This window comes from Oncorhynchus nerka, linkage group LG4 (genome assembly GCF_034236695.1).
Source record: "Oncorhynchus nerka isolate Pitt River linkage group LG4, Oner_Uvic_2.0, whole genome shotgun sequence".
NCBI classification, from domain to species: domain Eukaryota; kingdom Metazoa; phylum Chordata; class Actinopteri; order Salmoniformes; family Salmonidae; genus Oncorhynchus; species Oncorhynchus nerka.
The window spans coordinates 73543591-73687769 of NC_088399.1; the positions used below are offsets into that span (position 1 = coordinate 73543591).

The 144179-nt window shown below is 43.5% G+C and overlaps 6 protein-coding genes across 15 annotated transcripts in view; 3 read left to right on the plus strand and 3 right to left on the minus strand.

Moving 5' to 3' along the window:
- Positions 1-944: 944 nt before the first annotated feature.
- On the plus strand, positions 945-7516 carry LOC115128797 (glycoprotein-N-acetylgalactosamine 3-beta-galactosyltransferase 1-like). Its single transcript, XM_029658923.2, has 3 exons — positions 945-1116; positions 4679-5343; positions 7340-7516. Exons 1-3 carry the CDS (start codon positions 945-947, stop codon positions 7514-7516), a joined length of 1014 nt encoding a protein of 337 aa, XP_029514783.2.
- Positions 7517-12974: 5458 nt separating this feature from the next.
- LOC115128798 (collagen alpha-1(XXVIII) chain-like) lies at positions 12975-36584 on the minus strand. Its single transcript, XM_065018138.1, has 31 exons — positions 36464-36584; positions 36190-36361; positions 32865-32991; positions 32305-32571; positions 32061-32081; positions 31906-31965; positions 28320-28364; positions 28196-28222; positions 27883-27927; positions 27555-27599; positions 26097-26150; positions 25917-25985; positions 25725-25793; positions 21320-21388; positions 21034-21052; positions 20777-20849; positions 20589-20657; positions 20395-20466; positions 20136-20172; positions 19347-19418; positions 17502-17570; positions 17173-17241; positions 16985-17053; positions 16673-16741; positions 16432-16500; positions 16076-16144; positions 14833-14901; positions 14564-14644; positions 14461-14470; positions 13565-13791; positions 12975-13316 (listed from the first exon to the last, which is right to left on the minus strand). The coding sequence occupies exons 1-31, from the start codon at positions 36582-36584 to the stop codon at positions 12975-12977; spliced, it is 2676 nt and encodes an 891-aa protein (XP_064874210.1).
- Positions 36585-42220: 5636 nt separating this feature from the next.
- Positions 42221-43492, minus strand: rpa3 (replication protein A3). Its single transcript, XM_029658516.2, has 4 exons — positions 43290-43492; positions 43054-43128; positions 42748-42859; positions 42221-42452 (listed from the first exon to the last, which is right to left on the minus strand). The coding sequence occupies exons 1-4, from the start codon at positions 43383-43385 to the stop codon at positions 42370-42372; spliced, it is 366 nt and encodes a 121-aa protein (XP_029514376.1). The 5' UTR covers positions 43386-43492; the 3' UTR covers positions 42221-42369.
- A 216-nt stretch (positions 43493-43708) lies between these two features.
- LOC115128573 (UBAP1-MVB12-associated (UMA)-domain containing protein 1-like) lies at positions 43709-58933 on the plus strand. 4 transcript variants are annotated; one of them, XM_029658512.2, is made up of 6 exons: positions 43709-43865; positions 44046-44074; positions 44172-44274; positions 47333-47353; positions 52753-52838; positions 54322-58933. In XM_029658512.2, the coding sequence occupies exons 3-6, from the start codon at positions 44190-44192 to the stop codon at positions 54625-54627; spliced, it is 498 nt and encodes a 165-aa protein (XP_029514372.1). In that variant the 5' UTR covers positions 43709-43865; positions 44046-44074; positions 44172-44189; the 3' UTR covers positions 54628-58933. The 4 variants fall into 4 exon arrangements, with proteins under 4 accessions (XP_029514372.1, XP_064873890.1, XP_029514373.1 ...); XM_065017818.1 differs by having other exon boundaries at positions 43709-44074; XM_029658513.2 differs by lacking the exon at positions 44046-44074.
- Positions 58934-59572: 639 nt separating this feature from the next.
- Positions 59573-108097, plus strand: LOC115128575 (glucocorticoid-induced transcript 1 protein-like). 4 transcript variants are annotated; one of them, XM_029658519.2, is made up of 8 exons: positions 59573-60399; positions 74514-74665; positions 93052-93141; positions 101804-101953; positions 102181-102330; positions 103080-103296; positions 103460-103580; positions 103724-108097. In XM_029658519.2, the coding sequence occupies exons 1-8, from the start codon at positions 60000-60002 to the stop codon at positions 104037-104039; spliced, it is 1596 nt and encodes a 531-aa protein (XP_029514379.1). In that variant the 5' UTR covers positions 59573-59999; the 3' UTR covers positions 104040-108097. The 4 variants fall into 4 exon arrangements, with proteins under 4 accessions (XP_029514379.1, XP_029514377.1, XP_029514378.1 ...); XM_029658517.2 differs by having other exon boundaries at positions 59574-60399; positions 74511-74665; XM_029658518.2 differs by having other exon boundaries at positions 59574-60399; positions 74511-74665; positions 101807-101953.
- A 34738-nt stretch (positions 108098-142835) lies between these two features.
- The window catches only part of LOC115129042 (PHD finger protein 14-like), a 187619-nt gene continuing 186275 nt past the window's right edge, over positions 142836-144179 (minus strand). For all 4 annotated transcript variants that reach the window (XM_065017824.1, XM_065017822.1, XM_065017823.1 and 1 more), the window contains one exon: positions 142836-144179. This exon is cut by the window's right edge and continues 177 nt beyond it. The gene's annotated coding sequence lies outside the window, so the exon portion shown is untranslated.

The window sequence follows — 144179 nt, forward strand, 5'->3', positions numbered from 1 at the left end:
TACATTTATCCAGTATGTTTACCTTCCTTATATCATTCTTCCTTTTCAGGAAGGGTTTTGGGGTTCTTGGAAGCTGCTTTCATTCTGCCACTGATTGAAATGCCCTGATGGAATGGAGGAAAATAGTCTCTTCTCCAAAGAGAATGTTAAGAATGTTTTTTCCCAATTGGTACTTAGCCTCTGGGTAACCTCTCTAAGGTCAGAGGTCACCATAAAGCAGAACCTGGTAACTTGGTAATCGGGCCCTTAGCTGTAATCCAGCCAGGGTGACTCCCAAGCAAGATGTTCAAATGTTTAGCCTACTTTGACCCGATGCAATATTAAACTACGCTACATTGTTTTGACCAGGGTCCCGGAACACTTGGAGAACAAACAGATAATCACGAGTATTTATGCCTGCTGCCCTTGAGGAGGTTTGCAGATTGCTATGAACCTTTCAGAAGAACGAGTCTGTCTCCCCATATTCATGTGTCTGTATATTGTTTGTCTTTTTAATCATTAAATATAGAAGTTGTTCGCCTTCTGCTTGGGTTCAACTTTTTTCACACCTTGAGCAAATCCATTATTCCCGACAGCTCCATTTTTCAACACTGTTGCATTATCCACAATCAGAGGAGAATAATACCAATATTTCAATACATTTTTGCGTGAACAGGTAAGCTAATATAATTATTAAAATATTCAAACGTGTTTTTGTAACTTTAAAAGCAACAATGATTTTGGTTGAGATCCATTATTACAACGCATTATTTTTCAAAGACTTTTCCCCCTTGTAAGCTGATCTTGAAAGTAATAGCACAATTAATGTTAGTTGTATACAGTATATTTGCATGTTTGCATATTATTTTAACAAGCTTGAAGTAACACGTCTTTGTTCATCTGCCCAAACTCACTTCTCCTTCATATTTGTATCACTCACAGGGTTCGATCTGAAGGAGAGGGGAATGAGGATCAATCTTTCAACTGTATTCTTTGTGTCTGGGCTGTGTATAGGATTTCTGTCTATCCTATACATTGTTTACTCAGACCCTAGCACTGTAGACCCAGCTGTTTTCCTTCTGGGTAACTCCAATGGAGTTCAGTATGACAGGGGGGTTCCAAGACACATGCACTCAGGTAATTGACTTATTACTTATTATTGATCATATATATTTTTTATTACAATGTAATATCATTCAGTTATAAAAAATGAATTTAATTGAAACAACTAGGTTATTGGGTCTCTTTCCTCCTAATATGGAGGTGTACAGTGAGTGTACAAAACATTATAAACACCTGCTCTTTCAATGACAAACTAACTTTGTGAATCCAGGTGAAAGCTATGATCCCTTATACGGTTACATAAAAACTGTAATATCTTATGCTTCCCGGAGTCGTGGCTGAACGACTATATTATCAACATACAGCTGGATGGTTATACCTTGTATCGGCAGGATAGATCAGCAGCCTCTGGTAAGACAAGGAGCGGGGGGCCTATGCATATATGTAAACAACAGCTGGTGCACGATATCTAAAGAAGTCTCACGGTTTTGCTCGCCTGAGGTAGAGTATCTCATGATAAGCTGTAGACCACACTATCTACCTGTATCTTTATTAGCTGTCTACATACCACCACAGACTGATGCTGGCACTAAGACCGCACTGAATGAGCTGTATAAGGCCAGAAGCAAACAGGAAAACGCTCATCCAGAGGCGGCGCTCTTAGTGGCCGGGGCCTTCAATGCAGGGAAACTTAAATCTGTTTTACCAAATTTCTATCAGCATGTTGAATGTGCAAACAGAGGGAAAACTCTAGACCACCTTGACTCCACACACAGAAATGCATACAAAGCTCTCCCTCACCCTCCATTTGGCAAATCTGACCGTAATTCTATCCTCCTGATTCCTGCTTACAAGCTCAAATTAAAGCAGGAAGCACCAATGACTCAGTAAATAAAAAAGTGGTCAGATGAAGCAGATGCTAAGCAACAGGACTGTTTTGCTAGCACCGACTGGAATATGTTCCCGGATTCTTCCTATGGCATTGAAGAGTACACCACATCAGTCATTGGCTTCATCAATAAGTGCATCGATGACGTCGTCCCCACAGAGACTGTATGTACAAACCCCAACCAGAAGACGTGGATTACAGGCAACATCCGCACTGAGCTAAAGGCTAGAGCTGCTGCTTTAAAGGAGCGGGACTCTAACCCGGAAGCTTAGAAGAAATCCCGCTATGCCCTCCGACGAACCATCAAAAAGGTAACGTGTCAATACGGGACTAAGATCGAATCATACTACACCAGCTCCGAAGCTCGTCAGATGTGACAGGGCTTGCAACCTTTACAGACTACAAAGAGAAGCGCAGCCAAGAGCTGCCCAGTGACACAAGCCTACCAGATGACACGAGCCTCGTTTACCCTCTAGCATGCGCTGACCAACTAGAAAGTGTCTTCACTGACATTTTCAACCTCTCCCTGTCCGAGTCTGTAATACCAACATGTTTTAAGCAGACCGTCCAGAGTCCCTGTACCCAAGAACACTAAGGTAATCTGCCTAAATGACTACTGACCCGTCTCGCTCACGTCTGTAGCCATGAAGTGCTTTGAAAGGCTGATCATGGCTCACATCAACACCATTATTCCAGAAACCCTAGACCCACTCCAATTTGCATACCGCCCTAACAGATCCACAGATGATGCAATCTCTATTGCACTCCACACTGCCCTTTCCCACCTGGACAAAAGGAACACCTATGTGAGAATGCTTTTCATTGAATACAGCTCAGCGTTCAACACCATAGTGCCCTCAAAGCTCATCACTAAGGTAAGGACCCTGGGACAAAACACCTCCCTCTGCAACTGGATCCTGGACTTCCTGACGGGCCGCCCCCAGGTGGTAAGGGTAGGTAACAACACATCCACCATGCTGATCCTCAACACAGGGGCCCCTCAGGAGTACGTGCTCAGTCCCTTCCTGTACTCCCTGTTCACTCATGACTGTATGGCCAGGCACGACTCCAACACCATCATTAAGTTTGCCAATGACACAAGACTGGTAGGCCTGATCACCGACAACGATGAGACAGCCTATAGGGAGGAGGTCAGAGACCTGGCCGTGTGGTGCCAGGATAACAACCTCTCCCTCAATGTGATCAAGACAAAGGAGATGATTGTGGACTACAGGAAAAGAAGGACAGAGCACGCCCCCATTCTCATAAACGGTGCAGGAGTGGAGCAGCAAACTAACATGGTCCAAGCAAAAAACTAACATGGTTCAAAACCTATTCCCCCTCAGGAGACTGAAAAGATTTGGCATGGGTCCTCAGATCCTCAAAAGGTTCTACAGCTGCACCACTGGTTGCATCACTGCCTGGTATGTCAACTGCTCGGCATCCGACCGCACGTCACAACAGAGGGTAGTGTGTATGGCCCAGTACATCACTGGGGCCAAGCTTCCTGCCATCCAGGACCTCTATACCAGGCGGTGTCAGAAGAAGGCCCTAAAAATTGTCAAAGACTCCAGCTACCCTAGTCATAGACTGTTCTCTCTACTACCGCATGGCTAGCGGTACCGGAGCGCCAAGTCTATGTCCAAGAGGCTTCTAAACAGCTTCTACCCCCAAGCCATGAGACTCCTGAACATCTAATCAAATGGCTACCTGAACAATTTGTATTGCCCCACCTCTTTTACACTGCTGCTGCTCTCTATTATTATCTATGCATAGTCACTTTAATAACACTACCTACATGTACATATTACCTCAATTACCTCAACTAACCGGTGCCCCAGCACATTGACTCTGTACCGGTACCCCCTGTATATAGTCTCGCTATTGTTATTGTCTATTTTTAAACTGCATTGTTGGTTAGAGGCTTGTAAGTAAACATTTCATTGTAAGTTGTATTCTGTTGTATTCGGCACATGTGACTAATATGATTTGATTTGAAACCAGGCTACCTGATGGCACTCTGATAAATGCAGAAAATTGCCAATCAAAATAAACATTCTACCACAGCTACCATGGTATTTTTGGGAAGCATATTTGATTCTGAATTCGGAAGTACAGTATAACGTTTGTATGTGAAATCTACACTACATTGTGGGGGTGCAACTCAATATTAGAAAAGGTGTTCTTAATGTTTTGTACACTCAGTGCAAGTGCAATCCGGCCTTACGTCTCAGTATAAGTAGTGTTTTTGTTACCCTGGAGTTGTATTGGATGTGTGTGAGTGAATCGTAAAACATCTATTACTCCTGAAAGCATTGTGGTTCCAAGAGGTTAGAGAGCACAGTGCTGGAAACACTAGGTGTTTGATTCCCATATAGAGGACACATATCAGGGTTTGGGTCAATTCCATTTCAATTCCAGGCAATTCAGAAAGTAAATGAAATACCAATTCCAATAAAAAAGTGTCCTAATTGAAAAGCATTGGAAGATAATTGGAATTGGAGTTGGAATTTAATTGTACTCCCTGAATTGACTGAAATTGAAATGGAATTGACACCAAACAATCCACACACTGAGGAAAACTACTACATTTCGAAATTGCACCTTGTGCATTCTACTATTACAACTTTAAAAAGTAAGTTGAAAGCCGGACTCAGTTCGGGGGGAGGGGGGCATCCTCTCAGTTTGGGAACCACTGTGCTAAATGACCACAATTTTCATTAATTATCTGTAAATGATCTCTTTCAGATGAGAACAGGAGTGATGCAGCCAACCTGTCCCAGAAGGTGCGTCTGCTATGTTGGATCATGACTGGACCTAAGAACCTGGAGTCTAGAACCAAACACATCCGGGCCACCTGGGCCAACCGATGCAACAAAATCCTCTACATGAGTTCAGTGGAGACAGAATTCCCCACAGTGGGACTCAACGTAACCGAGGGACGAGACCAGCTCTACTGGAAGACCATCAGAGCCTTCCAGTACATCTACCAACACCACCGCAACGACTATGACTGGGTCCTCAAAGCTGATGATGACACGTTCGTGGTCATCGAAAACCTCCGCTACACCTTGTCCAAACAGGACCCGGAGAAGCCTGTATACTTTGGGAGAAGGTTCCGCCCGTTCGTCCACCAGGGTTACATGAGCGGTGGAGCCGGCTATGTCCTCAGTAAAGAAGCCGTCAGAAGGTTCATCGAGGGATTCGACATGGCGAAATGTACCCACTTTTCCATCATAGAAGACATGGCTCTGGGGAAGTGTATGGAGACAATGGGTGTGGAGCCGGGAGACTCCAGAGATGTGAAGGGAAGGCAGACGTTTCATCCCTACCCACCAGACAAGTACCTGATCAAAAAGCCACCCAGAAAACGGCCTTGGTTTCTCTTGTATGACTACTACAAACCCAGAGAGGTAAGCATACCCTACCCCTAATCAACTGTTCACTTACAAGTACACTCATACCATTCTATTCTATTCTCAACTCTCTGTGTGGTTGTGATGCTCTCAATCATGTGTAGTATAGGAGAGTTGTCATAGGTGCTTAGGGTTTGGCATTCACAGTGTAATGACTGACTAGCTAAAGTAAAACTTTACTCATAGATTTACTCATGGCTTTGTACTTATTATAAATTAGTAGCCTTCCACAAAACTTGGCTTACGTTAGTGAGCATTTCTCATTTGCCAAGATAAACCATCCACATGACAGGTGTGGCATATCAAGAAGATGATTAAATAGCATGATCATTACACAGTTGCACCTTGTGCTGGGGACTATAAAAGTGAACTCTAAAATGTGCAGTTACACAACACAATGCCACAGATGCCTCAAGTTTTGATGGAGCGTGCAATTGGCATGCTGACTGCAGGAATATCCACCAGCGCTGTTGCCAGATAATTTAACATTAATTTCTCTACCATATACCGCCTCTAACGTCGTTTTAGAGAATTTGGCAGTACGTCTAACCGGCCTCACAACCGCAGACCACATGTAACCATGCCAGCCCAGGACCACCATATCTGGCTTCTTCACCTGCGGGATCGTCTGAGACCAGCCACAGGGATAGCTGATGCACAACCAAAGAATTTCTTCACAAACTGTCAGAAACCGTCTCAGGGAAGCTCATCTGCATGCACGTCGTCTGCACCAGGGTCTTGACCTGACTGTGGTTCAGCGTCGTAACCGACTTCAGTGGATAAGTGCTCACCTTCAATGCCCACTGGCACTCTGGAGAAGTGTGCTCTTCCCGGATGAACTCCAGTTTCAACTGTACCTGGCAGATGGCAGACAGCGTGTATGGTGTTGTGTGGGCGAGTGGTTTGCTGATGTCAACGTTTTGAACAGAGTGCCCTATGGTGGGGTTATGGTATGGGCAGGCATAAGCTATGGACAATGAACACAATTGCATTTTATTGATGTCAATTTAAATGCACAGAGATACCGTGACGAGATCCTGAGGCCTATTGTCGTGCCAGTCATCTGCCGCTATCACCTCATGTTTCAGCATGATAATGCAGTCCCATGTCACGAGAATCTGTACACAATTCCTGGAAGCTGAAAATGTCCCAGTTCTTCCAGGGCCTGCATACTCACCAGACATGTCCCCCATTGAGCATGTTTGGGATGCTCTGGATTGACTGGCATGTACGACAGCGTGTTCCACTTCCCACCAATATGCAGCAACTTCACACAGCCATTGAAGAGGAGTGGTACAACATTCCACAGGCCACAATCAACAGCCTGATCAACTCCATGTGAAGGAGATGTGTCGCGCTGCATGAGGCTAACGGTGGTCATACCAGATACTGACTGGTTTTCAGCTCCTTTTTTTTAGGGTATCAGTGACCAACAGATGGATATCTGCATTCCCAGTGTTAGGTTCTAATCTTTAAGAGTAAATGACTCCACGGACACCAGAGAAGCTTAACCAAGTTCTATTCTTCCCAAAGGGTCGATACTGCTGTAATTCAGACAAAGACATGGCTTCCCCCGTGGTATTATTCATACCCCGCTTTGGGTGGCGTCTCCTCCTCGTCTCTAAACATTGCATCATTCTTGCTAATCAGGAAGCTAAGTGATATGAGCCTTCAACGGTTTCTCCCCTTATCAGTGCTGTCGCATGCGATCGTTTTCCCTGCACTCAGCCTCTCCCAAGCTTCTTTATGGCTCCCCTCATGTCTCTTTTGTAACCTATGTTCCTCTGAGTATAACAATGTTCAAAGTGTCACCCTGAATCCAACACCAGTCATGTGAAATCCATAGATTATGGCTTTATTTATTTCAATTGACTGATTTCCTTATATGAATTGTAACTCAGTAAAATCTTTGAAATTGTTCCATGTTGGGTTTATATTTTTGTTCAGCGTATAAAGTTTTACACAGGCTTCATACAGCCTTTCTTTCTCCCAGGGCCCAGAATGTTGTTCAGATCACACCGTATCCTTTCACTACATCTACAATGTACAGATGTACATGCTGGAATATCTGACCTATAACCTACGGCCCTACGGATACCAGTACAGGTACAACCCTGATTCTGCAAGAACTGAAAGTGAGAGTAACACACCCACACCTGTCCCTGCCTAACACAGAGATAACACAGACAGACTACTGCACTGAAGAAAGTATGTATGACTGTGTAATGTTTAAATGCCAGAAACAACAGCTGACCCCTACCACTTTGTTTGGTATGCTGAGCGATGAGACTGGGGAACTGTAACCACTCTCAAATTCATCGACACGGTAGTTTTAAACATATTTTGAAACGATACATGGTTTGTTTACAACGACTCGAATGACAACAACTATATTAACAATGAAGCTCTAGAGTTATTGTGAAAGGGTGAGACAGTTGTAGTAAGCTCATAAGGCATTTGCTATTTATTATATATCATTAATCAAATCTGATTTGAGAAGCAGGGAATCTTCCAGACTGCCTTTAACTGTAGGTTTGTAATACTGACCACAAGTGTCAGTCATTTCCCCTGTTTATGTCATTCAATAGTACATATGATACTTATTGTAGCTGAAAGTGCTTATGCTTATTTAAGCACTCCATGTTTTATTTGATTATATATTTATTAAAACAAACACGTTTATTCTGTTGTGTGAGCTTCACATTTCCTTCTTTGCTTTTGTTGTACAATATTAAACAAAAATATATTTTACAGCCAAGTGTTCATTTTTACAACTTACAGTAAAACAAAGGTTAACATGGTAGTTTGTTAATATGAAAATAGAAGTATCTACTTCATGTCTTCTACAGATTTCTGGAGGTCGAGCACGATATATAACACTCAGTTTGTTAGCGAAAGATGAAACTGAGATAGAACTGGACTAAATACAACACACATACAGTCGATATGTCATTATGTCATGAGAATCCTGACCTGTGAGAAGCTGTTCAGATCACAGGGTTTATGGTTTCGAAGTTATTAAGGTGTATTTTTATTGGACAATTATTTGAAGCAACGAAATGGGTAAAAACAATAGTGTGTGAAAATAAACACAATGTAAACAGGTTGAACATTTATACAGTACAGGGGCTGGTTCACAGACTACATAAAGAACACAGAAATAAAGAGACAGTATACAGGTCCTCTCTGGAGCATCAGTGTAGCAGTGCTGTCGTTCGCCTGAGCTTTGGTCGAACTGTAACTGATAGAAAGCCCATGTCCCGATTCTCCACCCTTCTGCGAAGTATGCACTTACACACTCCCCATCCTCAGGAGAATTGGGACGCAGCCATAGATAGATAGGAGCCCATGTCCTCAGTGCATCCCTCTGACATTATCATTGGGGAATTTGCACACGGCCCTTCTCTCTTTAAACAAAGCACAACTGTCTGTTACGTGCGGACGCAAACGTTCCTGCACCCGGCCTCCGACTCAAACTGGTTTCCGTTACCCTGGCAACCTCCGTACCAGAACTGGGCGCAGGAGTTGGCTTCCGGGTCGTAGTACCACCTGACCACATACTGACGACACGGCCCAGGGTCCAATGGCTGTCTGCACCCCACCACTGGAACAGACAAGAGGTTTTTGTCATACTGTTTCATTTATTTATTCATGTTTAGGGGGTAGATCAGCTTTAATATTGCCGATAGATTGTAGCTTCCATCAATGTAATCGTCTGCATCATTTCCAATCGCCCATACATATATTTTCTCCTTTATTATTTTCCCCTAACCCTACCATCCCTCCACTAATTGGAGTAAACTAATGGACAACAACTCTTAGGCTTCTCCTTCCAGATTATACATACTAAATACATTTGATGGAGACAGTATATTTTACAATAGTTATCTTTTGTTTGTTTTGAGTCCCATCCTTCAGCTCCACTCAACCCTCCCAACTATCTCTGAACACCATCCGGTTATGATTTCTATTTGTCATATATTTTAACTGTACTGTGATGTTTCAGAAAAGTTCTGATTCTAAATTAAAGATACACATTTTTGCTAAGAGTATTATTATATTATTGATCGATTGACTATGACTTTAAAATCACCCAGCAGCCATTCCTGAAGCTGCGACCAAAAACAACTACATATGGACAGCACCAAAACAAATGATCTAATGATTCTCTTCTCGTCTCTTCTCTTCAGTTTTTGTAAGACTTTATAAAGGCTTCTTCATTATAATAACAAGTTATAAAGCATTACACTTGTTTTATAAATACTTATAGGACTTATACTTCAACACACATAGACTAACAGAGAGACAAATGGGTTAATATGTCTGTTTGTTAAAGATGTGACAATCCTGAACAAGTAAACAGATCTGAGTCTACCAGGTAACAGCAGGTAGCCTAGTGGTTAGAGTGTTGGACTAGGCAGGAAGCCTAGTGGTTAGAGTGTTGGACTAGGCAGGAAGCCTAGTGGTTAGAGTGTTGGACTAGGCAGGTAGCCTAGTGGTTAGAGTGTTGGACTAGGCAGGAAGCCTAGTGGTTAGAGTGTTGGACGAGGCAGGTAGCCTAGTGGTTAGAGTGTTGGACTAGGCAGGAAGCCTAGTGGTTAGAGTGTTGGACGAGGCAGGTAGCCTAGTGGTTAGAGTGTTGGACTAGGCAGGAAGCCTAGTGGTTAGAGTGTTGGACTAGGCAGGTAGCCTAGTGGTTAGAGTGTTGGACTAGGCAGGTAGCCTAGTGGTTAGAGTGTTGGACTAGGCAGGTAGCCTAGTGGTTAGAGTGTTGGACTAGGCAGGAAGCCTAGTGGTTAGAGTGTTGGACTAGGCAGGTAGCCTAGTGGTTAGAGTGTTGGACTAGGCAGGAAGCCTAGTGGTTAGAGTGTTGGACTAGGCAGGTAGCCTAGTGGTTAGAGTGTTGGACTAGGCAGGTAGCCTAGTGGTTAGAGTGTTGGACGAGGCAGGTAGCCTAGTGGTTAGAGTGTTGGACTAGGCAGGAAGCCTAGTGGTTAGAGTGTTGGACTAGGCAGGTAGCCTAGTGGTTAGAGTGTTGGACGAGGCAGGTAGCCTAGTGGTTAGAGTGTTGGACGAGGCAGGTAGCCTAGTGGTTAGAGTGTTGGACTAGGCAGGTAGCCTAGTGGTTAGAGTGTTGGACGAGGCAGGTAGCCTAGTGGTTAGAGTGTTGGACTAGGCAGGTAGCCTAGTGGTTAGAGTGTTGGACGAGGCAGGTAGCCTAGTGGTTAGAGTGTTGGACTAGGCAGGTAGCCTAGTGGTTAGAGCGTTGGACTAGGCAGGTAGCCTAGTGGTTAGAGTGTTGGACGAGGCAGGTAGCCTAGTGGTTAGAGTGTTGGACTAGGCAGGTAGCCTAGTGGTTAGAGCGTTGGACTAGGCAGGTAGCCTAGTGGTTAGAGCGTTGGACTAGGCAGGTAGCCTAGTGGTTAGAGCGTTGGACTAGTAACCCAAAGGTTGCTAGACCGAATCCCCGAGCTGACAAGGTAAAAATCTGTCGTTCTGCCCCAGACAAGGCAGTTAACCCACTGTTCCTAGGTCGTCATTGTAAATAAGAATTTGTTCTTAACCGACTTTCCTAGTTAAATAAAGGATAAATAAATACCATAGACAAAACATTTCAAAGGAATAAGGAGGAAATGTTTCCCAATCAATTGTTTGTACAGTTGGAGATGTATCCTACATAATGTCATTTCTCAAATGGTCATAAAAATTAAAGAGACTCACCTGGTACAATGATGTCTGGCAGAGGCTGGGTGGTCTTGGGGATGTACTGCCAGTTGGTGGGTGTCTGGGGGGTCTGGGGTCCCACCATAGAGATAACAGGGGGTTGCTGCTTCCCCCCTTGGCCCCCTGATGCTGCGGGCATGACGTCTGGGAGCTTGTTCAGGGGTACCTCGAAGACCGATGTCTTGCCAGTGTCGATTTCATTCTCGTTGAAGCCGGGGGATTCTGGGGCCCGTGAGGAGGGAGGGCTCTCATTCTCAAATATTGGTGGTCCAGGCTGGAGAGGGAGAAATATACAGAGGAAGAAATATCAAATGACTACGCATTCCAGACATAGTGATCACTGCAGCAGTCATGGTAACAGACTGGATGTTAGAGTCTTACGCAGCTATTTACAGTCCTATGTAGTTTGTTAGAGTGTAGTTTATTAGAGTGTAGGTTATTAGAGGGTGGTTTATTAAAGTGTAGTTTGTTAGAGTGTAGTTTATTAGAGTGTAATACATAGTTTGTTAGAGTGTAATTAGTGTATTGGTATGATCATGTGAAATGTCTACTTTCATGTGGTTTTGTCCATTTGTTCGTCCATTAAGTGTCTTAGTATGTTCCTCCCATAAGTCCTACAAAATTCAAAAGGCACTCCCACATCTGAGCAATATTATTTGCAGGTGCATGGCAACAGTTGAACAAGATGAAGGAGGAAACCTCACACTGCTCTTGATAGTATCACTGCTATTTAATAAGCTAACGTATTGGCCTCACGGCCTTCGTCAGAGAAAGAGAAAGCTCTGACGATACGTAAGCTTATTAAATATCCGTGATACGATCAAGAGCAGTGTGCGGTTTCCTTTTTCCTTCATCCCGTAAGTTCTAAAAGTGTTTTCTCTTACTCTTCTGTAATCGTCCTCAAAGTTGGGTATGCCCCCCCTGTCTGGGACTTCTCTGTAAACCTCAAGGGTGGGTATGGGGTTGTGGATGAAGAGGTTCCACCGTTGTGCTCACAGATCTGGCTGAGCAGCGTACTCTCCAGGGCTGTGCCAAGACAGACAGTTTAAAAGACTAAAATCAACCTCAATCAAGTTCATTTCAAGCTAGTAAAGGATTAAATAGTCATCCAGGGAGTTTCAAAACACAGAACAATCATCACCAGTCATAATAGAATGTCACTGGCCTGTTTCTCTGGCTAGTGTGTGGGAACTCCACCACTTGGTCATGTATAGCACTGTTCCGTGCCGATCTACAGAAATCAAGATATCTCCTTCACAAACCCCTTAACAGGGCTGGTCAGTAGAGTTCTTAGAATAGATCTGTTGTCTGTTCTTTTATCAATTTAAGCATATGTATTTAGATAGGCCGATGCCGTTCACATGGATTTCATTTTGTATTGACTGCTATGACTGTGGATGTAAATAAAACCGAACTAGAACCATATACTAGGCAGAGTCTAGCACTTCATCTAGAGTCTAGCACTTCATCTAGAGTCTAGCACCTCATCTAGAGTCTAGCACTTCATCTAGAGTCTACCACTTCATCTAGAGTCTACCACTTCATCTAGAGTCTACCACTTCATCTAGAGTCTACCACTTCATCTAGTCTTGAACTTCATCTAGAGTCTACAACTTCATCTAGAGTCTACCACTTCATCTAGAGTCTTGAACTTCATCTAGAGTCTACAATTGCATCTAGATACTACAATTGCATCTAGATACTACAATTGCATCTAGAGTCTACAACTTCATCTAGAGTCTACAACTTCATCTAGAGTATTGAACTTCATCTAGAGTCTACAACTTCATCTAGAGTATTGAACTTCATCTAGAGTCTTGAACTTCATCTAGAGTCTACAACTTAATCTAGAGTCTACAACTTCATCTAGAGTCTACAACTTCATCTAGAGTCTTGAACTTCATCTAGAACCACATACTGGGCAGCAGCATGAAGTCGTCGATCAGGTACATGTGTTCCTCGTCTGGGTCGGAGGCGATAGCGATCATCTCAGATTGGAACTCTGCGTACAGCGGGTCTTTCTTATTCACCACGCCGATGACAAACATCTCAATGCCGGCGGTGTGGGCCTCCCTGGCAGCTTCCTCGGGCTGCACTGCGTCACGTCGGTCTGCCTGCCCATCGGTTAGTACCACGGCAACTTTACGCACACCGGGCCGCGAGGCCTGGAACAGCTGGTTGGCTCTCCCAATGGCACTACCCGTAAAGGTGCCCTCGCCCAAGTACGGCATTTTCCTCACCGCAGCCTGAGAGAAATTACACAGACAGACAGACAAATAGATATAGATATATAGATAGATGATAGACATACCAGGGGATGAAAGAGTGAGTGTAATTAACATCAGACAGAAAAAGGATACAGCAGAATAAACACAGATCTGCTTCAAGAATGTCTAGGCTTTAGCTCAGAGGGCTAATACAGTTGTGACATGCAGGAGACCCGGGATTCGAACCCAGTATGTGACAGGTACTCATCTGCGTCAATACTACTGACCTTGACGTCGTTCTGGCTGGACTGTTGCGTCAGACTGACCACCACTATGTCCACATGACTGTAGAGGACCACACCGATCCTGCTGGCCTCGCGGTTCACAGATACACGGTCAATCAGGGTGTTCACAAAGTCCTTGACCACCTCGAAGTTCTCCGGTCCAACGCTCTCTGAGCTGTCAATCACAAACACCAGCTCCAGAGGACTCTCTCTGCACTTCACACCACAGCCTGAGAACGTAAACATAGAGGCAGTCTATATCAATCAATCAAATGTATTTAAAAAGTCATTTTTACATCTGCAGTTGTCACATAGTGTTTTACAGTAACCTAGCCTAGAACCCAAAGAGCAAACAGAAGCCCATTTGATTTATTCATGTTTATTTATTTAGCAAAGGATTGTCCAGCAATAGTAACAATTGCCACTGTTTTCCAGGGAGCTCTGTGCACAGTTCCTTAGAAAGAAAGAATGTTGGCTAACACTTTAACAATGGTGTTTATGTTCTGTAGGTATTCAATTTTTTTTTTTTTACCTTTATTTTACTAGGCAAGTCAGTTAAGAACAAATTCTTATTTTCAATGACGGCCTAGGAACAGTGGGTTAACTGCCTGTTCAGGGGCAGAACGACAGACTTGTACCTTGTCAGCTCAGGGATTTGAACTTGCAACCTTTCGGTTACTAGTCAAACGCTCTAACCACTAGGCTACCCTACCAACCCTGAGCTGTTTTAACTCACCACAACTTTCCCTGATAATTTTGATGACTTCCTCTCTCTGTGGGTGGAAGAGGAAAACATTTAAGATATTAAAATATGGTTGAGAGACATAACAAAGGTGCCATTATGAAACCGTATGGATTTTGTGCTCTACTCACTGTCAAGCCAGGATCCCCCTTCTCACCGGATTTCCCCTGCAGGTTTGAACACAGGTTAGCGATCAACATATAAATTAACCATGACATACGTTATTTTATGACCATGATGGGACCAGAAGACGATCATACCATGGGTCCTATAGATCCTGACTCTCCAAATTCTCCCTTGTCTCCTTTCTTCCCACGGTCTCCAAGAATCCCCCTGTCTCCCTGTGTACAGTAATATGACAACAGTATCGTTAAGAACATCAACAAGAACATTTATATTGAACAGCAAATGGTTGTGTGTCCATGTTGGCATTGAACCAGTCTGTGTGTGTTTGGCAGTTACAGTCCTGTGTGGCTCAAGTTGCTGGTTCAATTCCTGCAGGGATCAAAAGCATTGGTTAAGTTTGTACCTTTTCTCCTGGAAAGCCGTCCCCTGGAGGCCCCCGGGGGCCCTTTGGCCCCTCGAACCCAGGCTCTCCCTGAATGTCGAAAAAAGACAAGACTAATGATTAGTATGATTAATCATTGCTAATGTTAAAACAGCTCACAATACTGTATACAGCAGCACACAGAATATTGTACCATGTCAGATTGATAGTACCAAAACCAATTTCCCTCTGAACATACAGGTAGCTGCCAAAATAAAATAAACACTTGAGTAAAAGTATATTGAAAGCAAGTGCTTCCACACAGGTGTGGTTCCTGAGTTAATTAAGCAATTACAACATCCAATCATGCTTAGGGTCATGTATAAATACACAGTTGCCCATTGTCTTGGCTACCATGGCTAGAAGAAGCATAGGGGGTTTAAAGGGTGTGTGTCAGTCACCAGATCTCAACCCAATTGAATGGTTATGGGAGATTCTGAAGCTGCGCCTCAGAGAGCGTTTTTTCACCACCATCAACAAAATGGAATTTCTTGTGGAAGAATGGTGTTGCATCCCTCCAATAGAGTTCCAGACCAGTATAGAATCTATGCCAAGGTGCATTGAAGCTGTTCTGTTGGCACGTGGTGGCCCAATGCCCTATTACCTGTGGTTCCCCACTTGAACATAGCACAGTCTTTCGTTTCTGGGGCCATGAATGACATACTGCACTACAATTACATTGGCATTTAATTAGAATTGCAGTTGATAGATTGTCACTATGACATAAGTATCCAATAAATCGTCACGCCCTGATCTGTTTCACCTGTCCCTGTGATTGTCTCCACCCCCTCCAGGTGTTGCTTATTTTCCCCAGTGTATTTATCCCTGTGTTTCCTGTCTCTCTGTGCCAGTTCATCCTGTATGTTTTCCAAGTGAACCAGCGGTTTTCCCGTTCTCCTGCTTTTTGCTATTCTCCTTTTTCTAGTACTCCCAGTTTTGACCCTTGCCTGTTTCTGGACTCTGTACCCGCCTGCCTGACCTTTCTGCCTGCCTTGACCATGAGCATGTCTGCCACTTCTTCTGGACTCTGATCTCGTTTTGACCTTTTGCCTGTCCACGACCATTCTCTTGCCTACTCCTTTTGGATTAATAAACATTGTAAGACTCCAACCATCTGCCTCCTGTGTCTGCATCTGGGTCTCACCTTGTGTCATGATATACATATCACACCATTATCATTATGATCACTATCTCAGGCCAGTCCAGCGTGATAATGAGGCCCTACCTTGGGCCCCTGGATGCCCTCTCCTGTGATTCCTGACAGACCAGCTGGACCTGGCTGACCCACAGAACCCTGCAAAACACACAAACATTAGTTCAGTTCCACATTACAATTTTCAAAAATAAACCTTAATTAAAAGTACACTGGCATTGAAAAGAAACAAGAGATGTTGACAAAAGGTGTCTACAAGAAGATCTACAGCAGATGAAGGATCTATGCCGGGAGTAAGGGCTAGGCTAGGGGGTAGGGGTTAGGGGTAAAGGGTAGGGGCAAGGGGGTAGGGGCTATGCGGTAGGGGGTAGGAGTAACGGGATGCAGGCTGTTTCTGGACTAATCCTGTGTTTCCAGTCATCACTGACCTTAAGTCCCAGCAGACCAATGCCAGGAGGTCCTGTTGGCCCTGGAAGTCCTGATGAACCTCTGCCACCCTGAAACACAAACATAATATGAATTAATGTTTCATTGTACACATACAGTGCAGTATATACACTCATGAGAGAGAGAGAGAGAGAGTGTGTAAAACCGTGCCTGTAAAACTGTGATTCATTGTGTGAAGGATTAGAGTTAACATTGTGTGTATAAGGTAAGTTCAGCGCTTACCTTAGGGCCAGGTAATCCTTTCCCTTCAGGTCCCAACTCTCCTGGTTGCCCTGGCAACCCTGGGAGGCCCTGTTTACCAACAAGAACAAGACTGGGTTCATGTGTTGGGATTTCATTTTCAATGCATACTAAATCGCTTATGAGGATGAGATGTAACTTAATAAACAAGTGATACTGGCAAACGGAGTGTGCAGTTTTTATATTATATTATATATATATCCCACACATCTGCAAGTAACTTCAAATACAGAGATACAGGGCTGGCGAACTAGACTAGGGTTTTTAAATAACTAGCAACATCAATAGTCCCACCTGAGGTCCTGTGTAGCCGTCTCCCTTCAACCCTGGTGGTCCAACAGGTCCAGGGTTCCCCCTCTCACCCTGAATGGGAGAGAAACACACACAGAAAAATATGTGTTATTGTAGTACTAGCTTGCTGCCAAAACCTTGGCAATAATGTAATAAAGCTGGGCCATGTTCTAACTGTCCGTTGAGGTTACCGTCGACCCAGCGATGCCCACTCCAGGGTCTCCTACAGGCCCAGACTGCCCCACTGGTCCAAGGTCACCCTGTCAATGTGGACCATACGGTTTTAGTGCTGTGTATGACAGAGCATTACATGCATGGGTGTGTTACTCAGTAGTCACTTTATCTGAGACCTGAAGACTTGAATTAGTTCCTAGAGTTAATGGCTAGGCTTTAGTTTACCGGGCTTATGGCACGCAGGGGACCATGGTTTCCAACACAGGTCAAGAGCTGATATTTCTAAGACACTATGTTGTGTGTGTGTGTGTGTGTGTGTGTGTGTGTGTGTGTGTTTACCACTTACCTTTGACCCAGGTAGGCCCCTGCCAGGAGGACCTGGTAGACCCATCATTCCAAAACTGCCAGGCTCTCCCTGACCAGAAGAACAGAGACGTGAGATACATGACACCGTGAACCTCACAGATGACAAACAAACAATAGCCAGGTAACTACAGCAAACACACACGACCTGTCCCGCTGATATGTTGAACCAGCAGTCAAAAGCCACATCTCATATTATGAGCCAACTCTACTGTAAAGGAGCCTAATGGGAGTTTACTGATATTGTCATGATAAATGTTTTGTTAAAAAATACCTCTCATAGGGTAAACAAGCCTAAAAGAGATGGAAAATACAGTTATGTGTGGGAGAGCTTACTGGTGTCGTTATAAAGCATATTGTTCATGTCTTCTTTATCCTTAATCAAACCATTTCATACAACAGCCCCAATAAAGTAATAACTCAAATAGTTTGTAAAGTAACATAAGCAATACTTCTTTAAAATTTGAGAGAAATAAGCTTTTTGTGCAAATGGAACATTTCTGAAAACTTGAATTTCAGCTCAGCAAACCTGGGACCAACACTTTATTTATATTTTTGTTCGGTATAGTACGATATGTTACGTTTCGTATGGTATGTATTAATTTAGGGATGTCCATCATCCATTTAGTATAATATGTTCCGACTTACAATTCCTATGATATGTTACAAATTCCAATTTGTTGTGGTTAACGTTAGCTGGGTGGCTAGGTGGCTAATGATAACATTAGCTAGCTGGCTAACATTAGCTAGGCGAGGAGTTAGGGTTATGGTTAGGAGTTAGGCTAAAGGGTTAAGGTTAGGGATAGTTAAAAGGGTTAAGGCTAGGGTTAGGAGAAGGGTTACGTAAGTAGCTGCAAAGTAGGTAAAAAGTACTAAGTAGTTGAAAAGTTGCTAATTAGCTAAAATGCTAAAAGAGATTCGAACACGCAACCTTTGGGTTGCTAGATGTTCTCGTTATGCACTGACCGATCCACTACGACCAACCATCCTCCTTTTGTTTTTGTTTAAGTAACCTTCTGTCTTCTGTAACCATACCAAACATAACATATCATACTAATTTGAGTGTCCCCAGATTTACTTTTCTAAGTTCCGTCTAGTCTATGAGACCAGGCTGTAAAATGTAGTGATGGAACACAATGGTTGCTGGCTTCTTGTCAATGCTTATGGGAACCATTGAGGAAACAGAGCACATATTGCGAATTTGGGCAAGCGTTTGCATAGAGGGCCTGATTGAGTGTTGAGATAGGTACAACTCAGACATCCTTGATGTCAATGGGAGACTTACTTAAAAATGCGTGAAGATCTCAAGTCAGAATACCACCCAGACTGAACATGAAGTTGAAGAATTCCAAGCAGCATTCCATTCATGTAACTTGAACCCTGACCTTCCATAACATCTAACTAACTACAGCAGGGATGATGTTGGTGGTGTCCACAAAAAAACACATTTTGCCATGGGATGTAGAGACAATGTTGCCATTTTAAAGCAAGTTTGCATCAATTCGACACATTTTGCCATGGGGAGGAAAGAAAATGTGCAGTTTTACAGCTAATTTCCTGTAATTCTACACATTTTTGTCATAGGGTGGAGACAAATGTTTGCATTTTTTAATATGATAACTGATGATCAATGGGTGTAATTTGACCATGTATACTACAAGTTTAGATATCTGGCCACTAGACTAACTTACCAATCTAAAACATGTTAGCTGACATGGGCTAATTGACTGATTGATGATGGGCAACGAAATTACACCTTGTTCGATGAGAGTGCAGGGGACAACTTTTTAAGGCTATGCACAAACTAAGAAGTGTGGCTTTAACATACCTTGGCTCCTGCAGGTCCCACGGGCCCTGGCGTTCCTGGTAGTCCCCTCACCCCCCGGTCACCTCGATCACCCTGTAGATAAACACACAAGTGAAATCATTCAAAAAATGATATGTAGATACAAAGACAGAGAAAGTATGTACCAACCTATGATGTGCATACCATAGAGCTATGGTCTAAAGTAGTGCACTATATAGGGAATAGGGTGCTATTTGGGATGCGGGCACTGTCAGGATTCTCTGGAATGCAGCAATACTGTGTTTGCACTTCCGTTTCCAATGCAGGTGCCATTCATCATTCATCTTATTATATTTTGATGTATAATCTTGCTTGGAATTGCTTTTCAAAGGTGAAGCACCGGTCAGGCAGTCTAGTTGTATTGGATAAAGACTTTGTGAAATTTTTCAGTAAATGTTTATTCATCCAGCCTGATCTATACGGCATGTTTAATATGGCGGTAATGATGAAGATTTCTCTGTTGTCACACCCTTTGACCGGTAAACTTACTCAACTCAATTGTGTAAGGCCCAGCGCATCCTTTACTTTGAAGGTTGACCATTCAGGAAGTCCTCTCCTGTATTGCTTAAGGTGGAGTTTAATAATCGGTCGCACTCCTATACTGGACGCAGGTAATCCTGTGTTTAACGTAGGTGTATGTAGGTATGCCAGCACTACAGTGCCAAAGGTTTCTATAGGACTGTGGGTGGTTGTCTGGGTAAACATTTTATATCCAAAACCTTCAAAAAAAGAACTCTACCTTTTCTCCAGGAATTCCTTTCCCAGGCTCACCCTCTGTCCCTCGCAGTCCTGGTAAACCAATCTCACCCTGTTTCAAGACACCAAGGAGAATATAAAAATACACACAATGAACAAGTTAGCAAATTAACTATTTCAAATGTCTGTGCTCTGTGCGTTTGCGTGTGCATTTTAAAGCAGTTGGACGAATAAAGATGACTTAAACTTTAGAGCAAATCATTCCTTACTTTAAACTCTAGTAAATATACAATGGGGCGCAATGATCTTTGACCTCCTTTGACCCGTTACTTACCTTAGGTCCGACCACTCCATCTTCCCCGGGTATACCAGGTATCCCAGAAGATCCGTCAGGTCCTGGTTCACCCTGGAGAAGACCAAAGACCAGACACTCACATTCAACACCTGCTCATCTCAGCTGTACATACAGTGAATGTACATAATATCCGGTGTTGTATGTTTCATTGGGGACCTTTGCCATTAACTCACCTTTGACCCTGGCTCCCCGACTCCTCTCTCTCCCTGTGGTCCATGCTCTCCTGGGAAGCCCTGGTCACCCTGTGGAGAAGACAACTGGATCAGTCCCTGATTAGAGGTGAAGAATGAAAACAAGCAGTAGTACGGACCTCATGGTCTGGATTTGAGTAAGGGTCACCCACCACCATATTTAGTTCCACCCACCTTTGGGCCGACTATTCCCAGCCCTGGTGGCCCCCGAGGGCCGGAAGATCCAGATGGACCACTGTCTCCCTGCAAGGAGAGAGAGGGACAGAGATTAGTCAGTTTAGTTATAATTGAGTGATAAAACAAACTAGAAAGTCGGTTGGATACAAATTGAAATAGTGGAACACAGTGGAAACAATGTAATCATTTAATAGGCCTGCCTTTTCTCCTTGGATCCCTGCACCTGGAAAACCCACCAATCCTGGCAGACCTGGAGCTCCTGTGTTTCCCTGGAGGTCAGAGGTTAAAGGGATCAGGGGATAAGCGGTAGTCCCTTAGTGCAGGGGTTCCCAAACATTGTTTTTTTTGCTTCTGAGCCCCTTTTATGATAGCAACTTCATCAGGGACACTGTCATAATATCAGAACACAGTGGTTCTGCAGTGCATGGCTGGACTTGCCAAGTCTCGGCCCCTGGGAATTAACATTTAAAAGGCCCCCCTCTTGGCATCAGAGAGACAATTTTGACGGTTTAGGGTCAGGGTTAGGGTCAACATACCTTGTCACCTTTCAACCCTGAACCCGGGGTGCCGCGGGTGCCCTTAGGACCCTCGTAACCCCTGTCACCCTGAAACACAACATACACCCTGAGCCATTAGCTAGGTACACACTTTACTGTATAAATAAGAAAGGTATGTGATTCCTACATGTCATATCTCACGCACAGCTCACTATAGCCTACACATACAGAACATATCCAAGCTAGACTATTCAGTGGTATGAACAGCTAGTGACGGTGTCTCACCTTAGGCCCTGGTAGACCCTCTCCTGGGAACCCTTGTGTTCCCTGCAGGGTAATTCCAATATGTCTCAACTAGTGGATATCCTGACACACTGCAGGGTAATTCCAATATGTCTCAACCTAGTGGATATCCACACTGCAGTAGTCTCAACCTAGTGGATATAACACTGCAGGAATAAAACCTAGTGGATATCCTGACACACTGCAGGGTAATTCTACAATATGTCTCAAAGTGGATATCCTGACACACTGCAGGGTAATTCTACAATATGTCTCAACCTAGTGGATATCCTGACACACTGCAGGGTAATTCTACAATATGTCTCAACCTAGTGGATATCCTGACACACTGCAGGGTAATTCTACAATATGTCTCAACCTAGTGGATATCCTGACACACTGCAGGGTAATTCTACAATATGTCTCAACCTAGTGGATATCCTGACACACTGCAGGGTAATTCTACAATATGTCTCAACCTAGTGGATATCCTGACACACTGCAGGGTAATTCTACAATATGTCTCAACCTAGTGGATATCCTGACACACTGTGGATATCAGGGGTAATTCTACAATATGTCTCAACCTAGTGGATATCCTGACACACTGCAGGGTAATTCTACAATATGTCTCAACCTAGTGGATATCCTGACACACTGCAGGGTAATTCTACAGGCAAGTCAGAACAAATTCTTATTTACAATGACAGCCTACCAAAAGGCAAAAGGCCTCCAAAAGGCCTCCAAAAGGACAAAACACACATCACGACAAGAGACAACACTACATAAAGAGAGACCTATAAGACAACAACATAGCAAGGCAGCAACACATGACAACACAGCATGGTAGCAACACAACATAACAACAACATGGTAGCAGCACAAAACATGGTACAAACATTATTGGGCACAGACAACAGTATAAGGGCAAGAAGGTAGAGACAACAATACATCACACAAAGCAGCCATAACTGTCAGTTAGAGTGTCCATGATTGAGTCTTTGAATGAAGAGATTGAGATAAAACTGTCCCGTTTGAGTGTTTGTTGCAGCTCATTCCAGTCGCTAGCAGCAGTGAACTGAAAAGAGGAGTGACCCAGGGCTGTGTGTGCTTTGGGGACCTTTAACAGAATGTGAATAGCAGAACGGGTGTTGTATGTGGAGGATGAGGGCTGCAGTAGATATCTCAGATAGGGGGGAGTGAGGCCTTAGAGGGTTTTATAATTAAGCATCAAAAAGTGGGTCTTGCGACGGGTATACAGAGATGACCCGTTTACAGAGGAGCATAGAATACAGTGATGTTTCCTATAAGGAGCATTGGTGGCAAATCTGATGGCCGAATGGTAAAGAACATCTACTCGCTCGAGAGCCACCTTACCTGCCGATATTTAAATTATGTCTCCGTAATCTAGCATGGGTAGGATGGTCATCTGAATCAGGGTTAGTTTGGCAGCTGGGGTGAAAGAGGAGCGATTACGATTGAGGAAACCAAGTCTAGATGTAACTTTAGCCTGCAGCTTTGATATGTGCTGAGAGAAGGACAGTGTACCATCTAGCCATACTCCCAAATCATTTTATGAGGTGACTATCTCAAGCTCTAAACCCTCAGAGGTTGTATTAACACCTACGGGAGGAGAGGCATTCTTCTTACCAAACCACATGACCTTTGTTTTGGAGGTGTTCAGAACAAGGTTAAGGGGAGAGAGAGCTTGTTGGACCCTAAGAAAGCTTAGTTGTAGAGGGCTATGTCAAGCAAGCGTTGACGTAAGAAAGTTATCTTGTCATCCCTGCTCCCGCTCTTTCCTCCCCCTGGCGCTCGAGGGCACCAGGATCCCCAGCATTATGCACTCAAGCCACCATCAGTACGCACACCTGCCTTCCACCCGTCGCACACATCAGCGATCATTGGACTCACGTGGACTCAATTACTTGTGTCATTACCTTCCCCATATATCTGTCTGTTCCCAAGCTCTGTTCCCTGCTTCGGGATTGATTGTTATATGTCCGTGTTACCCGTGTTCTGACGCTGTTCCTATCGTGTTCTATACCGGTTCGCCAGGCTCCCACACCCCTGCCGGTTCGCGGGGAGTTTACCCCCAGCCGGTTTGCCCAGCACCCATGTCTCGGCCGGCTCGCCCAGGTGGGACGCCGGTTGGCGCCCCTAGAGGGGAGGTTCTTTCATGCCTGCTCCCGCTCTTCCCCCCCTGGCGCTCATGGGTGCCAGGCTGCCCTGCATTACGCACTCCTGCCACCATCATTTACGCACACCTGCCTTCCCTCATCAAGCACATCAGCGATTTTGGACACACCTAGACTCACTCAATCACCTGTTTATTACCTCTCCTATATTTGTCAGTTCCCCGCTCTGTTCCAGCTGCTGCATTGTTTGTCATATGTCCGTGTTTCCTGTGTGCTGACGCTGTTCCTGTCTTGTTCTATGTCTGTTCCTGATTAAAATATTTGACTCCCCGTACCTGCTTCTCCTGTCCGGTGTCGGCCCTTACATACAGTTGAAGTACGAAGTTTACACACACTTAGTTTGGAGTCATTAAAACTTGTTTTTCAACCACTCCACAAATGTCTATAGTTTTGGCAAGTTGAGTTAGGACATCTACTTTGTGCATAACACTAGTCATCTTTCCAACAATTGTTTACAGACAGATTATTTCACTTATAATTCACTGTATCACAATTCCAGTGGGTCAGAAGTTTACATACACTAAGTTGACTGTCCATTTAAACAGCTTGGAAAATTCCAGAAAATGATGTCATGGCTTTAGAAACTTCTGATAGGCTAATTGACTTCATTTGAGTCAATTGGAGGTGTACCTGTGGATGTATTTCAAGGCCTACCTTCAAACTCAGTGCCTCTTTGCTTGACATCATGGGAAAATCAAAAGAAATCCGCCAAGACCTCAGATAAAAAATTGTAGACCTCCACAAGTCTGGTTCATCCTTGGGTGCAATTTCCAAATGCCTGAAGGTACCACGTTCATCTGTACAAACAATAGTATGCAAGTATAAACACCAAGGGACCACGCAGCCGTCATACCGCTCAGGAAGGAGACGTGTTCTGTCTCCTAGAGATGAACGTACTTTGGTGTGAGAAATGCAAATCAATACCAGAAAAACAACAAAGGACCTTGTGAAGATGCTGGAGGAAACAGGTTCAAAAGTATCTATATCCACAGGAAAATAAGTCCTATATCGACATAAGCTGAAAGGCCGCTCAGCAAGGAAGAAGCCACTGCTCCAAAACCGCCATAAAAAAGCCAGACTACGGTTTGCAAATGCACATTGGGACAAAGATCGTACTTTTTGGAGAAATGTCCTCTGGTCTGATGAAACAAAAATTGAACTGTTTGGCCATAATGACCATCGTTATGTTTGGAGGAAAAAGGGGGATACTTGCAAGCCGAAGACCACCATTTCATGAAGCACGGGGGTGGCAGCATCATGTTGTGGGGTTGCTTTGCTGCAGGAGGGACTGGTGCACTTCACAAAATAGATGGCATAATTTCAAGGAAAATTATGATGATATATTGAAGCAACATCTCAAGACATCAGTCAGGAAGTTTAAAGCATGGTCGCAAAAGGGTCTTCCAAATGAACAATGACCCCAAGCATACTTCCAAAGTTGCGGCAAAATGGCTTAAGGACAACAAAGTCAAGGTGTGGCCATCACAAAGCCCTGACCTCAATCCCATAGAAAATTTGTGTGCAGAACTGAAAAAGTGTGTGCTAGAAAGGAGGCCTACAAACCTGACTCAGTTACACCAGCTCAGTCAGGAGGAATGGGCCAAAATTCACCCAACTTATTGTGGGAAGCTTGTGGAAGGCTACCCGAAATGTTCGACCCAAATTAAACAATTTAAAGGCAATGCTACCAAATACTAATTGAGTGTATATAAACTTCTGACCCACTGGAAATGTGATGAAAGAAATAAAAACTAAAGTACATCATTCTCTCTACAATTATTCTGATATTTCACATTCTTAAAATAAAGTGGTGATCCTAACTGACCTAAGACAGGGAATTTTTACTTGGATTAAATGTTAGGAATTGTGAAAAACTGAGTTTAAATGTATTTGGCTAAGGTGTATGCAAACTTCCGACTTCAACTGTATCTAGCCATAACACCTAACGAATATTGTGAACTTACCGGCAGTCCTGGTTCACCCATACCCAAGGGACCGGTGGGTCCAGGCCTTCCCTGGTTTCCTTTATTGCCCTGGGATACAGGAGAAATTAGGATTAGTGTCTGAAAGATCATTAGAGGGATTACTAGAGAGATCACTAGAGAGATTGCATGACAGAAGTAACGGCTCCAAAAATAAAGAATATCTAAACTAACTTTAGGTCCTGGAAAGCCGATGCCAGTATCCCCTGGAGGTCCTGTCACTCCACCAGGTCCACGGTCACCCTGGGAAAGAGAGGGGCATCATTCACCTTACCCCAACTTCCCCAATACATTTTAGCTGTATTTTTATCTAGAACATTTCTGGAGGTATTGGAAGTTTAACGTCATCCTTACTTTGGGTCCTACAAGTCCTTCAGGGCCCTGGTCCCCGGGACCTCCACTAAGACCCTGCCACAGAGACAAGAAAACACCTCGGTCAATGCCTGAATTGAAATAATCTACAGTAGACTAAATTCACAGGGCTTTGAGTTTTTCCTGGATAGAACCCCCCCCCCCCACCACCCCCCTAACTTATTTTGTAATTGGAAATGCGTGTGAGCAGCGATGTGTGAGTTAAACCTAAGCTTTAGTTTCACATTCTCTGGTCAATGTTATCGTATGACAAACAGATCATGTATAGTTTGGAGGGTCAGGGTGTGGTCAATCAAATGATGTTTCCACTAGCCTCATCCTCCTTATTTCTACAATTATTTGCATAGGTACTCCCTAGTCCCCATGGGAACATGATCTAGGACCAGGGCTAAAATTTTAATCTAAAAACCACCACCGTATTCAGGTGATGGACTGCTGTTGTCATGCTAACGCTGGAGGGGCGTGAAAAGCGTTTAAGGAGGAATTAAAGGGGGTAGGTAACGTGCCGAAACACTAATCCTGCAGGACAATAGTCTGGTGGGAGATAATAAACTGCAGGCTTGGATTGACTGCTTTAGATAGGCTCCATTATGGCGGGATAAGGACTAAGCCAGGACTCACATTCCATAAGTGCAGACTGGGAGAAGAGCTTCATACTCAGTGTGCATCTCCATGAGATACTGATGGTTCCAGGGGAGGGTCAGATGTGGGGGTGTAGACACAGGATTCGTTCAATTTGACCACTCACTCATTCACACACAGGTATGAATGGGCAGAGCGTTGTGTGAGGAGTGGGATTCTTCCAAATGTATAAAGCCATGGGGATTTCTCCTCAGTATGTAAATCGAAGACATTCATTTAGAACACATGCAAGTACATATACTGGATTCTAAAGATACTCAGGGCCTTATTAAATTAAACCTAGTTGTTTTACTGTTTCCAGCAGAGGAGGCTGGTGGGGAGTGCTATAGGAGGACGGGATCATGGTAATGGCTGCAATGGAATATTGCAACGGAGTCAAACACATCACACATATGGAAAACACGTTTGACTCCGTTCCATCGATTCCATTCCATGCATTACAATTAGCCGTCTTCCTGTAGCTCATCCCACCAGCCTCCTCTAGTTTCCAGGGTAAGTCAAATATAATATTTTCCCGGTACAGTGCTAAAGTGTGTTAGAAAGAATCGATATGAAGTTGAGTTTTCTTTTTGTTTCACAAGCAGTACAGACATAATGACTTTGACTTATCCTTGGGACTTGGCTGTCTATTTTGTAGGGCCCCAAGTCTGTATCGACAACCAAACAAACATTGTCTGAGGCCTCTGGGAAAAAACATTGATCTGCATGTCTCCAAAATGACCAAGCCACCACCATATTGACCATTTTGTTCGCTGTAACATATGGACAATAAAGTTGTATTATATTATATTGAGTCACCTGCTCTCCTCTGGGTCCCCGAGGGCCTGGAGGTCCGTCTGGCCCCTGTGGGAACAGGTCACAGTCAGGCAGGGAAGAGGGATATAACAGCCTATTGAGGTTGCAGCCAAAAGTCACAAGAACTTTAAAAGGACATGTGCAACTCTCACTCCCAGTTACAAGCTTGCAAGCTGTTGAGTCTAGCGTATAGCTATCTCTTCACAATGCAGTTAATCCTCAGTCAGAAATTCATCCGAATGCACTGAGCAGCAGTTAGTGGGGGGATAGCCATTTACAATGAACAGAGCAGAGGCGTGGAGAGCGGAGAGAGTCATTCATAAAAACCTACTTGATCTCCCTTCATCCCGCGGACGCCACACTCGCCTCTTTCCCCCTGGAAAACATTTGAATCAGAGAAGACTGAATTCTGACTGCGCTGAGCGTTTTAACCCGTGGCGTGCCAGAAGACCAGGGTACTGATTAAAACTGATGTTATCTAGCTAGCATGTAGTATAGAACAAACACTATAGTCTACTGTTTGTTGTCAGGGTAGCATGGGGATCTTGACCAGCTGTTTCACTATGATTCAGTATCTAATCCATCATGGGTCAATTATCTTTGCACAATTAATTTACGGTCACCAAGTAGTACTGGTATCTCACCTTTTCCCCTCTAGTGCCGGGTCGACCCTAAAACAACAGGAGAGACCTCAATAAAAATCTATACATCAGTTATAATTCAACAATATACCTGTATAGATTGTTTTAGTCATCTATGCTACAGTACCTCGATACCCTCCATCCCAGGCCTTCCGTTGATACCAGGTTCCCCCTACAGTGACACCAGAGACCAGACAGTGAATGCATCCATACAGTATATCCATCAACGTATATAAAACCATTCGAATGAACATCAACATATATAAAAACATTCCAACGAACATCAACATATATAAAAACATTCCAACGAACATAAACATATATAAAAACATTCCAACGAACATAAACATATATAAAAACATTCCAACGAACATCAACATATATAAAAACATTCCAACGAACATAAACATATATAAAAACATTCCAACGAACATAAACATATATAAAAACATTCCAACGAACATCAACATATATAAAAACATTCCAACGAACATCAACATATATAAAAACATTCCAACGAACATAAACATATATAAAAACATTCCAACGAACATAAACATATATAAAAACATTGCAACGAACATCAACGTCTATAAAAACATTCCAGCAAACATAAACGTCTATAAAAACATTCCAACGAACATCAACGTCTATAAAAACATTCCAACGAACATCAACATATGTAAAAACATTCCAACGAACATCAACGTCTATAAAAACATTCCAACGAACATCAACGTCTATAAAAACATTCCAGCAAACATAAACATATATAAAAACATTCCAACGAACATCAACATATGTAAAAACATTCCAACGAACATCAACGTCTATAAAAACATTAACGTCTATAAAAACATTCCATTCCACGAACATCAACGTAAAAACATTCCATAAAAACATTCCAACGAACATCAACGTCTATAAAAACATTCCAGCAAACATAAACATATATAAAAACATTCCAACGAACATCAACATATGTAAAAACATTCCAACGAACATCAACGTCTATAAAAACATTCCAACGAACATCAACGTCTATAAAAACATTCCAACGAACATCAACGTCTATAAAAACATTCCAACGAACATCAACGTATATAAAAACATTCCAACGAACATCAACATATTTAAAAACACTGCATTCTTTCTGTCACTACAAATGAACATGGTGGGATTATCTCAGGACAAAACAAAGAACTTACATGAAATCCTTTTGGACCGGGAGAACCGTCAGATCCAGGCTGGGCTGATTTCCCCTGCATATTTCAAAGGAATGGAGAGATCATTCCATCAGAGGATAGAGGACAGATCGTTGGACAGAATGTGACTTTTTCATCACTGGTTGTTCCCATAACATCCCCATAGTGTGTGTAGATTCGTGCGTACAGTAGGTGACCGTGGTCGTTCGGTGCGTGTCCCTGTCTATGCTCTTCCTGTGACCTCTCTATGTATTATCAGTCTCAAACCTTAAGTGGTAGCCTATACAACCTCAGTCCACTCAATAGTGTGAGGGGCCTCTGTGCCATATAGCCTCAAATAACTCAGTAGTGTCAGGGGCCTCTGTGCCGTATAGCCTCAAATAACTCAATAGTGTCAGGGGTCTCTGTGCCGTATAGCCTCAAATAACTCAATAGTGTCAGGGGCCTCTGTGCCGTATAGCCGCAAATAACTCAATAGTGTCACGGGCCTCTGTGCCGTATAGCCTCAAATAACTCAATAGTGTCAGGGGCCTCTGTGCGGTATAGCCTCAAATAACTCAATAGTGTCAGGGGCCTCTGTGCGGTATAGCCTCAAATAACTCAATAGTGTCAGGGGCCTCTGTGCCGTATAGCCTCAGTTAACTCAATAGTGTCAGGGGCCTCTGTGCCGTATAGCCTCAGTTAACTCAATAGTGTCAGGGGACTCTGTGCCGTATATCCTCATATAACTCAATAGTGTCAGGGACCTCTGTGCCGTATAGCCTCAAATAACTCAATAGTGTCAGGGGCCTCTGTGCCGTATAGTCTCAAATAATTCAATAGTGTCACGGGCCTCTGTGCCGTATAGCCTCAAATAACTCAATAGTGTCAGGGGCCTCTGTGCGGTATAGCCTCAAATAACTCAATAGTGTCAGGGGCCTCTGTGCGGTATAGCCTCAAATAACTCAATATTGTCAGGGGCCTCTGTGCCGTATAGCCTCAGTTAACTCAATAGTGTCAGGGGCCTCTGTGCCGCATAGCCTCAGTTAACTCAGTAGTGTCAGGGGCCTCTGTGCCGCATAGCCGCAGTTAACTCAATAGTGTCAGGGGACTCTGTGCCGTATATCCTCAAATAACTCAATAGTGTCAGGGGCCTCTGTGCCGTATAGCCTCATATAACTCAATAGTGTCACGGGCCTCTGTGCCGTATAGCCTCAAATAACTCAATAGTGTCAGGGGCCTCTGTGCCGTATAGCCTCAAATAACTCAATAGTGTCAGGGGCCTCTGTGCCGTATAGCCTCAAATAACTTAATAGTGTCAGGGGCCTCTGTGCCGTATAGCCTCAAATAACTCAATAGTGTCAGGGGCCTCTGTGCCGTATAGCCTCAGTTAACTCAATAGTGTGAGGGGCCTCTGTACCTTATAACCTCAGTTAACTCCCTAACACCCTAATGCTCATCCCCTCCCTGTGTGTTTGCCCACACCTAATCTCCTATCCTTGACCACTGCTTCCAGCCAAAAGCCTCTCTTCAAAAGGCCTGCTAGTCAAGTCCCACTACTCTATTCTTTTATTTTACGCCATGACCCTTCGACCCCTTGCACAGTACAGGCCTGCTACACTTGCAGTGTGGGAAACATTTCCTACTCTTTGATGTGATGCACAGGACCACTCTTGTATACACAGAGGCCTACAAAGAGGCCAGATGCCCCGGCTATGAGCACCTGCTATGAGTATTCAGGGGTGTTACAGGGGCGTTGAACAGTTTATGGTGGGTTAGGGACAGGGAGGCTATTACTGGAAAAACCTCTGTTTGCATACAAAAGGATATGTAGGGGGGTTTACAGCCCAAGGTTGTCCAACTGGTGAACATGCCAGCAATAACACAGGCCTGTCTGAGGATTACTGCTCCTCTGTACTGTCAACCTGGACACATCAACCTGGACACATGAGGTCAATTCATCAAACCAGTCAGTGCTTTCAATGACGACAATTGGAATTAAAACGTCAGTGTACTTCCTGAATTGAACGAATTGACAAAAGACAGAAGAGGACAACAAAACAAAAAGTGAAGAAGAGTTATAAGCGTATGGTATGTACTGGCTACTAGAGGATGCTTTTCAGCAAAAACAAGAATAGGTTAGACGATGAGACAGAAGTGGACAACAAAATAAAAAGTGAAGAAGAGTTATAAGCGTATGGTATGTACTGGCTACTAGAGGATGCTTTTCAGCAAAAACAAGAATAGGTTAGACGATGAGACAGAAGTGGACAACAAAATAAAAAGTGAAGAAGAGTTATAAGCGTATGGTATGTACTGGCTACTAGAGGATGCTTTTCAGCAAAAACAAGAATAGGTTAGACGATGAGACAGAAGTGGACAACAAAATAAAAAGTGAAGAAGAGTTATAAGCGTATGGTATGTACTGGCTACTAGAGGATGCTTTTCAGCAAAAATGTACTGGCTACTAGAGGATGCTTTTCAGCAAAAACAAGAATAGGTTAGACGATGAGACAGAAGTGGACTCACCGGGCTTCCAGGGGGACCTCTTTCTCCTTTATCACACAGACAGGACTTGGGCTGTGGGCACTGGAACCAAGGGAAGCAACATTTGAGTAGACACCTCAGAGATAGTCATCTTTACATTCCAAATGGATGGTTACAAGAAAAAGGGACATACTTACCCCTGTGTTGACAAGCGTGTTCTAAAAAAAAAACAAGAAATAACAGCACTTTATATTTTGATAGCTCACACTTAGGTGCTCAGTAATGTACATGTTTAAATTGAGCCATTTTAATCCTGGTCAGGTAACTCACTGCGTGAGCCCTCCTGAATTGGGATTTAGGGGGTGAAGGAAAACATCAACATCTAGAAGTTTATGGCAATGTTGGTATCCTTGAGGACAGCTCACTCCCACCACCACTCACCAGTTCTCTGAAAAGTTTATCCTCCAGCAGGTTGTCTGTAAGGCTGAGGACGTGCTGCTGTGGCGGGGCGCTGGCGATGGAACGTAACCTGGCATTGGTGGGCATATCCCTGGGTAGACCCGACAGCCCGATGGTGAACAGACGAATGTTGTGGTTCTTGGCCTCGGATGCGGCGGTCACAGCACTGGGGCTACGGGGATGGTCCACGCCGTCAGTCATCAGCAACATCACCCTCAGGCTGTTGGCCGCTGTCTCACGGCTAAACATCTGGGTGTTATAATCATTTGATTGTACTTTGATATTGGGTCTAACACTTGTTTTTTGGTGTGGTGCACTTTGTTCTCAATTGGGTTGACTTTTTTGGGGGATAGTCCTCTATGGATAATCCAACTATCAACAAACGTTCATATGCAACCCTATTGGCTTGGAGCTAAGACTAGGGTTAGGTTTAGGTTTAGTGGAGAGTTAGTTGAATGGTTAGTTGATGGTTAGTTTAACATCCATCAACCATCTGCAAGGGACAATCCAAGTAAAGTGCTACTAGATAATGATATGCAGACCTGTGTAGCGTTAGTGATGGCGTAGGCTGAGTAGGTTCCGTGTCCGATGTAGGCCATGGACGCCACTCTGCTCTGGAACACATCCACATCCTGCCAGTCCCGGAAGTTGTGCTCCAGAGAAACAGAACTAGGAGGAGAAGAAAAATAATAATAAGAAGATGGAGAGCAGTTAAACCTAGATATGTTAGATGGAGAGCAGTTAAATCTAGAGATGTTAGATGGAGAGCAGTTAAACCTAGAGACGTTAGATGGAGAGCAGTTAAACCTAGAGACGTTAGATGGAGAGCAGTTAAGAGAGCAGTTAAATCTAGAGACGTTAGATGGAGAGCAGTTAAATCTAGAGACGTTAGATGGAGAGAAGTTAAATCTAGAGATGTTAGATGGAGAGCAGTTAAATCTAGAGATGTTAGATGGAGAGCAGTTAAACCTAGAGACGTTAGATGGAGAGAAGTTAAATCTAGAGACGTTAGATGGAGAGAAGTTAAACCTAGAGACGTTAGATGGAGAGCAGTTAAACCTAGAGACGTTAGATGGAGAGCAGTTAAGAGAGCAGTTAAATCTAGAGACGTTAGATGGAGAGCAGTTAAATCTAGAGACGTTAGATGGAGAGTAGTTAAATCTAGAGATGTTAGATGGAGAGCAGTTAAATCTAGAGATGTTAGATGGAGAGCAGTTAAATCTAGAGACGTTAGATGGAGAGCAGTTAAACCTAGAGATGTTAGAATGAGAGCAGTTAAACCTAGAGACGTTAGATGGAGAGCAGTTAAATCTAGAGACGTTAGATGGAGAGCAGTTAAATCTAGAGACGTTAGATGGAGAGCAGTTAAATCTAGAGATGTTAGATGGAGAGCAGTTAAATCTAGAGACGTTAGATGGAGAGCAGTTAAACCTAGAGACATTAGATGGAGAGCAGTTAAATCTAGAGACGTTAGATGGAGAGCAGTTAAACCTAGAGATGTTAGATGGAGAGCAGTTAAACCTAGAGACGTTAGATGGAGAGCAGTTAAATCTAGAGATGTTAGATGGAGAGCAGTTAAATCTAGAGATGTTAGATGGAGAGCAGTTAAATCTAGAGATGTTAGATGGAGAGCAGTTAAACCTAGAGACGTTAGATGGAGAGCAGTTAAATCTAGAGATGTTAGATGGAGAGCAGTTAAATCTAGAGATGTTAGATGGAGAGCAGTTAAATCTAGAGACGTTAGATGGAGAGCAGTTAAATCTAGAGACGTTAGATGGAGAGCAGTTAAATCTAGAGACGTTAGATGGAGAGCAGTTAAATCTAGAGACGTTAGATGGAGAGCAGTTAAATCTAGAGACGTTAGATGGTGAGCAGTTAAATCTAGAGATGTTAGATGGAGAGCAGTTAAACCTAGAGACGTTAGATGGAGAGAAGTTAAATCTAGAGACGTTAGATGGAGAGCAGTTAAATCTAGAGACGTTAGATGGAGAGCAGTTAAATCTAGAGACGTTAGATGGAGAGCAGTTAAATCTAGAGACGTTAGATGGAGAGCAGTTAAATCTAGAGACGTTAGATGGAGAGCAGTTAAACCTAGAGACGTTAGATGGAGAGCAGTTAAATCTAGAGACGTTAGATGGAGAGCAGTTAAATCTAGAGACGTTAGATGGAGAGCAGTTAAATCTAGAGACGTTAGATGGAGAGCAGTTAAATCTAGAGACGTTAGATGGTGAGCAGTTAAATCTAGAGATGTTAGATGGAGAGCAGTTAAATCTAGAGATGTTAGATGGAGAGCAGTTAAATCTAGAGACGTTAGATGGAGAGCAGTTAAATCTAGAGACGTTAGATGGAGAGCAGTTAAATCTAGAGATGTTAGATGGAGAGCAGTTAAATCTAGAGACGTTAGATGGTGAGCAGTTAGAGTTAAGTGCCTTGCTCGAGGGCACAACAAGGGCAGAAGATGACATCTTCAGTGGGATACTAATACCAGCAACTCACTGGTTGCCAGCCCACTCCCGCCCAGATTTGTATCCCGGCTGCCATGGGATAGAACCTCTCTGGTTGTTAGCTCATCCCTCTAACCTCTACAGTACCAACATGCTGTACTGCAGTGCAGCCAGCCTCAACCCTCTAACCTCTACAGTACCAACCTGCTGTACTGCAGTGCAGCCAGCCTCATCCCTCTAACCTCTACAGTACCAACCTGCTGTACTGCAGTGCAGCCAGCCTCATCCCTCTAACCTCTACAGTACCAACCTGCTGTACTGCAGTGCAGCCAGCCTCATCCCTCTAACCTCTACAGTACCAACCTACTGTACTGCAGTGCAGCCAGCCTCATCCCTCTAACCTCTACAGTACCAACCTGCTGTACTGCAGTGCAGCCAGCCTCATCCCTCTAACCTCTACAGTACCAACCTGCTGTACTGCAGTGCAGCCAGCCTCATCCCTCTAACCTCTACAGTACCAACCTGCTGTACTGCAGTGCAGCCAGCCTCATCCCTCTAACCTCTACAGTACCAACCTGCTGTACTGCAGTGCAGCCAGCCTCATCCCTCTAACCTCTACAGTACCAACCTGCTGTACTGCAGTACAGCCAGCCTCATCCCTCCAACTTCTACAGTACCAACCTGCTGTACTGCAGTACAGCCAGCCTCATCCCTCTAACCTCTACAGTACCAACCTGCTGTACTGCAGTACAGCCAGCCTCATCCCTCCAACTTCTACAGTACCAACCTGCTGTACTGCAGTACAGCCAGCCTCATCCCTCTAACCTCTGCAGTACAAACCTGCTGTACTGCAGTACAGCCAGCCTCATCCCTCCAACTTCTACAGTACCAACCTGCTGTACTGCAGTACAGCCAGCCTTATCCCTCTAACCTCTACAGTACCAACCTGCTGTACTGCAGTGCAGCCAGCCTCAACCCTCTAACCTCTACAGTACCAACCTGCTGTACTGCAGTGCAGCCAGCCTCATCCCTCTAACCTCTACAGTACCAACCTGCTGTACTGCCGTGCAGCCAGCCTCATCCCTCTAACCTCTACAGTACCAACCTGCTGTACTGCAGTGCAGCCAGCCTCATCCCTCTAACCTCTACAGTACCAACCTGCTGTACTGCCGTGCAGCCAGCCTCATCCCTCTAACCTCTACAGTACCAACCTGCTGTACTGCAGTGCAGCCAGCCTCATCCCTCTAACCTCTACAGTACAAACCTGCTGTACTGCAGTACAGCCAGCCTCAACCCTCTAACCTCTACAGTACCAACCTGCTGTACTGCAGTACAGCCAGCCTCATCCATCCAACCTCTACAGTACCAACCTGCTGTACTGCCGTGCAGCCAGCCTCATCCCTCCAACCTCTACAGTACCAACCTGCTGTACTGCAGTGCAGCCAGCCTCAACCTCAGTCTCCAACCTGCTGCCTGGATCTGCATGAGCCGCGTGCTGAAACGCAGGACGAAGTCTTTCTGCTTCTCAAACAACAGCACCTTGGCCTTCTCTGAGCTGTCCAGGATGAACATGATCTCCACCGGGCAGATCAGAACTATTGAGGGGGAGACAGAGTGGAGAGGATTGCAGGTGAGTGAATGAATTCATGAATTAATGAATTAATGGATTAATTAATTAAAGAATGAAACCCACTTACTTTTCCCTTCCTTTTGGAGGACCTGGTTGTCGTCTCTCTGGCCCTTCCTCCTCCTGCCCTGACCCCTGGCTGTGTGTGTTAGTACCAACACGAGGAGCAACAGCTCCACAACCTTCCTCATCTTGATCTCTTGTCCAGCAGCTCAGCCTAGAACCAATCAAATATGAGTTTGAGACAACTTCTCCTAATTCAGAACATACACAGACACACAAACAGACACACACGCACACACACACTTCTAGTCACAGAAGAGTGCTATGACTTCTGTACACACTAGAGGGCGGCAACACCATAATACAACTTTAAATGACGCCAGATCAATTTGCGCTAATGCGATATCATCGTTTGTTTGCAAGCAAAGAGAACAGGTTGTACATGAAGCCTCCACTGAGGGAATAGCTGCAGCTGTAACTTCATAATGACTACCCAGGAAACCAGAATCACTGCTCTCTGTGTGAAATCATCTGTTTCCTTTACCAAAGTTATTGCCAGTTACTGTTTGCCTTTACAGCAGTAATTTTCAGGATATGGTCAGACAATTATTTCTTCAGAAAATGTTCCCATTTAGTTACAAAATATTATTTTATTTCATGAATTTAATTGGATCGAGTTATTTGAATTTGTCCCAGCCTTATTCATAATATTTAGCCGAAAATATTTCCTTGTAAATGTGTGAATGTAAATGCATAATTCCTGAGAATTATTCGGAGAACAAGTTAATGTTATCAAATCAACGGATTGATTGATTTAAAAGCGCAGACAACACCGAACTCATCATTATTATCACTATTTAAAAAAAAACTAAAAAACATTTCAATCTGGAATACAATATGCAACAAATGCGATTGTCATTGGATTTTCTACAACAATATTCTCTCTACGTGTTCAATAGCCTACACTTGACACAAATGTGTTACATAACATAGTTTCAATTCAATTAAACCTTACCTTGATTTTCATTTAAATACAATCAATCACAGTAATAGTCCGCTCAATTACATAATCCGGTGGGCGAGTTTTTTATCATCGGTTTAGTCCTAAAGCAAGAGAGAGCAACGGTGATCGACCCGCTCGAATCGATTCAAACCTGCACGAGGGGGCTGCACTGGGAACACTGAATATTTATGAAGCGCACCTATCATCGCACTGTTGTCAAACAGCACGGGGATGCCTCCCTTTACCAGTATTTTATAAAGCTACAGGGCTGATTCTTATCAGATTGATGGGGGAAAATGAGTTTAGGTTATTGCACATTTTTCATATTGATAACATCAATAGTAAATCAGTTTCACTCTACAACATTGAGGCCAGTCCCACCACCTTGTTTTCTCAGTCATCATTAATGCCAACTATTGGTCTATAATATTTATTCATAGGCCCTATGCATAAACCACATTGTGGCCTATCAACCTTCAACATCCTTCCCACCCAACCTCTAATGTTATTAATGTGTTACAATCAAATAAATAACCTTAGTGGGACTACTACTGTACATGTTGACATTCATAGCTGTAGGTGATTGAGTCTTATTGAACCCACAGACAACCCCCCCCCCCCCCCCCCCCGAAGGGTTTTACTACTCGATCTTTGAAGATTTTAATGTGAGCACTTACTCATCCAGCACACAATGCATGGTTCAATGTTCAGAGTGATTGAGTTTCTACCATGATCCACTGGGTCAAATACCAACCCTCACCGACATGCTACTAGAACTCGACAGGGCCAATATGGCACTAAATATGACTTAAGGGGTAAAACACCTTAAAACACGCTCTAAGAGCGTAGGGATGGAGTGAATTATCTGTTAAAGAAAAGGAATAGGAGAAAACATCATTGACCAATGACCTTTGAGTAACATCTTGGACCCACTCCAAGCAGCAACCCCACAAGTTCATGGAATAGCAAGTACAGGACCTCATCTGGATGACTGCAATATGAAAGAAACATCATCACCCGTCTCCTTCCTATAACTCACAGTAAGGAGACATGACCGACAGGGTTTTTATGGCAATTCCAGACAAAGTAAATCAAAAGTGTCTAAGAGGGGTTGCTCTAGCTGAAAAGGTTAGCAATCTTCACATGAGATATGTCAGGTTTGGTGCAACAGGCCAGAAGGACTACAGATGTTGACACAATGTGTTTTTCTGAAGATGTAACGAAAAGACCTAGCAACTTCATTAAGGTCACTCACTATCACAGGAACCCAAGAGAGCAAACTTCATGACATATTATCAAACACAGTCTAAACTACATTACGAACTGTTAAAATGCTCAAATTACCAACCTATATTCACAATAGGACACAGGAGTTAGTTGCATTAGTAGCCCAAAATATTTGTATTTCACAACACTTAAAATGTCCTCCTGAGGAATCGGCCATAAACTTCCCTAGTTCCCCAGTTGAAGGGTGCCTAGGAGGGTGCTCACTAGCTGGAGGGGGGAAGTGATCTACATCTACACTGTGTGACAGGGATCATGATGCTTCTCCTTCCAGGCACTACTAACCCTGTGTCACAGCACAGTAGACTATAAAGATGTCAAACCACAGAACATGCCTGTCAAAAGGTTCTGCTTCCCAGAATGTTGAAGGAATGTTCCTTGATAACTGCCTGGCTGGAATTAAAGTCCTGTGTTGCTCTGTTGGTAAGAGCAGGACGCTAGCTAAATCCAAGGTTGTGGCTTCAATTCCCACAGGGATTACAAAGGCCTACACTTACAAAAAATGTATGCACTGTACTGTGCTGTAAGTCGATTTGGATGAAAGTGTCTGCTCAGTGGCTTGTAGTGTTATTATTGTTCAGTGTGGTGCTGTGAAAGCCATGCTCTGGGTACTGAGTCAGTGTCTGGGCCAGGCTGTTAAACCAACAGAGCCTGGCGGCAGGACCGATGCCAGCCCCGCCACCACCGGCCAGGGAGTTTGGAGGGCGGCTTCCTGCCATCTCTCCTGGTGCAGCAAGTAAACATGCAACGGAGATTAGACCATATAGAAAACAACTCCACGGATGCGGCAGGCTCTGATGGAGAGAAGGGGAATCTAACACAGGTTGTCTTGTCTTTCCATCAGTTGGGAGTTTGCACAGTCTATCATCCGTGAGGCCAAAACACCAAATAGTGTTATGACTAGACATGGGGGTGTGCTGTTCAACAGGGTCCATGTTCTATTGGAAACATTCTAAAGTTTCCATGTTCTATCTGAAACATTGTAAAGTTTCCATGTTCTATCGGAAACATTCTAAAGTTTCCATGTTCTATCGGAAACATTCTAAAGGTCTGTGTTCTTTCTGCAACATTCTAAATGTGCCATGTTCTATCTGCAAAATTCTCAAGGTTTCATGTTCTATCTGCAAGATTCTAAATGTTCTAATGAATAAGCCCTTGATAGGACTTGCAGTGGCATCCAAGGTATTGAACTAGATAAATTCCACAAGGCCTGTCATTTAGGGAGATGTGAAGCTGCAGAGAAGCTGGTGTGTGACCTTTTCCCTTTTTTTTACAGCATTTGCCTTGCAGCCTGTGTACAAGCACCAACGGCCTGAACTCTGGGTGTTCAGTTTAATAAAAAAGAAGTGCTCAAAATGTACGAAACGTGACTTCAAAGTGTTACATGTATCTGCAGTAGCAAGCAGAACTCAGGAAAGATCATTTTATGCCCTTGGGTGCTCATACATGAGTGGCCTGCGGGTATATAGTTTTCCTGAATCCGCCATACTTGGATCATTTGTTAAACACGTGGCAGTTTTCATCTTAAAATTTGACTGGTTTGAGTGCTTCCTGTGGTTGTATCAAGCCTTTTAGATGGGTACCTGATAGGCATGATGCTGGGATAGATATGTGAAACTGGGAAAGAGGTTGTTTTAAACATAGTTCATATTGTATGATGGAGAGTCGTTACATTCATGAAAAAGAGCAACATGAAGTTAATTGAAGAAATGTCTGCCTTGGTATGCAAACTATTACAAAATAAGAGTTAGTCAGAGTCTCTCTCTCCCTCTCTGTGACAGACTGTCTCTGATTGGGAGAAGTGATATCCAGTGAAGGTGATAGGCTAGCAACTTAACAATCTTGTATGTATCTACAGTATGTCTGAATATGCCACAATATGCAGCTGTCCTGCCGTCCCCTAGGCTACTCTTCTCCTTTCCCATCCATCAAGGAGAAGAATATAGCAAGCAACGTATCAAATAATAGTACCACTATCAGACAATCATTACAGCTATTGTGCCATTAAGCAATGTTTCATTTCAAAATCAAGCACCATTTTATTTGTCACATGCTTCATAAACAACAGGTGTGGACTAACAGTGAAATGCTTACTTATCGGCCCTTCCCAACAATGCAGAGAGAAAATAGAGAAATATACCTTTTTTTAATTAAATGTCTTTATTTTTTATATAACCTTTATTTTACTAGGCGAGTCATTTAAGAACAAATGTGTATTTACAATGACGGCTTACACATAAAAATGTAATAACATTTATAATAAATACACAATGAGTAACAATAACCTGGCAATTCACGGGGTACCAGTACCGAGTCGATGTGCAGGGGTACAAAGCAATTGAGGTTGATATGTATGGAATAAAGTGACTAGGATAGATAAACAGTAGCAACAGAGTATGTAATGAGTCAAAAAAGCTAGTGCAAAAAGCATCGATGCAGAAAGTCTGGACAGCTATTTGGTTAACTATTTAACTAACTATTTAGCAGTCTTATGATTTGGGGTTAGAAGCTGTTCAGGGTCCTGTTGGTTCGAGATTTGGTGCATCGGTACCGCTTGCCGTGCGGTAGCAGAGAACAGTCTGTGACTTGGGTGGCTGGTGTCTTTAACAATTTTTATGCCCTTCCTCTGACCACGCCTAGCAGAGTGGTCCTGGTTGGCAGGTAGTACGGCCCCAGTGACGTACTGGGCCGTACCCACTGTCCTCTGTAGCACCTTGTGGTCGGATGCCAAGCAGTTGTCATACCAAGCGGTGATGCAGCCAGTCAAGATTCTGTCAATGGTCCAGCTGTATTAACTTTTTGAGTATCTGAGGCCCCATGACAGTTATTTTCAGCCTCCTGAGGGGGAAGAGGCGTTGTTATGCCCTCTTCACATTTGTCAGTGATGTGAACAGTGAGGAACTTGAAGTTCTCCAACCAGCTCCACTACAGCCCCCAAAACAGGTCTTCTATATAATGACTCGATTGAGAAATGAAACTCCTTTGAAAAAAGCACACTGTCTGTGCAACTTCTACAGATGAGAACATTAGTTTGAATATTACACTAGTGTTGTTCACTGTCAATTGTATATCTCAGGTTAAGTCAAGAATGCGAACCATTCATAGATGTCATAACATTTAGAGAGCATTTGTCAAAACAATGTGATGAACACAATCCCAACTCCACCCATGAATACATTCCTGTGATACACAAAGTCTTGAAAGTTTACATTCAGTTATTGTGTGGGGAAACGTCACTTTTAGCTGATAAGTGTGTTGCTGAAGCTTATTTTAGTCCCCACCTCACCACTTGGTGGCAGGGTAGAGAAGTGTGGTTACAGCAGTACAGTAGCTTGTGTTGAACATTTGTACCAACAGAGGGTACTATAACACAGCCATTTCAATTCAGATTTGAAATACAGTTTATATCAATTATCCTGAGAAAGTAACTTGGTTGAGATGTCAATAATGCACAGTTCAGTTGATGCTGATAACCTCAAACTCTATCATAGGTTATTTTAGGTTTATTTACAAAGATTGTTATGATGACTAAACACAGACAAGTTAAAGGCTTTTATTTTCAAAAGAAAGAAATAGAATGAAAAACTATACATATCTATTTAGAACTGAGATATATTGAATAAAAAAGGCAACAAGACAATTGAGGTTCACATTGACAATGATCTGAATGAATAAGTGGATAGTGCTCATCCACTGGTGGCTAATTCAAACGGATAGTGCTGGGGGTATTCATGGATGACTTTCAGGGCTTCATTGTACAACTCCAAGTCTGAAAGGAAAAAAAACAAACACAAAAAACAAATATTATATGCACAAACATAGATCTGTAAAAAAAACAAAGAGTCTTGGGGCAACATCATCAACAATAATTCAAATAAGACTACCACTACTGTTTCTCCCAAATCTGTGCTCTCCCTTGAGGTATGCTGCGCTGCCCACATTGGTAAGAGAGCATATTTTTTAAAGATTTTGTTGGAGGAAGTCACTGTGTATAATGATGTAACTTTGCAGAGTGTACCTTTGAGAACACATTCCCTTTTCCACAGGAGAGATGACATACTTACCGAAAGGAATGCCTTGGTCTTCTCTGAGCATGTTGTATGCGGAGGCCATTATTGCCCCTTTGTTGGACACTACACCAACCACCTCCACCACCCCACTCAGCTCCTCATCAAGCTGGGAAAGAGAAACAATGTTACATCAGGCAATGCACTAATAGCCATATGCCTTTGAAACTCAAGTACAATGTTCACTTTCAGTTTTGTGATGCCATGTCATTGTCAGATCGTTTCATTCCTAATTCCTAGAAGATAGCTACTGTTCAGCCAGTCTACTGTAGTTGGCTGGTTAAGTCTTGCAACTGTACTCACCGGGTCGTTAAGTTCCACTGATGCAGACTTCCCTTCTCCATCCGAAAGAGTGAATGATTTTCCAGTTGGATGGACCTGTCATAGACGACAAAATAATGAATTGCGATTTAGTCATAAAAGTAGCGAATTTCATTGCCATTTCTGGCTGTGTACCACCACGACCCTTTCGTCAAGACGGCCATCCAATTTCTAGTGCTGAACTAACGTTAGGCCCAATAACAGCACTAACATATTACCTTCTCAACACGTCCAACGAAGCAAATCGCCCTGCTGATATATTGAGACAGCATAGAATGGTTTATTCTGGGTTTTGGTGACTCGAAAAGTGCCATTTCGATAGATTATGCAGAACACAACCTGAAATTCTAGCTACGATTGAGTAGAACAAGCAGGCGATAGCGCGGGAAATACTTTGTTACAGCGACGTTTCCTCGTTGTTCTATGCTACATTCTTTCCCCGGACAGAAGCTTATGTTAACTATCGTTCCTCATATTAATTTTTAAATGTCACATGCACGGATAATTTCATATAAATAAAACTTCAATCATTTAAAGAGGAGTATAATATATAAACACCAGATTCAAAGCGACAGATTGCGGTACAATCATTATAAAACTGATTAGAATAAAATTGTTCTCAACATTGTTTCTAAACGGACCATTTACAGAACAGGAATGACCGGAAACAGATAAGACAACAGCAACAACACACTGGTCAAGGACTAACTACACGAAATCGCATAGATAATCTAACAACAACAAAAGTGTATGTTACTTTACTCGACTTTTTAACGAAAATAAAGACTGGTAGGGTAAGTCATTTGCTTTGTTTTGACGAAAACCTAGCTAACCAGCTAGCTAACTAGACACTCAAGAACATTTAGCTAGTAGAGCATACGTGACATTTGATACTTCGGAAGTTGAAAGAAATGAAACTGAAAGTCATTCACTTGTATTCAGTTATGATATTGCGATCTGTGATCAACTTTCAGGCATACTCCTAGGTTCTACATACCAAAGGGTAAACACAACATGATTTATTTATGCATTTTCTCATTCCAAGTGCCGTGATGATGTTGCCATATGCTTGCTAACGTTTGTTTTTCTCGCCTTTGCAGACCCAGTAAGAAGTCAGTATGTTCAGTTTTTTCGGAAATCGTAATAAAGACTCTTCCAAGAAGTCATCGTCAGAGGGTGGTACAGATGGGTTCGTGATAATAGGTGAGAAACAAATAATCAAACGTCAACCTGTTGACTTTGTAAGAGTCAGTTATGTGTATTTGCTTGATACTCAAAGTCTAGGTGTTCAACAGAACTTTGACGTTTCAGGTCGTCCTATTGCTCAGTAGACTCTGCTCAGTTCTGAAACGACCACATTTACCAAACATTTAACAAGTTGGGCAGAACACACACACATAAAGTAATGCTGTGATTTGTTATTGAATCCATGAAATGTGTATATTCCACAATGCTCTACTGGTTGAACCATTCTTGTTTCATAATTAAATGACCAGGCCTCTCCTGGTTGCCTATTGATATCACCCAGAACAATGCTGTGGGGGTTGTGTGTCAGAGTTGCACACAATGACATGTTCAGTGCTACTGTATTATAAAATGGAATTTTAAATGTTTCAAAGCACTGTACACATTCAGTCAATAACATCGGTCTATATTTTTAGTTTATCTTGTTATTTAAAAAAAATATATATTAATAATTTTTGTCAACAAGACTAAATCCCGAACCTCTACTTTGTAACACTAGTAAATACTATACGCTTAAAAAGTCCACATGTAGTTTTAAAGCATTGAATGTCTTTCACCACTTCCATGAGGCTGAAATGAACCTGAAATTAAAATAAGGAGTTGCGCAAAAAATATGTTTCCTCGTGCTCATGGGCGTGGTAATAAGTCATAACAACAAATTAGCATATGTTTATCATTAAGTTCAAATGATAATATAGGATTTCTACTTGCTTTATGAAGAAAAATCCTGCCAATTTTAAAGGTCAAAGGCAGAAACAACTTCCGTGGGTACCTTTCAAATTCTAAGTCCAAAATAATAAAAATGTTATTGTTAGTCAGAAATCTCCCTCTTTCCTCTACCAGGAAAGTGCAGTATTATTGGCTCTTTATCCCGTGGCTTTGATTGGGAGCGCTGCTGGTGGACCTGGATTCAAATAGTACTCAAAATAATTTCAAATACTTTAGCTGGGCTTGACTGGCACTATGGAACCAATAAAGTAGTCGCACAAGTGCAAACGCTGTCCATCTGGCACTCCAGACAGGCTAAAACTAACGCCAGAAGTAGTTAAAGTGATTTCAAATAGTATTTGGACCCAGGTATGGCTTTTGATGAAGCAGTAGACACAGATGGTCAGGAGTTGTATGTTTCGCTTGGCAGACAGAAGAGAGCCAGTCTCAGAGCCAGCGTTTCTTCCCAGATAAAGGAGAAAGAGTCTGACTGAGCTCACAGATGTTTTAGTGTAAACCCTATGACTGTGCTCTGTTTAATCACATTCTCTGATTTAAAGATGCCAATGATGAGAGTGTGTGTGTGTGTGTGTGTGTGTGTGTGTGTGTGTGTGTGTGTGTGTGTGTGTGTGTGTGTGTGTGTGTGTGTGTGTGTGTTTTCGTAAGGGAGGGATCAGTCAGATAGCTGATGAAACCAGGGAGTTTAAAAGGCAAATCACCAAAACGAAATTCATAGATTTACTCTGGGTGTAATCAATGTTGTTACAGAGTGCAAATCCAACAATGTAGGACTATGCTTCAGTCAGAGTTGGGGTAGTGGCTTTCAATTTAGGTACAGTTAGGTTAGTTTGTCCCGTTGCATTGAATGAATATTCAAAGATCATTTTCTGTGAGGATTATTTTTTATTTATTTTTTAAATAGTTTTAACTGTATCAAATATAAAGTGTAGCTACTTGTTTCCCTGAAATCTGCCATTACATTTGCCATCTGCACCACAGCCTCTTTCCACTTTTCGAGAATTCCTGGTACTGATGGCTCCAGACCAAAGGGAGCAGATGTTCTTACAAAGCTGATCTGTGGGGCTCAGTCTGTGTCCATATGGCAGGGGGCATATCATGTGCCACTCCACTACCCTTTCACTTCCCCAGCCAGCGGCCTGCCGGGTTGGGTATGTTCGGGCCAGGGCTGGGCTGTGGGAGAGAGCCAGCGGAAAATCCCAGTGGGCAGGGAACTGGGTGGCTGGCAGGCTGATCTTCTGTGGCCCTTCTCGCCTCCATCCACGTTTTAGTTATTCAGACCAAGATAAATCCTCTTAGGGAAAGAGCAAGAAGGAGCAAGGCAGTGCAGTGAAAAAAGTCATATTTTCAATTTTCTCAATGATGTTTCAACACTATAAGATCGAAATAACACTCTGAAATTGTGAAAATTATAATGCCCTTTTAGTGAAAGAACTTTTTTTGTATGTAAAAATATACATATGTGTCAACACACCCACATGATCAGACTGAGCATTTCAATGGCAAAATGAAAATAAATTATAAAAAGAGCTAACTTTTTTTTTTGGGGGGTTATTTTCATTGAATAAACACACAGTAATTATATTAGACACACAGTGACGATATAAAAAGAACATTTATAAAGACTGCATGGGGGCTTTAAGGGAAACCATCTGCAGAGTCCGCCCCTGATGCTAGATGGAGGGATGGCTCACATTTGTCAGGGGGTCATGGAGTCGAATCTCATTTTACCTCAGAAGAATAGCAAATGAGCTATTACAATAACGTCCTTTGACAAGGTTTGTATCCTACATCAGGCAAATCTCTCCCCAGTCTAAGCTGTTAATTTGTAACACCTAATATTTTCTCCTCCATTCTGTCAGATGGAATCCGATAAGAAAGGATTTGTTTTATTATCTCTGAAGTCATCCAAGTCTAGGGCCTTCAGTCCCTCAAAGTGTGTGTGTGTGTGTGTGTGTGTGTGTGTGCACCTGCCTGCAGCTGACACTCTTGAGGAGTGGTGCTGGTTGACTGCTGAAGTCATGAGCAGCTGCCTGTGCCTCTTCTGGGAGCCCATCTCCCTCTCACAGGCTCTTAACCCAGCCGGCAGACAGACAATAGCCTCACTTGTATTTGGATGCCTGTCAGTGTCTACAAGGAGTCTTTTTCACTAACATCGTGTTCAAAGGCCTACACCCCCACACCACATTCATTTTAACATTTGTCCTCATGTTGCTTTTCCTTGTCTGAAGTCTTTATTTATTGTGCCAGGATAGTAGGTCACTCAGTAACAATTGCCACTGTTTTCCAGGGAGTCCTAAAGTCATTGCAGGTAATGCAAGGATGGGTGTGCATGCGTGCATCATGCAAGCGAGTTGTTTTAGTAATCTAAGTGTTTTAGTAATTGGTCACTGGTCATTAACAGAATATTGTGAAAATAAATGTGAGGCTACTAACAGTGTCCAGCATTACTAGAGCTAGTTTGTTCTGCACTGGCAAAGATGTTTACGAGAAGCCTGCTAGCCTGACAAGCTGCATGTCATTGACCATGTCTATGCTCTGAGCAAGTCCCACAACTCCAGCACGAATCATGACATAACGTGATGTCATTGACAAGATCCACACTGCACAGAGCAGGTCGATGCACATGATCCAAGCCAGAACCTTAGGCCTCTCTCCTGACCTGACAATGTTCAGAAAATATTTTATTTTAAACATTAATATATATATATATATATAATAATATGACACACACACACTACCATTCAAAAGTTTGTGGTCACTTTCAATCTTTTCCATGAAAACATACATGAAATGATTTGTAAAATGAATGGAAAATATAGTCAGGGCGTTGACAAGGTAATAAACAATGATTTTTTAATTTAAATAATAATTGTGTCGTTCAAACTTTGCATTCGTCAAAAGAATCCTCCATTTGCAGCAATTACAGCATTGCAGACCTTGGGCATCTAGTTGTCAATCTGTTGAGGTAATCTGAAGAGATTCCACCCCATGCTTCCTGAAGCACCTCCCACAAGTGTGATTGGCTTGATGGAAACTTCTTACGTACCATACGGTCAAGCTATTCCCACAACAGCTCAATAGGGTTGAGATCCGGTGACTGTGCTGGCCACTCCATTATAGACAGAATACCAGCTGACTGCTTCTTCCCTAAATAGCTCTTGCGTAGTTTGGAGCTGTGTTTTGGGTCATTGTCCTGTTGTAGGAGGAAATTGGCTCCAATTAAGTGCCGTCCACAGGGTATGGCATGGCGTTGCAAAATGGAGTGATATCCTTCCTTCTTCAAGATCCCTTTTACCCTGTACAAATCTCCCACTTTACCACCACCAAAGCACCCCCAGACCATCACTTTGCCTCCACCATGCTTGACAGATGGTGTCAAGTACCCCTCCATCATCTTCTTCTTTGTGATCCGAACACCTCAAACTTAGATTCATCTGTCAGTCACTTTTTTCCAATCTTCCTTTGTCCAGTGTCTGTGTTTTGCCCATCTTAATCTTTTCTTTTTATTGGCCAGTCTGAGATGGCTTTTTCTTTGCAACTCTGCCTAGAAGGCCAGCACCCGGAGTCGCCTCTTCACTGTTGACATTGAGACTGGTGTTTTGCGGGTACTATTTAATTAAGCTGCCAATTGAGGACTTGTGAGGCATCTGTTTCTCAAACTAACTAATGTACCTGTCCTCTTGCTCAGTTATTCATCGCGGCCCTCCCACTCCTCTTTCTATTCTGGTTAGAGCCAGTTTGCTCTGTTTTGTGAAGGGAGTCGAACACAGCGTTGTATGAGATCTTCAGTTTCTTGTCTATTTCTCCCATGGAATAGCCTTCATTTCTCAGAACAAGAATAGACTGATGAGTTTCAGAAGAAAGCCCTTTGTTTCTGGCCATTTTGATCCTGTAATCGAACCCACAAATGCTGACGTTCCAGATACTCAACTAGTCTAAAGAAGGCCAGTTTTATTGCTTCTTTATCAGCACAACAGTTTTCAGCTGTAACATAATTGCAAAGTGGTTTCCTAATGATCAATTAACCTTTTAGAATGATAAACTTGGATTAGCTAACACAACGTGCCATTGGAACATAGGAGTGATGGATGCTGATAATGGGCCTCTGTACGCCTATTTACATATTCCATAAAACAATCAGCTGTTTCCACTACAATAGTCATTTACAACATTAACAATGTCTACACTGTATTTCTGATCAATTGGATGTTATTTTAATGGACACTCAAAGGTGCTTTTCTTTCAAAAACATGGACATTTCTAAGTGACCCCAAACTTTTGAACAGTAGTGTACACGTTTGCCAGTCCAGGTTCACTTACAGTTATCCAAACACACAGTCTTTCCATGATGTTGAATGTGAAAACATGCAGCCTTACTATAATGTGAAGTCAAGTACAACTGACCTGACCTGTCCTCTGTATCATCAAGCAGAGGTGTGTGTGTGTGTGTGTGTGTGTGTGTGTGTGTATTCTTGCTTTTGCCTCGTTGTCCCTCTCCTCCTGAAGCATTTAGTGATTGGGAGGTATAAACTCCTGCATGCTATTGAGCAGATGACGGATGCATGCTCTGTGTGTTACTGACTGAGAGAGAACGGGAAGGCGGGGCCTCTGTCTGTCTAACTGACTGAGCCCAGAAACAAGGCCATGCATGTACAATGCTGATGACCCATAACATAGGCTTACTTTACATGGCATTATTTAGATGCCCCTGTTGTCCTAGAGGACTTGCTCTGGAGGTGAACAATACCTACCATGCCAAGAATTTCTTCACAGATGTGGATGGAAATGTGGGCTAAATCTTGTGATGAAATTGTGGGAACTTTTGTACCCGTAGGACTAAAAGGGGCAAATCAACGCTTTAAATACAAGGCATAGAATGAATTAATATTGCATACTTATATGCCTCAAACATGGATGGAAATATGAATATGATAATGGAAAAGTAAGACACTAGACAAAATATTTATTTTAAAAAGATTTTAAAGCTGCAATATGTACAACTTTTTGTGCGACCTGACAAAATTCACATTCACAATGTGAGTTCTAGATCTGTCATTCTCATTGAAAGCAAGTCTAAGAAACTGTAGATCTGTTCTATGTGCAGTATTTCTGTGCTTCCTTTTTTAAGTTTAGTTTTTGTGTCTTTTACATTAGGTTTTGTACACAAGCTTCAAACCGCTAAAAGAAAATACAATATTTTTGGTTATGGAAAATATATTTCACAGCGGTTTAGGTGGTACAATTATTCTCTACACTATACGTGCTTGTTTTGTCACAAACTGAAATTAAGTGAACCATTCTAATTTTAGCTACCAGGAAATGATTTCTGCATAGTGCGTCTTTTTAAATAAAAAATCATCTGAATTTGAGGTTACTGAAGCTGAGAGAAATTTTACTACTAGACTAGAGGAAGCTGATAGATCCCATATTGATCCCGTGCAGAGTAACGCAACGTTTGTTTTTATCATGGGGCTCTGGGCCTCCGTTCCCTTTCATGGAGATAATTTACCCTCTATAGAGAGAGACATTGGGTGACTGGAGACACTGAGCTCAGATCAAAGGAATCTGGTGAGATCAGGGAGGATGACTTCATGCTGCAGAAAGAGTTCAGTCCCAGAGGAAAGGGGAGTGAGGAGTGGAGATGGCAATGGTCACAGAGGAGAAGAAAGAGTTCAGTCCCAGAGGAAAGGGGAGGGAGGAGTGGAGATGGCAATGGTCACAGAGGAGAAGAAAGAGTTCAGTCCCAGAGGAAAGGGGAGTGAGGAGTGGAGATGGCAATGGTCACAGAGGAGAAGAAAGAGTTCAGTCCCAGAGGAAAGGGGAGTGAGGAGTGGAGATGGCAATGGTCACAGAGGAGAAGAAAGAGTTCAGTCCCAGAGGAAAGGGGAGTGAGGAGTGGAGATGGCAACGGTCACAGAGGAGAAGAAAGAGTTCAGTCCCAGAGGAAAGGGGAGTGAGGAGTGGAGATGGCAATGGTCACATAGGAGAAGATAGAGGGAGAAGAGGAGACGACAATGTGCAGTTAATTAGTCTAGTTCAGTGGTTCTTAACCTGGGTTCGATCGAACCCCAGGGGTTCGGTGAGTCAGTCTCAGGGGTTCGGCGGAGGTCAAGACACACATCCGATTCATATGATTCGTGATGACACGCTCCGCTTGGCCATCATTGGCTGCAGGTGATCACGCTACATCGCTTGGCCTATCTGTGCTGCAGGGAATTTGGTACGCTTAGTAGTCGACTTGTGACTGTCGTGATGGTACGTCTTGTGATTTCTTTCTTAATATTTTAATCCCTTCATACTTACTATGTTGTGTCAACAAATGGTAACGTACCCTGTTATTGCTAAGAAAGCTCTGGAGATTTTCATACCGTTTGTTACAACATATCTTTGCGAGCAATCCTTTTCGAGGATGCTGGACATAAAAACGAAGAAAAGGAACAGACTTTGTTGCGAAAATGACATGAGAGTGGCACTTGCCAAGGTGAAGCCGCGCATTTCTGAATAGTCTCTGAAAGGCAACAGCAGAAGTCACACAGATTTGCAGTAAATATTCATTATTATGTTTTTGTGTGAAAATCATGTTTTGATGATTTTGTTCTTTGAACACAGTGATGTTGACGCACGGTTCATTTTGTGCACCAGCCAAATATATACCTATGTTTGGAATTTGAAAAAATTATTTTATTTTTCCAATTAAGAAGGGTTCGGTGAATGTGCATATGAAACTGGTGGGGTTCAGTACCTCCAACAAGGTTAAGAACCACTGGTCTAGTTACTAAGGCCCAGTCGTTCTCCCCCAGATGACATGATGCAAGAGGAATGGGTTTGGGAACACAGGCTAGGTTACACCAGAGAGAGGAATGGGGTTGGGAACACAGGCTAGGCTACACCAGAGAGAGGAATGGGGTTGGGAACACAGGCTAGGTTACACCAGAGAGGGGAATGGGGTTGGGAACACAGGCTATTACACCAGAGAGAGGAATGGGGTTGGGAACACAGGCTAGGCTACACCAGAGAGAGGAATGGGGTTGGGAACACAGGCTAGGCTACACCAGAGAGAGGAATGGGGTTGGGAACACAGGCTAGGCTACACCAGAGAGGGGAATGGGGTTGGGGACACAGGCTAGGCTACACCAGAGAGGGGAATGGGGTTGGGAACACAGGCTATTACACCAGAGAGAGGAATGGGGTTGGGAACACAGGCTATTACACCAGAGAGAGGAATGGGGTTGGGAACACAGGCTAGGCTACACCAGAGAGGGGAATGGGGTTGGGAACACAGGCTAGGCTACACCAGAGAGAGGAATGGGGTTGGGAACACAGGCTATTATACCAGAGAGAGGAATGGGGTTGAAAACACAGGCTATTACACCAGAGAGAGCTGCAGACATGCTCTGATCCACATAGTGCTCTGTGGAACAGTATTACTGTGTTACTTTTTTAATGCTGTGTAATCCATTAATGTGATCAGAATGCCACTCCGCTCGTTAAACCACGTCTAATCACCCAATTGACCTGCTTTCCCAGAAGACGGAAAAAATAACCCAAAGAGGCTAATGACTTCTGTTCTGAAGAACACAGGGCAAGTAGGCCATTGTAGATGGGGCTAGTAGTGGGTCTCGTGCACATGTATGTTGATGAAGAATCCAGGCCTCGGCCCGTGGTATATAATGACAGAATATCTTTCTTTTTTGTTTTCCTCTCCAGGAGAAACTGTGGAAGAACAGAGGAAGACGACCCAGAACGCGAACATCGGCAAACCATCATGTAACGTTATTGTGCAACCATCAAAGGTGATTGTCTTTTATAACCAGGGGGCAGCGCTATGCAGAACATGCAGTATAACACTCTTTATGGGCTCTGGTCTAAACTAGAACGCTATGTAGGAGAAAGGCCAATGTAGTGTCATTTAGGACCCAACCTGGGCGATGTTACTCAAAACTGCCAAGTGGTTTGTCCCGTAAATGCTGTCCTCAGTACCAGGAAACACAACTGTTGTAGACTTAAACAGACAGCAGTGAGACTGACTGGCTTATCCTGCCTTCATATAGTCTGCCTACAGTCTGTTGCTGCTGTGTTGGGGACAGATGCTGAGTGGCATGGGTGTGATCCTGCACACACACACACAGAGACTTGAGGACCATCACATGCCACTACCATTCAGCACGCTCCATGCCTGCTACACTGGGTCTGGACTGCAGTCTGGACATATGGTGGCTGTAGAGAAGCTCTATGGTGTTGCTGCTAGTTCTCTGTTTGATCTGGTTGGTCCTTGAAGTCTCCTGTGGTCATTATTATGGGTTTAATCAAGGCGTGTGTGTGTGTGTGTGTGTGTGTGTGTGTGTGTGTGTGTGTGTGTGTGTGTGTGTGTGTGTGTGTGTGTGTGTGTGTGTGTGTGTGTGTGTGTGTGTGTGTTGAAGCGTAAGCTGCATATGGTGACATGGCACTGCTGCTTGGCTCCCATTCAATGTGTTATCTACAGTGCTTTGCCTCCATGTTGCGCACCCTTCACCTACATGATGTACAAACTCCTACCTCCACCAATATAAACCTGTCCAGCTTCACACACTCTCCTGTGTTATGGGCAATATATGGAGGGCCGGATGGCAGGACCACTACCTACAGTGTTCTGTATTGGTTATTACAGAGGTAATTAGTGGTTAAGATGTAATGTTACTTTATATGTGAAGTGCTAGAAGTCATGAAAAAGCAAAGCACCACACACTGCTTGCTGATCATGCTCCCAAGTGAGTCCTCGTCACCACCGTGTTTGAGAGAACCAACACTCAGACTCTTTTAAAGACGTTTCCGTGGTTACGTCCCAACCGAATGCTCTCTTAATTGAAGAGGAATAAGCCATTTCCTGTAACATCTTCTCTGCATTTAGACTTTTATTCCAAGGCCCGAAGCACTGCTTAAGTCTCCAATCTAGCACTTTATGTGTACACCAAATCCTTTTGAATCAAATAAGTCAATTGAAGAGTACAAATAGTAGGCCGATTTTAATATCATGGTAGACAGGCAAGAATAATTGTATTGTGTGACGCTTGCTTGTGTTTAGTAGTACACTTACTGGTACACTAGTTGAGTTGCTAAGGTTACGGTTTGGGAAAGCACCCATGGATGTGGCCGAGTTCTGAAACCTCATCGGCATCAATCTGTTTTCATGTCTGACAAAAGTTAGCCACGTTAAGTGTTCCTTTTTCATTGTGTAGCCTACACTTGTTTCTAAATGCAATGTCTGAAGGTGGATGTTTTCTCACCTCTTCTCCTTAGTCCTCCAGTACCACACCTACCCAGGCCCACCACTCTCCAGCCCCTGCTCCACCTTCAGCGATCGCCCCATCACCAGGACCTATGTGGAAGCCCCCCGCGCCCATAGTGGAGGCAGCACTGTCTCTCCCAGAGCTACTAGGAGATGTCCCATTCACCCTGGCCCCCCATGTTTTGGCCATGCAGACAGGGGGTCCTGGGTTCCCCCTCTTCACTGAGATGCTGATGTCGCCCCAAGACATCAACCATAACCTGGCCTCCTTCACCTACGACTTCACCCTGGAGAACTCTGTGCTCTGTGACCATTGACCTGTAGATAGTCTACTTGCTGACTGACCGCTGACCTTTTGATCTGTCAACCTCCCCTCCAATACCAGCCCTACGTCAACCCTGGGTCGTGTTCATTGGGCAGCAAACAGATGAAAACGTACTGAAACAAGACGTGACTACCTGGGCTTGTCCAATAAGAAAGGCACATGTTTGTTTTCCTTTCCAAAGTGTTTAGCTACGTTTGCCCTACTGAACACTACCCTGGACTGTCTTGGCTCGTTACCATTCAGGTTTAGTTTCAGTTCTATAGGCTCTGTCTGAGAATGGTAGTACTATAATTAATGGTGAACCTGGTTATTGTGATGATCAGAGTTAGAAAACAGGTGTGAGTCAGTTGGGGTCAGAACTACACCTGCCGGCAGTGATGTAGGTTACACACAGTATGTAGGTAGATGGGTTCGCAGAGTTCCACCATTAAGATTGTAGACTACTAGTTCAAGGCGAATCACTTTCTGATGCGCCTGTGATAGTAGTGCTGGTTCACTGTTTTCAGAACGGTGTGTATCAGAAGAGCGCTAGCTTCATGTCTGACTGGCATGCTTCATCATAGCTTTGTGTTTCATTTGAACAGTGTCTGGGTCTGTAGATTCACCTGTTGTTGCTGTTAGTTTAGAAGTCGCTGATTGACCTTTGGGTTTGCACTAATGTACGCATGAGACAGATTTCAGATAGTTTTCAAATCTTATAAAGGAAATGACACGTATTCTTTATTTGGTTACGATGTTTTCTCTCTGCTGTCCTCACTTTTGCTCATGAAGTTAAGAACGCTTTAACAAAACATTTGGAAAAAGCGTCTGTGTAGCATAAGCATTTCTATAGAGGAACTATGTAGCTTTTTGATCTATTTTGATCTATTTGATCTAATGTAAGAATATATATCCCCTATTTTTCAACATGTATTATCAGGACTCACTCGATATGGTGACTCTTATGTGGCCTTTCTCTCTTGGTCATCATCAGCATGGCTCTAATGTGTTGTAACTTCCCAAACGTTGTATTTATTGTTATTTATTCTGAACCAACCAAGTTTCCCCCAGTCTTCATGGCACAGTTTAGATTTGACAGTGTTTCAAGGTATCCTGTCACATATACTGCATTCATTGCACACTGGCGAACAAATGATCTTGTGAAAACACATATGTTCAGTTACCTCTGACTGCTGTACAAATGTGAGGGGGCAAGAAAATACCAATTATATATAGTTAAAATACGTTTTAGGACTATTATTTGAAGTAAACTCCTTATGAGTTAACTCCCTAAGACAACCACTCAAGAACCTGAAAAGATGGCTCATAAGTTGCTGTTATTTTCAGTGCCATGTTGTGGTATTCCACATCAGGTGAAATCATCCATAGAGGCTGCATTTACACACACAGACAAATTATTCTTTTTTTGATCAGTTCTTTTGACAATAATTGTGCAAGAAAATCTGAATTGGGCTGCATGTGTAATCGCAACCTTACTACTGAATACATGATGAAATATTTTGGATTTACCCTGTCAGGACAATCCTTTGCTGTGCATACCTGGAAACCAAGTGTATTTATATCTGTCTGTGTTAAACGATACTGTGGATTTCCCCAGGCCTCTTCCTCTCTTTGTAATTCAATCAATGACCTAACATAGCATTTTTTTTTTTTTTTTTTTGATTCACTGGCGTGGAAGGCTACAGTTGTTTGCTTTGTATTTTGGGGTGTATTTGAGTTTGAGTAACTTAGTTTATTTGGTTTACTTGGATGTGTTTTGGGGGTTTAGTTACGGTGTGGTTAATTTGTGGTTGTTGTGCATGTTTGCTATTAACAATAGATTGTTTTCATTTGTCTTGTCATTTTTAACTGAGGGGGTTTCTCTAAAGATGGTTGACCTGTAAAATCGTGAGTACTGTGTTTTTATTAGTAGTAGCTGGTACATAGGAATTACAGTGCATTCGGAAAGTATTCAGACTCCTTGACCTTTTCCACATTTTGTTACGTTACATCCTTGTTCTAAAAGTAATTAAATAGTTTTTTCCCCCTCAATCTACACACAATACCCCATAATGAAAAACTGACATCACATTTACATACGTCTTCAGACCCTTTACTCAGTACTTTGTCGAAGCACCTTTGGCGGTGATTACAGCTACAAGTCTTCTTGGTTATGATGCTACAAGCTTGGCACACCTGTATTTGGGGAGTTTCTCCCATTCTTCTCTGCAGACCCTCTCAAGCTCTGTCAGGTTGGATGGGGAGCATCACTGCACAGATATTTTCAGGTCTCCTGAGATGCTCGATCAGGTTCAAGTCTGGGCTTTGGCTGGGCCACTCATGGACATTCAAAGACTTATCCCGAAGCCACTCCTGCGTTGTCTTGGCTGAGTGCTTAGGGTCGTTGTCCTGTTGGAACGTGAACCTTCGCCCCAGTCTGAGGTCCTGAGAACTCTGTGGCAGGTTTGCATGAAGGATCTCTCTGTACTTTGCTCTGTTCATCTTTCTCTCGAGCCTAACTAGTCTCCCAGTCCCTCCAGCTGAAAAACATCCCCACAGCATGATGCTGCCACCACTATGCTTCACTTTGGGATGGTTCCAAGTTTCTTCCAGACGTGACACTTGGCATTCAGGCAAAAGAGTTGGTTTCATCAGACCAGATAATCTTGTTTTTCATGGTCTGAGAGTCCTTTAGGTGCCTTTTTGCAAACTCCAAGCAGGCTGTTATGTGCCTTTTTACTGAGGATTGGCTTCCTTTTGGCCACTCTACTATAAATGCCTGATTGGCGGAGTGCTGCAGAGATGGTTGTCCTTCTGGAAGGTTCTCCCATCTCCACAGAGGAATTCTGGAGCTCTGTCAGAGTGAAAATCCTTTAGTCACCTCCCTGACTAAAGCCCTTATCCCCCGATTGCTCAGTTTGGCCAGGTGGTCAGCTCTAGGAAGAGTCTCTTGGTTAATTCCAAACTTCTTCCATTTAAGAAGGATATGGAGGCCACTGTGTTCTTGGGGATTTTCAATGCTGCAGACATTTTTTGGTACCCTTCTGCAGATCTGTGCCTCAACACAATAATGTCTCCGAGTTCTACAGACAATTCCTTCGACCTCATGGCTTGGTTTTTGCTCTGACATGCACTGTCAACTGTGGGACCTCATATAGGTGTGTGCCTTTCCAAATAATGTCCAATCAATTGAATTTACTCCAATCAAGTTGTAGAAACAGCTCAAGGATGATAAAAGGAAACGGGATGCACCAGAGCTCAATTTCAAATCTCATAGCAAAGCGTCTGAATACTTTTGTAAATAAGGTATTTCTGTTTTTAAGTTTTTGTAAATTTGCAAAAATGTCTAAACCTGTTTTGCTTTGACATGATTGTGTGTAGATTGATGAGGGAAAAAATGCATTTAATCCATTTTAGAATAAGGCTGTAAGTAAATGTGAAGGGGTCTGAATACTTTCAGAATGCACTATACGTCATATTGGGTTAGAGGATATGTTTTACATGCTATCTTCCCTATCTGCCCTACTTACCTGCTTCTGTTTTCATACCTGACCATCAGCCAAGTATTTGCACGTTATCCTGATATTATGTACTCCGTGTTGGGGAAGCTCCTTTGAACAGATCACGCTGTAGTCAGATATTAAACTAATATGAAATGTATCCAATTAATCACAACAAAATTCAAGTGAGAATTTGGGCGGTCTGATGCTGAAAAAGAAAGATGATTGCCTATTTCACCCATATTTTATTTTTGGAAAAGAGTAGTAGAATGTAGTTAGCCACACCATTAAATGGCAAAAAAATAATTCCCTACTGAAAACACTACCTTGATTTCAATTTAGTTCAACTACCACCAAGCTACTGCAAAAGTGTTGTTAAATCACTAGTTGAACTACATGTACAGTACTTCACTACTCCCCAACACTGCAAGTACTGTAACTTCAAATTGATATTAAGAGTTATGGAGGATGTTACATGCAATAGTACATCTGGTTAACCTCTGAACATGCAGTTGTGCGTCCTTTGAAAATGTGCCTACCTCTGAAGAAGTTTGAATGCCACTTTAAAAAGCAAACCATTTTACCTTGTGATAAATCTGCCAAGTTTACACCCCCTTATTCTGAACCCTGTCTTCAGCTTTACTTCCTTTTCAGTCCTTGTCCAATGCCTTTTATTTTGGTTCTGTATCCTCTTTGTGTTTTAATTGTATATGCATTTGATTTGTGAATCAGCTATACATAATCTTATGTTTGAATGTGGGTGAAAGAACTTGATCAAATTTGTACAAAAGCAGACTATTAAAAACGATGTCAACTATTGTGATGATTCTTGTCTTGTTGGTAGGGAAAATACATATGGTGCAAGTTTAGCACTTTGTAAATCTGTAATAAATGTGTTTGAACAGCAATATGTGGCTTTTTAGGAAGGGTCTAGATACAATAGTTTAGTCTTTAAACTGTGCAGTGGTTGTTTAAATTTACTCAAACTTGTCAATGCCATGACGATGACTGGTCTAAAGCCGCTTGGGGAAAAATCGATTTGATTGGTCATTCAACTCGGGAACTCTGCGTCTTTCTAGAGTTCCGACTTTCTGACTTAAAGATCACCGACGTCATGATTTGACATATTTTTCCGAGTTCCCCGTTGTTTTTCACTCGGCATTAGGGATACAGTGTAGTAATCAACAAACTCAGATAACCTTTCTATTTTTACGGAATATTCTGCACAACCCATTTCTCTAAGACTTAACTCCGCATCAATGTAACTCTGCGCCACTCAGGGCAGTCCTTTTAGCTATCTCGAGAGCAGTCTACGTTGAATTTTCAACAAACTTCAATGAATCGATTGGTGGAAGCTTAGAATTTGGCCAATGACCTCGACTTTACAGTATTATTTTGACCAATTAGAGCTTTACAGTGAGTGATTTTGCCACGCCCTGATTCGTCAACCAGTAGTTTTGACAGAGGAGGAACACAGGAAAGGTGTTGCAAGACAGACAACATTGAGACAAAACTAGTTAGCTATGTTGTGATTGCGCTTTTATAAGTACAGTTCGTGGTTAAAGTCGTTTTTGTTCAATATGAAGATGTTTAATTGAGTTTTTCGGGAATCCATACTTGTTCGAACACTTCAAAAATGACAAGTAGCAGAAAAAGTGCGAAAAATGTAGGTAGCTAAGCAGTTTACTCTCAACTAGACTTTTACAAAAACAAATGTTCCAGCTAACTTTTTGGGGAAAGTTACCAACTTGCTTTCTTATGTCACATTTATATACTTGAGCTAGCCAACGAAAGTACTTTCCGGTAACTTGAGTTTTACTCAAGACTACTTTGTATTTTTGGCAAGTTTTTCAACTGGAAGAGTTGCACTGTGGCAATCAACATCATGTCGACAGCATCATCAGCAACCAATTCAACCCAACAGCAGCAAAAGAGGGTCAAGCGCAGCGGTGACGGCTCTCCAACCATCTCTCCAGCCGGCTGCAGCAACTGCAACACCACCACGATCCGGCTGCAGCCTATTCGTGCCACGGTGCCGTACCAGCTCTTGCGTGGTAGTCAGCACAGCCCAACCCGCTCCTGCTCCTCTTCATTCACAATCGCGAGCAATACAGGACCGACATCGACGTCCGGTTGCAACAGTCCTGGCAGTCCGACGCAGCTGCTACTTGCGAATCCGGTTGGAAACGGCTCGGTGGAGGGCAGGCTGGTCGCAAGGCAAAGACGATCGCCGCCGGACAGCAAGGGCTCACCCGAGCAGTGTCCGAACTCGCCTGTTTTCAAAGGTGCAGTAGTACCCGCTTGTCCATCATTTATTGCTTCCAAAGCTAAATATGCAATATGTTGCTATAACTAGCAAGCTAATTGGGTCAGATCGGGGGTCTCTGCTAGACGCATCAGCATCACTAGCACGCAAACATTATTTTGCTCAACGTTGTGTGTTTATAAGCCTATCCAGATATAGTAACTAACATACCTTACTAACCCTGGAAATGATGTAATTGATTGCGTATTTCGTATGAATGATTATGGACCCAGTAGCAAAATGTTGTCATGTTCAAATAATGAATTGGCATCGAGGGGATACTTCGAAAGCAGACATGCATATTAACTGTTGTTTAACGTTCAAACAATTGCTTTGGGCTTTCGATGTATGGTCTCGGTGGCTATTATATTATTATGGTGATGATGCAGTTACTGTACCCCCAGGCCAGCGCGCGCCAGTTAAGCTAAATACGGGTTACATTTCTAGAATACTGGCAACGGCAACCACATATTGGACATGTTAAAATGATTAACTAAATACCAATCATGATTAGTGTGACATAGTCATTTATTTAGGTATCTTGTCAAGTGTACGCTTGTTTGCCGGTGCTAAGGAATGGAAAGAATTACGTAGTCGAGGGAAGGTCGTTCGCTTATGACAACACTGAGGCCTAGCAGGGGCGAGTGCATTTCGAGACGTAAACACGATAATTATATTGCAAGTGCTGCTCCTGCTCGTTGCAAATACTTTTTTTCTAAAGCTGCACTGTTATTCGACACCTTACAGGAGAGTGCAATGTACTATATTTGACAGATAAATACATCCATCTAAGAGGTGAAATGCTATTTTGGAGTGCTATTCTTTCCCAGCACTTATGATTGCATGGATTCTAGAAGAGGTAGAGACAGGGTATTCCAATGCATTTCTCTAGCCACCAGGTCTATATTCACCCTCTTTCAAAATAGGAGACACAAATATGACTACAGTACCCAGGTGTGCAATGCAAATTCTGCAGGTCTAGTAGTACTGTCTGCTGGTAGTACTACTGCGTTGACAATGGGATACCATGACCCAGACCCCCTAGAAAGCCTTGACCTTACTCTGTGTCAAGCCAGAGATGATGAATGCAATATGGAGATGTTCTGCACATTTTAGGTGCAGGGCATTGGACAGTTGGCCCTATGACTTGGGTTGAATCCCATTCTGCATTGCAGCGCACAGAATGTAAAAGCCCCCCAAAATGAGCCGTCTTATCATACAATCTCATAGAAAGCATATGATATTCTAAAGGCTAGATTTCTCAGATGTAACTGTTTAGGATAGGTGTTCCATGTAACTGTGCAGCATGCACTAGTCTGTGCATAAATGTTGTTTGTTTGATAATGGGTGACGGACAGGTCTGTTAGGAGACAGGCTATTCATTCCTTCCTGCTCACACTCTGGTTGGTCGCTGCTGAAAGTGTTCAGGCCATGGTGACATATTCTGATGTTCCATCACATTACCTTTTAAAGTGTAACTTTTTGACTGACCAAATTCACATAGAAATGTGAGTTCTATAACTATCATTCTACTTGAAAGCAAGTCTAAGAAGCGGTAGATCTATTCTATGTGCGTTATTTCTATGCCTCCCGCTAAGTTATGTTTTTGTGTCTGTTTTGTACATCAGCTGAAATAACAATATTTTTGCTTATGGAAAATATAATTCACAGCTGTTTTAGATGGTACAATGATTTCCTACACCATACAAGCTTATTCTGTTACATAAACTGAAATTAAGCAAACTAGATGTTTACCAACCAGGAAATGGTGGAGCAATTACTGTATCGTGCAACTTTAAGCATGATGATGGTGATGTCATCTCTCAGAACCTTCGACTTGGTGAACCCCTGTAGAGTGAAGGTCCCACAACAGTCTCATTCATTTTCATTCATCGTGACTCAAAAGGCCCTATTAACAAATCACCTTTAGCTGAAATCTAGCTTGTATGAACCAGAAATAGCAGGAAGGTGTTTAAAAGCATCTGTTTGAAGTTGGCTAACACTCTGTCAGTTCTCTGTTGGAGTAGAGACAGGCCTAACTCTCATTGCTACAGGGGCATTCTGTTGAGGCATTGATTTTGAGCGGGGGTGTTCTGCAGAGTACATCTGCTGCTTGCATTTCCATAGTATATTGAATCTGGGCTCATAACCCATTATGTATAGAACAATCAATACCTTGTTGTACAAAAGGAGGATTCGTGAGACGAGAAGTGGCGAAGCTGTAAAGTTGTGCCGTTATGGTTACAGGTCTTTAAGCATATTGCTTGTAAAGCAGGCTTATAGAGGACTGCAGGCTGGGAGTGATTTAGAATACTGTGGCATGAATGGCTTTAATGGTGGAAATGGAACCGTTTTATCTTCAGGTGGTGGGGGGGACAGATCACTTCCATATGTAACCTAGGCCTAAACCTGTGACATGTCCCCTCATGTCAAGTTATGAACAATGGGACAGTGAATATGTTTACGTAGGTGTTATCTAATCTAATATACGTTCCTTTTGACACTTGAAGTCATTAACTACAAGGGATTTCTTTTGAACTCTCTCCAGGTATAACTTCAGAGAGAGAGAGAGAGTGTTGTAAACTACACTGAAAAGTGTGTGTGTGACGCATCAGTTAATTAGCCAGTCCACTCTGCTCTCGTGAAGCTGTAAAACAAAGTCAAGGCAGCTTCCGGTAATAGGCTTGGCATTAAAGGAACACAACACCACAACAACCATCTACTTCCTGATGAAAGTATCCATACTGCAAATCTGTGAGCTACGTCCTATATTAAGCTAGTGCACTACTTTTGCCCAGAGCCACAGGCTTCCAAAATGGCACCTAGTGCACTACTTTTGGACAGCTGTTCTGCTAGTTCTGCTTTTGGAGCCTGTTCTGCTAGTGACATTCCTTGTGTGACCCTGTGCTGAACTGTCAGCCACACTTAATGAGAGAGCTATTATGACTGATTAATAGGTGACCTCATCACCTTGAACAGTGAACACAACCGGCCTCTCTTCCAAACTCCAATATTTGATCTTGCCTTTAAATAGTAAGGGGTTGAATGAATGAGTTAGTTGTGCAGATGGAGAGGGATTGTGTATCTTGTGTGAATGCTGTGCATTCAAATTCTGGCAACACAAAGACCGCGGGTTAAATTCCTTCAGGGATCACTTGCACACACTCAAAATATATTCACACACTACTGCAGGTGGCTTGGATAACAGTCTGCTAAGTGTCATGTATTATATTATTATTAAACTCTTCGTAAATCTTTCAACGCTGTTCGGCTGCACAGTGAGAGTGATTTCATCTACACCATTATTTAAGAACTATAACTTTGAATCATCCCATACTTTTCTGTCACAACTGTCAAATAAGTGTCCCCTAGCCTTCTCCATCAAAGGTAAGCCTACATCTTGGCTAGAGATGCTTGTATCTGCGACCAGACACAAATGTTAGGCTATTTCAACTTATTCTTTCCATTGTTTACATTTTGACATTTTGGTCTGGCTGGGAATCATTGAAATTGCCGGAAAGCATATGCACCCAGGGCATTGTTCCAACCTGATGATGAGCGCTCTCAATGTAGAGGCAAGAAGTTCTGTTTCCAAAATAGTAGTTTAGCTGAAGTTCTTATCCAGAGCCACTGATTTTATAGTTTGTTTGTATGTATTGGCCAGAGATCAGCAATCATTTCCAAGTATCATCAAAGCATTATTTCAAAAGTTATCTTGGCCAGTTTCATTGAATCATTCAATGTTTAGATTAGTTGTTGTTTTAGTCACATTATGTTAGTGGTCACATAATGTGAACCTGTGAATGGTCATGCTGTAGTCAATATGCTATAGAAATGGAGGCCATAACCATATTAGGGTTATTAAATGACCTGAGACTGATGGTTATTGCATGGTTAAGCTGTTGTTTCCGTCACATATGTAACCTAGGCCTAAACCTGTGACATGTTCCTGTTAGGATAGGTGTTCCATATGTAACCTAGGCCTAAACCTGTGACATGTTCCTGTTAGGATAGGTGTTCCATATGTAACCTAGGCCTAAACCTGTGACATGTTCCTGTTAGGATAGGTGTTCCATATGTAACCTAGGCCTAAACCTGTGACATGTTCCTGTTAGGATAGGTGTTCCATATGTAACCTAGGCCTAAACCTGTGACATGTTCCTGTTAGGATAGGTGTTCCATATGTAACCTAGGCCTAAACCTGTGACATGTTCCTGTTAGGATAGGTGTTCCATATGTAACCTAGGCCTAAACCTGTGACATGTTCCTGTTAGGATAGGTGTTCCATATGTAACCTAGGCCTAAACCTGTGACATGTTCCTGTTAGGATAGGTGTTTCATATGTAACCTAGGCCTAAACCTGTGACGTGTTCCTGTTAGGATAGGTGTTCCATATGTAACCTAGGCCTAAACCTGTGACATGTTCCTGTTAGGATAGGTGTTCCATATGTAACCTAGGCCTAAACCTGTGACATGTTCCTGTTAGGATAGGTGTTCCATATGTAAGGCGTTCCGTCAAACATTGTTCTGGTGTGATGTGAGAGAGTTTCTCTGTCAGTCAACACTGTTCCTTTCTCTGTTTGTTCCCCTGGTAATTGCCATCGATCACCTTCATCTAAATCATTTTGTGTGTATTTGATACATAGTTGGTCCATGCCTCACCATTGTTCAGCAGCTTAGGGTTAACTGGAAGGTTGCACTGTGCATTTATGTGTGTGTCAGGCTATGGTATGGAAATTTGTGTTAGCCTGTGGCCTGGGGAGAAAGTATGTTGGGCTTAGGACAGTCTTTGTAACTGTCATGGCTTCATTAGTTGTAGGCCCTGATTAGCACTGTATTTTATTTGAAATGATTACTTATAGTAGGCCTATTTTATATAGTATCGTGTTCTACATTTTCCAGCACTGTTTAACTATTATTTTTAAAACTGACTGCAGGTTGGCCAAGCATGGGAACCAAACAGATTTGACTATGTTTCTTTTGTGAGAGCAGCGTTCAGTCTGGTTGGCTCTCTTTCCTTCATTAAATTCTCCACTTCTAGGCCAAACCTGACTAACCGTTGGGCTTTATTTTGATAACATCCCCTGAAGAGTTCAGCTTATATGTTTAGTCTTTATCTGACTAGTGCCATTGGTTTTCTAACCTTCCGCGTGACAGCGTGTCACACTGCCTAGCTTTGAAGGACATTTGCATATATATCCATTCCTTTACAGCCCCCCCCCTTGTGCGTTAGGGGTTTACCTACCATTTTATCAGATATTATCAAACTCCTGTTTGATTTTCTCGTTCCCTAATGTTGATATTAATGCTTGTATTGCCAACTATGACAAAATACAGGAAGAGTTTTAGACAACATGTATCTGTGACAGATGTTTTCAGCTCTCTAGGCTCTAGGTTCTCTCTGGTAACATGTCTAAGTTCTGTATAGCGTTTTCTTCCCTATACCATGTCACTTTTTGGAAAAGGTCAAACCTTGTTCTGAGCTGGACTGAAAGAACTCTCCTAAGGTTGTTGGTGCAGTTTGTTAGTCATTGACTGCCTACGTAACGCAAAGGCCTAGGCATGAGGAGGCACATACAAACTCATGTTTACACTAGAGGTCGACCGATTATGATTTTTCAATATAGATTTATTGGAGGACCAAAAAAAGCCGATGCCGATTAATCGGCCAATTAAAAAAAAAAAAAGTATTTTGTATTTATTTGTAATAATGACAATTACAACAATACTGAATTAACACTTATTTTAACTTAATATAATACATCAATAAAATAAATGTAGCCTCAAATAAATAATGAAACATGTTCAATTTGGTTTAAATAATGCAAAAAAAAGTGTTGAAGAAGAACATGAGAACATATGAAAGATGGTGGTTCCTTTTAACATGAGTCTTCAATATTCCCAGGTAAGAAGTTTTAGTTTGTAGTTATTATAGGACTATTTCTCTCTATACCATCTCTATACCGTTTGTATTTCATATACCTTTGACTATTGGATGTTCTTATAGGCACTTTAGTATTGCCAGTGTAATAGTATAGCTTCCGTCCCTGTCCTCGCCCCTACCTGGGCTCGAACCAGCGTTACCCATTCAGAGCAAGGGGAATAACTACTCCAAGTCTCAGAGCGAGTGACTTTTGAAACGCTATTAGCGGGCAGCCCGCTAACTAGCTAGCCATTTCATATCAGTTACACCAGCCTAATCTCGGGAGTTGATGGGCTTGAAGTCATAAACAGGGCTGTGCTTGAAGCACAGGGAAGAACTGCTGGCAAAATGCACGAAAGTGCTGTTTGAATGAATGCTTATGAGCCTGCTGGTGCCTACCATTGCTCAGTCAGACTGCTCTATCAAATCATAGACTTAATTATAATATAATAACACACACAAATACGAGCCTTAGTTTCCGGATTCGACCATATTAATGACCTATCATCTTGAAAACAAGACGTTTATTTTTTCAGTGAAATACGGAACCGTTCCGTATTTTATCTAACGGGTGGCATCCATCAGTCTAAATATTCCTGTTACATTGCACAACCTTCAATGTTATGTCATAATTACGTAAAATTCTGGCAAATTAGGCAGCCCAAACTGTTGCATAAACCCTGACTCTGCGTGCAATGAACGCAAGAGAAGTGACACGATTTCACCTGGTTAATATTGCCTGCTAACCTGGATTTCTTTCAGCTAAATATGCAGGTTTAAAAATATATACTTGTGTATTGATTTTAAGAAAGGCATTGATGTTTATGGTTAGGTACACATTGGAGCAACGACAGTCCTTTTTCAGTCCTTTTTCGCACTGCATCGGTTATATGCAACGCAGGACACGCTAGATAAACTAGTAATATCATCAACCATGTGTAGTTAACTAGTGATTATGATTGATTGATTGTTTTCTATAAGATAAGTTTAATGGTAGCTAGCAACTTACCTTGACTTACTGCATTTGCGTAACAGGCAGGCTCCGCATGGAGTGCAATGAGAGGCAGGTGGTTAGAGCATTGGACTAGTTAACTGTAAGGTTGCAAGATTGAATCCCCCGAGCTGACAAGGTACAAATCTATCATTCTGCCCCCTGAACAAGGCAGTTAAACCACCGTTCCTAGGCCATCATTGAAAATAAGAACATGTTCTTAACTGACTTGCCTAGTTAAATAAAGATTAAATAAAGGTGTATAAAAAAATATATAAAAAAAATCGGCCAATTGTTATGAAAACTTGAAATCGGCCTTAATTATTCGTCCATTCCGATTAATCGTCGACCCCTAGTTTACACACACACACACAAAGTGGAAACAACATCGTTGTCATCACCATCGTTGCATGTGCTGCACTGACCATGCAGACTGAACGCAAGTGTCTCGTGGTCAAGAAACAACAAATGCGCTCCTTGAGTGACGGGGTGGGACGAGGTCTGTGTGGAAAGCGGCATGGAGAGAGAGCAGAGAGGGATGACTCAAGTAGGGGAGTAAACTATACAAATGGACGTTACCCACGGCATATCACATTTAACAAACCGTTATAGAAGGTAAAGTAAAAACCCAAACCGGTTCCTGCATCAATACCGGTGTGTATATAGTAAAATACGGTATACCACCCAGCCCTACCTACTAGGCCGTAGGAGAAGCCTGCACATCTCGGTGGAACACCTGATCCGTTTTGAGCCCAGACCTGTTCCACCTAGCCTCATCATGAGCAATAATCTCCTATGTGTCACATCCTAGTGTAATTTATCTAACCATTACAGACACAGCCTGAGGCTGTAGCGCTGGTGTGAGGAAGACCTACACTCTTAGCACCCTTATTCTCTATCTAGAACCGGCTGTCCACATAGGAGAACCCTTTGAAGTAGTGTTGTCAAGATACAAGTTGTTTTCTTTGCTGTAAACATGCCTGTTGCACGCAGTACTCAGACTGCCCTGTGCTCGTATACCAGTGAGGAAATACACAATGTATCAAACTCTGCTCCAATGTATCAAACTCTGCTCCAATGTATCAAATGTACAACATGTAACAGAAGACTCATCAGGGACTGCATCTCCACTCACCATCACGGTTCAATTCTGATTTAAAAACTGATATAGGAATAGGTATGCATGAGGAGTGGATGGAGAGAAGCAGGTGAGGGATGGAGGAATAGGTATGCATGAGGAGTGGATGGAGAGAAGCAGGTGAGGAATAGGTGTACAGGAGGACTAGAAGGAGAGAAGCAGGTGAGGGATGGAGGAATAGGTATGCATGAGGAGTGGATGGAGAGAAGCAGGTGAGGAATAGGTGTACAGGAGGACTAGAAGGAGAGAAGCAGGTGAGGGATGGAGGAATAGGTATGCATGAGGAGTGGATGGAGAGAAGCAGGTGAGGAATAGGTGTACAGGAGGACTAGAAGGAGAGAAGCAGGTGAGGGATGGAGGAATAGGTATGCATGAGGAGTGGATGGAGAGAAGCAGGTGAGGGATGGAGGAATAGGTGTACAGGAGGAGTGGATGGAGAGAAGCAGGTGAGAGATGGAGGAATAGGTATGCATGAGGAGTGGATGGAGAGAAGCAGGTGAGGGATGGAGGAATAGGTGTACAGGAGGACTAGAAAGAGAGAAGCAGGTGAGGGATGGAGAAATAGGTGTACAGGAGGACTAGAAAGAGAGAAGCAGGTGAGGGATGGAGAAATAGATGTACAGAAGGAGTGGAAGGAGAGAAGCAGGTGAGTGATGGAGGAATAGGTGTACAGGAGGACTAGAAGGAGAGAAGCAGGTGAGGGATGGAGGAATAGGTGTACAGGAGGACTAGAAAGAGAGAAGCAGGTGAGGGATGGAGAAATAGGTGTACAGGAGGACTAGAAAGAGAGAAGCAGGTGAGGGATGGAGAAATAGATGTACAGGAGGAGTGGAAGGAGAGAAGCAGGTGAGTGATGGAGGAATAGGTGTACAGGAGGACTAGAAGGAGAGAAGCAGGTGAGGGATGGAGGAATAGGTGTACAGGAGGAGTGGAAGGTGAGAAGCAGGTGAGTGATGGAGGAATAGATGTGCAGGAAGTGTGTTCTGGCTGGTTGCATCACTGCCTGGTACGGCAACTGCTCAGCCTCTGACCGCAAGGCACTACAGAGGGTCGTGCGTACGGCCCAGTACATCACTGGAGCTAAGCTTCCTGCCATCCAAGACCTCTATTCCAGGCGGTGTCAGAAGAGGGCCCTAAAAATGGTCAATGACCCCAGCCACCCTAGTTATAGACTGTTCTCTCTACTACCGCATGACAAGCGGTACTGGAGCACCAAGTCAAGGACCAAAAGGCTTCTCAACAGTTTTTACCCCCAAGCCATAAGACTCCTGAACAAGTAATCAAATGGCTACCTGAACAATTTGCATTGTGTGGCCCCCCCCCCCCCCCCCCTCACCCCCCAACCCCTCTTTTACACTGCTGCTACTCTCTGTTTATCATATATGCATAGTCACTTTAACTATACATTCATGTACATACTACCTCAATTAGCCCGACCAAACGGTGTCCCGCACATTGGCTACCCGGGCTATCAGCCTTGTGTCCTGCCAACCCTTCTTTTATGCTACTGCTACTCTTTGTTTATCATATATGCATAGTCACTTTAACCATGTACATACTACCTCAATCAGCCTGACTAACCGGTGCCTGTATATAGCCTCTATATTGTTATTTTTCAGTCTTTTTACTGTTGTTTTTATTTCTTTACTTACCTATTGTTCACCTAATACCTTTTTTAATTTTTTTTTATTGCACTGTAAGTAAGCATTTCACTAAGGTTGTATGTATCCTGTTGTATTTGGCGCACGTGACAAATAAACATTGATTTGAGTAGCAGATGAGAAGCAGGTGAGTGATACCCGCTAGTGGATACAGCTGGCTGATTACAGCTGCCACGTGATATGTGCATAAAAGTGAAGTGGACATTATTGGACCGGCACATGCAGTGCATTCGGAAAGTATTCAGACCCCTTCCCTATCTCCACATTTACTTACGTTACAGCCTTATTCTAAAATTGATTAAATGCATTTTTCCCCTCATCAATCTACACACAATACCCCATAATGACAAAGCAACATTGTTTTTGAAAATGTATTAAAACAAATTAAAACACATCTTAGTTACGTAAGTATTCAGACCCGTTGCTATAAGCCTCAACATTTTGCTCCGGTGCATCCTGTTTGCATTGATCATCCTTGATTTGTTTCTACAACTTGATTGGAGTCAACCTGTGGTAAATTCTATTGACTGGACATTATTTGGAAAGGCACACACCTGTCTATATAAGGTCCCACAGTTGACAGTGGATGTCAGGTGAGGGATGGCAGTCCTCTGGCAGTCTCTATGGGGGTGCCACAGGGTTCAATTCTCGGGCCGACTCTTTTCTCTGTATATATCAATGATGTTGCTCTTGCTGCGGGCGATTCCCTGATCCACCTCTACGCAGACGACACCATTCTATATACTTTCGGCCCGTCATTGGACACTGTGCTATCTAACCTCCAAACGAGCTTCAATGCCATACAGCACTCCTTCCGTGGCCTCCAACTGCTCTTAAACGCGAGTAAAACCAAATGCATGCTTTTCAACCGATCGCTGCCTGCACCCGCATGCCCGACTAGCATCACCACCCTGGATGGTTCCGACCTTGAATATGTGGACATCTATAAGTACCTAGGTGTCTGGCTAGACTGCAAACTCTCCTTCCAGACTCACATCAAACATCTCCAATCGAAAATCAAATCAAGAGTCGGCTTTCTATTCCGCAACAAAGCCTCCTTCACTCACGCCGCCAAGCTTACCCTAGTAAAACTGACTATCCTACCGATCCTCGATTTCGGCGATGTCATCTACAAAATGGCTTCCAACACTCTACTCAGCAAACTGGATGCAGTCTATCATAGTGCCATCCGTTTTGTCACCAAAGCACCTTATACCACCCACCACTGCGACTTGTATGCTCTAGTCGGCTGGCCCTCGCTACATATTCGTCGCCAGACCCACTGGCTCAGGTCATCTACAAGTCCATGCTAGGTAAAGCTCCGCCTTATCTCAGTTCACTGGTCACGATGGCAACACCCATCCGTAGCACACGCTCCAGCAGGTGTATCTCACTGATCATCCCTAAAGCCAACACCTCATTTGGCCGCCTTTCGTTCCAGTACTCTGCTGCCTGTGACTGGAACGAACTGCAAAATCGCTGAAGTTGGAGACTTTTATCTCCCTCACCAACTTCAAACATCAGCTATCCGAGCAGCTAACCGATCGCTGCAGCTGTACATAGTCTATTGGTAAATAGCCCACCCATTTTCACCTACCTCATTCCCATACTGTTTTTATACTGTTTTTTTTATTTATTTATTTACTTTTCTGCTCTTTTGCACACCAATATCTCTACCTGTACATGACCATCTGATCATTTATCACCCCAGTGTTAATCTGCAAAATTGTATTATTCGCCTACCTCCTCATGCCTTTTGCACACATTGTATATAGACTGCCCATTTTTTTTCTACTGTGTTATTGACTTGTTAATTGTTTATTCCATGTGTAACTCTGTGTTGTCTGTTCACACTGCTATGCTTTATCTTGGCCAGGTCGCAGTTGCAAATGAGAACTTGTTCTCAACTAGCCTACCTGGTTAAATAAAGGTGAAATAAAAAATAAAAATAAATGTCAGAGTGAAAACCAAGAACACAGTGGCCTCCATTCTTAAATTGAAGAAGTTTGGAATTAACCAAGACTCTTCCTAGAGCTGGCCAAACTGAGCAATCGGGGGATAAGGGCCTTGGTCAGGGAGGTGACCAATAACCTGATGGTCACTCTGACAGAGTTCCAAGTTCCTCTGTGGAGATGGGAGAACCTTCCAGAAGGACAACCATCTTTGCAGCACTCCACCAATCAGGCCTTTTATGGTAGAGTGGCCAAAAGGAAGCCACTCCTCAGTAAAAGGCACATGACTTTGCCAAAAGGCACCTTAAGGACTCTCTGGTCTGATGAAACTGAAATTGAACTCTTTGGCCTGAATGCCAAGCATTCTGGAGGAAACCTGACATCATCTCTACGGGGGCAGCATCATGCTGTGGGGAAGTTCAGAGGCAGGGACTGGGAGACTAGTCAAGATAGAGGGAAAGATGAATGGAGAAAAGTACAGAGAGATCCTTTGACGAAAACCTGCTCAGGACCTCAGACTGTGGCACACAGCCAAGCAGGTGAAGCTTTGGGACACATCTCTGAATGTCCTTGAGTGGCCCAGCCAGAGCCCGGACTTGAACCCGATCAAACATCTCTGGAGAGAACTGAAAATTGCTGTGCAGCAATGCTCCCCATCCAACCTGACAGAGCTTGAGAGGATCTGCAGAGAAGAATGGGAGAAACTCTCCAAATACAGGTGTGCCAAGCTTGTAGCGTCATACCCAAGAAGGCTCGAGGCTGTAATCACTGTCAAAGGTGCTTCAACAAAGTTCTGAGTAAAGGGTCTGAATACTCATGTAAATGTATATTTCAGGTTTTTATTTTTCTGTAAACCTGTTTTTTCTTTGTCATTATGGGGTATTGTGTGTAGATTGAGGGAAAAACTTTAAAATCCATTTTTAGGATAAGGCTGTAATGTAACAAAAGGTCTGAATACTTTCTGAATGCACTGTACAAGAGATTAGTTGCTGTTGCTTAAATTCTTTAACAATGTATAAACAACTGACTTCTTCATAAACATTTTATAAGAGGCGTCAGCTGGTTGTTTTAGATCTGAGAAATTTGGTTGTATCATATGAAACGGTACTATAGTATTCTAAGATTTGGGTATAATAAAAACTGACTTTGCACACGGCTGAGTGGAGTTTCAAAATATTGCATGTGATATGGGTCTCTTGCGAAATGGACATTACTCGTCAATATTGTGATTTTTGTTAACGTGAATTAGATACATTTTGCAGCCCTAGTGTTAAAATGCAACAATTCTAAAGCTTCCCAGTGCTTGTTGTGTTTAGTCTGAAAAAGACTTCAAGCCAGACATGCTGACTTAGCTTTCTGAGATGAAACACAAGCAGCATCTTTCCAAAAGAGCTCAGCATATTATTTCCTCTTTCTCTTACTTCCTGTTCTTCTTCAGACCTCAGCTGTGTCAGGTCAGCAAACTGCTGCTTGACAGTGTCAGATCACAGCCAAGGCTTTATTGTTACTTCTCTCAGAATGTAGTAGTGTTTACCTGTAAATCCAGTGGATTTGCCCCAGGTGACCCTGCCCAGTGCCTTTGTCAGTGGGCTTTGATCCCACTAAGGCCTACAGGGCTTGTCAGTCACCTCAGGGGCAGGGTAAGGGGGCCCGCTGCCCTAAGTCCACCTAGTACACTCACGGACACCACTGCTGTCCTAGGGTCTTTTGAAAAACGGCAAATGCTTCACTCAAATCCTGCGATCATAGCCATACATTGAGGTTTTGTAGCACAGGAAAAAAATATCAACATTTGCTCAATACTTCCTAGTTATGAGAGACTTCAGCATAGATCAAGTCCTCCATAAATCAGAGGTGTTACGGTATACAGCACAAGTCTGTTTCATTTCATACTGGAATGTTGTTCTTAGCAACCTGGCCTGTTTGGTCAACTTTGCTAAATGCCTAATATATTAGCTAGCACCTTATGAGTTGAAGCCTTTTGCTTTTGAAAATTCTAGCCCCATACAAGGCCACAGGGTTAGGAGGGTGTAAATATTGTTGTTTCTATCTCACGCGCGCACTCACACCAGAGAGTGTTGCTAGAACAAACACACAACCCTTGACCCAGATCCTTGGGTATGTGTTAGTTATTTTTATCAGGTTTTGCCTCACAGTGAGGGAGGACAGGCTGGGCTGCTCCAAGGGTAACCAAGTCAACCTGCAGTCTCTGAAAACAACACCATGACGTCTGTCTGCATCCTCACATATTGCCTCTAGAAAAGAGATTGTGGGGATTGCTTCTGACAGTACAGAATGTGAAGGTGGATTGGCATAGTAATCTGATCAGTTGTTAAAAGATTATAAACACAAAGTATTGGACTTGGTCAGGCAGAGCCTTCTGAGAGCCTCCGCAATTAAAATGTCTCTCCCCACTCCCATTCCAGTAGAGCGGTCCAAACCCCAGCAGCAGGTGCGTAACTCAGGAGCCATCCGGCGGACTTCCTCCCTGGGTACCATCACCGGCCCCTACCTCACTGGCCAGTGGCCTCGCGACCACCATGTGCACTACCCCTCATGCATGAAAGATAAATCCACTCAGGTAGGTGTCCCCTTACTTCCTCTCTCCTATATTTGATGTTTTATTGGGTCCCCCCTGCTGAGATGAATGAATGTACACTATGCTTCGTGCATTAAAGAAAAATCCACTCCGGTTGGGGCCTCCTCACTTCCTGTCCCCCTACCCTTCATGTGTCACGCTTTGTTCGGTCGTCCTAGAGAGATGAGTGCAAGTGACATTTATTCAACAAGAAAGAACTGATGATATTCCAGCTAGAAGAAACTAGATGTATTTATGGCTCTGGTTTGTTGATAGCTTTGGTTTGTTGATGGCTCTGGTTTATTGATAGCTCTGGTTTATTGATAGCTCTGGTTTATTGATAGCTCTGGTTTATTGATAGCTCTGGATTATTGATAGCTCTGGTTTATTGATAGCTCTGGTTTATTGATAGCTCTGGTTTATTGATAGCTCTGGATTATTGATAGCTCTGGTTTATTGATAGCTCTGGTTTATTGATAGCTCTGGTTTATTGATAGCTCTGGTTTATTGATAGCTCTGGTTTATTGATAGCTCTGGTTTATTGATAGCTCTGGATTATTGATAGCTCTTGTTAGCTCTGGTTTATTGATAGCTCTGGTTTATTGATAGCTCTGGTTTATTGATGGCTCTGGTTTATTGATGGCTCTGGTTTATTGTTAGCTCTGGTTTATTGATGGCTCTGGTTTATTGATGGCTCTGGTTTATTGTTAGCTCTGGTTTATTGTTAGCTCTGGTTTATTGATGGCTCTGGTTTATTGATGGCTCTGGTTTATTGATGGCTCTGGTTTATTGATGGCTCTGGTTTATTGTTAGCTCTGGTTTATTGTTAGCTCTGGTGTATTGTTAGCTCTGGTTTATTGTTGGCTCTGGTTTATTGTTAGCTCTGGTTTATTGATGGCTCTGGTTAGCTCTGGTTTATTGTTGGCTCTGGTTTATTGTTGGCTCTGGTTAGCTCTGGTTTATTGATGGCTCTGGTTAGCTCTGGTGTATTGTTAGCTCTGGTGTATTGTTAGCTCTGGTTTATTGATGGCTCTGGTTTATTGATGGCTCTGGTTTATTGATGGCTCTGGTTTATTGTTAGCTCTGGTTTATTGTTAGCTCTGGTTTATTGTTGGCTCTGGTTTATTGTTAGCTCTGGTTTATTGATGGCTCTGGTTAGCTCTGGTTTATTGTTGGCTCTGGTTTATTGTTGGCTCTGGTTAGCTCTGGTTTATTGTTGGCTCTGGTTAGCTCTGGTTTATTGATGGCTCTGGTTAGCTCTGGTGTATTGTTAGCTCTGGTGTATTGTTAGCTCTGGTGTATTGACAGCTCTGGTTTATTGATAGCTCTGGTTTATTGATAGCTCTGGTTAGCTCTGGTTTATTGTTAGCTCTGGTGTATTGTTAGCTCTGGTTAGCTCTGGTTTATTGATAGCTCTGGTTTATTGATAGCTCTGGTTAGCTCTGGTTTATTGTTAGCTCTGGTTTATTGTTGGCTCTGGTTTATTGATGGCTCTGGTTTATTGATGGCTCTGGTTAGCTCTGGTGTATTGTTAGCTCTGGTGTATTGACAGCTCTGGTTAGCTCTGGTTTATTGATAGCTCTGGTTTATTGATAGCTCTGGTTAGCTCTGGTTTATTGTTAGCTCTGGTGTATTGTTAGCTCTGGTGTATTGTTAGCTCTGGTGTATAGTTAGCTCCTGTGTATTGTTAGCTCTGGTGTATTGTTAGCTCTGGTGTATTGTTAGCTCTGGTGTATTGTTAGCTCTGGTGTATAGTTAGCTCCTGTGTATTGTTAGCTCTGGTGTATTGTTGGCTCTGTTTTATTGATAGCTCTGGTTTATTGTTAGCTCTGGTTTATTGTTAGCTCTGGTTTATTGTTAGCTCTGGTTTATTGATGGCTCTGGTTAGCTCTGGTGTATTGTTAGCTCTGGTGTATTGTTAGCTCTGGTGTATTGTTAGCTCTGGTGTATTGTTAGCTCTGGTCTATTGATAGCTCTGGTTAGCTCTGGTCTATTGATAGCTCTGGTTAGCTCTGGTCTATTGTGAGCTCTGGTGTATTGTTAGCTCTGGTTTATTGATGGCTCTGGTCTATTGTGAGCTCTGGTGTATTGTTAGCTCTGGTTTATTGTTGGCTCTGGTCTATTGTGAGCTCTGGTGTATTGTTAGCTCTGGTTTATTGATGGCTCTGGTCTATTGTGAGCTCTGGTGTATTGTTAGCTCTGGTTTATTGATGGCTCTGGTCTATTGTGAGCTCTGGTGTATTGTTAGCTCTGGTTTATTGTTGGCTCTGGTCTATTGTGAGCTCTGGTGTATTGTTAGCTCTGGTTTATTGTTGGCTCTGGTTTATTGATAGCTCTGGTTTATTGTTAGCTCTGGTTTATTGTTAGCTCTGGTTTATTGATGGCTCTGGTTTATTGTTAGCTCTGGTTTATTGATGGCTCTGGTTTATTGTTGGCTCTGGTTTATTGTTGGCTCTGGTTTATTGTTGGCTCTGGTGTATTGTTAGCTCTGGTGTATTGTTAGCTCTGGTGTATAGTTAGCTCCTGTGTATAGTTAGCTCCTGTGTATTGTTAGCTCTGGTGTATTGTTAGCTCTGGTGTATTGTTAGCTCTGGTTTATTGATAGCTCTGATTTATTGATAGCTCTGGTGTATAGTTAGCTCCTGTGTATTGTTAGCTCTGGTGTATTGTTAGCTCTGGTGTATTGTTAGCTCTGGTGTATTGTTAGCTCTGGTGTATTGTTAGCTCTGGTGTATTGTTAGCTCTGGTGTATAGTTAGCTCCTGTGTATAGTTAGCTCCTGTGTATTGTTAGCTCTGGTGTATTGTTAGCTCTGGTGTATTGTTAGCTCTGGTTTATTGATAGCTCTGATTTATTGATAGCTCTGGTGTATAGTTAGCTCCTGTGTATTGTTAGCTCTGGTGTATTGTTAGCTCTGGTGTATTGTTAGCTCTGGTGTATTGTTAGCTCTGGTTTATTGTTAGCTCTGGTTTATTGTTAGCTCTGATTTATTGTTAGCTCTGGTTTATTGATAGCTCTGATTTATTGTTAGCTCTGGTTTATTGATGGCTCTGGTTTATTGATGGCTCTGGTTTATTGATGGCTCTGGTTTATTGATGGCTCTGGTTTATTGTTAGCTCTGGTGTATTGTTAGCTCTGGTTTATTGATGGCTCTGGTTTATTGATGGCTCTGGTTTATTGATGGCTCTGGTTTATTGATGGCTCTGGTTTATTGATGGCTCTGGTTTATTGATAGCTCTGATTTATTGTTAGCTCTGGTTTATTGATGGCTCTGGTTTATTGATGGCTCTGGTTTATTGATGGCTCTGGTTTATTGATGGCTCTGGTTTATTGATGGCTCTGGTTTATTGTTAGCTCTGGTGTATTGTTAGCTCTGGTGTATTGTTAGCTCTGGTTTATTGATAGCTCTGGTTTATTGTTAGCTCTGGTTTATTGATGGCTCTGGTTTATTGTTAGCTCTGGTTTATTGTTAGCTCTGGTTTATTGTTAGCTCTGGTTTATTGATGGCTCTGGTGTATTGTTAGCTCTGGTTTATTGTTAGCTCTGGTTTATTGTTAGCTCTGGTGTATTGTTAGCTCTGGTTTATTGATGGCTCCGGTTTATTGTTAGCTCCGGTTTATTGTTAGCTCCGGTTTATTGTTGGCTCTGGTTTATTGTTAGCTCTGGTTTATTAATAGCTCTGGTGTATTAATAGCTCTGGTTTATTGATGGCTCTGGTTTATTGATGGCTCTGGTTTATTGTTAGCTCTGGTTTATTAATAGCTCTGGTTTATTGATGGCTCTGGTTTATTGATGGCTCTGGTGTATTGTTAGCTCTGGTGTATTGTTAGCTCTGGTGTATTGTTAGCTCTGGTGTATTGTTAGCTCTGGTGTATTGTTGGCTCTGGTGTATTGTTGGCTCTGGTTTATTGTTAGCTCTGGTTTATTAATAGCTCTGGTGTATTAATAGCTCTGGTTTATTGATGGCTCTGGTTTATTGATGGCTCTGGTTTATTGATGGCTCTGGTTTATTGATGGCTCTGGTGTATTGTTAGCTCTGGTGTATTGTTAGCTCTGGTGTATTGTTAGCTCTGGTGTATTGTTGGCTCTGGTGTATTGTTGGCTCTGGTGTATTGTTGGCTCTGGTGTATTGTTGGCTCTGGTTTATTGTTGGCTCTGGTTTATTGTTGGCTCTGGTTTATTGTTGGCTCTGGTTTATTGTTGGCTCTGGTTTATTGTTGGCTCTGGTTTATTGTTGGCTCTGGTTTATTGTTGGCTCTGGTTTATTGATGGCTCTGGTTTATTGATGGCTCTGGTTTATTGATGGCTCTTGTTTATTGATGGCTCTGGTTAGCTCTGGTGTATTGTTGGCTCTGGTGTATTGTTGGCTCTGGTTTATTGTTGGCTCTGGTGTATTGTTGGCTCTGGTTTATTGTTGGCTCTGGTGTATTGTTAGCTCTGGTTTATTGTTGGCTCTGGTTTATTGATGTCTCTGGTTTATTGATGGCTCTGGTTTATTGATGGCTCTTGTTTATTGATGGCTCTGGTTAGCTCTGGTTTATTGTTGGCTCTGGTTTATTGATGGCTCTGGTTTATTGATGGCTCTGGTTTATTGATGGCTCTTGTTTATTGATGGCTCTGGTTAGCTCTGGTGTATTGTTGGCTCTGGTGTATTGTTGGCTCTGGTGTATTGTTGGCTCTGGTTTATTGATGGCTCTGGTGTATTAATAGCTCTGGTTTATTGATGGCTCTGGTTTATTGATGGCTCTGGTTTATTGATGGCTCTGGTTTATTGATTGCTCTGGTTTATTGATGGCTCTGGTTTATTGATGGCTCTGGTTTATTGATGGCTCTGGTTTATTGATGGCTCTGGTTTATTGATGGCTCTGGTTTATTGATGGCTCTGGTTTATTGATGGCTCTGGTTTATTGATGGCTCTGGTTTATTGATGGTTCTGGTTTATTGATGGCTCTGGTTTATTGTTGGCTCTGGTTTATTGTTGGCTCTGGTTTATTGATGGCTCTGGTTTATTGTTAGCTCTGGTTTATTGTTAGCTCTGGTTTATTGATGGCTCTGGTTTATTGATGGTTCTGGTTTATTGATGGCTCTGGTTTATTGTTAGCTCTGGTTTATTGTTGGCTCTGGTTTATTGATGGCTCTGGTTTATTGATGGCTCTGGTTTATTGTTAGCTCTGGTTTATTGTTGGCTCTGGTTTATTGATGGCTCTGGTTTATTGTTAGCTCTGGTTTATTGTTAGCTCTGGTTTATTGTTAGCTCTGGTTTATTGTTAGCTCTGGTTTATTGATGGCTCTGGTTTATTGATGGCTCTGGTTTATTGATGGCTCTGGTTTATTGTTAGCTCTGGTTTATTGTTAGCTCTGGTTTATTGTTAGCTCTGGTTTATTGATGGTTCTGGTTTATTGATGGCTCTGGTTTATTGATGGCTCTGGTGTATCGATAGCTCTGGTTAGCTCTGGTTAGCTCTGGTTTATTGTTAGCTCTGGTTTATTGTTAGTTCTGGTTTATTGTTAGCTCTGGTTTATTGTTAGCTCTGGTTTATTGTTAGCTCTGGTTTATTGTTAGCTCTGGTTTATTGTTAGCTCTGGTTTATTGTTAGCTCTGGTTTATTGTTAGCTCTGGTTTATTGTTAGCTCTGGTTTATTGTTAGCTCTGGTTTATTGTTAGCTCTGGTTTATTGTTAGCTCTGGTTTATTGTTAGCTCTGGTTTATTGTTAGCTCTGGTTTATTGATGGCTCTGGTTTATTGATGGCTCTGGTTTATTGTTAGCTCTGGTTTATTGTTAGCTCTGGTTTATTGTTAGCTCTGGTTTATTGTTAGCTCTGGTTTATTGATGGTTCTGGTTTATTGATGGCTCTGGTGTATCGATGGCTCTGGTTAGCTCTGGTTAGCTCTGGTTAGCTCTGGTTTATTGTTAGCTCTGGTTTATTGTTAGCTCTGGTTTATTGTTAGTTCTGGTTTATTGATAGCTCTGGTTTGCTGATCTGCAAAGCATGCTTGTTTTGCACCAGTATACTGAGGTGAAGGACAGGTACTAATTGTACGTATATTGTCACAGCAAAATAATCCTGCATCAACAGGATTCAAACATTTAGACCATAATGTTTCTTGATCTGTGGTTAGGCTATTAGCTGGCCGGAGAATTTTCAGCAACAAATGTGATCAAATGAAGTGGCTGAGTACTGCGCTGCATCACCGTAGGGAAGTGGGCTCTTTCAAGTTACTGGTGGCAATCCAGATTGTACACTACTCAGTCACTGATTCACTTACCCACACAGATATGAGTTAGCCTCTGTTGCCCTCTTTCACAGGTCTACACACCCTGTTTCTGCCAGTCACTTTGACGTTTACCACCTACGCAGCTGCGGGCCTGTCTAGCCTTGCTATAGATTAACCAGACTGGCTCTCTGTATTAAATGCCTGCTTTTTTTGTATTGACCAAGTAGGCCCTAGGTGTCATGGAAGCACAAAGGTGTCATTGTGGAGAACATGTGAGCTCCTGTCTGTCTGAGTGACACATGGCTTCTGCTTGTCAGATGAAGTCAACTGTTTGTACAGAGCCATGTTGCTGCCAGTCCAGCTGCGGCTGGAATTTTCCCTTCCTCCGCCATGTCTTTCTCTTCCTCCTGCTTTTCTTTCTCCTTCTTCCCCTCCGCACTCTTTCCTCGTTCTATTCTGTAATTCTCAGCCATTGGGTCTGTGAACTGGAATTTTTTCCCTCCTCCCCCTCTTCTTCCTGGTCCTATTCTGTATAGTGCTGTGACCTGCAACACCCACACCATCCTTCCAGGTTATGACCGACATGCACAAACACATAGCACTAAGATTATACCGAGAGCAATAAGTAGAAGTGTGTGGAAAATTGATTGTGCAGGTCTAGGTAGTGTACTGGGCCAGTTTCACTGACCTAGGTTAAACCTACTTCCCAACTGGACGAAAAGGCCTTTTAATGGACATTATGCTTTCTGCGTTGAACATGATTGTACAGTGTCAGCCCAATATTCTGGATCCCTCAAACTGGTTGTTAAAGGGGTAGATTTGGCCTTTAGTTTATCCTTTCTGCTCTGGGTCTAGTGCAGTCAGTGGTGGAAAAAGTAACCAATTGTCATACTTGAGTAAAATAAAATGAGTGAAAGTCACCCAGTAAAATACTACTTAAATAAGTCTAAAAGTATTTGCTATGACATATACTTAATTATTAGAATTAAAAGTACAAATGATTTTAAATTCCTTATATTAAGCAAATCCGATGGCATCATTTTCTTATTTATTGAATTTATGGAAAGCCAGGGGCACACTCCAACACTCTTCATTTACAAATGAAGCATATGTGTTTAGTGAGTCTGCTAGATCAGAAGCAGTAGGGATGACCAAGGATGTTCTGTTTATAAGCGTGTGAATTGGACCATTTTCCTGTCCTTCTAAGCATTCTAAATTTAACGAGTACTTTTGGGTGTCGGGGAAAATGTATGGAGTAAAAAGTAAATTAGTGATATAAGGATTGTAGTAAAATAAAAATTGTCAAAAATATAAATAGTAAAATACTGATCGCCCCAACAACTACTGAAGTAGTACTTTAGTCATTTTACTTAAGGATTTTACACCATTGAGTGCAGTAGCCAGTCACAGTGAGAGCGAGCTAGCAGGGTTATGACACCACCGCAGCCAGTGCCAGTTAGAGTCAGAGATGACATCCCATTACTTGTATTTGTATTTATTATGGTTCCCCATTTAACTGTTGTCAAGGCAGCAGCTACTCTTCCTGGGGTCCAGCAAAATTGAGACAGTTAAACATTACAATACATTCACAACAGATTTCACAACATATTAATAAGTGTGTGCCCTCAGGCCCCTACTCTACCACATATCCACAACACAAAGTCCATGTGTACGTGTGTTTGTATGGATGTGTCTGTGCCTATGTTTGTGTTGCTTCACAGTCCCCGCTGGTCCATATGGTGTATTTTTATCAGTTTTTTAAATCTAATTTTACTGCCTGCATGAGTTACTTGATGTGGAATAGAGTTCCATGTAATCATGGCTCTATGTAGTACTGTGCCCCTCCCATAGTCTGTTCTGGACTTGTGGACTGTGAAGAGACCTCTTGTGGCATGTCTTGTGGAGTATGCATGGGTGTCTGAGCTGTGTGTAAGTCGTTCAAACAGACAGCTTGGTGCATTCAACATGTCAATACCTCTCACAAATACAAGTAATGAAGTCAATCTCTCCTCCACTTTGAACCAGAAGAGATTGACATGCATATGATTAATTTTAGCTCTCTGTGTATATCCAAGGGCCAGGCTTGCTACCCTGTTCTGAGCCAATTGCAATTTTCACAAGTCCCTCTTTGTGGCACCTGACCACACGACTGAACAGTAGTCCAGGTGTGACAGAACTAGGACCTTTAGGACCTGCCTTGTTGATAGTGCTGTTAAGAATGTAGAACAGCGCTTTGTTATGGACAGACTTCTCCCCATCCTAGCTACTGTTGTATCAATATGTTTTGACCATGGCAGTTTACAATCCAAGGTTACTCCAAGCAATTACCATGTTATTCATTACAATGTTTAGTTGAGGTTTAGTGAATGATTTGTTCCAAATACAAGGCTTTTAGTTTTTGAAATATTTAGGGCTAACTTATTCCTTGCCACCCATTCTGAAACTAACTGCAGCTCTTTGTTGCAGTCATTTCAGTTGCTGTGCTAGCTGACGTGCAAAGTGTTGAGGTAGCCGTATACAATAGACACACTGGTTTTATGCAAAGCCAGTGGCATGTCGTTAGTAAAGATTTTAAAAGTAAGGGACCTAGACAGCTGCCCTGGGGAATTCCTGAGTCTATCTGGATTTTGTTGGAGAGGCTTCCAATTAAACAACACCCTCTGTGTGCTGTTAGACGGGTAAGGGGCCATAACACATACGTTTTTCCAGCAACAGACTATGATCGATAATGTCAAAAGCCGCACTGAAGTTTAACCAAACAGCTCCCACAATCTTTTCATCATCAATATCTCAATAAGTAATTTGTGTATGTGCTGTGCTTGTTGAATGTCCTTCCCTATAAGCATGCTGAAAGTCTGTAAATTTGTTTATTGTGAAATAGCATTGTATCTGGTCAAACAATTTTTCCCGAAAGTTTACAAATTGCTGGTAACAGGCTGATTGAAGATATGGCAAATAGGAGTGGTAGTATAATCCACTAATTATCCCCAGTAATTTGTTAGACCCCAGTGGCTTGTCATTGTTGATAGACAACAACAAAAAATATCACCTCTTCCACACTTACTTTACAGAATTAAAAAAACAATGCTTGTCTTTCATAATTTAGTCAGATATACTTGGATGTGTAGTGTCAACGTCTGTTGCTGGCATGTCATGCCTAAGTTTGCAACTACATTAATTATTTTTTCTTTGGCAAGATCAGTGGGTTTTGTAATAAGTGAGCCATCTGATTCAATGAATGATGGAGCAGAGTTTGCCTTTTTGCCCAAAATTTAATTGAAGTTACTCCAAAGTTTTTACTATCAATCTTTGTCATTTATCTTTGTTTTATAGTGTAGTTTCTTCTTCTTTTTATTGAGTTTAATCACTTGAATTCTCAATTTGCAGTACGTTTGCCAATCGGTTGTACAGCTAGACCTATTTCCCATTTATTTTGCTTCATCGCTCTCAACCATACAGTTTTTCAATTCCTCATCAATTCACAGGGATTTAACATTTTTTTACAGTAATTTAGTTCATGGATGCATGCTTATTAATAACTGAGATAAGCAATTTCATAAATGTGTCAAGTGCAGCATCTGGTTGCTCCTCATTACACACCACGGACCAACAAATATTCTTTACATCAACAACACCTCTTATACACTCTATTCGGCCCAGACTTTGGAACTTTGGTTTTCCTACATATGGCTACTATATTGTGATCACTACATCTGATAGATTTGGATACTGTTTTCAAACACATTTCTGCAGCATTAGTAAAGATATGATCAATACATGTTGTTGATTTCATTCCTGTGCTTTTTGTAACTACCTTGGTAGGTTGATTGATAACCTGAACCAGGTTGCAGGCACTAGCTACAGTTTGAAACTTTTCCTTGAGTGAGCAGCCTGTCAAATCACCCAGAAAATATACCTGTCTATTGATATCACATACATTATCAAGCATTTTACATGATATCCAGATACTGACTGTTAGCACTTGGTGATCTATAACAACTTCCCACCAGAATGGGTGAGGCAGATGAACCTGTAGCCGTATTACTTCAACAGTATTTAACATGAGATCCTCTCTAAGCTTTACAGGAATGTGGTTCTGAATATAAACAGCCACACCTCCACCTTTGGCTTTTCTGTAGATCTTATAACCATGTATCAAAAATATTATCTAAGTGAGTTTCAGAGATGGTCAGAATATCAATTTAATATGTGAGAAAAAACACAGTAATTTCAGGAACCTTAATTTTTATGGGATTTTTTTTGTACTCTTTTCTGGGATTCTTGATTGCTTAGCTTCCCAGTAAAGCAAGAAAAACAGAGTTAGACATCCTCTGGTTATTTTATGTTAGTACAGGGTGAGCTGCCCACAGTGAACTTCCTGCTAGGGCACACCACCTCAGTGCTAACAGTTCCAACACCTTTGGGATAATGTAAATTTGCTGAAGCATCATGACAACTCAGCGACACAATGGTAGGGATTAAATAAACTGGACTTGGGTCGTTGATAAGTCATTGTCTCAACACAGCCTTATAATGCTGTGTAAGGATCCAGGAACCCAAATGATTTGGGTGGAGGCCATCCTCTTTATAATACGAGCTTTGTTTCCAGAAGGTATCAAAATTGTCAACAGAGCTGCAATAGTCTTGTAGCCAGTTATGGAGGGATAACAGTCTGCTGAAACATTCAATGCCACAATTTAGGGAGGGCAGAGGGCCAGATATTATGGGCCGTTTGTTGGTGTCAAGTAGTGACCCAATCAGTTCTTTAAAATCCATCTTCAGCTGTTCTGAGCTGCCCTTCATAATGTCATTCGACCCCACATGAACCATGACAGTGTCAGCCCCTGATGACCTCCTACATTCTGTTTTACTGCACTGCTCGGCAACCAGGACCTAATAACCTCCTCAGCCCAGCCCATAGCTAAATTGCTAGATCGTCTCAAAAACCATATTACTGTGGAGTCAACCTGGCAGCCGGTTTACTATATGAACCAACCCGTCCATTCCACTTTTCCTTTGTCCACATGCATAGAAAAATCGGACATATCCACATGTGCTGTACGGACCTGCTCTCGTCCTCAGTATCGGAAAAAGGTTTATGGCTTGTGGTATAAGGACACTTTTCATATGCCAAACGGCCCGAACCCTAACCAACGGAAAAACTGGAATTTCCTTTGGAGTGTTTGTTCATTGACCGAACACATGCAGGGCAGGGAACGGTATGCGGTCACACATGGTCCACTGTAAGAGGAGAGGATATGGTGTGTGTGTGTACTCTTCTCTTTAAAGAGGAGATGAAAAAGGCTATGTTCAAAGCTGTCTCTCTCTGTTTCCTGCTTGGCTTGGTGAGGGTGTTGAACTGGGTACAGAAGACAACAATGTGAAGATTCCACAAATTAATAAAAGAACTCACCATTTTACAATATTTACTACCTCTTCCGGCAACAGCATTGACCTAGCACTTCCATTGGCCCCTACAGTATATATTCACGGATGCTGTGATGAAGGCATAACTGCAGAAAATAAAAAGGTGAAATGAGGTTACTTATTCTACACAAAAAAACAAAAAAAACATTTTTGAGAGCCGTTGTTTCCCAATGTTCTTGGACTTGGGATTTTATTTTCTCTCTCTCTTTATTCCATTTCTCACTCTTTTATTATCTCTCTTTGCCTTCTCTCAAGCAGACACACAGAGTTGGCCTATTATTTATCACAGCACACACTCTATTTAATTCCTGTTTGATGCCTGCCATGTGTTGAAAGAGCCCGGCAATGTACAAGATGGTGCTGCCTGACTTGGCCACCCTGTTTCTAGTTCCTGTTATTTCTTACATTATTTGCTCAGAACATTTCTTACATTATTACATGCATTCGAAAATAACTTTTGGATAGTACATCCGTGGTCACTCATCACAAATTCGACTTCCCTGAATTGGATCCTTTGTTTGAACTCTCCGAGGCAGTTCCATTCATCCCGGGGGCTGCTCCAGAAGAGTGGGCTCCTATTCAGACGCAGGAGGCGTTTATACCATCCACCGCTTCCAAGTATATTACTCTCTAACGTTCAGTCCTTGGACAATAGACAAGGTCAGGGTGAGGATCTCATTCCAGAGAGACATCAGGGACTGTAACATACTCTGTTTTACATACATCTCATTCCAAAATCATTGGCATTATAATGGAGTTGGTCCCCCGCCCTTCTAGGAAGACATTCCACTAGATGTTGGAAGATTGCTGTGGGGACTTGCTTCCATTCAGCCACGAGCATTAGTGAGGTCGGGCACGGATGTTGGGTGATTAGGCATGGCATCTGCCAAACCCAGATTTGTCCAGGTGGTTAAGCATGATTCATCACTCCAGAGAATGCGTTTCCACTGCTCCAGTGTCCAATGGCGGCAAGCTTGACACCACTCCAGCTGACGCTTGGCATTGCACATGGTGATCTCAGACTTGCGTGCGGCTGCTCGGCCATGGAAATCCATTTCATGAAGCTCCCGACAAACATTTATTGTGCTGATGGTGCTTCCAGAAGTAGTTTGAAACTCGGTAGTGAGTGTTGTAGCCGAGGACAGATGATTTTTACGCATTTCAGCACTCTGCGGCCCCGTTCTGTGCGCTTGTGTGGCCTACCACTTCGCGGCTAAGCCGTTGTTGCTCCTAGACGTTTCCACTTCACAATAAGAGCACTTAGAGTTGACCGGGCAGCTCTAGCAGGGCCGAAATTTGACAAACTGGAAAAGTGGCATCCTATGACGGTACCACGTTAAAAGTCACTGAGCTAATCAGTAAGGCCATTCTTCTGCCAATATTTGCTATGGAGATTGCATGGCTATTTGCTCTTTTTTTATATATATATATATTTTTTATACACTTGTCAGCAAGGGGTGTGGCTGAAATAGCCGAATCCACTAATTTGAAGGGGTGTCCACCTACTTTTGTGTGTGTGTATATATAGTGTATTAACATATCTCCTGTGCTACCCGCGTATCGAGCACTCTTGACCATTGCTACGCCCCCTTCTGGGACGGCTCTAAGATCCGCCCTCCCTTCGGCAAATCAGATCACACCTTAATTTTGCTCCTCCCCTCCTATAGGCAGAAACTTAATCAGAACCAATCAGAATCTATACTTCAAGATTTTTTTGATCACGTGGACTAGGAAATGGTCTGAGTTGTCTCTGAGAATAGTATCAACATATACATTGACTCATTGTGTGCATAAAGGATGTTGTTTACACTGTGACAATTAGGATGTGCATAAAGGATGTTGTTTACACTGACAATTAGAACTTACCCAAACCAAAAACTGTGGATTTGCGCAAAACTGAAAGCGTGAACCACCGCATTTAACCATGACAAGGTGACTGGCAAAATGGACACGGGTGGCACAGCCTTCTAAGGCTCTGCATCTCAGTGCAAGTGGCATCATTACAGTCCCTGGTTCAAATCCAGGCTGCATCACATCCGGCCGTGATTGTGCGCCGCCCTATGGGACTCCCAATTGGCCCAGCGTCGTCCGGGTTTGGTCGGGGTAGGTCGTCATTGTAAATAGGCATTCTGCACTGACTTGCCTAGTTAAATAAAGGTAGATGTTTTTTTTTTAATGTGGCAGGGACTCCAGACAATCACGGATTATGAAGGGAAAGCCACGTTGCGGACTCGGTCCTTCTCCCTGACAACCTAAACACCTTTGCCTGCTTTGAGAAAAACACTGAGCCGCCAACGCGTGCCACCGCCGCTCACGAGGACTGTGAGCTCTCACTCTCTGTGGCGATGTAAGACATTTTAAGCGGATGCCGCTCAGACAGCATCCCAGGCTGCATACTCAGAGCATGTGCATCCCAGCTGGCTGGAGGGTTTACAGACATATTCTATCTCTCCATATCCCAGTCTGTTGTCCAAACTTGCTTCCATATGTCCACCATTGTTCCTGTACCCAAGAAAGCCAAGGTAACTGAAATAAATTACTATCACCCCGTGGAAGAGCTTTTGAGAGATGGTTAAGGATCATATCACCTCCACCTATCCTCGACACTAGACCAGGGTTCCCCAACTGTTGGTCCGGGGGTGGTTTTATTTGGCCCTCCAAGTTTTCTGAGCAACAACAAAAAACGAAATATATATACAGTACCAGTCAAAAGATTGGACACACCTACTCATTCAAGGGTTTTTCTTTATTTTTTACTATTTTCTACATTGTAGAATGAAGACATCAAAATTGTGAAATAACACATGGAATCATATAGTAACCAAAAAAGTGTGAAACAAATCTGAATATATTTTTGAAAGTAGCCACTTGATGACAGCTTTGCACACACTACTGTGTGTGTGTGTGTGCGTAGATGGATATCTATTGATCAGTGGATCACTAATATATATATATATATATATATATACATACATACATACATACAGTTGAAGTTTACATACACCTAATACGCCAAATACATTTAAACTCAGTTTTTCACAATTCCTGACATTTAATCCTAGTAAACATACCCTGTTTTAGGTCAGTTAGGATCACCACTTTATTTTAAGAATGTGAAATGTCAGAATAATAGTAGAGAGAATTATTCATTTCAGCTTTATCACATTCCCAGTGGGTCAGAAGTTTACATACACTCAATTAGTATTTGGTAGCATTGCCTTTAAATTGTTCAACTTGGGTCAAACGTTTCGGGTAGCCTTCCACAAGCTTCCCACAATAAGTTGGGTGAATGTTGGCCCATTCCTCCTGACAGAGCTGGTGTAACTGAGTCAGGTTTGTAGGCCTCATTGCTCGCACATGCTTTTTCAGTTCTGCCCACAAATTTTCTGTAGCATTGAAGTCAGGGCTTTGTGATGGCCACTCCAATACCTTGACTTTGTTTTCCTGAAGCCATTTTGTCACAACTTTGGAAGTATGCTTGGGATCATTGTCCATTTGGAAGACCCATTTGCGACCAAGCTTTAAAACCCTGACTGATATCTTGAGATGTTGCTTCAATATATCCACATCATTTTCCTCCCTCATGATGCTATCTATTTTGTGAAGTGCACCAGTCCCTCCTGCAGCAAAGCACCCCCACAACATGATGCTGCCACCTCCGTGCTTCACGGTTGGGATGGTGTTCTTCGGCTTGCAAGCTTCCCCTTTTTTCCTCGGAACATAACGATGGTCATTATGGCCAAACAGTTCTATTTTTGTTTCATCAGACCAGAGGACATTTCTCCAAAAAGTACGATATTTGTCCCCATGTGCAGTTGCAAACCTAGTCTGGCTTTTTTATGGCAGTTTTGGAGCAGTGGCTTCTTCCTTGCTGATTGGCCTTTCAGGTTATGTCTATATAGGGCTTGTTTTTACTGTGGATATAGATACTTTTGTACCTGTTTCCTCCAGCATCTTCACAAGGTCCTTTGCTGTTGTTCTGGGATTGATTTTCACACCAAAGTACGTTCATCTTTAGGAGACAGAAGGAGTCTCCTTCCTGAGCAGTATGACGGCTGCGTGGTCCCATGGTGTTTATACTTGCGTACTATTCTTTGTATAGATGAACGTGGTACTTTCAGGCGTTTGGAAATTGCTCCTAAGGATGAACCGGACTTGTCGAGGTCTACAATTTTTTTCTTTTGATTTTCCCATGATGTCAAGCCAAAAGGCACTGAGTTTGAAGGTAGGCCTTGAAATACGTCCACAGGTACACCTCCAATTGACTCAAATGATGTCAATTAGCATATCAGAAGCTTCTAAAACATGCCATTTTCTAAGCTGTTTAAAGGCACAGTCAACTTAGTGTATGTAAACCTCTGACCCACGTTTGTCTGTAAACAAATGTAAAAATTACTTCTGTCATGCACAAAGTAGATGTCCTAACCGACTTGCCAAAACTACAGTTTGTTAACAAGAAATTTGTGGAGTGGTTGAAAAACGGTTGTAATGACTCCAACCTAAGTGTTTGTAAACTTCAGCTGTGTATTCCAGACTGTGTTCGTTCTGATATTTCTTATTTCTTTTTATTTGGGGGATTTGTGTCTAGTGTTAGGTGTTACTGCTCTGTTTGCTAAAAACATAAGCATTTCTCTGCACCCGCGATAACATATTTGTACGCGACTAGGAAAATTGTATTTACTTTATTCTCATTTCTTTTTACACTTGTTTTCCTCCTTCTGTTTTTCTCCTCCTCTCTCAGCTCCAGTAGCAGACCAGGGGTAACCAGGGGGCGAAGCGAGGGCTACTTTCTCTCTCAGCTCCAGTAGCAGACCAGGGGTAACCAGGGGGCGAAGCGAGGGCTACTTTCTCTCTCAGCTCCAGTAGCAGACCAGGGGTAACCAGGGGGCGAAGCGAGGGCTACTTTCTCTCTCAGCTCCAGTAGCAGACCAGGGGTAACCAAGGGACGAAGCGAGGGCTACTTTCTCTCTCAGCTCCAGTAGCAGACCAGGGGTAACCAAGGGACGAAGCGAGGGCTACTTTATGTCTCTCAGCTCCAGTAGCAGACCAGGGGTAACCAGGGGGCGAAGCGAGGGCTACTTTCTCTCTGAGCTCCAGTAGCAGACCAGGGGTAACCAGGGGGCGAAGCGAGGGCTACTTTCTCTCTCAGCTCCAGTAGCAGACCAGGGGTAACCAGGGGGCGAAGCGAGGGCTACTTTATGTCTCTCAGCTCCAGTAGCAGACCAGGGGTAACCAAGGGGCGAAGCGAGGGCTACTTTATCTCTCTCAGCTCAAGTAGCAGACCAGGGGTAACCAGGGGACGAAGCGAGGGCTACTTTATCTCTCTCAGCTCCAGTAGCAGACCAAGGGTAACCAAGGGGCGAAGGGAGGGCTACTTTATCTCTCTCAGCTCCAGTAGCAGACCAGGGGTAACCAGGGGACGAAGCGAGGGCTACTTTATCTCTCTCAGCTCCAGTAGCAGACCAGGGGTAACCAGGGGACGAAGCGAGGGCTACTTTATCTCTCTCAGCTCCAGTAGCAGACCAGGGGTAACCAGGGGACGAAGCGAGGGCTACTTTATCTCTCTCAGCTCCAGTAGCAGACCAGGGGTAACCAAGGGGCGAAGTGAGGGCTACTTTATCTCTCTCAGCTCAAGTAGCAGACCAGGGGTAACCAGGGGACGAAGCGAGGGCTACTTTATCTCTCTCAGCTCCAGTAGCAGACCAGGGGTAACCAGGGGGCGAAGTGAGGGTTACTTTATGTCTCTCAGCTCCAGTAGCAGACCAGGGGTAACCAGGAGGCGAAGCGAGGGCTACTTTCTCTCTCAGCTCCAGTAGCAGACCAGGGGTAACCAGGGGGCGAAGCGAGGGCTACTTTATGTCTCTCAGCTCCAGTAGCAGACCAGGGGTAACCAAGGGGCGAAGCGAGGGCTACTTTATCTCTCTCAGCTCCAGTAGCAGACCAGGGGTAACCAGGGGACGAAGGGAGGGCTACTTTATCTCTCTCAGCTCCAGTAGCAGACCAGGGGTAACCAGGGGACGAGCGAGGGCTACTTTATCTCTCTCAGCTCCAGTAGCAGACCAGGGGTAACCAAGGGCAGACCAGGGGTAACCAGGGGACAGGGGCTACTTTATCTCTCAGCTCAAGTAGCAGACCAGGGGTAACCTCTCTCAGCTCAAGTAGCAGACCAGGGGTAACCAAGGGACGAAGTGAGGGGCTACTTTATCTCTCTCAGCTCAAGTAGCAGACCAGGGGTAACCAAGGGGCGAAGTGAGGGGCTACTTTATCTCTCTCAGCTCAAGTAGCAGACCAGGGGTAACCAGGGGGCGAAGCGAGGGCTACTTTATCTCTCTCTCTCCATTTGACATCACTTATTCATCACAGTAGCTTTAGCTGAGCCTGCAGCATTTAGAGGCCTCTCCTTTTTCTGTTGTGCTCTGACACACAGCAGAGCACTCACGGCTAGTTGAAGCTCCATTTTAGATCTCGTTATACATGATGTATGCACAGCAAAGCATCCATGTCAAACCTGCCACTGCTGCATGGTAGAGAGACCAAGTTCACAGTTATGTCTGAGGTTTTGTGTCGTAACGGCAAATCTGAAAGGCAAAGTAGTGCACTGCTTAGGCTGGGGGTCAAAGGCCCCTCTCCCAGGCTGCGGACTTGTATTCCCTACAACGAGTTTCACGATGATTTACATAGCTGATGAGAATATGAGGTTGGCAATTAGATAATGATATTATTGGTTGTTTCCTTGTTGAATTCAGACACCTGGATGTTGGAGTGAAGAAGCAGGAAAGAGGAGGGGCACACACCAGCGCTCTGCTTCTTGGGGCAGCGCAGACCAGCTCAAAGAGGTACACTCACTCACGCTTGTGTATGCATGCACGACACACACACACACACACCACTAAAACACGTCATTAGAAACCCTAACCTTTCGTAAGAAAACACAGCTTGCAGCACTTTCCTAATGACGATTGGACCGAGGTGTTATCAGATCAACAGTGACAACATACTGTACAGTAGGCCTCCGTGTAAAACTGACGAAGTCTGTCATCCTCCTTTAACCCGGACGTAGATTCTGCCAGGTTGAGATGACTTGAAGTTGACATGACGACTAGAATGTCAATGGGGAACTGCCTACCATCTGCCGTGATATGCCCCCTCCCCCTCGCCACCTTCTAGATATAACTTCCTGTATGACGTCCGCATGCTCAGGGCTTCTCTGTTCTAATGCTGGGTGTCAGAGACGTAGTGCCGGGGCGGGCGGTCGTTGTCTTATCATCCCCTCTCCGCTCCACCCTGGTACTATACGGCCACAGCCAGGGAGGAGGCAGATAACACTATCTATCTCCCTCGCAACTAACCAGAAACTTCCCCTCACAGCAACCAACCGCCAGCCCAGCCATAACCCAACAGGCAATTTATTGACAGAAAAGATAGCCAGGCAGACCTCTGATTCCTCTCTCTTTCAGCCCGTTTCTTTCTTTCTTTCTGCCTCTCTGTTTCTGCCTCTCTCTCTCTGTCTACAATTCAAAGGGCTTTATGGGCATGGTAAACATATGTTTACATTGCCAAAGCAAGTTAAATAGATAAACAAAAGTGAAATACAAATTGATGAGTAAACATTACACTCACAAAAGTTTCAAAGGAAGAGACATTTCAAATGTCATATGGCTATGTACAGTATTATAGTGATGTGCAAATAGTTAAAGTACAAAAGGGAAAATAAATCAACTTAAATATGTGTTGTATTTACAATGGTGTTTGTTCTTCACTAGTTGCCCTTTTCTTGTGGCAGCAGGTCACAAATCTTGCTGCTGTGATGGCACACTGTGGGATTTCACCCAATAGATATGGGAGTTTATCAAAATTGGATTTGTTTTTGAATTCTTTGTGGGTCTGTGTAATTTGAGGGAAATATGTGTCTCTAGTATGGTCGTACATTTGGCAGGAGGTTAGGAAGTGCAGCTCAGTTTCCACCTCATTTTGTGGGCAGTATGCACAGCCGTTTCTCTCTTGAGAGCCAGGTCTGCCTATAGCGGGCTCTCTCTTGCGCTCTCCCTCTCCCTCCCTAGTTTAGCAGCAAGGACAACAGTTAAAATAGTAGTGCTCAGGCATGTTCCTTATTAATGGTAATGGAGCATGGAGCTGTCGTGCAGAGGGGTTGAGGTCCCCTTCAGTTACACCATGATTGTTCGTAGGCCTATATAACCTCAAGAGATCCCAGGGTTGTTAAGCAACCGTAATCCTAATCTTATAGACCTCATTATTTACCAACACTTCCTCACTTAACTCTTGTGTTCTTATTTCCTCAGCATTATATAGGATGTACTTGCTCTATTTTCATCCCTGTGTGAAGTTCTGTCCAGCCCAGCTGAATGTCTTAAAACTCTCTCTCTCTCACACACACACACACACACACACAAATAATGTTTTTTAGCTTCTGTGTACTAGCAGAATGTATTTTTAAGTGAATCGCTGGGAAGGTACATTGAGAGGAGGAGTTCATTTGAGTTAATTTCACCTTTATTTAACCAGGTAGGCCAGTTGAGAACAGGTAGTTGGGTTGGATTTTTACAGATGGGCTATGTACAGGTGCAATGACCGGTAAGCTGCTCTGACAGCTGATGCTTGAAGTTAGTGAGGGAGATAAGTCTCCAGCTTCAGTGATTTTTGCAATTTTGTTCCAGTCATTGGCAGCAGAGAACTGGAAGGCCAAAGTAGGAGTTGGCTTCGGGGGTGATCAGTGAAATATACCTGCTGGAGCGCATGCTACGGGTGGGTGCTGCTATGGTGACCAGTGAGCTGAGATAATGCGGAGCTTTTACCTAGCAAAGACTTATAGATGACCTGGGTTTGGCGACGAAAATGGAGCGAGGGTCAGCCAACGAGCGCATACAGGTCGCAGTTGTGGGTAGTATATGCGGCTTTGGTGACAACAGATGGCACTGTGATAGACCACATACAATTTGCTGAGTAGAGTGTTGGAGGCTATTTTGTAAATGACAACGCCGAAGTCAAGGATCAGTAGGATAGTCAGTTTTACGAGGGTATGTTTGGCAGCATGAGTGAAGGATGCTTTGTTTGCGAAATAGGAAACCAGTTCTAGATTTCATTTTGTATTGGAGATGCTTAATGTGAGTTTGGAAGGAGAGTTTACAGTCTAACCAGACACCTAGGCATTTGTAGTTGTCGACATATTCTAAGTCAGAACCGTCCAGAGTAGTGATGCTAGACGGGCGGGTGCGGGCAGCAATCGGTTGAAGAGCATGCATTTAGTTTTACTTGCATTTAAGAGCAGTTGGAGGCCACGGAAGTGTGTTGTATGGCATTGAAGCTCGTCTGGAGGTTTGTTAACACAGTGTCCAAAGAAGGGCCAGATGTATACAGAATGGTGTTGTCTGCGTGGAGGTGGATCAGAGAATCACCAGCAGCAAGAGCGACATCATTGATGTATACAGAGAAGAGTCGGCCCGAGAATTGAACCCTGTGGCACCCCCAGAGACTGCCAGAGGTCCAGACAACAGGCCCTCCGATTTGACACACTGAACTCTATCTGAGAAGTAGTTGGTGAACCAGGCGAGGCAGCCATTTGAAAAACCAAGGCTTTTGAGTGTGCCGGTATGAATGTGGTGATTTGACAGAGTTGAAATCCTTGGCCAGGTCGATGTAGACGGCTACACAGTACTGTCTTTTATCAATGGCGGTTATGATATCGCTTAGGAGCTTGAGCGTGGCTGAGGTGCACTCATGACCAGCTCGGAAACCAGATGCATAGCGGAGAAGGTACGGTGGGATTCGAAATAGTCGGTGATCTGTTTGTTAACTTGGCTTTTGAAGAATTTGGAGAGGCAGATAGATATTGGTCTGTAAAGTTTGGGTCTAGAGCGTCTCCCCCTTTGAAGAGGGGGATGACCGCGGCAGCTTTCCGATCTTTAGGGATCTTAGACGATATGATAGAGAGGTTGAACGGGCTAGTAATAGGGGTTCCAACAATTGCGGTGGATAATTTTAGATAAAGAGGGTCCAGATTGTCTAGCCCAGCTGATTTGTAGGGGTCCAGATTTTGCAACTCTTTCAGAACATCAGCTATCTGGATTTGGGTGAAGGAGAAATGGAGAGGCTTGGGCAAGTTGCTGTGGGGGGTGCAGAGCTGTTAACTGGGGTAGGGTTAGCCAGGTGGAAAGCATGGCCAGCTGTAGAAAAATGCTTATTGAAAATCTCGATTATCGTAGATTTATCGGTGGTGACAGTGTTTACTAGCATCAGTGCAGTGGGCAGCTGGGAGGAGGTGCTCTTTTTCTCCATGGACTTTAGTGTCCCAGAACTTTTTGGAGTTTGCTACAGGATGCAAATTTGTGTTTGAAAAAGCTGTCCTTTGCCTTCTTAACTGCCTGTGTATATTGGTTCCTAACTTCCCGGAAAAGTTGCATATCGCGGGGGCTATTTGATGCTAATGTAGTATGCCACAGGATGTTTTTGTGCTGGTCAAGGGCAGTCAGATCTGGAGTGAACCAAGGGCTATATCTGTGCTTAGTTCTAAAATACATTTATGGGGCATGCTTATTTAACCCCGATGAAAAACCATTCAGATTTTCTATTTTTTGAGGTCACTTTCTTTTCAATGGTTTTTCATTGGGAATCCAGATTTCTAAGGGACCTTCTTGCAGTTCCTACCGCTTCCACTGGATGTCACCAGTTTTTAGAAATTGGTTGAGGTTTTTCCTTTGTGTAATGAAGAAGTAGCCCTGTTCAGAACGAGGGTCACTTGTAGTGCACTGTTAGATAGAGGCACGTGACCAGAAAGGTAGCGTCAGGTTGTTTGCTTACTGTATTGAACACAGAGACTACAAAATATCTCAAAAGTTACCTGTAAACTTTGCCAAAACATATCAAACTACTTTTGTAATACAACTTTAGGGGTTATTTAACGTAAAAAATCAATAAAATTGAAGACATTGTGTACGCTTTAATTTATGTTTAATTTGAAATGTATGATATCTGAAAATGTAGCTATCCAGACTTACTCGTGGATGAACACCTCTCCCTCTCTGTCACGGATGACATGGTTGAAGATGTAATTCGGTGACAGGTGTTTTTATATAACAGCCTTCTATTTTCTCTTTTCAACTGCCTCTGCATATTTGCAATCAAACGGCAGAATTTTCTACATCTTTTTAGCTATCACACTGCTTCCACCGGGCATTCCACTGATTTCAAAACTCGGTCCTCCAGAAAGTGGAACGCAACACTTTTGCAGTTCTTTGTGATATCTTTAAAAAAAGCAGTGTTAGAAAGGATTACCTAGACATACTGACCAACTCATGTTGTGGACAGAAGCGTGCTACATGACAGACCTATTCCACCTCATCTCTAGGCATGTCCAGTCCATCCATTATCTCAGTCAATCATGGCTAGTGGACTGTTTTCTGTCTTTTTCTGTGGCTTAACCAACTAAGCTCGTAAATTAACTATTTTTATTGCATTTACAGATGACATACACGTTTTAAGGCACATGAAAGTTCACATATTCCATAAGGCATTTCTCCCAAAAATGCATTTTGATAAAAAATGCATTAAAATGCCTCTCCTGTGAAGTAGTGACACGTGACATATGGCCAGTTTCCTGAAACAAGTCGCACATAAGAGCTTGAGTGAGTTGTCAGTCTGTGTGTTTGAGTTGGTGTATTCAGGAGCGATGTTGGTGCTGGAATAAAGCAGTTGAGCACCACTGTTTATAGTAACGAAAGAAAAGCCTACATATACGATCTTTATTTTGGGCCCAGCATCATAAGAGAAATTTGTGATGTGCCTATTATCGCCTACTGATTCTTGAGTTATCTGGAAAGCTGACTAACTATTGAGTGCACCAGGCCCACTATGGCTGAAGAAAGTGGATCACATATCAGCCTTTCCATTCAGACAGAGCCTCCTTTGATAAGGACCTGTTAGGCTGGGTGTTTGTGTTGTGTTGCTATAGTAAAATGACTTGGTGGAAGAGGACAAGTTGAAGGACGGGTTGTGTAAATGCATTGTGAAAATAGCATGTGTTTCTGGTGTAAGAGGGGACCTGTTGCTATAGTAAAGTTACTGCAATGACTGAGCCTACAATGACTTGTGTGTAAAGGCACAGGGAAAATAACATGTCTGGGCTTGTCCTGTCTGGTTGTCGTGAGATGCTATATGCATAAAATAGCTACCATGTATGTGGCAAGCAATTTATAGCTACAAGGCTATCAATGTGATTTTTGCATAATTTCCAGTCCCACATATAATGAAAAAATATATTTTCTTTCATTACTTTCTGCTAACCCTCACCTAATTGGAGTAAACTAATGGACAACAATTCCAGCTTATTCATACTATATACATCTTACGGACACAGTACATTTTTACATCTCTCATTTTACATCTCTTATTTATATATATCTCACCCTTCAGCTACCCTCAACCCCTCCCATCGATCTCTAAATAACATCCCGTCTTGACTTCTTCTACTTGCCAAATATCTTTCAACTGTGATACTGTATGATGCTTTAACTAAAGCTATTCTCAGAGTTTCCACAGATTCTAAATAATAGATGAACTCCTTTACTAAAAGCACCCAGCAGTGTGATTGTTCAGCCATTCCTTAACCTGCGACCTGAAACAGGCTACATATGGGCAGAACCAAAACAAGTGAAATAATGATTGTTTCTTCACAGCCAAATCTGCAGAGTCAGGATGGTTGTAACCCCCATATACATAACATTCTATTGGTTGCAAGAATTTAGTATAATTAAAATGGAAAAAGTCAGTTTTGAATCCAGCGTTGTTTTGTGTGTTAGTTCATAAACCCTGTGCCATGGAATCTGCACATCAGAAATCTCTTCCCAACTATTTAGCAACCTGTACGGCACAGCTGTCAACTTCTTGGTCCTTAAATGGAACTGGTATACATTCCTATTTATATATATATTTTCAATTTTGGTCTTTAATGCAGGGCCGACCGACAGCTTCCACTAGCCTTCATTTTTGCAGTAATGCTGCAATCAGCTGGTTATAATTGTGGATAGAGCAGACATTCCATATATTGTTGGTAGATGCATTGGTCACAACTCACCCAGTCCCATGTATGATATAATTAACAAAGACTATATATATATATTTTTTTTTATCAATTAGTATATTTGCAGTAATACTTTTCTAGTGGATTAAACTGAAATTGCAACCAGCTTTCTATGGCTTGTTTTAAAAATAGTGATGTTTTAGAGATTTCATTTTCAAATAACCAAAAGTGAGGGGTTGCGTTTTGAAGAAATGGAAAATGAGGGTGAGCCATTCTTACTAGGGTGAGCCATTCTTACTAGGGTGAGCCATTCTTACCAGGGTGAGCCATTCTTACCAGGGTGAGCCATTCTTACCAGGGTGAGCCATTCTTACCAGGGTGAGCCATTCTTACCAGGGTGAGCCATTCTTACCAGGGTGAGCCATTCTTACTAGGGTGAGCCATTCTTACTAATCTGCTGGAGAACCCGTTTGGATTTAGGTTACATTTACATTACATTTAAGTCATTTAGCAGACGCTCTTATCCAGAGCGACTTACAAATTGGTGCGTTCACCTTAAGACATCCAGTGGAACAGCCACTTTACAATAGTGCATCTAAATCTTTTAAGGGGGGGGTGAGAAGGATTACTTTATCCTATCCTAGGTATTCCTGAAAGAGGTGGGGTTTCAGGTGTCTCCGGAAGGTGGTGATTGACTCCGCTGTCCTGGCGTCGTGAGGGAGTTTGTTCCACCATTGGGGGGCCAGAGCAGCGAACAGTTTTGACTGGGCTGCGCGGGAACTGTACTTCCCCAGTGGTAGGGAGGCGAGCAGGCCAGAGGTGGATGAACGCAGTGCCCTTGTTTGGGTGTAGGGCCTGATCAGAGCCTGGAGGTACTGAGGTGCCGTTCCCCTCACAGCTCCGTAGGCAAGCACCATGGTCTTGTAGCGGATGCGAGCTTCAACTGGAAGCCAGTGGAGAGAGCGGAGGAGCGGGGTGACGTGGTGAGGTTGAACTTTTGTATGACTGAAGCCTTTAGTGAGGTTCGATTCTTTCATATTCAATAACTGTAGCCCTCCGAATTCATATGAATTATATAAATATGCCTGTTTTTAATTTTGTCTGACTTGCCGTTCCAAATAAAGTGGAACATTGTTTTGCTAATAACATTGTTTTTAACAAGTTGGCCGGTGTTGGCACGCCATCAGTCAATAGGTCAACTTGGATGTGACTAAAGAATTCATCAGGGTGATTTTTCCACAAATGGACAAGTTTTTACCTTTCCATGGTAGCAAGATCTTACCTATTTTTCTAACTTTCTATTAAAATGTATTGTATTGAGCATTTATTTATTTTGGGATATGAATACCGAGTATGTCCACTTACCCATCAGACCATTTTATTTGTAAACTACACTGTAATGTAACATTTGTATTATTTAGTAATCCAACATGTAATATGGTACGCTTCTCATAGTTCGGTTTGTAATCCAAAGTGGTTTGAGAAAGGATGTAGATCCTCTGAGGCTGTGCAGGGATCAATATTGTGGATTTAAAAGAAAACGTCATCAGCGTACAATGTCACATTTGTTTTTAGGCCCAGGATTTCTAGCCCCTTGATATTAATGTTGGATCTAATTTTAATAGTTATCAAATAGATATGCCGGTAGTGGACAACCTTGTTTACTCCTCATGACAGTTTTTAACACTTTCTGAGAAGTAGCCATTATTTACACCTGTGGTTACGATACATAAGCAACTATTCATCTGATTTGCCATTAACTGTACTGTGCTTCTATCTGACACACAAAAGGCCCCCACTTGTCTGAGAGTTTAAAATACTCTTTTAGCAATTGAAACTTCCCTCTGTGGGCTAATATGAATGCAGAATTATGAAGACTTATAGATGTGGGTCAAAGATATACCTAGAGCCACACAGGACTGGAGTTCTAGCCCTTTAGTCCTTATTGGTCAGAGCCAATACACAGTCATCTTTTCTGTTAGATGCACAGTTTAGCACAGTCTTGTGGGTCTTTCAAAGGTTTGAACAGCACCATGCAAATGAAAGACATTACATTGTAAATGGCCTTTTTATGTGTGTTTTTTAAAATTATTTATGGATTCTTCCTTTAGCGATTAGATCGATGACTAGCCTGCAAGATAGTCTGAAAGGAATGTCTCCTTTTAGATGTACCTAGGGACTGCACAGCTCCAGCTATATATGTAATCTGATGCATTCATTACTGAAGCTGTCTGCGCTGAGCTATGGTGACCCCTGGTGGAAATATGGGGTTATGTCAAAACGTGATAAGATTAAATTGGCTACATTACATGAGACAGAGGTTCATCTGTTAACATGTTACTGTTCCTTTCTCTCTCTTTCCCCGTGTTTATTTTCTCTTTCTTTTGTCTCTGTCTTACTCTCCCTCTCTTTTCCTCTCCCTCTTTCCACTTCCTTTCCTCCTCCTCCTCCTCTGTTCTCCTCAGCAGATAGCCAAGCTCCGGCAGCAGCTGCGTGGCGGTAGTAAGCAGCAGCAGGGAGGTCGTCAGTCTCAGTGTCAAAGAGACAAAGACGGCTCATCTCCTTTACAGGGACCTATCAACACCATCATCAACACCACATCCGACCAAGCACAGGTAAGGCACAATACTGCCATCCAGACGTGGGTTTATATTTATTTATATGTGTCATGCTTTAGGGGAATGCGTGATTTAGCTCGCTGAACGGAATGGAATCAAGGCAATCGACCCAAAAGTGCAAACCTAACACGCCAGGGAAGGTTAATCACCAGAACTCTGCTTATATGTGTAATATTGAGGTTTTGTTTTTGAATGTCTGCGATTTGTGTCCCTGGTCCCTGCAGTGGTCCTGCATGTCTAAGTCGTCCCCGATGTCCAACATGACGGTGCCCAAGTCCTCCATCACCAGAGTACCCAGCAGCATGGAGGGAATCAACCACGAGCTGGAGAAGGTCTTCATCAGAGACAACAACGGAGAGAAGGAGGAGCTCAAGGTGAGGGATGGACTGTTAGATGCATCCAATCACATATTTACAATATGCACTCTCACACAATACTAAATCAAATCAAATTTATTTATATAGCCCTTCGTACATCAGCTGATATCTCAAAGTGCTGTACAGAAACCCAGCCTAAAACCCCAAACAGCAAGCAATGCAGGTGTAGAAGCACGGTGGCTAGGAAAAACTCCCTAGAAAGGCCAAAACCTAGGAAGAAACCTAGAGAGGAACCAGGCTATGTGGGGTGGCCAGTCCTCTTCTGGCTGTGCCGGGTGGAGATTATAACAGAACATGGCCAAGATGTTCAAATGTTCATAAATGACCAGCATGGTCGAATAATAATAAGGCAGAACAGTTGAAACTGGAGCAGTAGCGGTGGCCACTCGCAGTCAAGCATGACATCAGTCATGGGCTGCATGTGTCAATGTGTAGTTCATATATCGTCTATAAGCAGAATGACTATCTTTACTCAATTAGCCACAAAATCCCTACTTTGAAAGTGACTGTTTTCTTGAAACTGTGCCGTACCATTTTCTCTACATTTAGAGTTTGCAAGAAAGGCATTTCACTGTACTTGTGCACGTGACATTACAACTTGAAACTTGAAACTCGTGTGTCTGGAGGGAGCTGAGAAGACATGCACACAACCACTCATGCGCCTGCTGTGTCACTGGAAATCCTATTACTTGCGGTACTGAATGACGAGACAACTCTTTTCCCCCTCACTCCTCGCCCTCCCCCAGGTGTTGGAGGTACCAGACGGGCGGCGAGCCCCCTTCCCCCCCCAGCAGCGCAGCAGCAGTACCCGTAGTGTGGACACACAGAACCCCTCTGCCCCCGGCCGCTCCAGCAGTAGTTCCAGCCTATCCCCCTGTCCCTCTCCTGCCTGCCCCCCGGGATCCGGCTCACACGGGGGCAGCCCTTACTCCACCGACGATCTGCTCTACGACAGGGATAAAGGTAGGACTGTCAGGGTGCTCTCTCAGACCTGGGGCAAGGCCTCCATTGGACATCCTACCGTTGTGCAAGGCTCTGAACTCCCAACGTGGACTGTGTGTCTTGTCCGGGGACTGTAGAGTAATCTTCTTTTCTGTCCTTTTCTGACCATTGTCTCGGTCTACAGACAGTGGCAGTAGCTCTCCCCTGCCAAAGTTTGCCTCGTCTCCTAAACCCAACAACAGCTATATGTTCAAGAGAGAACCCCCAGAGGGCTGTGAGAAGATCAAGGTGTTTGAGGAAATGAGGTAAGCACCACAAGAGACCAGGGATCTTTTAGGATCTCTTTTATCACACCAAAGTGGTTGATACTGAAGGTCAGTGATGTATATATATACATGTCATGAAAGGAGTTTATACGCCGTCTCTTACTTTTCTCTTGTCTGTCCAGCTCCAGGCAGTCAGCGTCCGTCCCGCTCTTCTCCTGCCCCGACAAGAACAAGGTCAACTTCATCTCCACCGGCTCCGCCTTCTGCCCTGTCAGACTGACCCCCGGCGCCCTGCACCTCTCTGTGACCTCTCACCCCGACGACGACCCCGAGGCCGGCCCCAGCTCAATGATATCAGCATTCTGCCGCGTCCTCCCCACTCAGGTCCACACCTCCACCAGCACAGACGACGCTCCCACCCCCGAGGAGGCTGCCACTCCAACGCCCACCTCGCCACAAGAGACTGACCCCCAGACAGACTGCCTGGCCATCAGCTAGACATGGGCAGAGCTGGCCTCTGACACGTGGTTCTGGTTCTTCTTCTTCTGAATAATATGATTATTACGCCCCCAGTATCATCAGCATCACTGAAGTCCTGTCTCTTTTGCTAAAGGACCTCCTCTTCTCTCAGTCTCTGCTGAACTCTAAACACTCTGCATGGCGTAGCATTAGCAACATGTCCCAGGCGGCAACAACAACAACAAACGGAGAAAACAAAGACAAGTCTACCACATGTTCCTAGCGTATTCCTAAGGCACTGTTCCTGTCAGGGATAGACATGATGATCTTTAACAGCATGTAAAACCTAGAGATGCTGGATGATGTCATTGGGTGGATAGGAAGAAAATTACATTTACATTTAAGTCATTTAGCAGACGCTCTTATCCAGAGCGACTTACAAATTGGTGCATTCACCTTATGACAAAATGAGACACTTTGGATGGGGGGGCATGCATTTTAAACCAGTAGTGTGTTTAAGATTAAAGACATGCTCCTGTACTTTGGAGACTAAGAAAGTCATTTTTTTGAACTGGTTGTGTCAATGTGTGGTTCATACATATTCATAGTCTATAATCAGAATTACTGTCTAAACTCAATTAGCCTTGAAATCCCTAGTTTGAAAGCGACTCTTTTCTTGAAGCTTTGCAGCTACATTTTCTCTTATTTCCCCCCACTTGGGCCAGCCCCATAGCGATTAGAGTTCTAGCCAATGAGCTTCAGCACCTCACATTTCAACCACGTTATCCAATGAGGTTGAAAGGTGGGCATAACTGCTGACTGAGTGACGCACACCGAGAGTGAGTGAGTGACGCACACCGAGAGTGAGTGAGTGACGCACACCGAGAGAGTGTGTGTGTGTGTGTGACACCTCCAATTTGTCTGCACTAAACACACACACACCTATTGTACTAGAATGTACTTGTTCAATGAATAGGAATATTTATACACTGCTCAAAAAAATAAAGGGAACACTAAAATAACACATCCTAGATCTGAATGAATGAAATATTCTTATTAAATACTTTTTTCTTTACATAGTTGAATGTACTGACAACAAAATCACAAAAATGATCAATAGAAATCAAATGTATCAACCCATGGAGGTCTAGATTTGGAGTCACACTCAAAATTAAAGTGGAAAACAACACTACAGGCTGATCCAACTTTGATGTAATGTCCTTAAAACAAGTCAAAATGAGGCTCAGTAGTGTGTGTGGCCTCCACGTGCCTGTATGACCACCCTACAACGCCTGGGAATTCTCCTGATGAGGTGGCGGATGGTCTCCTGAGGGATTTCCTCCCAGACCTGGACTAAAGCATCCGCCAACTCCTGTGGTGCAACGTGGCGTTGGTGGATGGAGCGAGACATTGGATTCAGGTCTGGGGAATGGGCGGGCCAGTCCATAGCATCAATGCCTTCCTCTTGCAGGAACTGCTGACACACTCCAGCCACATGAGGTCTAGCATTGTCTTGCATTAGGAGGAACCCAGGGTCAACCGCACCAGCATATGGTCTCACAAAGGGTCTGAGGATCTCATCTCGGTACCTAATGGCAGTCAGGCTATCTCTGGCGAGCACATGGAGGGCTGTGCGGCCCCCCAAAGAAATGCCACCCCACACCATGACTGACCCACCTCCAAACCGGTCATGCTGGAGGATGTTGCAGGCAGCAGAACGTTCTCCACGGCGTCTCCAGACTCTGTCACATCTGTCATGTGCTCAGTGTGAACCTGCTTTCATCTGTAAAGAGCACAGGGTGCCAGTGGCGAATTTGCCAATCTTGGTGTTCTCTGGCAAATGCCAAACGTCCTGCACGGTGTTGGGCTGTAAGCACAACCCCCACCTGTGGACGTCGGGCCCTCATACCACCCTCATGGAGTCGGTTTCTGACCGTTTGAGCAGACACATGCACATTTGTGGCCTGCTGGAGGTCATTTTGCAGGGCTCTGGCAGTGCTCCCCCTGCTCCTCCTTGCACAAATGCGGAGGTAGCGGTCCTGCAGCTGGGTTGTTGCCCTCCTACGGCCTCCTCCACATCTCCTGATGTACTGGCCTGTCTTCTGGTAGCGCCTCCATGCTCTGGACACTACGCTGACAGACACAGTAAACCTTGCCACAGCTCGCATTGATGTGCCCTCCTGGATGAGCTGCACTACCTGAGCCACTTCTATGGGTTGTAGGCTCCGTCTCATGCTACCACTAGAGTGAAAGCACCGCCAGCATTCAAAAGTGACCAAAACATCAGCCAGGAAGCATAGGAACTGAGAAGTGGTCTGTGGTCACCACCTGCAGAACCCCTCCTTTATTGGGGGTGTCTTGCTAATTGCCTATAATTTCCACCTGTTGTCTAATCCATTTGCACAACAGCATGTGAAATGTATTGTCAATCAGTGTTGCTTCCTAAGTGGACAGTTTGATTTCACAGAAGTGTGATTGACTTGGACTTATATTGTGTTGTTTAAGTGTTCCCTTTATTTTTTTTGAGCAGTGTGTATATATATATATATATATATAACAGAAAAAATGTTAGCCGTTATCCTGTTTATCTCACTCTTAACAACTTATTAGTTTGTAGTTACTGTATTTCTGACTGCTATTCCTTTTGCAACATGAAATCACTATCAGGTGGCATGTGGAACATTCAGGGCCTAAACTCAAAATATCCAAACACAATATTACACATTATATAGCTTATGGAAAGAAAAAATCCACGCTTGTTTCAATTGAAAATTGTCTGCTGTGTTTTGTTATGTAGAGTATCAGAGAAATTCAGGTCCTTTGAAACATGCAACGCAAAACCAGAAAAGAATCATCAGAAAGGGGGGAAAAAGACATGGACATAAAGAAAGTGTCCATTGCGTCTGTCCTTCAGGTATATATCACAAACGGAGTCTAAACTCAGGTCATTTGGAATGTATGCCCATATTCCATGACACAGATTGGCTCTGACTGCATTTCCTCCTTGAAACCGAACAGATCACTCTATTTCCTTTGCTTTTTCTCATTCCAGATTCCATTCCAGAAATTCAGCACATTTTATTCCCCCTAGACATTCCGTGGCATTATGATGTGCTGTCCCAAGACTTGACCTGTTCTTGGCTGACAGCAGAGGGCAGAGGTTAAAGGTTGACTGTTGTTAGGTGTCTCGGTTGCAATAATGAGTGACTAGCAACAAACCAGGCCCACTGTGAGAGATAACGGCTGTGCTTGTTGAGACGAGTTCTGACATGTTTGAGGGAAGTCTATAACGGCTATGACTGTCAACGCCTGACGATCCTGTGTGGTCGTCGGGTCCTCTGCTGCCGTCGTGCTGTGGTCAAGGTCAGGTAGCAACTTCAGGTCAGTCTGTGTTGACTGGTCCTAGTCAAGTCCTGGCCTGCAGTAACATCACATATAAGAAGACCATGAAGCGAGAAGCAGCATATGATTGGTTACATTCCGGTGATATCCAGTCTGATGTGTTTACATATTACATAGACAACATAACTATGCTTGACTATTGATTCATAAGACATTCCATTAGATTTGAGCTGGTTTTCGGGGTCAAGAAGGCTCATCAAGTCATGTCCAAACGTTCATCTTTATGCCCTCAGGTTTGAATAGAGAGGAGCTAGTTGGTTTATTTCATCTGCAGAATTGGTCGATGTTTCGTGTTTGGATTTCAAAGAAAATGGGTAAACTGTCCTTTCCAGTCCATGTCTTTCTGAACTGAAATGCTTTACAATGTCATGTAATTATTGGCATCATCCTCATCAATGTAGAGCCAGATTCACACTATAGGGCTGACCCGTCTTGTGCTGGCTAGGATATTTTATTTTCCAGTAACTATGATTGATGCGTAACCAGGCCAGCGCAGCTCTGCCCAGTTTGGCTCAGTAGTGTGAAAAGCCTAACAGTGTGTTGAGAACCAGCACTGAGTATCATGTCATCAGAGCACATAGCTTTTGGCTAGCAGGTCATCAGTGTTCATCAGCTCATCCAATCAGCTTGCTCCTTATTGGACCTGTGGGGTCAAAGGTCATACACAAACACAATAAAAGGATTGGTGATGCTGATGTGACTGTCCACTGTGTGTTATTCTGACTATCATTGATTATAGAAGGAGGAGAGGGTGTAAGGCACAGGAGGCTGCTGAGGGGAGGACGGCTCATAATAACGGAGCAAATGGAATGGTGTCAAACACTTGAAAACAATGTGTTTGATGTATTTGATACCGTTCCACCAATTCTCCTCCAGCCATTACCACGAGCCTGTCCTCCCCAATTAAGGTGCCACCAACCTCCTGTGGTGTAAGTCGCTCTGGATAAGAGCGTCTGCTAAATGACTTAAATGTAAATGTAAATGGGACAATGACTGTTTTTGACCTGCCAGTGAAAGGAAACAAGACAAAAGAAAATGTCATTACAACAACAATACCCCAGCAGTATAAAGATGAATACAAAACATGTTCCTGTGTACCGCAACCAACCACACGACAAAACTTTGAACGTGATCCTCTCCTCTCTCACCTCCGTGTTAGGTAGAAACCAATGTTGCAAGATTAGTCCATAGGTAACATCTAGAAAAAAGGCTCTTAAGAAACCTTTATGGCATTTGGGTTTCCTCTGTTTTGCTCACGATTCCCTTGGTGTGTGCTCAAGACGTTATTGGAGAGTGTTGTTAGGTGATGAGCTCACCAAGTGTACAGTACTTTTACGTCTACTGTTAGTCTGCCCACTGTTCTCAGTTGTCTTGACCTGAGGATGCGATGCCACACCTATTGTTGTGTAACGGACGGCCGTTCGTGGCTGATGATCATGTAGTATTTTTGATCAATATAGAGATCTCGTGTCTTAAATAATAAGTTATTAGCAGAACCAAAGCACTTCCTCTGGAGTCGTGTGGGCACAGCATTTTTTTCTGAGGTCCACTTACACCGTTTATTTCACATTTTTTACAAGTATATCATACCTTTTGTAAATGCACACACTGACACCTTTATTTATTTTCACAGCAAGGTAGGTTAAGACTTGTGTGTACATATTATCTAGCCATCTTCAAGGGGTCACTATGAAAAAGCAGAGTTTTCTCTAGTGATAGAAAGGGGCCACTATAGAAGAGACTGCACTTGATCTCAAACACATTAGTCTCAATAAACCATTACAGTACTGTACACCACCCCTGGCACCTGCACCCCAGCAAATACCTTTCTGACACCGATGGTGAGTGTCTGGAAATGAAACAGCACTCTAATTGTTTTAATGCTTTGAATTAATACAACGTTTAAGCCTATAAAGTGACACCTCACCCCAAGTGCTCGCCTTAAAACTGTGGTAATGAATCTTTTCCACCTTTAATGATGTTTTAACGAGACTTCTGCCGGCTTCAAACATGACTGTGGAAGTTGGTGTGTGTGTGGTAGGTCTTTATATCGTAAACTACAATGAGAATCAAAATTCCGGCAACGATGACATGACCGCCGCCTGCTTTCTCGAAAGAGAGCGGCCTTCCTTAGCCAACCCTAAGCTTTGCTATGTAAGACTCCGACGTAAAACGGATGTAAGATGTAAATCTTGAACATTCAGCCTTTCTCTCGCTCTCTGTCAGAGCTGTTGATACACCCTTCTCTACGACAGCAGTAAAGTGGGAATTTACTTCAAACAATCTCCTGTATGCTTCAGGGTAGATTCTGGAATCTCAATAAAGACTGCATCAATGGTGTAACATTTTCCTGACTGAGGATTGATTGATTGATGAATTGATTGATAGAGGGTGAGGAAGAGGGCGCATGTGAATGGCTGAAGGGTTGATGTAAAAAAAAAAAAAAAAAAAAAAGTGGGGAGGACAAATATCGGTAGAGGTGATCTACACCTTTTGAGAGGTACCGAGGTCAAAGGGTGTGAATGTATCTTATGTGTCTGACGTAAAAGAAAAGAAAAAGTCACCTGCCTTGAATTTGCCAAGAGTCTCTATGGTGAAAAGTACAACCTTGACAAGATAAATGTTGCCCCACAGCCGTTAGTTAGTGGATGACCATGACTTAGCTGTCATAGCGAGGGGAAAGGAAGGAAGGTTACTGTCTCTCTCTTCTCCTCCTGGGAACACAGCACCAATAAGTACACCCCCATCCGGGCGTCTCCCCTACCTCTACTCTAACCCCACCCTTTGAGAAACATGCATAAGATAGCTCTTTCATAGCTGTGGCCTTGAGGAGTATATGAGTGTTTATACTGTGACTGAGCAGCAGGGTACAGGGTGCCATGCAATTCAGTACAGGCTACAGAAAAGCACTGTTACGTGGACTGTATTTACAAGCCTCAATCAAACACATTACGGAAGCTGAAACATGCAGAATGGTGGGTGACAGTGGGTCACGGCTCGGTTATATTTGGATATATCCAAAAACCCTGTCGATTTAGTCTGAAGTATTTAAATGAAGACACTCAGGAATGAAGTCTTATATCCTTAAATAAAGGTGAAAAAAAATATTGTTACATTAAATATTGTGTATATATGTATATATTTACCAGCTGACCTCACATTACAGAAAGGGACATTAAATGTGAATTTTAACGTGGAACTTGAGACGTGTCCATTTAGAAGTCACCATTTGAATATCCATTTGTTGCAGAATAGTAATTTGGTCCTTTGAGTACGGATGCTGGCTTCAGGCTTTGCATCTGGCACCGTATACAGTGCATTCAGACAGTATTCAGACCCCTTGACTTTTTCCACATTTTGGTATATTACAGCCTTATTCGAAAATGGATTAAATCATTTTTTCACTATACACACACAATACCCCATAAAGACAAAGCAAAAATAGGTTTTTATAAAAAAAAGATATATATATATGTCACATAAGTATTCAGACCCTTTACTCAGTACTTTGTTGAAGCACCTTTGGCAGGGATTACAGTATTGAGTCTTCTTGGGTATGACGCTACAAGCTTGGCACACCTATATTTGGGGAGTTCATTCCATTCTTCTCTGCAGATCCTCTCAAGCTCTGTCAGGTTGGATGGGGAGCGTCGCTGCACAGATATTTTCAGGTCTCTCCAGAGATGTTAGATCGGGTTTGGGCTCTGGCTGGGCCACTCAAGGACATTCAGAGACTTGTCCTGAAGCCACTGCTGTGTTGTCTTGGCTGTCTGCTTAGGGTCGTTGTCCTATTGGAAGATGAACCTTCTCCCATGTCTGAGGTCCTGAGCACTCTGGAGCATGTTTTCATCAAGGTTCTCTCAGTACTTTGCACCGTTTATCCCTCAATGACTAGTCTCCCAGTCCCTGCCACTGAAAAATATCCCAACAGCATGATACTGCCAACACCATGCTTCACCGTAGGGACGGTGCCAGGTTCCTTCAGATGTGATGCTTGGCATTCAGGTCAAATAGTTCAATCTTGGTTTCATCAGACCAGAGAATCTTGTTTCTCATGGTCTGAATCCTTTAGGTGTCTTTTGGCAAACTCCAAGCGGGCTGTCATGTGCCTTCTACTGAGGAGTGGCTTCCGTCTGGCCACTCTAACATAAAGGCCTGATTGGTGGAGTTCTGCAGAGATGGTTGTCCTTCTGGTAGGTTCTCCCATCTCCACAGAGGAACTCTGGAGCTCTTTCAGAGTGACAAAGGCCCTTCTCCCCTGCCTACTCAGTTTGGCTGGGCGGCCAGTTCTAGGAAGAGTCTTGGTGGTTCCAAACTTCTTCCATTTAAGAAGGATGGAGCCCACTGTGTTCTTGAGGACCTTCAATGCTGCAGAAATGTTTTGGTACACTTCACCAGATTTGTGCCTCGACACAATGCTGTCTCAGAGCTCTACAGACTATTCCTTCAGTCTCATGGCTTGGTTTATGCTCTGACATGCACTGTCAATTGTGAGACCTTACATAGACAGGTGTGTGCCTTTCCAAATCATGTCCAATTGAATTTACCACAGGTGGACTCTAATCAAGTTGTAGAAACATCTCAAGGATGATCAATGGAAACATGGTCTCATAGCAAAGGATCTGAATACTTATGTCAATAAGGTATTTCAGTTTTTTATTTGTAGAACATTTGTAGAAGATTTTCTAAAAACCTGTTTTTGCTTTGTCATTATGGGGTATTGATGGAAAAGTGATTATTTAATCTATTTTAGAACAAGGCTGTAACGTAACAAATTGTGGGAAAAGTCAAGGGGCTTGAATTGTCCGAATGCGGTGTACCTTTTAGGTCTATCATAACTACACGTTGAAAGGTTTAGACACACAATTCAAGCAACGCATTGAAGGGAAAGTTATGTAGGCCTTACAATTTCCAACATTTGGAATTAGAATTTGTGTTTTAAAATCAATGAAAGGGATTTTGGATTACATAAAAATAAAAAAAATAACATGAATAATTCAAAAGGAAGGTTTGTACTATTTGTATCCATTAGGTGGCAATGTAGCACCAAAAAAAGAGTCAACTAAAGCAATTTGTTGTTCAGAACTGGATCCTATGAGATTTAAGTGATTTTAAAATGTAGAAGAAGGTTTATTTAAAATGCCTCTGAAAATGTAATGCAGTCAAAACACGTAGTGGAATGGAACAAATATCATGTTCCTTTTAAGCAGGCAATTTACATTATGGCAACACATCCTGCTCTGTCTGCTAATATTCAATGTAATGCATGTCATCTAGGCATTAAAACATAGCATACGATCACAACGTAGGAATGCCATTCATGATGATATGAATGATTTCTCAGAGTTCTTACTTTTGATTGAACACACAGCAAGCAGCCTTTTTTTTAAACAGAGAACTCAATTTGGCCCTGTTTCAATTCTGGCTAATCGGCTTTCAGACAAACTCCATTCTCTGAGCTAATCTCCACCTCCCACCAGCCTTACTGGGAAACATGGAACAAAGGTAAGACTCTTTCTTTTCAAATCAAATTATGGAGCCAAAAGCCTCTTGTAATCCTCTGTTTTCTGTCTGTCTTAGTAGTGTTGTTGTTTCCATATTATTCAAAGCCAATATTTCATGCATAATAATACTAATCTGTCATTCTAATATAGAACCAATGGAACAAAGATAATACAGTGAGGTTCTGTCAAATCAGTGACTACCAATATTAGTCATACAGTAAAAGATAGGTCTATGTAGCATTATCAATTGATGTACTCAATGTACTTGCATTACAACAACACACAAATGCTACGGACAGAGATTCAAGTGGCAACAACACCCTCCTGACTTTCATTTACTGAACTGTAACAACTTTACTTAAAGACTGCAGGTAACATGCATTATGATGCTGTTTTAATGCATCAAAAAGCCTTATACATGGTTATAACAAATGATAAAGCATTATACCTGCACAAGGTGTTTTAAACTAAACTTGACAGAGATGAGTACCGGCAGACAGGTTAGTTTCTTCTTCACACTCGGAGCAATCAGCTCCCCAATTACTGGCTAGTTAGTGAGAGCTGGCCCCAATCAGAGCCCTCTTCACCCAACCAATCAGCACTCAGGACACATAGTCCAGGCTCAGAGGTTAAACCCACACTTCCTGACTTTAGTGTCTATTCTCACACTGAGATAGTCCAGTAGATAAGCTCAAACATGGATCACTTTGGTTTAGAAGCGTGGAAAAATGTGCCCATTTTCATGCTTTTATACCAAAGTGGAAAATGTGGTCTTTTTTTGGAGTTTATCTACTGGATTTACTGAAATACTGAATTACCAACAAAGTACTTATGTTAGTATGCTGTGCTTTAGTAACGTGGATATGTTTTACTTGTTTGTAAGGTGCTATTTCAGAGACAAGATAAAGACAGAATGCTAATACATGTTCACATTGGTATAAACATAAATTGTCAGTAAACACAGTTACACCAATATTTTCTGTAGATTTAATTGTATTGCTTCAAGGCTTGAATATCCCCCCCATCAGAGCCCACTGCATAGACAGCTTTATCAATGCTATGAAACCTATCAAATATCAATTGCCACATCAGTCAAAATGTATTTTATGAATCAGGAAAAACTCAGATATAAGTCAGTCCATGCTCCAAGGGGACAGTAGCCATGGCAGTGGATGGACAGGGGATGAACAGGACTGACAGTCTCAGCTTTATTGTGTGTGTGTGTGTGTCTGTCTCTGTCTGGTGGGCCCATTGTGTTCAATTGGACAGTCCGGCAGGCAGCAGGCAGATCCTGTGGATGTCAGAGCCTTCCTCCCATCCTTCTTGCCTTGTATGCACATCAGCCTCCCCTTCTCCCTGTGAGCCCATCCCATTGTTCTCTCTCCCTTTCAGACAGACCCTTGAATGCTACAATGATCAAACAAAATAATCAACTGGTCTTTTGTTTTTGCAGCTGTTACAGTAGGAGGTAATAAACGTATGGTAATGAAGCCTTATCCCATTCAGTTCAGACGTTCATGGTGCAGAGACACGTGATTTGTCTGCCTGTCTGTACAAAAGTAAGCCTTCCTCTCTCTGGCCTGCGATCAGGAGGAGGTTTGAAGCCAGCTGTCTACCATCCAGCTCATTCTAATACTCGAGTGCTTTCTTCTATCTCACCACTTCACCTAAAGGCTGTGTGACTATGAGGATTCTATGACATTGGTTGCTCTCTAACGTTGCAGAGACGCTGTGGAAACGTTGTATGAATGTTGGGGGCTTGTCAGCTGGCAGGAAGGAGGGGCAGGGGGATACTGCCCATGCCATGGCATCCGCTGTGCCTTTCGTTTTGTTCCAGGCCAAATCATCCACTGAAAGGCTCTGATGGCTCTCATTGTGTGGCTGAGAGAGAGGAAGCTGGCCAATGTAACGACAGCCTTTTCCCAGTCACATGATCGACTGGCCAATAGGACATGCTGATACTGAAAGACAGGTGTCAAACTGTATGATGGATAAGAATCCAGGTACCTTTTTCACCTGTCTGCCATATGTGTCTGTCTACTGTCATCCAGTCTAAGTACAGATGAAAAGGATGTAATGAAATGATGACTGGGATAGATGACACATAGGCGGAATTCACTAAACTGCAGATAGTGGTTTGATAGTGTTTTCAGATCCTGCATTTTGGTGTCTCACCTACTCAAAATGTCCACAGGAGACATTTTTATTAAGTCAGAATAACGCCCTGTGAGAGTGAAAATCCAGGGTGTAAATTGCTGTATTAGCCAACCTATGGTGGTGGTGTGTGTGTGTGAGGTGTGTTTGTGTGAGAGAGAGGTGTCTATGAGAGAGAGGAGGGGGTGATGATCCTGAAAAAAGCATTATTTAAATGGAGCGCTCCACTAGGGAGATTACACCGACGGGTGTGTGTAGGACACGCTCATCTCATGGAGAGAGAAACCAGAGGCATGGAAGATAGAGAGAGAGAGAGAGACAGAGAGAGGGGGAGAGAGAGAGAGACCAGAGGAATGGAAGATAAAGATGAGAATACTGAGAGAAATTACCAGCTAGCGTACCTTTAACCTAGCGCTATCGCCACACCGCAGAGCTGGAGGTGAGAGATAGAACAGAATGGTAGTAAAAAAACAAACGCAGGGTAAAGAAGAACGACCCTTCAGAATATTATACACAGAGAGCAGGGCTAAGCATCGGTATCTGTCGGCAACACCAGGGCAACCACTCTCACCTTAAATGGGTGTTTTTCTTCACTGTCAGCTTCTGTGGAGCTTGGTGTGGGTAAGGAAGTGTATTGGTGGATGGGAGGAGCAACCCTGGCCTGTATTACATCCTCATCAGAGGGATACCACTTAGGGTAGGTTACAGCTCTCTGTAGGTAACAACACAATGTAATATACAGTGCCTGAAAGTATTCAGACCCCTGGACTTTTTTCACATTTTGTTACTTTACAGCCTTATTCTAAAATTGATTAAATGTTTTTTTCCCCCTTATCAATTTACACACAAAACCCCATAATGACAAAGCAAAAACAGTTTTTTGTTTGTTTTTGCTACAAATTATTTACATAAGTATTTACATGGGCCTGCTATGCTTGGTATGTGCTGAAATGTTTACCTCAAATGGAATTAGTCAAAATCTGTTTTGAAGACTACCCTGGCAGGAGTTACCAGTCTATGGTCTGTCATCATGAAAAAACACAGAACTATATGGTGTTTGCAAGCCTTGCCCTCTTATAGTATAGTATTAGTATAAGAATAGTGTAGTATTGTATCAGTATAGTATTGTTTTAGTATAGTATAATGCTGGTAAAGTACAATATAGTATCGTTGAAGTACACTACTGTACAGTATAGTATAGTTTTAGTACAGTATAGTATTAATATAGTATTAGCATTAGTATTAATATTAATATACTGTACATAAGGGTGTCAAAACCCACATTTATTTAAATGTGTTTTTTCCCTGCAAAGAAGCTTACTTTTGTTTGAAAGTTTGCTTCTTAATTCCTTTGTTATTGTTGTTATGAATTCTTTACAGTCATGTTTTCTTCATCATATTTTAAATAACTTGTAGAAATACACTCTATGACACTGTCATGAAGCATTATGACCATGCTCTGTCACTTTACTTTACTTGGACTAAGAAAATACACGTTATGACACTGTCATGAAGCATTATGACCATGCTGTGTCACTTTACTTTACTTGGACTAAGAAAATACACGTTATGACACTGTCATGAAGCATTATGACCATGCTGTGTCACTTTACTTTACTTGGACTAAGAAAATACACGTTATGACACTGTCATGAAGCATTATGACCATGCTGTGTCACTTTACTTTACTTGGACTAAGAAAATACACATTATGACACTGTCATGAAGCATTATGACCATGCTGTGTCACTTTACTTTACTTGGACTAAGAAAATACACGTTATGACACTGTCATGAAGCATTATGACCATGCTGTGTCACTTTACTTTACTTGGACTAAGAAAATACACGTTATGACACTGTCATGAAGCATTATGACCATGCTGTGTCACTTTACTTTACTTGGACTAAGAAAATACACGTTATGACACTGTCATGAAGCATTATGACCATGCTGTGTCACTTTACTTTACTTGGACTAAGAAAATACACGTTATGACACTGTCATGAAGCATTATGACCATGCTGTGTCACTTTACTTTACTTGGACTAAGAAAATACACATTATGACACTGTCATGAAGCATTATGACCATGCTGTGTCACTTTACTTTACTTGGACTAAGAAAATACACGTTATGACACTGTCATGAAGCATTATGACCATGCTGTGTCACTTTACTTTACTTGGACTAAGAAAATACACGTTATGACACTGTCATGAAGCATTATGACCATGCTGTGTCACTTTACTTTACTTGGACTAAGAAAATACACGTTATGACACTGTCATGAAGCATTATGACCATGCTGTGTCACTTTACTTTACTTGGACTAAGAAAATACACGTTATGACACTGTCATGAAGCATTATGACCATGCTGTGTCACTTTACTTTACTTGGACTAAGAAAATACACGTTATGACACTGTCATGAAGCATTATGACCATGCTGTGTCACTTTACTTTACTTGGACTAAGAAAATACACGTTATGACACCGTCAAGAAGCATTATGACCATCATAGTCATATAAGCCAGATAGGCCTACTGTACATCAAATCAAGTCAAATCCAATTTTATTTGACACATGCGACAAATACAACAGGTATACTTTATGGCTGGTTATGACACCTACATATTGTGAAATGCTTACTTACAAGCCCTTAGCCAACAATGCAGTTAAAAAAATAGAGTTTAGAAAATATTTACTAAATAAACTAAATAAAAAGTAACACAATAAAATAACAATAACGAGGCTATATACAAGGCGTATACTCGGCCTTGTCTCAGGGTAGTAAGTTGGTGATTGAAGATATCCCTCTAGTGGTGTGGGGGCTGTGCTTTGGCAAAGTGGGTGGGGTTATATCCTGCCTGTTTGGCTCTGTCCGGGGGTATCATCGGATGGGGCCACAGTGTCTCCTGACCCCTCCTGTCTCAGCCTCCAGCATTTATGCTGCAGTAATTCATGTGTAGGGGGGCTAGGGTCAGTCTGTTATGTCTGGTGTATTTCTCCTGTCTTATCCGGTGACCTGTGTCAATTTAAGTATGCTCTCTCTAATTTTCTCTCTTTCTTTCTCTTCTCTCAGAGTAGAGATTTTCAATAATGGCCTAGGAACAGTGGGTTAACTGCCTTGTTCAGGGGCAGAACAACAGATTTTTACCTTGTCAGCTCAGGGATTTGATCTTTCGGTTACTAGACCAACGCTCTAACCACTAGGCTACCTGCTGCCCAAATGCTAGCTGCATTTATGACATGGTTATGACCATGCTATAATGTGTTATGAAGCTGGGTGTCAAGTAACATGTTACCTAGTATGGTATAAGTAAAGTATAGTATTAGTACAGTATTAGTACCAGTATAGTATAAGTCATGTATAGTATAGTATAGTGTAGTCAGTATAAACTGGGTGGTTCAAGCCCTGAATGCTGATTGGCATTCAGGGCTTGAACTCCGCGTTGCGTCGTTCTTTAGAACAGCCTTTAGCCTTGGTATATTGGCCTTATACCACACCTCCTCAGGCCTTATTGCTTAAGTATAGTATAGTATAGCATGGTGTCGTGTCTTTGGCTATGCCGGATTAAGTGATATGACATGCTATTCTATAAAATAATTTTACCTGATTGAGTTAGTCATGTAAATGTAATTAACTAGAGAGTCGGGCACCACAAAATAATATTTATAGAGCTGTTATCTTCCGAATAAACTCTTAAAGACCTAGTAGTATTTTACATCAATAGCAGTCAATATTAATCGTCATCTTAATTCAGTCTCATCTGAAAGTTATAAGTTCTTGGTTATCTGCACGAACCCCGGCTAACAAGTTGAACCAGCAATACAAAATTGGGTTTAATTATTTATTTACTAAATACCTAACTAATCACCCAGAATTACACATACACATAATTAAATCATAACTTGATTACAAATTACATCATAAAGGAAAACATCCCTAGCGTGCGGAACAGATATGACAGCTTGTTACACAAAAGAAAAGGGTCTGGGTTTGAGTGAAAGAGAGGGAAGACTGAGGGACACAGGGAGAAGCTGTGCTATCGTAAATACGGTATCTAATGCATTCTAAATTACCGCCCATTTGGAAAAGGAAAATTCAATAAATATTTACTCTGAGCTGCGCTTCGCTAGGTTGGTGGCAGATGGAAGGCCCTGTTGCCCAACCGAGTCCTTTGAAGAATGTCTCTGCTGGAAAATAGAATACGTTGTAGTAACGTCATTGTGTGGTAGACGGGATACTCTGTCTGTTCCTTCCTAACCTGCGTTTGCAGCTGCGGTTAGGAGGTATCACTTATGTAGTGAATAAGAGTTCAAAGTTCATACCATTCGCAAGCAAGGTTCACGCTGATGTTGGCTTCGTTCTGTAGTTATTGTCTGAACCATTCTGACATAGGACCGTCGTCCTCACTTCCTCGGAACAGGAGGTTACATTGTCGTCAAGGGCTTATATAGGAAGGGAGAGGAGGGTGTGTTTGCAAAGTTTTATAGCCCATGTCCCTTCACAGGGGCGGATTGAGCAAAGCTGATTGAGCAAAGCCCTATCTTATGAAAACCCAAATCTCACATTTTAGAAGCTAAAATCACATTTCATCCCATCACGAATAATTTCATATTCAAACATTTAAATTGAACAACAATTCCATGTGAATCCGATAACTCTGATGTGTAGACTTTCCACTGTAGAGTTTGTCATCTTATCATTGATGAGAATGTCTCAGATGACAACCGAACTGACATCGTATTCATTAAGTACCACCGCATATATGTTCAATTGGTCGGGTTACCAGAATATTGTTTATTTCCCCCCATCCTGATGTTCCCAGAATCTATGTTAACCAAGGGATTTGCAGATGTAACATCAGTAGGGTAGAGAGAGGAAAAAGGGGGGAAGATGTATTTATGACTGTCATAAACCTACCCCCAGGCCAACGTCATGACAATGGTCTATGCCCCTGCCCACTCCCACCAGACTCTGGCATGTGATAGCACAGTGCATAACTCAAGCCAGAGTTAGCTGCCCAGGCCAGGGTTGACAGGACAGTCTTTGCTAATCAGTTATTATAATAATAGTTTGTGACTGTAGCCCTACCTGGATCACCGATCCACAGCCCTGCGGCTGGGCTTGGCAGTGGGCTGTCAGGCTCCAACTAATTCAGTGATGAATCGGAGCAATTGTGTATTTTACGACCAATGGAATGAGCTCTGGTGGTGCGGCCGGGAGCAGCGTGTGCTGGCGGGAATGATACAGGAGCGGTATGGGGAGCAGGCAGGAGCAGCAGGAGTGGTATGGGGAGCAGGCAGGAGCAGCAGGAGCGGTATGGGGAGCAGGCAGGAGCAGCAGGAGCGGTATGGGGAGCAGGCAGGAGCAGCAGGAGCGGTATGGGGAGCAGGCAGGAGCAGCAGGAGCGGTATGGGGAGCAGGCAGGAGCGGTATGGGGAGTAGGCAGGAGCAGCAGGAGCGGTAATGGGGAGCAGGCAGGAGCGGTAATGGGGAGCAGGCAGGAGCAGGCAGGAGCGGTATGGGGAGCAGGCAGGAGCAGCAGGAGTGGTATGGGGAGCAGGCAGGAGCAGCAGGAGCGGTATGGGGAGCAGGCAGGAGCAGCAGGAGCGGTATGGGGAGCAGGCAGGAGCAGCAGGAGCGGTATGGGGAGCAGACAGGAGCAGCAGGAGCGGTATGGGGAGGAGGCAGGAGCAGCAGGAGCGGTATGGGGAGCAGGCAGGAGCAGCAGGAGCGGTATGGGGAGCAGGCAGGAGCAGCAGGAGCGGTATGGGGAGCAGGCAGGAGCAGCAGGAGCGGTATGGGGAGCAGGCAGGAGCAGCAGGAGCGGTATGGGGAGCAGGCAGGAGCGGTATGGGGAGCAGGCAGGAGCAGCGGAGCGGGGGGAGCAGGCAGGAGCAGCAGGAGCGGTATGGGGAGCAGGCAGGAGCAGCAGGAGCGGTATGGGGAGCAGGCAGGAGCAGTATGGGGGAGCAGGCAGGAGCAGCAGGAGCGGTATGGGGAGCAGGCAGGAGCAGCAGGAGCGGTATGGGGAGCAGGCAGGAGCAGCAGGAGCGGTATGGGGAGCAGGCAGGAGCAGCAGGAGCGGTATGGGGAGCAGGCAGGAGCAGCAGGAGCGGTATGGGGAGCAGGCAGGAGCAGCAGGCAGGAGCAGCAGGGTATGGGGAGCAGGGGGAGCGGTATGGGGAGCAGGCAGGAGCAGCAGGAGCGGTAATGGGGAGCAGGCAGGAGCAGCAGGAGCGGTAATGGGGAGAAGGCAGGAGCAGCAGGAGCGGTATGGGGAGCAGGCAGGAGCAGCAGGAGCGGTATGGGGAGCAGGCAGGAGCAGCAGGAGCGGTATGGGGAGCAGGCAGGAGCAGCAGGAGCGGTATGGGGAGCAGGCAGGAGCAGCAGGAGCGGTATGGGGAGAAGGCAGGAGCGGTATGGGGAGCAGGCAGGAGCAGCAGGAGCGGTAATGGGGAGCAGGCAGGAGCAGCAGGAGCGGTAATGGGGAGCAGGCAGGAGCAGCAGGAGCGGTAATGGGGAGCAGGCAGGAGCAGCAGGAGCGGTGTGGAGGCGGTGGGAGCAGACAGGAGCAGCAGGAGCGGTATGGGGAGCAGGCAGGAGCAGCAGGAGCGGTATGGGGAGCAGGCAGGAGCAGCAGGAGCGGTATGGGGAGCAGGCAGGAGCAGCAGGAGCGGTATGGGGAGCAGGCAGGAGCAGCAGGAGCGGTATGGGGAGCAGGCAGGAGCAGCAGGAGCGAGCGGTATGGGGAGCAGGCAGGAGTAGCTGGAGCGGTATGGGGAGCAGGCAGAAGCAGCAGGAGCGGTATGGGGAGCAGGCAGGAGCGGTATGGGGAGCAGGCAGGAGCAGCAGGAGCGGTAATGGGGAGCAGGCAGGAGCAGCAGGAGCGGTAATGGGGAGCAGGCAGGAGCAGCAGGAGCGGTATGGGGAGCAGGCAGGAGCAGCAGGAGCGGTATGGGGAGCAGGCAAGAGCAGCAGGAGCGGTATGGGGAGCAGGCAGGAGCAGCATGAGCGGTATGGGGAGCAGGCAGGAGCAGCAGGAGCGGTATGGGGAGCAGGCAGGAGCAGCAGGAGCGGTATGGGGAGCAGGCAGGAGCGGTATGGGGAGCAGACAGGAGCAGCAGGAGGAACAAACGGCTCATAAACAAGCCCTCCTTGACAGATCAGCCAATTCATGGAAACGTAGGAACAACCTTCCCTTGTAAATTTAGAGATGACCTTTAAATATGTGCAGAGAGAGCTGAGCTGGTGTGCAGATATGGGCTCTGGCTAGAAGGAGATTGTAATAGATTTCTTCAGCTTTTTTCAAAGGAGCTCGCTGTTTTATCGGCATCATTGCATGGATATGAAAAAGTTCTGCTGCACTTTGGAGGGCGCTGAAATATTAGCCTTTCCAACACAGTAGTCTACAAGGGTCGTTTAAGGGAGAGTAGAGTACAGTGACAAACATATTGGAAACTGAAATGACATTTACTCTTAGTACACTCATCAAATCACATTCAAGTGTAGGTCTAAAGCTGTTTTTGTTCTTTTAAGAGTAGTTAAAACTATGTGTAGTGGCAATGGGGGTGTCTGTTGTCCCTGCACACACTGGGGGTGTCTGTTGTCCCTGCACACATGCAGCTGTGAGCATGTGTTATGCAGTAGATGCTGCATTTGCAACAGCTAATAGGGATCCTAATAAAATAAACAATAACTCTCTGTGGTCTTCTATAACGATCTCCACCTCCTAACAGAAACTCAACCACTTAGCTTTAACATCTGTCTAACCACACTTCAAATATATGCCTCAGGGTCCAACATCTCTACCTACACTACTCATACCTCACACTGCAGCCCACTACATGAACTTTGAAAAGCACCACCCCTCAAATCAGCACCTGACCAATCAGCAAATTATAAATCTGCACCTAACCAATCACAGCGTGATGAAGCAGGGCTGTAAAACAAGCAGCCAGGAGCCAATTATATGGAATGTGCTCCATGCATCCGTCCAACATGGGAGAGATTTTCGAATGAGAAAGTTGTCAGTTTCCTTCACCCTCTCAATATGTTCTACCTTTCTCTTTTTTCTCTCCATCTATCTTTCTCTTGCACACTCACGCACACGCACACACACGCACACGCACCCACCCACGCACGCACGCACGCACGCACGCACGCGCGCACACACACACACACACCAGCTTCATTAGATTTGCACCAAATTAGTGAAATGACTTGTGTGGAGTGTTTGGGATGGGAAGGAGGTGAAAACAGCGATAACCTACACCCTGAGAGATTGAATTATGTATGAGTGTTGAAGGGTTTTTTATGCCGGGGGTGTGATGTGGACCCCCTTCTCTTCGAAAGTCAATCAGACGGCCTACTTTTAGAGGTTGTGAGTGGGCGTGCTACTGCCGGGCCAGCAGATGGTATTAGGGAGGGTGTGTGTGTGTGACGGGGGGAAATTTATTGCAAAAAGATCTGTTATCAAAGACAGGTCATGGAGAGAAGCTAGAACCCCACGTTGCCACGGCAATTTAATAACAGTGCTAAGGCAAACGGCTGGCAGGAGGAAAATGAATGTGAGACAGAGTAACTTCGTCATGACTCTGAGACTCTGCACACACATAAGGGCTAGTATAGCTGCATTATGGCAGCATACTATAGCTCCCTTAAACTAGTCATATGTCAACTAGGGAACCTGGACAGACAGGGATCGCTCTAAGCAATGAGGCATTGCAAGCCTCTGAGATGCACAGAAACAAGTATAAGGCTGTACTAAGGCAACACAGGTTCTAGAACTATGTGAATGAATTAATGTGGATAGTTTGGTATAGCTAACTACAGGAACAGACCATTTGCCTTTGCAAGATTCTTCCAGCAAGGACGTAAGAATGTAAACTTTAAAGTGTGTACCTAAAAGTGCTGCATAACCTGGAACTTAACTGTTGAAAGTAGTTTGGGGAATTAAAATATGTCTGTTATTGAAAGGATACAGAGAAGAAATATCAAGAGATAGTCTACATTTCTCTCTATTTTCCCTCAGTCTAAGATAACAAGAGCAGAGAGAGAGAGGAGTATCAATCTGCTGATAGAAATCCTATTTCTCTGCTGTGTGCTGTGTAGACGCAGAGGGCATTGGCACTCACTTTGAGCTCTACCATGATAACTCGGTAGCTTTTTTTCTCAGCACCATTTAACACAAACAGGCAGGTACATTAACAGTGTGAAACTGTTGTTACACAGTAAGAACAGTGCAGTACGCTATGAAGGCTTGTTTGTTTCTTTGGGATTCGCTGCTGCCTTCTTGCTGAGGGAAGCTAAAGCACTAGGGCAGGAGAAGGGAAGAAGGAGAGACGAGAAAAGAGACAAGGAGAGGAAGTGGAGAGAAAAGAGAAGAGGAAGTGGAGAGAAAAGAGAAGAGAAGAAGAGAAGAGAAGAGGAAGTGGAGGTGACATAAGTCATGCTGCTGTCCTTGGTGGGATGAGAAAGATGGTGTTTGGTGGTTGGGCGCGCTGCACAGTGTCCTTTCTGAGGTGACTGCTTTATGTCCCTGCAGGAGATAGTGTCCCTAAATGACAAACACACACACGCGCACAAACACACTCCAGCATGCATTTATCAATCAGCTTCCTGAAGGCCGTGTGTGTGTGTGTGTGTGTGTGTGTGTGTGTGTGTGTGTGTGTGTGTGTGTGTGTGTGTGTGTGTGTGTGTGTGTGTGTGTGTGTGTGTGTGGGGACAGTACATTTTGTAGAGTATAGATAGACAACCATAGAAATAGACATAGAACATAGGCTTGGACTCTGGGCCTACTGTTGTGAAGTAATTATGCCATGTTGTTCTCTTACAGAGGCAGCTCAGACACATTTGAATATTATTTGTACATACCTTGAAAGTCAGCAATCCACAATGTGTTTGTACTTAGCGACAGCCACCCCTGGATATTTGATGGCTATGCATGATCAGGATTACAGATCTCAAGTCAATTTCTTTCCTGTTGCTTTTTTGTGAAACATACACTGCTCAAAAAAATAAAGGGAACACTTAAACAACACAATGTAACTCCAACTGAATCACACTTCTGTGAAATTAAACTGTCCACTTAGGAAGCAACACTGATTGACAATACATTTCACATGCTGTTATGGAAATGGAATAGACAACAGGTGGAAATTATAGGCATTTAGCAAGACACCCCCAATAAAGGAGTGGTTCTGCAGGTGGGGACCACAGACCACTTCTCAGTTCCTATGCTTCCTGGCTGATGTTTTGGTCATTTTTGAATGCTGGCGGTGCTTTCACTCTAGTGGTAGCATGAGACGGAGTCTACAACCCACACAAGTGGCTCAGGTAGTGCAGCTCATCCAGGATGGCACATCAATGTGAGATGTGGCAAGAAGGTCTGTGTCTGTCTGCATAGTGTCCAGAGCATGGAGGCGCTACCAGGAGACAGGCCAGTACATCAGGAGATGTGGAGGAGGCCGTACGAGGGCAACAACCCAGCAGCAGGACCGCTACCTCCTCCGTTGTGCAAGGAGGAGCAGGAGGAGCACTGCCAGAGCCCTGCAAAATGACCTCCAGCAGGCCACAAATGTGCATGTGTCTGCTAAAACGGTCAGAAACAGACTCCATGAGGGTGGTATGAGGGCCCGACGTCCACAGGTGGGGGTTGTGCTTACAGCCCAACACCGTGCAGGACATTTGGCATTTTCCAGAGAACACCAAGATTGGCAAATTCGCCACTGGCGCCCTGTGCTCTTCACAGATGAAAGCAGGTTCACACTGAGCACTTGTGACAGTCTGGAGACGCCGTGGAGAACGTTCTGCTGCCTGCAACATCCTCCAGCATGACCGGTTTGGCGGTGGGTCAGTCATAGTGTGGGGTGCTATTTCTTTGGGGGGCCGCACAGCCCTCCATGTGCTCGCCAGAGGTAGCCTGACTGCCATTAGGTACCGAGATGAGATCCTCAGACCCCTTGTGAGACCATATGCTGGTGTGGTTGGCCCTGGGTTCCTCCTAATGCAAGACAATGCTAGACCTCATGTGGCTGGAGTGTGTCAGCAGTTCCTGCAAGAGGAGGCCATTGTAGCTATGGACTGGCCCGCCCGTTCCCCAGACCTGAATCCAGTTGAGCACATCTGGGACATCATTTCTCGCTCCATCCACCAATGCCACGTTGCACCACAGACTGTCCAGGAGTTGGCGGATGCTTTAGTCCAGGTCTGGGAGGAGATCCCTCAGGAGACCATCCGCCACCTCATCAGGAGCATACCCAGACGTTGTAGGGAGGTCATACAGGCACGTGGAGGCCACACACACTACTGAGCCTCATTTTGACTTGTTTTAAGGACATAACATCAAAGTTGGATCAGCCTGTAGTGTGGTTTTCCACTTTAATTTGGAGTGTGACTCCAAATCCAGACATCCATGGGTTGATAAATTTGATTTCCATTGATCATTTTTGTGTGATTTTGTTGTCAGCACATTCAACTACGTAAAGAAAAAATAATATTTCATTCATTCAGATCTAGGATGTGTTATTTTAGTGTTCCCTTTATTTTTTTGAGCAGTGTAGCAGGAGCAGGGAAAGCAGGAGCAGGAAAAAGAAAAACAATATATGGTTGTGGGAATGTAGTCATAGCAGGTTGTACACGTTTCAGTTGGTGTCCATAAGAGGCTATAAAAAGGACCAGCTACAACAGATCAACACCATATACAGTGGGGGGAAAAAGTATTTAGTCAGCCACCAATTGTGCAAGTTCTCCCACTTAAAAAGATGAGAGAGGCCTGTAATTTTCATCATAGGTACACTTCAACTATGACAGACAAAATTAGGGAAAAAAATCCAGAAAATCACATTGTAGGATTTTAAATTAATTTATTTACAAATTATGGCGGAAAATAAGTATTTGGTCACCTACAAACAAGCAAGATTTCTGGCTCTCACAGACCTGTAACTTCTTTAAGAGGCTCCTCTGTCCTCCACTCGTTACCTGTATTAATGGCACCTGTTTGAACTTGTTATCAGTATAAAAGACACCTGTCCACAACCTCAAACAGTCACACTCCAAACTCCACTATGGCCAAGACCAAAGAGCTGTCAAAGGACACCAGAAACAAAATTGTAGACCTGCACCAGGCTGGGAAGACTGAAATGTGCAATAGGTAAGCATCTTGTTTTGAAGGAATCAACTGTGGGAGCAATTATTAGGAAATGGAAGACATACAAGACCACTGATAATCTCCCTCGATCTGGGGCTCCACGCAAGATCTCACCCCATGGGGTCAAAATGATCACAAGAACGGTGAGCAAAAATCCCAGAAGCACACGGGGGGACCTAGTGAATGACCTGCAGAGAGCTGGGACCAAAGTAACAAAGCCTACCATCATTAACACACTACGCCGCCAGGGACTCGAATCCTGCAGTGCAAGACGTGTCCCCCTGCTTAAGCCAGTACATGTCCAGGCCCGTCTGAAGTTTGCTAGAGAGCATTTGGATGATCCAGAAGAAGATTGGGAGAATGTCATATGGTCAGATGAAACCAAAATATAACTTTTTGGTAAAAACTCAACTCGTCGTGTTTGGAGGACAAAGAATGCTGAGTTGCATCCAAAGAACACCATACCTACTGTGAAGCATGGGGGTGGAAACATCATGCTTTGGGGCTGTTTTTCTGCAAAGGGACCAGGACGACTGATCCGTGTAAAGGAAAGAATGAATGCGTCCATGTATCGTGAGATTTTGAGTGAAAACCTCCTTCCATCAGCAAGGGCATTGAAGATGAAACGTGGCTGGGTCTTTCAGCATGACAATGATCCCAAACACACCGCCCGGGCAACGAAGGAGTGGCTTCGTAAGAAGCATTTCAAGGTCCTGGAGTGGCCTAGCCAGTCTCAGTTCTCAACCCCATAGAAAATCTTTACAGGGAGTTGAAAGTCCGTGTTGCCCAGCAACAGCCCCAAAACATCACTGGAGGAGATCTGCATGGAGGAATGGGCCAAAATACCAGCAACAGTGTGTGAAAACCTTGTGAAGACTTACAGAAAACGTTTGACCTCTGTCATTGCCAACAAAGGGTATAGTATTGCGATAAACTTTTGTTATTGACCAAATACTTATTTTCCACCATAATTTGTAAATAAATTCATAAAAAATCCTACAATGTGATTTTTTTCCCTAATTTTGTCTGTCATAGTTGACGTGTACCTATGATGAAAATTACAGGCCTCTCTCATCTTTTTAAGTGGGAGAACTTGCACAATTGGTGGCTGACTAAATACATTTTTGCCCCACTGTATATGTATCTTACAATCTGCTTCATCTGGATGTAAGGCCCATTACTGGACAAGGCAGCGAGTGAATGTGGCCCTGGGAGAGACACACACAATCACACGCACGGGCACACACACACACACACACACACACACACACACACACACACACACACACACACACACACACACACACACACTCGGGTATGTGTGTAGATGGTCCTGTGTAACCTGTGAATTACTCCTGTCATAAAGCTTCAATAGGAAGACCATCAGTAGCCTGTATCAGGACGGCCTTGTACCTCAATGTATTTACCTTTTCATGAGGTCGTAAATTTGACAGGTAGCACAAAGGACAGAACCTCTTCGTGTGAGTATGAAGCACAACTCTAAACACAGAGCAATATACTGGAACTGAGAGATTATTTTTTTTTAAGGTCTAATTCACATCCTTTCTATGGAATTTTGCAAGCATGGCGAAAAGGTTGGACTAATATTCTCCTGTCTTTTGTCAACATAAACTGAATCTTACACAACACATTACACAACAGACAGAAACTCCTGCCTATTTTATGACATTTTTTTTTTTCACCTTTATTTAGCCAGGTAGGCTAGTTGAGAACAAGTTCTCGTTTACAACTGCGACCTGGCAAAGATAAAGCATAGCAGTGTGAACAGACAACACAGAGTTACACATGGAGTAAACAATAAACAAGCCAATGACACAGTAGAAATAAAGTCTATATACAGTGTGTGCAAAAGGCATGAGGAGGTAGGCAATAAACAGGCCATAGTAGCGAATAATTACAATTTAGCAGATTAACACTGGAGTGATAAATGAGCAGATGATGATGTGCAAGTAGAGATACTGTTGTGCAAAAGAGCAGAAAAGTAAATAAAAACAGTATAGGGATGAGGTAGGTAGATTGGGTGGGCTATTTGTGCCTAAATGTAAATAGATGAGAATTTTTACCGTGTCTTCTTCCTCCGTGTTTTAATCTAACAGCTCCTTGTTCCAGCTGTCACAACAACCAGGTATCAGAATGAACTAGTGTGTGTGCGTGTGCGAGTGCGTGTGTGTGCTTGTGTGTGAGAGAGTCATTAACGCGGCTGTGTGAAGAGGGAGACTTGATGGTGTTAGGAACCTTTTCAGGAGTTTCTGAGTGTCTTTATCCACACACACACACGCACACGCACAAACATAAACACACACACACACACACACGGACACGCACGCACACACGCACAGCAATAAAGAGGGAGAAAAACTGTCATAACACGGTAAGCCTGGAAAAGGTCACTCAAGCACCTCTTCCATACTAAGATGATATCTTAGGAATTATCCACAGCAATTAAAACTTAGAGGGAGAGAGCGAGAGAGAGAGAGAGAGAGAGAGAGAGAGAGAGAGAGGAAAGCGAAAGAGTGAGAGAGGAGAGAGAGGAAGGACAGAGAGAGAGAGGGAGAGAGAGAGAAGGAAGGAAGGAAGGAAGGAAGGAAGGAAGGAAGGAAGGAAGGAAGGAAGGAAGGAAGGAAGGAAGGAAGGAAGGAAAGGAAGGAAGGAGCAGAGTAAAATATTCAAATCTCCTTGTAAATGTCACAGAGCCACTTAAGTAAATCTTTACTGTAATATCTCCAGGGCAAACTGACTGGATATTAGTCATACTGCTGGGGTGGAGTGTGTGTGCAGAGAAGTCATTCCCATAAGGGACACAGGGGCACGTACCTCCTCAACATTTTTTTTTGTATTTATTTGTTGTTTTTCTGTAATACTACTAGCCACCTATCTAGTTTATGAAGTTGCCTTTAGCTAGCCCAGATAGGTTTCCCAATCTGCCAACCTCATAACTAGATACCAAGAAGCCATTGCAGGCTATCAATCTAGTTAGAGTAGCTAGCTTGTCTATATCTTAGACATGCCTGCTGGCAAAGTTGATAGACTTTAGAAAAGCAAGAAATAACTAAATGTACTGAATGTACTGAAACAAACATTCCTTTCAATCTTTTATCTACATTTTAGCAGAAAGGCAGAGAACCATATTTAGTTTCTTACAAAATAAACAAGTCAGGAAGATAAAACCAGTTCAAGAGGTATATTATATATATATATATTTTATATAGTATTAAACATAATGATTATGATTCTAGATTGCAGGAAAATGCTGTTTCAGGTGTTTGAAAAAAATGCTAATTTATTTTGTCCTCTCTCAAGCCACCCTCGCTCCTGTGTGTGTACAATGAGTATTCCATTCCTGCGTTCCACAGTTGTGGATGCTGGCCCATGTTGCCTCCATTGTGTCAACTTGGCTTGATGTTCTTTGGGTCGGGGGCCTTATCGATACACATGGGAAACTGTTGAATGCTAAAAACCCGGCGGCGTTGCAGTTCATGACACAAACTAGTGCGTCTGGGACCTACTACCATACCCTGTTCAAAGCCACTTGCCCATTCACTCTCTGGATTTTTTTCTCATCAATCTACACGCTATACCCCATAATGACAAAGTGAAAACAGTTTTTACAAATATTTTTGCTCATTTTATTTACATAAGTATTCAGACCCTTTGCTATGAAACTCGAAATATAGCTCAGGTGCATCCTGTTCCCATTGATCATCCTTGAGATGTTTCTACAACTTGATTGGAGTCCACCTGTGGTCACTTCAATTGATTGGACATGTTTTGGAAACCAGGCACCTCTCATGACCTGGCCAATACCATCCCTACGGTGAAACAAGTCTCTGAATGTCCTTGAGTGGCCCAGCCAGAGCCCGGACTTGAACCTGATCAAACATCTCTGTAGAGACCTGAAAATAGCTGTGCATCGACGCTCCCCATCCAACCTGACAGAGCTTGAGAGGATCTGCAGAGAAGAATGGGAGAAACTTATATACAGGTGTGCCAAGCTTGTAGCGTCATACACAAGAAGACTTGAGGCTGTAATCGCTGCCAAAGGTGCTTCAACAAAGTACTGAGTAAAAGGTCTGAATACTTATGTAAATGTGATATTTCATTTTTTTGTTATTGTTGCTATAAGTTTTTGCTTTGTCATTATGGGGTATTGTGTGTAGACTGCTGAGGGAAAACAACATTTAATCCATTTCAGTAGAGGGCCATAATGTAACAAAATGTGGATAAAGTCAAGGGGTCTGAATACTTTCGGAATACACTGTACCTTAAAAATATCTGTAAATGTATAATTATTGTGTAATTTAAATCTACAGGCTACATTCTTTCATTATTTTAGACTATCGGGCATTAGTGCATAAGCCTAAACTCCAGGGCTCATCTGTGCATGTGCCAAATAGCCTACACACAGTTTTGCCATGTTCGCTGATTTCCAGGCAAATTGGGCTACTTTGAAAACGATGTCGCGGGTGATGATATACTGTTCGTGGGTTTGCAGGTTTTTGGGCTATTTCTAAGTTGCACCGCGGTCGCCATTGGCGGTCGTGACCTTTTGCCACATTTCAGGCTTCAAACATAAAGATATAAAACTGTATTTTTTTGTGAAGAATCAACAACAAGTGGGACACAATCATGAAGTGGAATGACATTTATTGGATATTTCAAACTTTTTTAACAAATCAAAAACTGAAAAATTGGGCGTGCAAAATTATTCGTTTGGGGTCACTTAGAAATGCCCTTGTTTTCCATGAAAACATACATGAAATGTTTGCAAAATGAATGGAACATATAGTCAAAACGTTGACAAGGTAATAAACAATGATTTTTTATTTAAATAATAATTGTTTCCTTCAAACTTTGCACTCATCAAGGAATCCTCAAATTTCAGCAATTACAGCATTGCAGACCTTGGGCATTCTAGTTGTCAATCTGTTGAGGTAATCTGAAGAGATTCCACCCCATGCTTCCTGAAGCTCCTCCCACAAATTGGATTGGCTTGATGGGCACTTCTTACATACCATACGGTCAAGCTGCTCCCACAACAGCTCAATAGGGTTGAGATCCGGTGACTGTGCTGGCCACTCCATTATAGACAGAATACCAGCTGACTGCTTCTTCCCTAAATAGTTCTTGCATAGTTTGGAGCTGTGTTTTGGGTCATTGTCCTGTTGTAGGAGGAAATTGGCTCCAATTAAGCCCCGTCCACAGGGTATGGCATGGTATTGCAAAATGGAGTGATAGCCTTCCTTCTTCAAGATCCCTTTTACCCTGTACAAATCTCCCACTTTACCACCACCAAAGAACTCTCAGACCTTCACATTGCCTCCACCATGATTGACAGATGGTGTCGAGCACTCCTCCAGCATCTTTTCATTTTTTCTGCGTCTCACGAATGTTCTTCTTTGTGATCCCAACACCTCAAACTTAGATTTGTCTGTCCGTAACACCTTTTTTCAAATCTTCCTCTGTCCAGTGTCTGTGTTCTTTTGCCCATCTTAATCTTTTCTTTTTATTTGCCAGTCTGAGATATGGCTTTGTCTTTGCAACTCTGCCTAGAAGGACAGAATCCCGGAGTCGCCTCTTCACTGTTGACATTCAGACTGGTGTTTTGCGGGTACTATTTAATGAAGCAGCCAGTAGAGGACTTGTGAGGCGTCTGTTTCTCAAACTAGACATCTAATGTACTTGTTCTCTTGCTCAGTTGTGCACCGGGGCCTCCCACTCCTCTTTCTATTCTGGTTAGAGCCAGTTTGCACTGTTCTGTGAAGGGAGCAGTACACAGCGTTGTACCAAATCTTCAGTTTCTTGTCTATTTCTCACTTGGAATAGCCTTCTCAGAACAAGAATAGACTGATGAATTTCAGAAGAAAGTTATTTCTGGACAATTGACAATTGGACAATTGAGCCTGTAATCAAACCCACAAATGCTGATGCTCCAGATACTCAACTAGTCTAAAGAAGGCCCGTTTTATTGCTTCTTTAATCAGAACAACCGCTGTAACATAATTGCAAAAGGGTTTTCTAGTGATCAATTAGCCTTTTAAATGATAAACTTGGATTAGCTAACACAACATGCCATTGGAACACAGGAGTGAAGGTTGCTGATAATGAGCCTCTGTACGCCTATGTAGATATTCCATAAAAAATCTGCTGTTTCCAGCTACAATAGTCATTTACAACAATAACAATGTCTACACTGTATTTCTGATCAATTCGATGTTATTTTAATGGGCATTTTTGTTGTTGCTTTTCTTTCAAAAACAAGGACATTTCTAAGTGACACCAAACTTTTTGAACGGTAGTGTATATTTCACTGTGACCTGCTGCTGACTGTCAGGCAGTGAGGCAAGCTGTTGCTGTGTGAGTGGATGAGTGAGTGAGTGGTTAGGAGGGCTGGACGGGTGGGTGTGGGTGTGTGTGTTGAGGGAGCAATACAGTTATTGGCTGAGTCACTTGAGCGAGAGGCGAGAGAGCAGCACACATGCACTTTTGACCAGTTATGGGGTTATGGAGACACTTATTTCCTAATATTTTTCCATAAAACACGTTCATACGCTAGAAGTGATGCACATCAATAAATAATAGAAACAAAGAACTGGAAAACGACTTTGGGCGCACTACATGAATCCCTTGGAGATGGTTTAAACTGCATTCTAATGTTGACTGCTTAAAGAAAACTGTATGAAGCAAAGTGCTTTATGCATGCTCAGTTCTTCAGTCTCGGGGGCTGCCTGAGTGGACATTGGAAGTGGAAGTTGTGGAACTCCCTCGCGTGGTTCTTTTTATGGGGAAAAGTCCTCAATGAAACGGACTTTAGGCTAAAAGTGAATAATTATACATTTGCCTATGTTGGCCATCAAGTAGCCTATTTAAGCAATAAGGCCTGAGGAGGTGTGGTATATGGCCAATATACCACGGCTAAGTAGTCAGATTAGGCTACAGGTAAAACAAATGGAAAAAAAGAAACACTGGCTGTTGACAGGCATATTCAGTTCATAAATATACTATTAATATTTCATTCAGTGATTTAAATTATGATCCCATCCTCAGTAGCCTATTGGGAAAAATTAGCACTTCTTCGCCTCGCTATTCATGTTGAATAAATTAGTCTGTTAATTTGAGCTAAGCAAGCTGCTAAATCGTTCAGTTTACATCTTATCTAGGCTACTGTAGACTATCTGAAATGAGATGTAGGCCTATCAGGGGCTATAGGCTACCTGCCTTTATCTAAGCAAACTATGGAAAAATTTTAGAAAAATGGGCCATTTATAACCGTTTGTAGTCTTAACATCTGGAACATAATAACAACACAATTAAAAATAGTGTTTTATGTTCATCCAAGTGTTTCTTGCTCAGATTTTTTTTTTAAATCTACTGTCCAGCTTTCATCACTCAAACTCTCCGGTCTGATTTATCTATAGTTATGCGCATGTGCAAAGGGGATTTATTTACAATTATAACCTGGGTGGTTTAAGCCCTGAATGCTGATTGGCTGACAGCTGTGGTATTTCAGACCATATACCATGTCAAAACATTGATTTTCCTGCTCTAACAGCAATAAGGCACCTCGGAGGTTTGTGGTACTCTATATGGCCAATATCAAATCCAATTGTATGTCACATTTATGACTTGGGTGATTGGAGTCTTTGACAATTTTTTGGGCCTTCCTCTGACAGCGCCTAGTAGATAGGTCCTGGATAGCAGGAATCTTGGTCCCAGTGATGTGCTGGGCTGTACGCACTGCCCTCTGTAGCGCCTTACGGTCAGATGCCGAGCAGTTGCCATACCAGGCGGTGATGCAACCCATCAGGATGCTCTCGATGGTGCAGATGTAGAACTTTTTGAGGATCTGGGGAATGTAGGCTACATTTGGACTTGGGAACAGGAAAATATAATTTCTTTCTTTCTGCATCTTGAGATGCTGTCAGCATCATAAAAGCTGATATTATTTCAACCACAATATATGCATTGAAGCCGAATTGAAATCTTAACAGAAACACTTTGGGTCATTTTCATAGCTTCTATATTCCTACAACCGGTTAAGCTGATGTCATTTGGACATTTTGCACAGAAAATCTTTCAATTTTTTATTTATTTTTTACATATTGTATTTTCTCCCCAGTCCTTAAACATCTTTGCTCCGCGAAAGAAGTTGAAAGAGAACTTTACCTAGTAGTAGATTGAAGTATTCATTCTATTGACCTATTACATAATTTGGTTGTGCAAGGGTTTATTTAGTCTTCTAAGTCAACATATAATGACAAAAGAGAAGCTGACTAACAAATAGCCTACCCAAATTTCAGAAATTATAAATCAAAAACATATCTAAATTAGGCAAAAACTAAAAATCCTGCACCCCATGTCAATTTGTTTTTGCTGTCTTTGCCTACAGAACATTTTCATAGATATAAAAACTAGGGCTAACTGGAGAGGAGAAGCACAGACAGTTTGTCCACTTTTTACTGCTAAGCTAAGAAACCTTTCACCCAGTTGTTTCTGCAAGAAGTGTATTAATGACAGGCAAATAAGATGTCACGGTTCATGAATCCACTGCCTCCTTTTCCTTTTCTCTCTCTCTCTCTCTCTCCCGTGTTTGTGTGGGCGTGGTTCCCAATCTCGGCCTGATTGTCTGCGCCAGCTGGAATCACTTATCTTCCCTTTATATGTTCTGTAACCAGTGTTTCTTGTTGTCAGATCGTTGTTACTTCCCTGAGGTTGTGTCGTGTGTCCGTACTCATCTCTCGCCGCCCTTGTGTGGATTATCTGCTGTGCTCCTTCCTACCCATCCGGACACTCTCACCTGGGTTTCTCAGCACGCTCACATAGGAGGATGCGCCCTAGTCCCTGGGTCGGATTCCGTCTGAGTACAGTCTGTCTGTCCTGTTGCTGCTGTAACCTGTATTCATTAAACCATCGTTGCTTGCATCTTGCATCCGCCTCTGTATTGTTACAGAACGATCTGACCAGACCATGGATGCAGCGAGTTCAACGAGTCTGACCGAATTCATTTCCCGTAGTATCACGAGAATGGATCAACAAGAGGAGAACATCTCCAGCACAGGTCGGGAAGTACAAGCCATTGCGACGCAGGTATCCCAGCTGACCCAACAATTACAACATCTGAGGGGTCTCGCTGCGCCACCTACACCGGCAGTTCAACCCGCCCCGCCAGAGCCGGATTCCCAGCTAGAGCCACGGCTACCGACACCAGAGGGTTATTCAGGTGATCCTGACTATTGCAGAGCTTTTCTTATGAGATGTTCCATGCATTTCTCGTTGCAGCCACGGACCTTCAACCGTGAACAGTCTAAGGTAGCATTCGTACTCACACTGCTATCAGGCAAAGCGGCTCTTTGGGGAACGGCGGTGTGGGCGAACCAGGACCCATGCTGCACCTCTTTCCAGACACTCTCCGAGGAGATGAGAAGGGTCTTCGATCGGGCCGTGGCGGGTAGGGAGGCGGCCAGACTACTCGCTGACCTTCGCCAAGGAGACCGTTCAGTATCGGAATACTCCATCCAATTCCGCACTCTGGCCGCAGAGTGTCAGTGGAACGAGGAGGCGCATTGGGACATGTTCCTGCATGGGCTGGAGGACCGGATCCAGAAGGAGATTTATGTTCTGGACCTTCCCAGGAGTTTAAATGGACTAGTGGAACTAGCCTTGAGGGTCGACGCTCGTCTGAGTCGTGTTGGCCGCCGAGCATGCCCTAACAGACCGTATAACGACACGGAGGGCTGGCATGCCAGCGGCGGGAACACGGCCAGTTCAGCCTCCGCTCACGAACCCATGCAGCTGGGAGAGCTCGCCTCTCCCGGGAAGAGAGGGAGAGCGGAGATCCCAAGGACTCTGTCTCTACTGTGGTAGAGCGGGCCACTTTATCCACTCCTGCCCGGTAAAAGATTAGGCCCGGTAGTAAGAATGAGGCTACTATCGGGTGGTGTCACCACAGAGAAGACTTCATCATCTACTCTCCTCCCGGTAAGACTAAGATGGGCCAACCACACGCACGACACCCAAGCCTTACTGGACTCAGGAGCAGAGGGTAATTTCATGGACTTCAAGCTCGCTCACAAACTCCAGATTCCTATCACCTCACTCACGCACAAGATATCCATCAACGCTCTCAATGGTCAAGAACTACCCAACATTTCTCACACCACTGAACCTATCACACTCATCACTTCTGGCAATCACACTGAGACACTATCATTTCTACTCATGGACTCACCCCTTGCACCATTAGTTCTCGGCCACCCTTGGCTCACCCAACACAACCCCAGAGTTGACTGGGGTCATAATTCTATAACCATGTGGAGTAACAAATGTCTTGAGTCCTGTTTAGTGTCTGTTTGTTCGTCTGTGTCTGATTCTGTGTTTCTAGAGGAGGCGGTGGATTTGTCTAACGTGCCCGTTGAATACCTCGACCTGAAGGAGGTGTTCAGTAAGTCCCGTGCTGCTTCTCTTCCTCCGCATCGTCCCTATGACTGTGCAATAGAATTATTGCCAGGTGAGTCTCCGCCTAAAGGCAAGTTATATTCACTCTCTGTTCCTGAGAGGGAGGCTATGGAGAGATACATCTCTGGTTCTCTGGCATCTGGATTCATTCGTCCTTCCTCTTCTCCAGTGGGGGCGGGGTTCTTCTTTGTGGAGAAGAAGGACGGATCTCTGCGTCCTTGCATTGATTACCGTGGGTTGAATAACATCACAGTGAAGAATACCTATCCCTTACCGTTGATGTCCTCCAGCCTTTGAAAGGTTACAGGGAGCATCCGTGTTCACTAAGTTGGATTTACGTAATGCATATCATTTGGTTCGCATAAGGGGGGGGGACGAATGGAAGACCGCGTTTAACACCCCCAGAGGGCACTTCGAATATTTGGTCATGCCTTTTGGGCTATCCAACTCCCCAGCGGTTTTCCAGGCACTCGTAAATGACGTGCTGAGAGATATGATTGATCAGTTCATATATGTTTACCTGGATGACATACTGATTTTTTCTTCTTCTCTCCAGGAACACGTTCAGCACGTCAGACGAGTGCTTCAGAGGTTGTTGGAGAATGGACTTTTTGTCAAGGCGGAGAAATGCATTTTTCATGCACAATCCGTTCCATTCCTAGGTTACATCGTCTCGACTGAAGGTATTCGCATGGATCCTGACAAGGTTAAGGGTGTGGTGGATTGGCCAAGCCCAGATTCCCGTAAGGCCCTACAGAGGTTTCTGGGATTCGCCAATTTCTACCGGCGTTTCGTTCGCAACTTTAGCCAGATAGTCGCTCCTCTTACCGCCTTAACCTCCCCCAGAGTGACGTTCAGGTGGTCCGATACAGCCGAGGCTGCATTCGTCAAACTCAAGAGCCGCTTTGTTTCGGCTCCCATCCTCATAGCTCCCGATCCCTCGCGTCAGTTCGTGGTGGAGGTGGACGCTTCAGAGGTGGGGGTAGGTGCGGTACTTTCCCAACGTTCCTCTTCTGACGACAAGATGCACCCTTGCGCGTTCCTTTCCCATCGGTTATCACCTGCGGAACGCTACTACGACATTGGCAACAGAGAGTTGTTGGTAGTGAAGTTAGCACTGGAGGAGTGGCGCCATTGGTTAGAGGGTTCGGGGTACCTTTTATAGTTTGGACCGATCACAAAAATTTGGAATATATCAGAACCGCCAAGCGACTCAACTCCAGGCAGGCGCGGTGGGCACTCTTTTCGGACGTTTTGACTTCTCTCTCTCGTATCGCCCGGGTTCCAAGAATGTCAAACCCGATTCCCTTTCTCGCATTTTTGACCATTCCGAACGCCCATCCACTCCCGAGTGCATCCTACCCGGGACCCTAGTGGTCTCCACACTCACATGGGAGGTTGAATCGAGGGTCAAAACGGCCTTAGAAGGGGTAACGCCTCCGCCCGGTTGCCCGCCTAATCGGTTGTTTGTGCCGGAGGGGTGTCGGTCCGATGTTATTCGGTGGGGGCATTGCTCCAACGTTGCGTGTCATCCAGGAGTCAGTCGCACTAGCTTTTGGTTAAGCAACGCTTTTGGTGGCCACTGATGGCTCGTGACATTCACAGTTTTGTCTTGGCTTGCTCGGTTTGTGCCACTGGGAAGACTTCTAATCGACCCCCAGATGGGTTACTCCAACCGCTGTCGGTCCCTTCGAGACCCTGGTCCCACATCGCGCTAGATTTTGTTACCGCACTCCCGCCCTCCCAGGGCAAGACGGTTGTTTTGACCGTGGTGGACCGGTTCTCGAAGGCGGCTCATTTTATTCCCTTGCCTAAATTACCATCTGCCAAGGAGACAGCGGTAACTGTCGTGGATCACGTCTTTCGCTTACATGGTCTGCCGATGGACGTAGTTTCTGACAGGGGGCCCCAATTTGTGTCCAAGTTTTGGCAAGAGTTTTGTAGGTTACTGGGAGCGAGTGTCAGCCTGTCTTCAGGGTTTCATCCCCAGAGCAACGGTCAAGCGGAGAAGGCCAACCAAGATTTGGAGAGAGTGTTGCGATGTTTGGTTTCTAAGAATCCCTCTTCCTGGAGTCAACAACTCTCTATGGTTGAGTACGCTCACAATTCGTTGCCAGTGGCAGCCACGGGTCTCTCTCCGTTTGAGTGTAGTTTAGGTTACCAGCCACCTATCTTTCCCAGTACGGAGTCCGAGGTGTCTGTTCCCTCCGCTCACGCTTTCATCCAGAGGTGCCGTCACGCATGGAGCAGAGCCCGTGAGACTCTTCTCCAGGTGGGGGCGCGCACCAAGACTAAGGCCGATCGCCACCGGTCGAAGCCTCCGGTATACGTCGTTGGCCAAAGAGTGTGGCTTTCTACTAAGAACATTCCACTCCGATCCGTTTCGAACAAGCTTGCCCCCAAATTTATCGGCCCGTTCAAAGTCACCAGGATCATTAGTCCGGTGGCGGTCTGGCTCCAGCTTCCTCCGGCGTATAGGAGAATTCATCCTACCTTTCATGTGTCTAAAATAAAACCTGTGTTTCAGGCACGCATTAACCCACCGGTCCCGGTTCCCCCGCCGCCACGACTTGTTGATGGGGAACCCACCTTTTCTGTCAATCGTATTTTGGACTCTAGAAGGAGAGGACGCGGATTCCAGTACCTGGTGGACTGGGAGGGTTACGGCCCGGAGGAGAGAAGTTGGGTACCTGCTAGGGACATTCTGGATCACTCCCTTATCGATGATTTCAATCGACAGGTAAATTCGCCTGGGAACGCCAAGAGGCGTTCCTAGGGGTGGGGGTATTGTCACGGTTCATGAATCCACTGCCTCCTTTTCTCTCTCTCTCTCTCTCTCTCCCGTGTTTGTGTGGGCGTGGTTCCCAATCTCGGCCTGATTGTCTGCGCCAGCTGGAATCACTTATCTTCCCTTTATATGTTCTGTAACCAGTGTTTCTTGTTGTCAGATCGTTGTTACTTCCCTGAGGTTGTGTCGTGTGTCCGTACTCATCTCTCGCCGCCCTTGTGTGGATTATCTGCTGTGCTCCTTCCTACCCATCCGGACACTCTCACCTGGGTTTCTCAGCACGCTCACATAGGAGGATGCGCCCTAGTCCCTGGGTCGGATTCCGTCTGAGTACAGTCTGTCTGTCCTGTTGCTGCTGTAACCTGTATTCATTAAACCATCGTTGCTTGCATCTTGCATCCGCCTCTGTATTGTTACATAAGAAGGATATCAAAGCATCTAAAACCTGAAATACTATTTCTACATTGTAGCATTTTGTTATAATCATAGATCAGCACATCAACTTAAGCAGCCCTGTTGTCTATAAGCTGTTCAACATCAAGAAAACATCCCTTCATAAAGAGGACATATACAGTATAAAGAAACAGGGCGTGTGATCACATCTCCTTGGCCCTGTGTATGGCCTTAATTAGATTTTTTTTTTTTTTTGCATTAATTCTGCCTGGTTTCAGGGTTAAAACAGAAACAACTCAAATGGTTAAGTGTAGGTATTAATTCCTAGTGGTTAAGGTTAGGGCTATGGTTTGGGGAAGGATTAAAACAAAATAATGATCATCAACTATTCTCATGGCTTGCTAGAGCATTGTGAATTGTGTTGGTGCAGTGGTCTAAGTAGTGCCCTCTTACTCTGAGCATCACGAGTTTGTGCCCAGTGCTGGGCAATCATTTATTCTATTCTTTGTGAGCACCGAGGAAAGCATATATCCAGGGGCGCAACTTTGGTTTAAGAAACTGCGGGAACATAATTATACATTTTATTTACATTTGATTTTTATCCAGTCCGATAAACACCCGACTGCTCGGAGGTGTCCGCATGGTCCTAAATCACACTGTTGCCTTGTTTTGTATCACATTCCAATGATAAAACTGTGGGGACCAAAAGGCAATTTCAGAATGTGTTGGGGAGGGGCATCCCCCCCCCATTCCCAGTGAAAGTTGCGCCCCTGCATATATCAATGTTCTCAGGACCTTTTCAAACGTCTGAAATCCGCCATCTATGTATGGCCACACATAAAGAAACATTCATACATGAGTGCTTTGTTCATTCTTCTCTTTTGCTCTAGACAGCTGGCTGTTGATCTGTATAAGGACTTTTAAGACCTGTGCTGCGACTGTAGATAGGAGTGTAGACGAGAGATTGGCGGGGCACGCACACAGATTGGCGGAGCAAGAGGCAACGGAGCGGGCCACTGTCATTAACGTGCCCATCGCTGTTATTGCAGGCCTAATGACATCCTTCTCAGACGGCATGCTGGGAAAACGGAGGCGGGAGGCCCGGCTCTATCGTCTGCCGGCACCAGCCGCCCCTCCCATCAAAGAGCATTGTAACATGTCTCTTCCTTTTCCTGAACGAGGGACACACACACACTCTTCTCTCTCTTTTCCTCCCACAAAAAGGAGAGACACAGGCCCTCCAGATAATGTCTTTCACGGTTCAGCGGCTGTACAGGGCTTCCCTCCTGCCTCCCTGACATGGGAAAATGAATAGTTCCTTTTTGAAACAAATTGGCATTACACCCCTCAATGAATTAATGCCTGGATGCTTCTCCCCGCCTTGACATGGGGGATGGGGACAGGGGTTTGTGAGGCGATAAAATATAAAGATCCATCTGACAGCGTTTCATTTTTCAATCTTTTTGTATATGAATGTGTGTGAGAGGGACAGAGAAGCAGACAGAAAGGAGAAAAGAAAGAGAGACTAAAGGAAGGAAGAGGGGGGAGGAAGAGTGTGCGTTTGTGTATAAATGTTCGGAGGATTGTAAAGATAAGCATGAGTGTGTGTGGAGCACCACCCCCTACTAGTGCTGGCACATGACTGCAGTTTAAATGGGGCTGAGAGTCCTTTGTGAGGATAAATAATATAGAGCAACACATTATGACCCAAGGAACACAGAGGAGTCACTGTGCTGTCTCTGGTCCTACGCAACACTCCATTACTGTAGGCTAGGATCTAGCATGGATCCCAAATGGCACCCTATTCCCTATATATATTTAATGTGAAATTATCAAGCAGAATGGTTGCAATTTCCTTTCTCATTTTTATGACTGCAGTTGTCCCAAAGCTTTGTATAAGGAGGGTTCTTTTTTGATGTTGACAAAGTCAAATTGAATGAATGTCATAGAGACAGAGACGATATTAAAAACATCATATATTTGTGGAAATGAAGTTAATTGGCATTTAAACATTTCCAAAGTATCTAAATACATACTCTTGGCAAGTGCATATCTCCCCCAGGAAAAACAAAAAACCATGACATTTTCCTTGTTGCGTTCATGTTAAATCAAAACATAGAATAATACATTGGTAGCACTTAAACAGGCAAATCAAAGGCAAAACATGTTGATTGTAGTTTCTAGACAGCTTGTGTTAAAAGCCTAAGAAATCCTACTTGTGTTTGTTTCCTTTGACTTGTAGAGCGGCCACAAACAAAGAGGATCGCTGACGTCAAATGGATTGTGCTACCAACAGGCCACATCATGTGTATAAGGTTACTGACATGTCAGACAGTATGAACATAAATGCATACAAATATAAAACTAAAACTAGACCAAATAGCACCAAAACAGAAGTGATACAAGACCTGTATGGCAAAACTATTTCAATTCAACGGTGATGAGAGATTGTATAAGAAATACTCGACACCACTGAATACTCAACAGTGTATGTAAGCCGGGCATTGAAAATATAGCAAGATCCCAGATCTGTTGGTGCTGTGCAGCCAACTCTAATGCAGCCAACTCTTCTTGTTTGTGACAGCACAAACAGATCTGGGAACAGACTACTGAGAACATCACACTGTATTCTGATTAGTGTATGAAAATAGATCTGAGGGAAAAAGTTTGGTTGGTCAAGTTCATAAAAACATCAAGCAGGCACATATCCTTTAACAGTCTGACTGGACTGGTCCAGCCAGGCACTTTCCCTGGGTTTTATATTTATTTGATTTCATCTCTGCTGCAAATTAAATCCAGGATGGATGCCCCTGAAAACACAAATCTATTACTGGGCCCCACTGAATGAAAACCGTCTCTGTCAGAATACATTGATGTGCTTTTTCATTAAGTTCTTATATACAAACCATAGAAAAACATTTTAGAATATATAACCTAGAATAGATTCTAGATTGTATATTTATATGATAAAACCTACATATCAGTGACATCTCCAGTTACCATAGCGAGTGTGAGGGTTCAGCCCTGTCCCGTTTGAAAATAAAAACTATTCCCTCTAAAAGATAACCAAATGCATTCTGTTCTCTAAAATATACTGTTCCTCTGGCTACAAAACTAACGTGGGTAGTACCTCTGTGCTCTGTCCCATATCTTACTGAAGAGAAAAGATGAGTTAGCATGGTCCCAGATCTGTTTGGGCCATCTTGTGGTTGTGCTGCAAAAAAGCACAAACAGATCTGGGACCAGGCTAGAGATAAGCAGTAATGGCAGTAAAACGGTGAGACACTGCAGACTGTCCTGTT

Bases quoted from the DNA above. Each gene is read 5' to 3' on its own strand.
- LOC115128798 (XM_065018138.1), bottom strand. From the start codon at position 36,584: ATGAGGAAGGTTGTGGAGCTGTTGCTCCTCGTGTTGGTACTAACACAC. The intron at 31,966-32,060 runs GTAAGTATGTCC...CCTTGGTTCCAG, and splicing joins ACACGCTTGTCAACACAGGG to TGCCCACAGCCCAAGTCCTG. The intron at 20,467-20,588 runs GTGAGTTAATGG...GGTCTTCTCCAG, and splicing joins TCGGGGAGCCAGGGTCAAAG to GGTGAACCAGGACCTGACGG.
- LOC115128575 (XM_029658517.2), top strand. From the start codon at position 60,000: ATGTCGACAGCATCATCAGCAACCAATTCAACCCAACAGCAGCAAAAG. The intron at 60,400-74,510 runs GTGCAGTAGTAC...CTCCCATTCCAG, and splicing joins GAACTCGCCTGTTTTCAAAG to TAGAGCGGTCCAAACCCCAG. The intron at 103,581-103,723 runs GTAAGCACCACA...TTGTCTGTCCAG, and splicing joins AAGGTGTTTGAGGAAATGAG to CTCCAGGCAGTCAGCGTCCG.
- rpa3 (XM_029658516.2), bottom strand. From the start codon at position 43,385: ATGGCACTTTTCGAGTCACCAAAACCCAGAATAAACCATTCTATGCTG. The intron at 42,860-43,053 runs GTGAGTACAGTT...TCTCTTTCCCAG, and splicing joins CAGTGGAACTTAACGACCCG to CTTGATGAGGAGCTGAGTGG. The intron at 42,453-42,747 runs GTAAGTATGTCA...TTTTCCTTTCAG, and splicing joins AGACCAAGGCATTCCTTTCG to ACTTGGAGTTGTACAATGAA.
- LOC115128573 (XM_065017818.1), top strand. From the start codon at position 44,190: ATGTTCAGTTTTTTCGGAAATCGTAATAAAGACTCTTCCAAGAAGTCA. The intron at 47,354-52,752 runs GTAATGCAAGGA...TTTCCTCTCCAG, and splicing joins GAGTCCTAAAGTCATTGCAG to GAGAAACTGTGGAAGAACAG. The intron at 52,839-54,321 runs GTGATTGTCTTT...TCTTCTCCTTAG, and splicing joins TTATTGTGCAACCATCAAAG to TCCTCCAGTACCACACCTAC.
- LOC115128797 (XM_029658923.2), top strand. From the start codon at position 945: ATGAGGATCAATCTTTCAACTGTATTCTTTGTGTCTGGGCTGTGTATA. The intron at 1,117-4,678 runs GTAATTGACTTA...GATCTCTTTCAG, and splicing joins TCCAAGACACATGCACTCAG to ATGAGAACAGGAGTGATGCA. The intron at 5,344-7,339 runs GTAAGCATACCC...TCTTTCTCCCAG, and splicing joins ACTACTACAAACCCAGAGAG to GGCCCAGAATGTTGTTCAGA.